At 38.1% G+C, this 144,179-nt stretch overlaps 3 protein-coding genes and 1 long non-coding RNA gene across 13 annotated transcripts in view; 3 read left to right on the forward strand and 1 right to left on the reverse strand.

The window, feature by feature from the left end:
• Nucleotides 1-5,490, forward strand: part of TAB3 (TGF-beta activated kinase 1 (MAP3K7) binding protein 3) — a 19,676-nt gene extending 14,186 nt beyond the window's left edge. For 4 of the 7 annotated variants that reach the window (XM_083362282.1, XM_083362281.1, XM_083362283.1 and 1 more), the window contains exons 6-8: nucleotides 75-158; nucleotides 1,996-2,134; nucleotides 2,499-5,490. In XM_083362282.1, coding sequence (XP_083218408.1) covers nucleotides 75-158; nucleotides 1,996-2,134; nucleotides 2,499-2,637 — 362 coding nt within the window. In that variant the 3' untranslated portion in view covers nucleotides 2,638-5,490. Of the gene's footprint in view, nucleotides 1-74; nucleotides 159-698; nucleotides 1,256-1,995; nucleotides 2,135-2,498 lie in introns of those variants that run through there. The other 3 variants (XR_014492479.1, XM_083362284.1, XM_083362285.1) reach the window with 3 other exon arrangements.
• A 9,354-nt stretch (nucleotides 5,491-14,844) lies between these two features.
• Nucleotides 14,845-62,573, reverse strand: GK (glycerol kinase). Of its 2 annotated transcripts, XM_083362229.1 has the most exons (20): nucleotides 62,373-62,573; nucleotides 53,156-53,229; nucleotides 49,055-49,161; nucleotides 48,600-48,677; nucleotides 47,525-47,604; nucleotides 46,868-47,005; nucleotides 45,009-45,118; nucleotides 39,208-39,274; nucleotides 33,523-33,558; nucleotides 31,799-31,866; nucleotides 31,249-31,291; nucleotides 30,546-30,626; nucleotides 29,559-29,637; nucleotides 28,390-28,486; nucleotides 27,502-27,586; nucleotides 27,078-27,198; nucleotides 25,576-25,719; nucleotides 25,139-25,219; nucleotides 20,672-20,758; nucleotides 14,845-18,093 (listed from the first exon to the last, which is right to left on the reverse strand). In XM_083362229.1, the coding sequence occupies exons 1-20, from the start codon at nucleotides 62,454-62,456 to the stop codon at nucleotides 18,080-18,082; spliced, it is 1,674 nt and encodes a 557-aa protein (XP_083218355.1). In that variant the 5' UTR covers nucleotides 62,457-62,573; the 3' UTR covers nucleotides 14,845-18,079. The 2 variants fall into 2 exon arrangements, with proteins under 2 accessions (XP_083218355.1, XP_083218356.1); XM_083362230.1 differs by lacking the exon at nucleotides 20,672-20,758.
• An 8,673-nt stretch (nucleotides 62,574-71,246) lies between these two features.
• Nucleotides 71,247-77,308, forward strand: LOC310639813. Its single transcript, XR_014492408.1, has 2 exons — nucleotides 71,247-71,448; nucleotides 76,043-77,308. It is a non-coding gene; the product is annotated as an uncharacterized lncRNA (long non-coding RNA).
• Nucleotides 77,309-82,841: 5,533 nt separating this feature from the next.
• TASL (TLR adaptor interacting with endolysosomal SLC15A4) lies at nucleotides 82,842-91,891 on the forward strand. 3 transcript variants are annotated; one of them, XR_014492392.1, is made up of 3 exons: nucleotides 82,842-82,891; nucleotides 83,613-83,722; nucleotides 85,177-85,264. XR_014492392.1 is itself a non-coding variant. In XM_083361602.1 (3 exons), exon 3 carries the CDS (start codon nucleotides 90,659-90,661, stop codon nucleotides 91,532-91,534), a length of 876 nt encoding a protein of 291 aa, XP_083217728.1. In that variant the 5' UTR covers nucleotides 82,842-82,891; nucleotides 83,613-83,722; nucleotides 90,657-90,658; the 3' UTR covers nucleotides 91,535-91,891. The 3 variants fall into 3 exon arrangements, 2 of the variants coding, with proteins under 2 accessions (XP_083217728.1, XP_083217727.1); XM_083361602.1 differs by lacking the exon at nucleotides 85,177-85,264 and adding an exon at nucleotides 90,657-91,891; XM_083361601.1 differs by lacking the exons at nucleotides 82,842-82,891; nucleotides 83,613-83,722; nucleotides 85,177-85,264 and adding exons at nucleotides 86,142-86,229; nucleotides 89,177-89,238; nucleotides 90,657-91,891.
• Nucleotides 91,892-144,179: the final 52,288 nt, after the last annotated feature.

The following is a 144,179-nucleotide window of genomic DNA, read 5'->3' on the forward strand; positions in this document are numbered from 1 at the left end:
CAACCAGTGACTTCTTTTACCTTTTAAGCATATGTCCTGTTCAAAATACATTATTGTCTGCTTTTTATTAATAGGCAACTTTGACCTGAAAGCCATGAATAATTTTTATGATAACATAGAGCCTGGTCCTGTTGTACCACCAAAGCCATGTAAAAAAGGTAAGTCACTACACAAATATTCGAGATGTAGTTTCTGGTATTTTTTTGCAGAGGGATACTTATATTAGAAGGAAGGAAATCAGATCTATATGTTTCTTATGGACACGTATTTTTTTATAAAGAAAGGCATTATGTCAAGAAATATATGTTGCTTTCCATTATTTATATCCCGCAGAAGCTTTGCACAAAATAACACTTCACCAATTTCCTTATGAATTTGCAAAAGTAATGTTGGCAGTGCTTTAGGACTTGTGTGGAGAACAGAATAGCAGAGCAGGACTGTTGGCAATGTGAGAACCTGGGTGATTGGTTCTGTTATTTATTTATTCAAATTTATTGGCCACCCAAATCTAATGGACTCTGGGCAGCGTACAAAATTAGAAAAAAACATAAAAACAACTGATAACATTAAATCAGATAGACAGCCCTGTATAAATAATCCGATAAACAATAAAATAAAACAGGGACCTTAACAAATAATAAACATCAAATCCAGACCTGGTACCAAAGATAGGTTTTCAAATCTTTCCTGAATCCTAGGAGAGAGAATGTCATCTTTACCTCTGGGGTGATGCTGTGAAGAGGATGGTGGTCACAACAGAGAAGGCACACTTCCTATTTCCCACAAGATGACAGCAGTTAATGGAAGGAACCTAGAATGCACCCACTCTGCTGAAATGTACTGGGCAGGCAGAAATGATGACAGACAAGCAGGCTCTTAGTTATCCGGATACTACAATTCTGGCATTAAGCCCTATGCCATATATGGCTTTATAGGTTCTCTATCTCATGCATCACATTTCGCTCATTATATTTGAGTAGAATTTATAGAAATAGTAATTTACTGAATTGTAAATATTGTAGCCACGTGGCCATATTGTACAATATGATATTTGGAGAGAAAAATAATACAGTTTAAAATATATTAAATATAATTGCTATAAGTCAGTTTGCTGATTATGTTCAAATGAATGGAGATTGTACATTATATATAATCTAAAGTAGTTATATAAATGTTGAATAGTTCACCCTTCTGCAGAAGATACATGATTTTCCAAGCATTATTTTGTGTAGCATTTTCAAAATCTTTAATTAATAAGGGAAAATATAGTAAATACTTTGTAAAATAAAACTTTAAATCAAAATCAGTGTAAAGACATGGTAATTAATATAATTCAGTAACATGTTAGAGTAATGTTCTGGATCATTCTTGATAGGTAAATAACTATGCTTCCAATAGTTACTATGTGACTAAAGTAAGAATGTTTCATACCCACTGTCAACGCTGCAAACATAGGATTTTTTTGCTCTGACAATATAAGAGGCAAACATTTTTTCCCCCAAATGTTTGCTTTGAATAAAATGAAGCTGGTGGGGGGAGGAGAATGCTAACCCAGCTGTTTAAATAAGATAAGGAATGGCGCGCTAGATAATGGAAGTGAAGCTTGCGGTTTGGGCTAATTAGAGAATGTGATTTATGACGTCTAAATAAGGAAGGGAATTGTGTTTGATACGATGTGTTCAGGGGAGGAGAATTCAGATTTTGGCATGATGTCATGGTTCCGACTAATGAGACAGATCAAAGAACATTCCAGCATTGTTTATTCTAAAAAGTCTATAATAATGAGAACGAAGCATCGGCACTCATGGATGGATGCCAAAATCTGCATTCTCCCCTGAACACATTTCCCTCCCTTATTGTAATGAAAACAAACAGGCCTTACAGTGTGCTTATACGTGAAGGCCAAATGAAATATTAATACTAATGTTATTATTGACCTATGATATTTAAAGATTTAAAAGTATTACGTTTTATAAGAAAAATGATTCTTTGTAGACCATCAAAATAGTTCCAAGCAAGTTCTGCGATCTCAGCCAAGAGATGAGGACTTTGAAGGAGCTCCATGGAATTGTGACAGCTGTACTTTCTTGAATCACCCAGCACTGAATCGTTGTGAGCAATGTGAAATGCCGCGGTATGCCTGAATTTATAAAGGTCTACTTTGTATTAAAATGGGCTTTGAGATCTCAGCCGTAGATGAAAATTTGGGGGAACCTTTCAGTTCTCTACCAGGTATTTTGCCAGCCAGTCATTTTCAATTTTTGAGAGAGAAAAATCTTTTCATTCATGCTGCACTAAAGATTAGCTTGTGGAGATATACTCTTATCCCATGGTGGTAAGAAAGTGTGAAAGGATATTCTGAATCCAAAATGGATTTTCTTTGAAGAATGTATGCAGCGAAACAAGTGATTGCTGTTGTTCTAGCCCCCATAATTACATTTGCTGGTTAGTAGTCCTTACATATATTTTTATAAGCATTGAACAATTACTTTGTGAAGTGTTACAGGTATGCAGACAAACTGTGAAGAACCAGAGCTGATCTGGCTACAGCAAGCTGGAAAACAAGAGCTCCCTATGTTTCCAGATTGTAAACTACTGAAAAAAGGGGGAATCAAAGAACAGAAAAGGGTAATCTGAAATGCTGCTTTTTTCAGGGTAAATTAAATCTACACAATTGCTGTTTTGATTTTGTGAATCATGGTGAGGAGGGAAAAGTACTGTACAACCTTATTTATAGAGTACAATCAGAAGTGATTTTACAGTCCCTTTTGCTTGTACAGCACTCACGAAGTCATGCTAACACTGGTAATTAAATAATTATACCATATTACACAGGAAAAATAGTGCTGCATGCTTTTATTAGGCCTTTGTGTTTTAAAACTAAAAAGTAAAAGTATGCTTTTATAAATTATGTTCCCTTGAAACTGCTTGACAGTGGAGCGGACATATACCAAATGCAGAACTGTTCCAAATTCTTTTTGGAAAACTTGAGTTCAGCCATTGATAGTATAAGAAATGTTTGCACCCTCTTTCTTAGGCCTTTCAGCTTCCACTTATGTGAAGAATTCATGATGTTTACAGCACAGAAGGTACTTTGTGCCCCATTCTGATTTAGCTGAAAACCACTAATCAATATAAGCTCTCCAATAAAGTTTATTTGCACACTGTCAGTAAACTAGCTTGTATTAATTAGTATGAGTAATGGGTTTTGAAATGTTGCACATTGCATTTTGGTGTGATCCTTGGTCAGTTAAAGGGTATAGAGAATCCAGAAATGGTATAGAGCAGTGATGGCAAACCTTTTAGAGACCGAGTGCCCAAACTGCAACCCAAAACCCACTTGTGTATTGTCGGGTGCTGGGTGGGCGTGGCCCATTGAGTGGGTGTGGCCCATTGGGTGGGCGTGGCTGTGGTGGTAACGGCAGACTGGGTGGGACTAAAAAGTTCAATCAGTCAATTCCAACTGCAAGATCTTTTTTTTTCCCACGAGAAGTTGAAATTGATTGATTGAACCTTTTTTTTGCACACAGCGGCGGAGGCTAAAGCGAAAAGGTTTTATAAAACCCAGCTGAAGGCCTAGAACTGGGGCGATGGCACGCGTGCCCACAGAGAGGGCTCTGTGTGCACCTGTGGCATGTGTGCCATAGGTTTGCCACCACGGGTATAAAGAATCCAGAAATTGAATTGTACTAGTACCTGTATGAATATGCTAATCATGAATAGGATATTTTATTTGTAATTGCCTCAGAATACTGAAATAAAGCAGTCTTCTGAGTTTGAAGTTGAGTCAAAAATAAAATTGTTTATGAATAATCAGAATTCCTTTTTCACACCGATGAATCACCAGGAAAGTAAATTTTACTTCTTACACGTTCATGTTACTCTGAATCATATTTTACTTGTGCATATTTTGCTCTTATCTGTTGGTATTACATATGACACAGTTTCTGTTGAAATTGGAATGTATTGAATGCAATGGATATTAGTCCATTAAATTCTTACAGAAGCTGTATGGAATCCAGCTTGATTCAATCAGTCAATCAAGTAGAAGAATTACATTAACACTCATATTAAGTTTTTTTAGTTGACTTTTACACTATAACAAATATGACTATGAGAGGTTAAAAGGGAACTTGTAAGAATTCTGTATCCCTGTTTAAGAGTAAAATTACCAAATTCTTTTCTTTTACCTAGAGAAAAAATTAAGATGCGAAGGTGAAAAGACTTTCATGTAAAGTATTCCTTTATAAGTTATCTATTGAATCACATTTATATTGTTCCTTAGTATTGGTCATACTTCATGAACTTTTTAAAACAACCTCAGTCAATACTTAGTCAACTGCTACTATAGGAAAGGAAATTGTACTAAGTTCAGAACATAAATAGCATGTTTGAAGGTATACACGATTTTAGTTGGCAAGGAGATACTTACAGATATTGTATGAAAGTTAGGCTGAGTTTATCTTAAGGGAATTTTTTTCTGGAATTGGGAAGCACAATCAAAATTTCTATAGTGTTTTGATGAATGAAGACACTTATAAGAACTTAAGGTTTCCCTGTTTTATGTCATGAACAGGGAGTTCTTTGGACATGCTATACTGTGTGAATTCAGTACATTTGCATAATGCCCAGGCTAGATTGTGGAATAAATATAAATGTTTAGTGATTTACTCATACTTTCACTATTCGAAGTGGAAGTCAGAGCAGAGTTTGTAGTGGGGAAGATGATAATTAGTAGTCAAGTCAAAACTAAATAAAATGTAATGCTGTAATTTCAGTGTGCAAAAGAATCCTTTTACCTGTTTACTTGTAAATGTCCTTTCACACTGTAATATGAATTGTAGCAGTGAAATTAATTTTAATATGTAAGTATTTCATGTGAAGCTATTCATGTCTACATGGAAAGTACCCAGAAATAAGTGAATTCAATCAAAATGGATTTAGGTTATGCCAAAATAATTGTTGATTACCTAAAAGGTTTCATTAATGTCTGGATTCCTTATATTATTTAATACACAAAATGCACTGCAATTCATACAAATTCAGAATGTGTGCATGTGAGTGGTGGGATTCTGAGGCCATCATGAATTTTTAAAATGCACTACTTTTTAATAATAGCTGATCTGCCCTTGCCCATGGGCCTTGGATGAATCTGTTTACTAGAAAATCCAAGGATACCTTCTAATTCTCCAAAACCTTTTCTTTATACATGCCTTTTTTGTATTTAATGTTATTAAAATATATCCTTTCACATGTACAAAGCTCTTCCAATTTTAGTTGATAGAATAGCTTATAGCAAGCCAAAATTAAATCCTGTACTTGATTATTTGATGAAACTATCAAGCTAGCATGTTTGTGTAGGAAGAGAGGGCTAAGAAGAAAAGAGACACTGTTTTGTAAAATCTGATGGAGGTGTGTGTTTCTCTGTGATATGTATGTATTTTTCCTTACGGCAGATGTGTGAAGCAAATATAATTTTTAAAGAGCTGGTCTCGGTCATATTATTAAGTCATGTTTTCTCTCAGTTATTGTATGCTTCAGTTATGTCCACTTCTTATTTCCCATCCTTTTTGATTGTAAATTTCTTTAAAATCTTTCAGATTTTACAGACTTGGAAATTAGGACAAAATATTTAATTTTTTTTAAAGAATACATGAAAAAATTAAATATTTGGTTATGACTTTGTAATTTACAAGCTTCTAACTTGAGAAACCGTATAGTGTGGTTTATGTGTGAAATAAGTTCACAATATAGCATGGAATATCAAGATGAGCTGTCAGTCAACCGAAGATTGAAAACATGCACAGAAATAAATGCTTATTATAGTTAACATTGTGTCCATGTGTTATATTTGTTTTTACAAATAACCTTTAAAACTTATCACCTGTGCGAGAAAACTAAATCCTTAATTGGTAGGTTAGTTGAATTAATACAGTAGCTTAATCTTTTTAAAAGTTTTTTAAAAATCTGTTCTTTAAAGCCTGTACATCTCATCTATATCTTTTGCTCTGTGGAAATCGTGTTAACTTTGTTCACTATAAAACAAAACCAAGCTCCTTCTAAATTGTAAATAGGGTGTTTTCCTGCCGTATGGATTTGTGTATGCTGTGAATGAAAACTATTATTGCAAGATAAAATGTATAAAGCATTAAGAGGCTTTGCATGCATGATTTTCCAGATAACGTATACTGAGCACTACAGTTGCCTAAACCCAATAAACTTAAGAAAATGTAACATTCTGCTTTTGGTTTTATATGTAGCAAGAACTTAGTTTCTTTTAAATCTTTCATCTTAAAATAGAGTATCCTTACAGGCGTATTGCATGTTCTCTTCAAGTATAGATCCTTTTCTTTGATCTGTTTATTGAAATTATTGTCAACCCTTCTTGCATGTTAAGCCACAAATGGTGGCACTGTGCAATGGAAAATTAGAATTTTCTGCTTTATTGTCTTCTTCTTTTATACATCTCATCATACCTGCTTTGGTTTTAGGTGTCCAAAAGATATCTATAATTTTTTTTTAAATTCTTTCAGTAAGAATTTAATGTATATCGTTAGACAAAGGACAGTTTGCTTTTATGTAGCCACTTAAACAGTTATGGAACTTCATTCAGCCAAGACAATCCATTCAATATTGCTTCAAAGGTTTAGGTGATTTTAAGGGGATTTAATGGAATCACTTTAGTTTAATAATTCCTGATTAAATCTCGTTGCCAACATAACCCCTTTCCCCCTGCCTGCAGATAGGAAGCCACTATTTACATAAAGAAAAATTATTTTACAGAAGACAGGAACAGATAAACTGGAATGAACCATCTCACACATTCCTAATGATAGTCCTAGCCATTCAGCTGGTTTTTCTTCATAGAAATAAGCAGGATCAGTGGTAGTGATTTAACCAGATTGAGTGAAAACGCTGGATATCCCTTGAAGCTGTATAGAATGGATTATAATGATCTTACTGATTTAAAATGTTTGCACTGTACTCTGCATTTCAGCCATGAATATAATTTATTCCAGTAGTAGTTGGGTTCCTACAGGTGGTTTCCTCTTCAGGGAATCTATAATTCATTCATTCATTCATTCATTCATTCATTCATTAAGAATGAATTAAATGATCCTTGCTGCTTTTTCTGATGCTTTGTGTCCAACATATATGAATTCCCTGAAACATGGTTCCCTCTTTAAAAACAATTGAAGCCTAGGTAACTAACGTGTACACTGTAAAATATCTCATCCAGTGTTTAAACAGGCATTTTTGATATTGAAGTAACTTTGTTAAAGTTGTCTGTTGCTTGTGATTTTATGTCATGTCATTATAGGGTTTGTGAACTAAGAGATCATATTTTGGTGACTATACAACTTACCTTACAATATATACCTACCGTCCTGTTTAGATCAGCTTCAGAAAAGCAAAGTTACTCTTAAGTGTATACAGTGCTAAATTTTCTTGATTCCTTACATATTTTTATTCAGTTATTCAACTTACATGAACTATTTGTTTTACATGTGAATTTTATTTATATAATCCCTTAGCTTCTTTTAAATGTAGGATATGTCCAGTGCCTCTCCATACACAATTTCTATCATGGACTCCTTGGACATTTTTTTATGCATGGGGTATAGTCCAAATTCAATTTTCCTGCCAATGATCTACTAAGGTAAAACATTTTCTGCAGTTCTGCATTTTTTTCACATGGTAGAGTGCCCAAATCACAACAGCTACAACTGGATCATTAACATAAATGCAACTAAGAAACATTTGGAATGAAATGTAATAGCTTTATTTTACACAACTGACGGTTCTAAAAATGCTTAAATTTAGCTTAATTAAAAATAATATAATGTTGGCTGATTTTTGAACAGAATTTACAGACTCCTGCTCTCCCCCCCCCCCCCCCCCGGTCTTTCCCCCCATTGATCTATTGTTGAGTTTCATTTTTCATTTAGGATACCCTGGGATCTCTGGTCGGGTCCTCAAAGGTACCTTTTCTTCTTTCCCATCATAGTGACTAAAATGTGCCCATGGGGGAAAAGTACATGCTGTGAGATATCTGCATTTATGAAGTAGTGAAGAAAGTGAGGTAAATACTCCAATACTGATGTGAAAATATAAACAAGTGAAAGACTTGAAGAATAGGCTAAATCCTGTCACTATCTAGATTCCAAGTGTCAAGCAGTGGCCAAGTGTCAAATAATTGGTTTGTTGAGGATCTAGAGACAATAAAACATGCCAGTATGTAAGGTGATTTTAAAGTTTATTAACATATTTAACATGTGAATAGAAATATAAAAGCATAATGTACCAAATAAGATGCTCTCCCTTTAGATGTTGGGGAGCCCCAATAACAACAGTGGAGAGACCTCAAAATGACCAGAGTGTACAGTAGTGATCTCTCAAGCCAAAGCTTAAGGCTCAAAACTACCGCTTTTATTACAACCTGGCACCAAACTAAATAGTGTTATTTCCATGGTGATGAGGCTGTAGGACCTGGCCTTGATTGGCTGGTGTATAACTAGGATGGGAGTGAAAGTTCTGAGAAGTTACACAAATTAAAGCTGTATACAGATAAATCATCTTGAGATTTTTCGACAGCTGTGTGAAGATTTCCTCTCACCTTTTTCTTTTTAAGTTAGAGTGAAAACAAGCAAGTTAACACAGAATGAACTCTACTTCTAGAATTTTATTAATATGAAGGAAAAATCAAAATGTCACTAAATTAAGATCTTCTGCAGTTCCCCTATACATGCAGTGTAGTGAACCCAAATCCAAGATTTCATTTGAGACTCGCTTCTCTACATTCAATTTGTTACCTTTCTAAAAAAAAAAAGCTTTCCTCCAATTATCAAAAGTAAACCAAAGATAGCCAATACATACTTAAGTTAAGCAAAGCTACTGAACTCTTGGCAGAAAGTTAACCACCTTACAAAATAGAATAGAATATATTTATTGTCATTGTGTATCTCACAACAAAATTTAGTGCTGTCCACAGCACTTAAACATTGAGAGCTTTACCTATGGTTTTTGAATGAGGTCTAAACACTCTTCCAGGAAACCAGAAGAGTGGGGGCTTCTCTTGCATCTGAGGAGAAGATGATTAGCCTGTTTCAGAATGCATTCTTCATTCACTTCAAGCAATAAGAAAACAATTGGCTTTGTTTACATCCTACATAAGCTGAAAGACTACTTTCAGCAACCATTCACAATCTATTCCCTTTTGTATGGTGGATTATAGTTCCCATCATTTCCACCTAAGAGGACATGGCTGATATTTTAATAACTGGCCAAGATTTGTCTAAATCTGTCAGTAACAAACATTTGCAGCCCAACATGGGGTTTATACAGCATCTCTGCATTAGCAGTTTATGCTATCACCCAGCCATCATTGGTGATTAGATCATTGATAGCAATTAAAAATAAGTAAACGTGCACACTGTAGCTTGATGCTACAAAATCAGATCCAATGCTCAGTGTGTACATTTACTTATTTTTAAGTCAATTTATTTATATTTGATTGATTCTGTTTTGTTCTGAAGGGCAAGCTAGATATTTTCATAAGTAATACTGAAGTTAGCCAAGAATCTGATCTGCTAATGAACTAATTGCTGCATGTGTGGTGACTTCATTTTCTTTATATTAGCCCAGGGGTGTCAAACTTTCAATGTGATGTGATGTGTCGCGACGTATCATGACTTTTTTGCCATTGCCGGCAATGGGATGGGTGCGGTTTCGGCATGATGCATCACACCTGCAGTTTGACACCCCCGCATTAGCCTCTCATCTACCTGTGGTCATAAAATAGCTCTTTATCCTAAGACAACAGATAAAAGCTGTGGATCAGCAGGGCAGAAATCTACTACTTTTACTTTCCTGAAAAAGGAATACACCATAATTTCCTAGGAAATTAGTGTAACTTGTGGCTTTCTATTACAGATACTGCACATAAATACATACCATAATCACAGATTGCATTTATAGCATAGTTGTTTCCTTGTTTATTAAAAAAAACTTTCATTTGGTAGTATCAGAAAATATATTAGCTATAATTAAATGTAATTATCTCATCTTCAAATAGCACTTAGACTTATGTACCACTCAGTGTAAATTAACTGGGAACAGTTCTATAAAAACATATTTAGTGGGTCCTAACTGTTAATGATTTGTATCCATGGCAATTACATTTTAATGTACTTGTAAGATCAGTTTTTACGAGCAGGCAATAATTGAAGTTTGGGATTTAAATATACTTTGGGAAATGTTGCTGTAAATTAGAGCAGTTAATGATACATTTTATAGATAGCAATTGTATCTGACTAGAGTACATGTTTTTTCTATGATGAAATTGAAATATAGTATAATTGAGGTAGAGTAAAAGCCCTCTGATGGTTAAGTACTTCAAGTTTAGCTAAGTATGTCGGGGGAGGCAGAGTAGTGTCACTGAGTTTAAGTATGCATGGCAGGGCTACAGTCTTGCTGTTCCTTTCTTTCAAAGTTGCTTTTGATTTTAATTTGTGATATAACTGTAGTAAATTGAAGTTTTGCAAATAGAATCTAATACAAAATGGGAAAGAGGAGATACAATAATTGCAGAGATTGAAAATATATTTGGTTGAATTTATTCACCCAGACCAAAATATATTTTTACCAAGAAGACAAAACAAAATTTAAGGATTATTTTAGATACATTAGAATACTATGAAATGCACCCAGGAAAACAAAGGGCACTAATTTTTTTAGGTGCTCAAAAAGCCTTTGATAATGTAAGCTGGCAATTTATGACACAACAATTAAACTGCTTGGATTTTAGAGAAAGGTTTATCAATATAATTAAGACAATATAAACAATCAGCAAAAGTAATGGTAAATGGGGATTATACAGAGAACTTTAATATAAAGAAAGGCACAAGACAAAGATATCCGCTATCCCCATTGCTATTCATAATTGACTTTGGAAGTTTTGAACAGAAACTTCAGACAAGACCCAGAAATTAAAGGAATGGAGATAAAAAATGGAAGCTATAAACCAAGTGTTTGCAGATGACTTGGTATTTATCATAGAATAATTGTTGGAGACAACTCCTAAACTATTGAAATGGGTTGAGGAATTTGGAGAAGTAGCAGGATTGAAGATAAACAGAAAAAACAAAAGTTATAGTTAAAAATCTTATATCTAAAGAACAACTGTCAGAAAAAATGGATTTTCAAATAGTTAGGAAAGTTAAATATCTGGGAATATACCTAATAGGAAGATGTACAACAATAAAAGAAGAGAACTATATAAAATGACTTAACCAAATAAAATTAGGTCTGGTCCGAATCCGAGCGATTTTGTCCGACAGATGTTGACTAAATTCCTCGGCACGCCCCTGCAAGGGTTCCTCACTCACCTCCTGATTAAGGAGGGAGCGGGTCACCCTAAACAGGGCGGCCGGGCGATTATCTGCGGAATACATTGATTTTGAAATTTATTTGGCAAGGAAAGAAAGCTAGAATTAAACTGAAAATGCTACAAGAATCCAAAGAAAATGGAGGATTTGGATTACCAGACTGGGTCTTATACAATCAAGCATGTGTCTTAATATGGGTAAAAGAATGGATAATTCTCAGACATAACAGACTGTTATATCTAGAAAGACGTGATCTGCAACTTGGATGGCATGCATCTCTGTGGTATGAGAAGGATAAAACATAGATACTTTCAAAACCACTACGTAAAAAATTCACTACTTGTTGTGTGGTAAAAGCTAAAATCTACTTGAAAATCCCAAGATGGGAGTGTCCCGATACTCCCGTGTAACGCCTCTTCTCCACGAGCTGCATTGGCTTCCAGTTACCCTCCGGGTGAGATTCAAGGTGCTGGTGATGATCTATAAAGCCCTACATGGCATGGGTCCGGATTATCTTAGGGAGCACCTGCTGCCAGCATCAACTTCCCATCGTCCTGTGCACTCCCATAGAGGCCCTCCTTAGGGTGCTGCCAGTTAGGGAGTGCCGGCGGGTGATCCCCAGAGGGAGGGCATTCTCTAGGCGTGCCTGGCCTTTGGAATGATTTACCTGTGGAACTCTGGACTGCCCCCGATCTGCGTTCATTTCACCAGGACCTGAAAACCTGGCTTTTCGATTTATCAGGCCTGGACTGAAGGGGTTTTAGCTTTTTAAATATTGTTTTAATTGTTGGGCTTAATTAATTTAATTTATTTTAATTTTATATTATCTTTTATATTGTATTTTATGCTGCCCTGTAAACCGCCCTGAGTCCTTCGGGAATAAGGCAGTATAAAAATCTAATTAAATAAATAAATATTTATTAAGCACTAATCAAATGTAATAATACTGCTAAGCTTGTAAGCCGCCCTGAGTCTTCGGAGAAGGGCGGGATATAAATGGAATTAAAATAAAAATTAAAATTAAAAATTAAAATAATATAAAAAGTAATAGAGAATAATAATAATAATAATAATAATAATAATAATAATAATAATAATAATAATAATAATAATAATAATAAAAGACTTCCGGCTCACCTCTCACTTGGACTATTGTAATTCATTCCACCTGGGATTTCCATTAAATACCACTCAGAAGCTACAACTAGCCATAATGCAGCAGCTTTTATATTTAGGGGTGCTTCCTGGTTTACTATTAACATCACAGGAGCTGCTTGGGTGCCAGTTGCCTTCAGAGTGCTATTCAAAGTGCTGGTTTCTTATTTAAAGCTCTACATGGGTCAGAATTTGGATATCTGTAGGAGAGCCTCATAGGGAAACCACTCTTTGCATCCCATCCCTGAAGATCTGCTGATATCTGAGACCATAAAGGCATCCTTTTTTCCATATGTTCCTCTCTCTCTGAGCAGAACACCATCTGAGCTCAACTTAGCACCAATTCTGTTGGAAGTTCAAGAAAGGCAATAAAGCCTGGCTGTTCTGTAAAGTTTTTGTGTATGGAATGTTTAGAAATTGCAACCCTGCAATCGACAATTGCTGCTGTTGCAACTGTGTTTGTTTTCTTCAGTCCACACTTTTGTCACCCACGAATGGACTACTGTATTGTTATCTACATAGGTCTGTGCTTGAAGACAAGTAGGAAGCTAGAGATGATTCAGAATGGAGCAGCACAGGAAGTAATAGGCATGCCTCACTGTGCCCATGTGCTTTGGGTGCTGCATTGGTTGCCAGTTGGCATCCGCCTGCAGTCAAAGTGCAGGTTAGCACAGATCCTGGTTATCTGAGAGACAACTGTTCAGTTATTTATATACTTTCAGGATGTATATGGCCACCTATCTTACTATGATTTTAGGCAGTTCGCAAAAATCCACAGAAATAAAGATATAGACTTCCTTTCAGACACCAGATCAACCACCAAGATCAACCCTTTTAGCCTTCCATGAAGACCTGAGTCTTCCTCCAAGCAGTGGGCTAGGTTGGGGACTGAACTGGGAGGCTGTCTGGTTTGCAGCTATATAAAGATAGAGAAAAGAAAGCCCATTAATTAGGAGATTTAAATTGTAGGGTGTGTGTGTGTGTGTATAGGAAATTTGTGATAGCTCTAAAAAAATTGTAAAGGATTGCAAGATTGCAGCAATAATATTTACTAAAGGATGGAATGGAAGGGTTGATATATTTGAAGTGAAGTGTTATTAGAGTACATAGTCTGGTGAATGGCAGATGTGAAATGAAAAAATCAAGACGTTGCAAAGGAGAGAAAGGGAAAGTGTGTGAAATCCTATGGATTATTACCGTAGTGAGAATGTTTCAGTGTCTAAGGATAAGAGAGCACATGAAAAAGCCAAGCCAAACACCAGAGAAAGATAGGAAAAGAACCAGGAACAAAAAAGCTGCTGTATGTTTATCTATTTTAAAAAATTATATGGCTGCCCAGCTCACTCTCAGTGGCTCGATGGCTTGCAAAGATAAAACCCAATATAAAAAACAATAACCCTGACCCCCTTTACAACAACAATCAGTCAAATGAGCCACTTAATGGGCTCCGTCCCATTCTGGATTCTGCTGGCTTTGTGAAAGAGTGTCAAAGTGGGGGCCAATCTTATTTCTTTGGGGATGATGTTCCACAGGGAGGAAGCTACCATAGAAAATGCCTTTCCATTTGGTCCCACTAGATGTATATATCCTTAGGAGAGGGGACCCAACAGCATTGCCTACTTTGGTGGATTGGGTAGATGTGACTTTGGAAAAGTCAGTCCTTCAAATAATCTGGTTCCAAGCCATATATTTGTAGTATTAAGCTGAATGGTAAAGTTCAGACTGACAGGTTCACAGCTGCTACATTTGCAGGCTTGTTTTAAATCAACTTTCCTTTTAAAAATCCAAGAGCTAGATGTGTTTGGGGGTGTGTGTGAAAGGGAGAAGAAAATTATCAAATTAGAATTGTGGCCCAATAAAATCTAATTTTTACAACTGAAACTAAGCAACATGATACACATTCAGATAAGCAAATGGGAGTAAAAAAACTCATTAAATAGTACTATGTTTTCTGTCCATGTTTTAGAAGGCAAGTGTTAGTAAGATTATTATGCTATTGTACTAATTCCTGCTTTACATATTGCAAACTGGCTGTTTGAAAAAAGAAGTGGGAAATTGTTGCTCACAAAACTTACTTTCAACAATTGCACCGTATTTCAAATGGCAAATGATACTTTCTAGAAATACAGAAGTTCTGAACCTTTGGCAAATGGCTATTCAACACAGCTGCTTACTCTTTATTGCAATAAAATGCCTCAATTGCAGCTGGTGTTGATGAGGCCATCTGGAAGTTCCATTGACAGCACAAATAAATAAAATGTAGTTGTTAAGAAGTTTTATTTATTCTTTTACTGTTCCCCAAAGAGATTTAACTAAACTGTGCTTTTAATTTAAAAGCATCTGGAGCTATTTATCACAAACAATTTAACAAAGCTGCTAGCTGCTATGCAAAAAATACAAATTAAAATTAACTACAAATGGTTGCAGAACTCAGTGCATACAAAGTTCAGCCAAGAGATAGGGCTGTATCTTTGTAAAGCCTTTCTTCTTTTTTTGATGTGTAGAGCTCAGGTATAAGAACAGGGGTCTTCAAACTTGGCCCTTTTATGACTTGTGGACTTCAACTCCCAGAATTCCTCAGCCAGGCATGCTGGGGACACCGGATATCAGCAAAGGGTTAGGGAATAGGAATACAGTTTATTCAAGTATGTAATATTACAATTTGGAATAAACATAAGCCTGGATCCTGATACTAGGTATCCATGATCTAACCTTATAGTTTGGTTTACTTAAAAATGACTTTAATCCTTCCATTATTCAACTAGAAAAATGTGCATTGGAGTGTACTTCTGTAGAACTCCACACAAACTTGTTAAAAATGTTAACCATTAAATAATCTAATGTATGCCTACTGTTAATTCCAGTGCAGCTCAGTTTCAGTGATGTATGATTGGCTGGTGCTAGTAGCATTACCTTGAACTGACTGGAGAGCTGATAACTCCTTAGACAGAATGTAGTAATTCAAGTAAACATGATTAACAATAAGCACCATTCTAGGAAATGAAGCATATCTGGTTTCTTGCGATTAACATAAGATGCATTACATAGTAGGCTTCCTAAATGTTGAAAGGTTGGCTAAGAAAATATTCAGTTTGACTTGAAAATGTAAAGTTTTTATTTTAAGGCCAAAAAAATACATTCAAGTTTATGATTCTTAAAGTTGATATTACATTATTTATTACAACAAGCTTCAGTAAAACATTTCCAGAAGTGAAGATTTAATTAGCATTTTATTTATGGGTTTCACCACAAGCATAATTTAGAACAAGACTAAGGACATTTTAAATCACATATATTTCTACAAGTGCAATGTTGACAATTTTGCTATTTCACATTTTCAATGTATCCATTTAACAATTCAAATTATATAGAAAAAATTATTCCATTCACAAAAAGTGAGCAATTCCAACAATTTTGTTTTATAGAAAAAGTGGTAGTACATTGTGCAAAATTCCAACTATAATTATAATCTTACCAATTTAATTTAATATCCTATATACTTCCATGAATCATATATGAAATAGCCAATTCCAATACACTATACAAAGCAGGAACCGTAAGCAGGAAACATAATAAAACAAGCCATTTTTCAGATTAACTTCCAGCTGTATAAAATAGAATTTTAAAAAATTATATTCTTGGCCATAATATAATGGTATATTTCCTATGTAAGATATTGTCAACAAGTATGGCTATAAACCCAGCTTGCCAAAGAAATATCCAGAAAAGTATTCTTTCCTCTGAACATTAAATTTATAGGTGGGAGGAAAGTCTTTTACATTGCCAGAAGCAGGAGAAATGTTGGCTTGCCAAGTATGGCCTTAAAATATATAAAGCCTGTCTAGAAGTAGAGTTAGGGAATTGACATTTGGAAGCTTACGTTCATACATGGTGACATTTACCAGTAAATCGTGATACAAAAGAAAGAATAAGTAGTCTTAGATTCAGCTTATGAAAAAGCTAAAATACTGATTATCAAGACTAGTTTTCAGTTAAAATATTCAACAATTGCTACAAGTATTCTACATTTCAAACCAAGGCAAAAATCATTTTTACACTTAAGAAAAAGCATTAGTTTAACATTATTTGAATTTTCAATTCTTATTTCCTTATTAATGACATATACAAAATGTAGGAAATGACAGACCCAGAAACCGTTTCACCATGCACATATTCTTTAGCTGCCAGTGTGCATACATTACAATATTGCTATCTTTCAATATGTTTACACACTGCACTTTGAATCAGGTAAGTTTTATAACAAAAGAGAGCAGCAGGTCAATTTTCTATTACCTTTTAATTATATATTTTATCGCAGGGAAGAAGCTATGTTAATCTCTCCATAGGCATTTTCTCATTATACTAGAATAGTCTTGAAGCATCTTCAAATAGTAGCAGCCTAGATTCACTGTATTTTCAACTCCACCTCATTCCAGTAGTGTGCAAAGCAAATCCTGAATCCTATCCTAGAGAAGTCTAACTATGAAAAGAAGGACAGTTTGCATTGAAGACACATTTCAAAGAACATGGAGATTTCTATGAGCTGTTTGTCATCATTTTACCAGATATATCCTCAGTTTGAAAGAGGGGATCAATCTGCAAGCCAGCAATGTTTGATTTTATTTTAATTCTTAATGAAAATATGAATTTTATAAAGTATTGTTCTGACATACATTAGTGTTAAACTTTGGGACCTATAAAAATTATTTTATTCTTTGGATATCTAAATTATTATATCCAGAAATCATGATTGCCACTGCTTATAATGGCATCCCACTGAGAAGCAAATTTTGGTCCAAACTTTTAAGTAAAATGAAAGATTGAAAAATGTTTGTGGTTTTCAACCAAAGCCCAAAATATGATTATTTACTAAAATAAGTGTAGTTATCTGAACTTTTAAAGCTCATATTTAATCTTCATATCCATACACTTGGCAATTTGATTTATATTACAGTATTTCAAACATATAGCTTTCTTGCTATACATACACACTATATTTTAAATACTAGGTTTAATTTTAAGTAAGCTTTCTGAAGTCTACCAGTTTTATTTAGTAGCTTAGAATCCTTAATATGATAACCAATGCATATGAAAAGTAGGAATAAATAACTGTTCTTTCCTTGTTACAAAATATATTACTGATTCTTCAATTCTCATAAGAAAGATGATTTTGGAAAGTATTGCTATAAGCAATTTCTAAAAAGAAATCACCACAACTTAAGTGTATACAATGAAGTTCTTGAATTGTACCATTTGGATTTTTTTAAAAAAAGCCCCGTTAACTTTTTTAATTTCATTTTTCATTTCAAAGTGGACAAAACAAGTGATAGCAGTTACAGAAGTTAACCAAGTTCTTTCCACTTTACTTTTAAAGCAGATAGGTAATTGCGGCTATATTTTGCTTGTTCCTGATTAAATCCCTTTCCAAAATAGTTACTTTTGACAGTGAACTGTGTCAAAATAATGCTGTTAAAATTGTTAAGAAAGCACCACATTCTTTTGAGATGTTACAGTCTCCTGAAATCCATTAAAATGCCTCATTTGAATTTACCTGAAAGGGGAAAAAAGGATCATTAATCAAATATTTTTTGTTAAGAGGATAAATATAATACTTAAGATATCTTCTGGGGAAATAATTAACTGAAACTAAATCACCTATCAAATCCTAACAGTGCCAACCTGGGGCATGGATTATATTATCTAACCTATAGAAGCATGAAATTGCATTGTAGAAAACATATGCAATGGCAATTGTTTTACTAAGTAACAACATCACTAAAGGATTTTGAAGTGCTCCTCTAATTGCCTTTTTCCCCATTTCAGTGTAACAAGTTCTCTGCCTACTGGAATAGGAAAAGAGGAAAAAGAGTATTCATATATAAAGCAGTAACTATATAATACAAAGATAATACAAAACAGAATTACTGTGGGTTTTTTAGAAGGTAGCCTTAATGTTGTTCATGCAAGGAAATCTAAAGTAGGATTTCAAAGTGTACTTCACATTATGTTTAGGCCTAATAAAAATGCAAGCTATACTTAAATATATAAAGTTAAGTGCTTGAAGTGATTTGTTTTACAGCCTGCATGCGCACGCACACACACACACACACAGTGCAACTCTATAAAGCACCATTCGCTCAAAAATGGTTTACAGTTTCATAAAACACCATTTCATGTGACTTAAAAGCAAAAAATAAAATAAAAATAAACTAGAATATGATAGAGCTGGAAGAGACCTTGGAGGTCTTCTAGTGCAGCCCCTTGCTCAAGGAGGAGAACCTATACTATCTCAAACAAGTGACTGTCTAGTCTCTTCTTAAAAATCTCCAGTGATAGGAGTGCCCATGATTTCTGGAGGCAAGCTGGTTGATTGTCCTCACTGTCAGAAAGTTAATTCCAGGTTGCTTCTCTCTTTGATCAGTTTCCAACCATTTTTTCTTGTCCTTTCCTCTGGTGATCTGGTGAACAACGTGACCCCCTCTTCCTTGTGGCAGCCCCTCTATATCTATCCAGAAAATATGTCTAAATATATCTGTCCAGAGAACATGTTTACTGAAGAACATTACACCTATTCTATATATACAGTGCTTAAATGTTTGAGAATTCTTTTGAATTTTCAATATTTCTGCAGAAATATGACAAAAAATATAACCTTTCTCCACAGAAATCCTAAAATTTGATAGAAAGAACCCAAAACAAATGAATCAAATACACTGTACTTGGTCATTGATTTATTGGGGGAAACGATCCAGGTCATATTTATGCAGAAATACTGAAATTCAAAGGGATTCACAAACTTTTGAGCACCACTGTATTTACATATATGGATTGTAAAGGGCATATGTAGCAGCAGTACTCATAAAACATTTCTTTTTCTACATTCAAATTTTCTGTTGAAAATATAATTCAGTTGCAGTCTTACATTACTATACGAAGATATGGTCTCAATAGAACTTTCCTGAAACTAAAAAGCCTAGTTCTGAGTAAGAGTTTCCAGAAATCTCCATCTTGAATTTTAGGCCACCTTGAATATTATGATAAAAAAGTGTAAACTAATAATGTAGTTATATGGAGAAACTGACTCCTGCTGTTAAGTTGCTATAGAATCATACAGGAGCTTCCAGAGAAGCAGTTGTAAGATTCTTATTGTGAGATTTGGGGGATGCAATATTTGAGGAGGGCGAGCATTATACAGCAAGCTCAAATTATTTGTAAATTGTAAATAATTAAAAGAACAAATTACCTATTGTTTAAGCTTATTAAAGAATGAAAATAAAATTCTCTTTTATATATAACAATCCATTTGTACAGAGCTGGGGGAAAAAGTTCATTACTTCTGGTAAATAACACCTGAATAAATGCTTCTTGAAATTCCTCTGCCAATAGTATCTATATTATCTGTCCATGTACAAGATTAACTTATATTTTCTGTACATGTTTTAAACTATGACGCGATACTTCATTCTGCTAAGCATAATTTTCAATTGTGACCAAATCAATTTAGCTATTCACATTTCTTAACAGTTGAAAAAGAAAAGGAAATCTGACAAAATATTAACTATTGTTTTTTCAAACAGAAAAAAATATGAAACTTATTATTTTTACATTAAAATAAGCATTGTTTTAGGATACTAATTTTGCCTTAAGTGATGAGTATTGTGGCATCTAAAGGAAATTAATTTGACAGGGATAACAATCAATTTCAGATGTAAGATCTTACAGTAAATCTTCTAATCTAGAAAAAAATTAAAAAATTACTCATAAAAGCACAAATTCTGATTTTTTTTTGCAGTTATGTGGTTTTTTCCAGTAGTTATAAAACCTCAAAAAAGAAATAATTAGAATGTGTACCTATCATAACCTATAGAAAATCAAGATGTATTCAAGGCACTCCTCCCTACTTTTTAAAATGGATTTGAAATAGTAGAAAAAATTAATAGCAGATGTTTAAATATTTTCTATAGGAACTTTTAAAATAGACTATTAAATTAAAATTATTAAGAGCTAGTGTCATTAAATATTTCTTCATATACACCAATACTAAACACTTTTTTTCAAATTGAAAGTATTTAAATCACCTAGTAGTGATTATCTTGTGGAAAACAAGACATTTCAAAATATAAACTAACCTGAGATATACTTTGCTCCGATTAACATTAACAGGCTACTCATTATAAAAAAGCCCAAAGGCAGACTACAGAAGATACTAGTTTCACCTGATGTCATCCAGAAGAAAGGTTCCAGTCAAACAAATCAAGAGAGAGAGATACGTGTAAATTGCACTATTTAAGAATTACATGAAGAAAATTAAAAGAGATAAGAAATTCTGCAAAATGCTACAGATAGTTCAGCATATAGTAATAATTAGAAATAGGACAACGCTGAGGCTTAAATATATTTCAGTCTTGCATCCAGTGTCAATATTTAAGATTATTTAGACAGAAACAATTTGCTACTAATAAAGTAGGTAGTACAGAATTTCAAATAAAGCTGATATTAAGCATTACGAATAATGCAAGAAGAATGAACGCGCTACGGAAGATGGAAGAGTGAATTCATGTGTGTCTGATTATACACAATCTCACACTTATCTTTGTTTTTAAAAAATATTGACTGTGTATGAAGTACATGTAATGTGGGCACTGCATATCTCTTATCCAATCATGCATTGTGCCTGCTCCATCATACACTTTATACTATCAGCAAGTGAAATATACATGTACCAACTGTCTCCAGACTTGAAAGCATAAAATTGCTATTGTTAACTATAAATGAGCAAGTACAGTACTAAAACCATTTATGACAGTCATATCTAGAAAGCTCTATAGATTGCAAAGCTGCAGTGTTATATCATTTACCAAGGACCAAAGTTCACTGAATTCATTGCCATTCATTTCACAGCAGCTGTGTATAGTATTCTGCAGCAAGCAGCACAATACTTTCAAGTAGCAACAAGCATTTAAACTGCCCTCAAGAAACAGCACTGCATCTAATTAAAAGGTTCTCAAGTTTTTACATATTAATTCTCTTCAGACTAATTTTATATCAATTGTAAATAAGGCTTGTCTCCTTTTACATCTTTCTCATCCGACTTATAGTAATGCTTGCTGAATTTAAAAAAGAACTTATTTTTTTCATAAACAGAACATTTTAAAGCTAAAATAAATTTTGTTTGAAATAAAAAAATATATAATTGCATTTCTTGTGCTCTTCATACAGAATATGTGATATTATTCCCAATTTTTTTCCTGCCTGGGTTGCATTTCCAGTGTTTGACTAAGCACAAGATTGTTATGGCAAAATTGCTAAGATAAGTATTAATTGTATTGTATTTTACTGGTTATCATATAATGTTTATGTAAAATTGCCAAGACAATTACTATTGGCTGCTATTAATATCACCATTATAAAAAAGGATTTTATTGACATTATATAATCGTATGCAAAGGAGGAACTCCTGTAGTTTCTTGAAACCAGTGAAGCTTTAGTTTTGGCCCAGTCAATAAGTCAACTAGATAATAATTAGGACTTACAAAACTAAACATTGTATATCATTGTCCTTTACTAACCTGCCCATATCTTTCCAACAACACAGAAACTACTGCTTTGTATAAGGAAAAATATTGTTATATTTTTTTCCCTATTGTTGGAGTTTCTAACTTACATTGCTCAACCCTACTGTTAAAAAACAAGAAATCCCCCCCCCCATTTTCTTTCTGCAGTTATTAGGACTTTTAAAAAAAAGTGTGTCAAATAATCTATTGCCATATCTGAAATCTTTGGTCTCACTGATTCATCCTCCTCCTGGCTGGAGGAATTAACATCTTACAGTTATTTCTCATTTTTTAATTACAGTGAATTCACTACTTTAAATTTTCTTATTGTACTTAATTATACTAAAAAATCTTAATCAAATCAACAGGCCTACAGTTTAAGCACGCTTAGAAGGACAATAATCCAAATGAATTTATTAGAATATATTTCTAAATAGAAATACTTAGGTTCTCACTGAAAGTCATAAACCAGCACTGATTAATTAAACCAAATATATTTCATGTGATTGCACTTTAATAAAAATGTACAGTTGCAAGAAAAAGTATGTGAACCCTTTGGGATTACGTGGAGTTTTGTATGAATTGGCCATAAAATGCGCTCTAAACGTCATGTAAGTCACAACAATAGAAAAACACAGTCTGCTTAAAATAATACTACACAAACATTAGCTGTTGTCATGTTTTAATTAAACATAAGATGGAAACATTCACAGTGCAGGGTGGAAAAAGTATGTGAACCTTTGGACTTAATAACTGGTTGACCCTCCTTTGGCAGCAATAACCTCAACCAAACGTTTCCTGTAGTTGCAGATCAGACCTGCACAACGATCTGGAGTAATTTTGGACCACTCCTCTTCACAAAACTGTTTCAGTGTAGCAATATTCTTGGGATGTCTGGTGTGAATCGCTCTCTTAAGGTCATGCCACAGCATTTCAATCGGGTTGAGGTCAGGACTCTGACTGGGCCACTCCAGAAGGCGTATTCTGTTCTGTTGAAGCCATTGTTTTGTTGAATTACTTGTATGCTTTGGGTCATTGTCCTGTTGCATCACACATCCTCTGCGGAGCTTCAGTTGGCGGACAGATGGTTGTACGTTTTCCTGCAAAATGTCCTGATAAACTCGAATTCATTTTCCCATCAATGACAACAATCCGTCCAGGCCCTGAGGCAGCAAAGCAGCCCCAAACCATGATGCTCCCTCCGCCATGTTTCAAAGTGGGGATGAGGTTTTAATGTTGATGTGCTGTGCCTTTTTTTCTCCACACATAGTGTTGTGTTTTTCCCAAATAACTCAATTTTGGTTTCATCTGTCCACAGTATATTTTGCCAGTAGTGCTGTGGAACATCCAGGTGCTCTTTTGCAAACTTCAAACGTGCTGCAATATTTTTTTTTGGACAGCAATGGCTTCCTCCGTGGTGTCCTCCCATGTACTCCATTCTTGTTTAATGTTTTCCTTATTGTAGATGTGTCAACAAAAATGTTAGCATGTGCCAGAGATTTCTGTAGGTCTTTAGCTGACACTCTAGGATTCTTCTTTACCTCATTAAGCATTATGCGCTGTGCTCTTGCAGTCATTTTTACAGGACGACCACGCGTAGGGAGAGTAGCAACAGTGCTAAACTTTCTCCATTTGTAGACAGTCTGTCTTACCGTGGACACATGAACATCAAGGCTTTTGGAGATACTTTTGTAACCCTTTCCAGCTTCATGCAACTCAACAATTCTTGATCGTAGGTCTTCTGACAGCTCTTTTCTGCGAGGCATTGTTCACATCAGACAGTGCTTCTTGAGACCAGTAAACCCAAAACAGGTGTGTGTTTTTAAAGGGCAGGACAGCTGTCAGCAACACATCCAATATCATCACACTGGAGTTAAGGTTGGCTCACTCTTGGCTCCAATTAGCTCTTGGAGAAGTCATTAGGCTAGGGGTTCACATACTTTTTCCACCCTGCACTGTGAATGTTTACATGTTATGTTCAATTAAAACATGACAACAGCTAATGTTTGTGTAGTATTATTTTAAGCAGACTGTGTTTTTCTATTGTTGTGACTTACATGACGTTTAGAGCGCATTTTATGGCCAATTCATGCAAAACTCCACGTAATCCCAAAGGGTTCACATACTTTTTCTTGCAACTGTACCTATCAAGGCAAATAAATTTTGTTACCTCATTTTTTTTCTATTTTTAGTACTACAGTTGTCAATGATGAAGGATTGAATATTTATTTAGCTAGTTCATGTAGTACATAAAACAATTTACATTCAGAAGTAATCTTTTATGGATTAATATAAAAATAAATAAATGCTTTATTTTCATGTGAAAATGAAGCCTTATACAATCTGTATTTCAGTAGTTTGAAACAAAACTGAAATAGCTTTTTACTATATCTTTTGTCTGGAGGCACTTTCAAAACTTCAAAAATTGCTTAGGAATACAATTTTTAAGCATTCTTAAGCAAAATTGACATGCAATTGTCTTAAACGCTTGATGTAATTTATAAAGGGTTTCAACTGTTTCTGTTTACTGCTTAGATTGCATTTTTTTTCAGGCCAATCACTGTGATTGACTTTGAGAACACTAAGGCCAGGATAAATTAAATTCATGTGATTATATGAATTTATATACTTAATATGATTAATTCCTGTATTTACATAAGCTGTTTTTGTAACTTTAAAATTAAATTAAATCTTAAAACTTGGTGGCAGGATTTGAGTATATTGCTAGCTGTACTCAAGACTTTAGACATTTTCATACAACTCAGTAAAAGTTGTAAATGCCAGTAGAAATGTATTCCTCAAATAATTTGAGAGTATATTTCTATCTTACTACTATCTGGTTGTGCATCTCAACATAAATTATTGAAAAATAAGTGGATACATTGTTCCATATTTTTAGTTTCTAGGACACTTACTAAAACATGGTTGGATTATAACTACTACCACTATCAATAGAAAAATCTATTTTTTCTATTTGCTACAATCTATTGTGTATGGAAAAGCAATTTGACTTTTACAAATAATGCATGAATGATGACTCACTGTTTCCTTGAGGTTCTGATGTCTCCCACCCCATTGATTTCTTAACAGCTTTCTTCCATCTGGTATAACGATATTCACTTTCTGAAATCATAAAGAACATTTTTATCAAAAATTCAAACAATTATTGTTATTTAACATACAAGCACCTACTGTGTAATACATGGAAAAGTCTGATAAAATGCATAGGAATTTCATTAACTGTTAGAAAACCTCAAAATTTAAAAAAAAACAAGGAAAGTTTGAGATAGTGGTGAATAAGGAAAGTATCAACCTCCCTCCCCCAATATAATTTTCCTAAGAAAGTTCACCATTCAGAGGTAGCACAACTGTGCTGACAGAATAAACTATGCTAATCTTATATCATTATGAATAGACTAGATTTGCATAGGCTGAGCGAGCTTAGATAGCAGAGATCAGATCTTAAAACTCCTTCTTACCCTCTGGATTGATCTGTGGCTCAAAACGTTCACATGTTACTGCTGTAAAGTCATCAGGATGTAAGCTCCAGACTCCCACCCCTTCTGCAGCTCCAGCTGCCATTGCTGCTCCAAGTGCTGTGGTTTCAGGCATGGATGGCTTTACTAATAAGACAGAAATCAAGGTAGCATTTTTATGTAGTCCTTGATAGAACAAAATGTATGTAGACAAAATGTGAGCATTTTAAGTATTAACACAAGTATCTTTTTTTTCACTTTTATACCTTACTTTATTTTACTTTTCATTCAACTGACTTGAGAAATATTAGTAGCTAGTGAATTAAGGACAAATGCTTTATACAAAGATGGATTCTTTAATGAAAAAGGATTCCGTCGATTAATCAGCTGGAATACAGGGAACTAATAACCAATGCAAACACATACTTTATCTTAATTGCTATCACAAAGAATCATCACCCTATATATTCATTAATGAGCCCTAGATTATTCCTTTAAACAAGCAATTAAAAAACAGTATTCTTTGACAAAAACAAACAAACAAAAAACCTATTTACATAGTCAAAGGCAATATTTTTTCAAATTTCAACTGCCAAATGTGGTTAATTACATCCACCATGTATTTTATCCATTAAATACTGCTTTTGTATTTAATTAACATCTGACATCTTGACCGGTGTTCTTGCAGGTAGATCTGTGTGTTTGTATAGGAATTATTAAACGTTTCATTTAGTTAATATTAAGTCCATATCTTGTCTTTCCTCAAAAGTTTAAATTGATGCAAAAGAGATTTGCCTACCATTTTATTTTCATAGCCCAAACTATCTAATGGGTTGGTAAGGATATGCTGCCCATTTAATTTTGCAATTTGGTAAATACTGGAACTTGGGTTTCTTAAATCATATTTCAGCTCCTTCACCAATATATGTATCCTTTCCTCCCTCCCATAAATGTATTGCTCAAATGCTCTTTCTTAAATTTTTATCCTTAGAAGGTTTTCTAGAACTCAGCAGTAAACTTCCTTACCCTTTAATCCCATTGCAGCATTTTTAAAGGAAGGTGCTAGCAGAGAATTGCCTTTCCATGACAACACTGTCAGTGACAGGAAGAGCAATATAAATCTTCCTTAAATAAACAAGACAAGATGATGTTGTCAATATTTTTATCCCGATAGAAGAAATTATGATTTAATTATTCCTAAAAGAGGGTTCCTTTTATATGTAGTTACTAAATAACTATTTAACTGAATAACAGGTACTCAAAATAAAGCAGGAAGACTAAACTGACAAAAAGAAACAAAAAATATGAACTGCAGGTTCCTTAGATGACTACAAAATAAAAAGGATCTAAAAGGCCTACACTAGCAAGGCTGAAAATCTTGGTATATATATATAATTCCAGAAATATATTTTAATGTAAGTAAATTGAAATATTTTTTTTCAAAAGTCATAGTGAGCCTTATATATAGCAATTCAAAATAAAATGCAAGGAGACTTTTATCTTACCTACTGGAATACAAAGAATATCAGCCTGGAGTTGCATAAGGATCTTGTTGTTGGTCATTCCTCCATCAACTTGTAACTGACTAAGTGGTATCCCACAGTCTTTATTCATTGCATCCAATATCTAAAACAAACAATTCCTATTATTTTTCCAATAAAAACTAAAATGTTTTATAGATTACATATCAAAAATAATTAGTTGAAACATTTGGCTTTATGGCATTATAAAAAATCAGTAAGAGCAAACAAAACAAAAAGTAGAAGAAAATTTTAGTTGAAAATTTTTACATTTTGAACTAATATCTCAGAAGGTGAAATAAGCTACAGTTGCAACACATTTAGACATGGCTGCCTATAGAAATAAAAACAACAATATTATAAAAATTAAACTCAAAAATCCTAATAATACAGTACTCATAATCTATACCTCCCGTGTTTGAAAGCAGACAGCTTCTAATGCAGCAAAGGCAATATGGTTTTTATTTGTAAACTGAGTAAGGCCACAGATAATTCTGCAAAAGAAGACAAACGATACTAGTTGGAAATAATAATAGTATTAAAATACAATATACTGTCTCACTGTGATCATGCAAGTAACTGCCTGAAAAAATATATTGGCAATATCTGCAGAATCCAACTGAGAATCAATAGTATGGCATTACATATGCGTAAGGATGGATCTAAACCAATCACACTAATGGTATGAAATGTTAAAATTGGACATACTCCTCTCCCATGTTTGGGCATTTAATTCTTGTTCATATTTGCCACTTTTTCTGAGATAATTTGTACTGTGGCCTTGCCAAGGAAAGTGATATTTGGGAAGAGAATGCAATAAATCATAGTTAGGTTATCACCCTTAATTCAGACAAAACATTCACTCTTTAAAATTAATTTTGCCCTATTGTTTGTATGATTTTGGTATAGCTGCAGTTAAACAATATATTGTCATCTATAATTTGGAACAAAGGTCAGCAGATGTATTCAAGAAAATAGCTGTCATAAGGAGTTTTGCCATTCCTCAAATAAATATGTACAAGGAGACATTCTAGGTCTAGGAAATAAAAATGCTTTTGAAGGAGGTAGTTCATGTCAGCTAGAACTACTAGGTCGGCTTCTTCTACATGTGATTTAATACAAATATATTTTAAAGGAAAACTGGACACAGGGCTGGGGAATATCAAATGAAGTGAATACAGATGTTAGCAATGGTACTTTCCTTTGGCATAAAGCAGAATATACACTTACATAAGCCCTATTTTATTAGCAGAACACCAGAAAAGTACTATTTAACATTCAATCAGATAATATTTACCCTCTTGCACTGGGTTCCCAGTATGGTGCATATAATCCTGAAAATGCAGGAACAAAGTAGCATCCGTAAGACGTGCCCACTTCAGCAGCAAGTTTCTCTAGGATCAATACAAAACAGAAAACTTATCTCTGCAGAGAAATAGTCATTTGAAAGCTAGGAATTGCAAAACAAAATATAAGTAATGTCTAGAACAGGGGTGTCAAACTCAATTTCATTGAGGGCCGCATCAGCATTGCAGTTGCCCTCAGGGGGCCGGGTGGGTGTGGCCTACTGGGTGGGCATGGCCTACTGGGTGGGCGTGGCCAGCTCTACATCGTTGGCATCAAGGGTGCCTATGGGGGCCCGGGCAGGAGGGGGACAGATCTGAGGGTCTCTGGCAGAAGGAGGGTCTCTGGGCCAGGGCCAAGGCAGAGGGGGCCATTCCCTCACTGTTTCCAGGATGGCTTCGCGGGCCACATGAAACCACTTCGCGGGCCGGATCCGGCCCCCGGGCCTTGTGTTTGACATGTCTGGTCTAGAATAAATAAGACTGTTGACTGTATTAATGTATATACAACAAATATACAGCCTGGAAGCAGAAGTACAAATTTTATATATGGTATAATCTTCAACAAGTTGGTACTATCTAGATGTGCTGAACTACAATATACCTCCCACAGATCATTTATATCCATAAATAAAACCTTATGGTATGATCTGAATAAAAATAAATCCTACTCAATGATCTTTTTCCCCCAGGAAAATGGTGTCGAATTGTAGTTTTAATTAATTATAATAATTGAAACTATATATGATTATTGTTCCTACTCCTACTAGCAATATTACTATATACATATTTTACTATTATATTTTCAGAAGAAATACAGGGTCCCCAAGCCTAAAAATTAGGTACCTAGGGTTAAAAATGGCATAGATCTCAAGAACACAATAAAATTCTTATCTAAGTTAACATGTCTGAACGAAACACAGAACCCTTCTGAGCAGTGATGGGATTCAAATATAGGAAACAATCAATTCTCTGTGTGGATGCTGCTTCTGGAAGTCCATTCTGGGTAACAAAAAAGTAGCTACCGCTTCTGGCAAAGTGGTGCAAACAGGCTGAATCCCACTACTGCTTCTGAGCCCCTGTATTCTTACAGATTTACAATAAATTAGAAAGTTATACTCACCTACTTCTTCTGTAGATTTTGCAATACCAAGATTGTCCCTCAACCAACGAACAACAGCTCCTGCAATAGCAACAGAGCCCTAAAACAAAAAGGCAGACTAAAAATGTTTCATTCATTACTTCATGATTATTCTTGCAATATAGCATCCAAATATGTATTAAAATGGATGCATGCCTATTTATTTTATCAAATTTATATGCTGCCCATGTCCTAGTCACAGATTTTTTTGCAGCTCTTACAAATATTTTAAAAGCAATCTTAAAGATCTTAAATAGCTGTAGAATGCTGCGACAGCATTCTACAGAATTCTGGGATCATTCACAATTAAAATTTCATGGAAACAATGGAAACTCAGTCTAATTCATACCCATGATTGACTTGCACACGTGAAATGATCCTGAAATTACATGAAATATTGGTCTGCCTTCAAATACTGTATCTTCTCACTGAGTCCATATTACTGGTAATCAATTAGATTTATGAACATATGAACTATTCAAAGTGAACATTTTTTCATACAGGTGCAAAAAATGGTGCTGACATCAAAGATACTCTAGCTCAGGGGTCGGCAACCTTTCAGGGTTGGCAGCCCAGTGGGAAAGGGAGGGATAGGCGCCTTTATGCATGCATGAGTACACACACAAATGTGGCTTTGTGTGCGTGCAAGCAAACGGGTCTGTGAGCATGCACGCTCCACAAGTGGGCTGCTAACACTGGCACATGGCTCTCCTAGCGCTGGTGAGAGGCTCGCAGCTCGGCTAGCATCGACGCAAGGTAGGGAGAGCGCGCGCACATGTGTGTGTGCATTGGACAGCCACACGCGGCCTGGAGGACAAGAGGCCCTAGCCCCGTAGTGGGCCACAGCCTATAGGTTGGGGACCTCTGCTGTAGCTACATGAGTTACAGCATTTATCTATAAATAAGTGGTTGGTTGGCACCCACTGAAACTGAAATATCAAAACACCTGTAATGAACAATTTGGCTTACTTCTAATGCATAACATACAGCCTTGTCCCTGCCCAATTTGTAAGCCACAGTGGTTAGGAGGCCATGCTCAGAAAGTGCAGGCTGAGAAAAACAAAGAAAAAGAAAATATTAGTTATTCCTTATTCCCGCTTTATAGGAAAAGTCACTCTATAATAGTCATGTACAATTTTAAAACATAAGTGGAAAGTTTAAAGTATTAATTACTTACCAATAAATATTTGATGGGGGAATTATGGTAGCTAAATACATTTCTGACATCTTAATAAACAATAATCTTTCTGGCTATATTAATTACTTATCTAGAAATCTAATTGGCTATTTCATCTGTTAAAGATAGCTATTGCCAAAATACTAAACTAATTATTTTTCAGTTGTCTTAAAAAACTGGTTAATGTATTAGCTTTCTAATATGGGTATCACTTTAAGGGTTTCATACTAATCAATTTCTCAAAAATATTATGAAGCTAAAGCCTGAACCAAGAGTCTATTACAACACGATTTCAACTTGCCTTTTGTGAGAGGAATGGCTGTATGAATTTGATTAATAAGTAAAATAAATTATTTAAATATTATATAGAAGACATTAAAGAGAAAGGAAACATACCTGAACTATGTTTTTTTTAAAAAATATACAATTAAGTGTAATGTGCATTAAGGTCTTTTTATTTGAAAAACAGCAAGTTGTTTCACTCATAGCACTAACCTTATGGCCCGTATTGCAGAGTAAGAAGCAGCCTGTTCCATACCTACAGTGGAAAAAAAACAAGTTACTGAAATACATCTAAAAAGCAGAATGTAATTCTTCAGCTAAACTGCTGAAGAAGAACCTGCAGCAGATAAATATCAAAAAACTTGGAATAAAAAATCACTCTAAAACTATTCATAAATAGCAACAATCTAAATGTCCACGTTTCCTATTCTTATGCTCCGTATAGTATCCAAATTAAATAGCATGGTTACATGGTCAATCCAGGAAATTCCAGAGAAACCAAAGCCTTTTGTTTGTTAAAAGACAGATGTCCAATTTATACATGGCCAATAAATGGATCAGCACTTTTATTTCTATGGATATTTTATTAAAAATCCAAAATTTTGTTCCCCTGCAATTAACCCAACAAACAGAAAAAAAATACCTCTATCTGCACATCTCTAAGAAGTATTGGATTGTTTAAGTCACATTGTATTGATTTTGTATTATATTGATTTTTCTTTCTGTAATAAGTCTATAATGTAATAGTTCCTATTAATCTTACGTATTCTTTGCTTGGCCATCCTTGAAGCACATTTGTCCTACTAATGCAGCAGACTGATCACCTAAACACTGGAAAAACAAATAATTCCATAGTATTTAACCATAAAATGTTTATGCATTTTTTTACTTAACTAATCAAATTAGATTCTTTTTAGAGGAATAGGTTGGTACACTTTACTGTTAAGAAAAAAAAATCCAACAGAATTAAACAAGGAATTCAAGAAGATTTATTCTGGCAAATGATAAATACCAATGGTTCTTGACTGTTTCAATTAAAATAATGAGGTATGCTTTAATTAAAAATATTACTTTGACATCTAATTTTTATTTTTGGTTCTAGAAATTATTAGGAGATACAATCGGAATACAGCATATTCAATACAAATTTAATAATTTCTGCTGATTTTCTTTGCATATGCAGTCAAGAAACATTTAGATTATATTTCGTCACCTTGCAAACATAATTGCTTAGTGGACAATCAGTTTATATGACAGGATTTTGCAACATATTCTTACGGAATATACTTCCTTCACTTCCTTCAATTAGCATTATAAATTTGTGATTTTTTTCTTATTAACATCAATTAGTTTTATATTTATTTTATTTTTTATTTATTTATTTATTTACGTGTGTGTGTGTGTGTGTGTGTGTGTGTGTGTATAAATATATATAAATATATATGGTTAAAAGATAAGGGTTTCCCCGCACATGCGTGCTAGTCGTTTCCAACTCTAGGGGCCGGTGCTCATCTCTGTTTCAAAGCTGAAAAGCCAGCGCTTGTCCGAGGACGTCTCCGTGGTCATGTGGCCGGCATGACTAGACGCCAAAGGCGCACGGAACGCTGTTACCTTCCCACCGTAGTGGTCCCTATTTTTCTACTTGCATTTTTATGTGCTTTCGAACTGCTAGGTTGGCAGAAGGTGGGATGAGTAACAGGCGCTCACTCTGTCACGCGGCACTCGGGATTCGACCTGCCAAACTGCTGACCTTCTGATCGACAAGCTCAGCGTCCTAACCCACTGAGCCACTGTATATTGTTCTGAACCAGCCCTTCTGGCCTTGTAGTAAGGCAAACCCCTTTTTAGAAAGAAGAGACTGGAGAGCGTCCAAGGCTAAAAGGCATCTGCCAAGATTTAATTACGCAGTTAACAAAAACACTAGAGCTTGTCTTCTCAAGCGGAAAAGTTGCTTTCAGCAACCAGCCCCTCCCCAAACACTCCTTTTATAGAGAGCTCAGGGCGTGGTCTCCCTGTGCCTCCTCCCTGTGTGTGTGTGTATATATATATACATATATACATATATATATTGCTAAAAAAATAAAGGGAACACTTAACACAATGTACTGTATTTAATAGTAGGATGTCTTATTTTTCTGTTCCCTTTATTTTTTTGAGCAGTGTATATATGTGTGTATATGTGTGTGTGTGTGTATATCTATCTATCTATCTATCTATCTATCTATCTATCTATCTATCTATCTATCTATCTATCTATCTATCTATCTAGTTTACTATGAATTCATCTGTTCCAGATCTATACCTGGAAACATAACAAAAATAATTACTATACTTTTTTGTCATACTCTAAGCATGCACGTATTACTTTTTTAAATTAAATTTACTTTTAATAAAACAAGATTATAGCAAATAGATACGGTATGAGGATTCTAATACTTGGCGAAAATTATATTAAAATATCAGCATAGCTTTATTTAGGAAACTCACCCCAGAAATTGGCACACCAGTCAAAGCTCCAGAACTCTGCCAAAAAGCCATTTTAAAAATAATTATGCAGCTGTTTTCAATTAGTTTACAAATAAGGAAAATAATGTATAATTAGAACATGATTGCTTATAGCTCATAAGCAAATTAAAATAATGTGAAATTGTTAGCAAAAATGCAAATGAAAAAATAGAGGGAACAGAGAAAACTGCCATCTGGCAAACTAACAAAATAAAAGGCAAATTAGGTTCTCCACTGCATTGGACATGTCCTAAGTACCCCACATTTGTGGAACAACAATGGGTTGTTCAAATGCTGCTGAAATATAGTTTCCTGTAGCTTCACTAAGCATGGTAAATAACCATGAATGGTGGGAGAAAACTCTGAATCCTGTACTTAGTCCAGTGGTGGGATTCAGCTGGTTCGCAAAAGTTCAGCAGAACCGATATCTAATGTGTCTTCAATTCAGCAAACCGGTTATTAAAATGGCACTTGAAAAAAGCAGAGTCAGTGTGCGCACCTGCCTCGCGCTTGCCCCATGTCCACCGTGCTCTCCACGGTGGACTGCAGCTTATCTGAAGCGGTCGGCCAGGCACAGAAGCACCACAGAAACAGCAGAGTCATGCCGATCACGCCGGTTCCACCACTCACAGGAGCCCACGAGCAAGTTGCACCAATTATGCAGAGTCTTGCAGCCTCCTGCAGCATGCGGCAGCACCGATGCAGTTGGTGTAATGAGCCTTGAGGCATCCTATAGCAAGCGGCGGCACTGGCGTGATCAGCACCCAACAGGAGGCGCCTCCACCCATGCCACAGTGCTACGGCAACCTGAATCCAGGATCTATGGAAACCTAGGAGGAACCTGGCAGCAGCTTTGCCTGCGCATTCCTTGACCAAGGGGGCTTGGAGCCGGGGCACCTCGAGGCCTCTGCCAGTCAGCAAGAGCCCAGCTGCAAGCATTGCAGTAGCAGCCTAGGCAAGATTGGTGCCACCGAAGCCAGCCTGGTGCCTAGCAAGAATCTGCACCGCCCATCTCCACCCGTGCCTCTTCCTTGCCTGAGTCAGCCATGCTCTCCACAGCAAATTGCAGCTGATCTGAGGCATGGAGAGCATGGCTGACGGCTGAATGCACATCAAGCGCGCACACAGACTCTTGTTTTCAGCAGCCCTTCTTGCCACTGGGGCTGCTGCTTGCCTTCCTCCGCCAACTTCTAGTGCATAGGGAATCTGCACTGCCCGCCTCCCCCATGTGCCTTTGCTAAATGGATCACCCGGCTAGAAATGAGTTTTAGCAGGCCAAGTGTGCAGGAAGAGGCACAGGTGGAGGTGGGTAGTGCAGATTCCTACTAGACGCCAGGCCAGCTTCAGTGGTGCCCATCTTGCCTAGGCTGCTGCTGTGGTGCTTGCGGCTCAGCTTCTTGCTGAGTGGCAGAGGCCCTAAGGCGCCCCAGCTCCTGCAAGCTGCTGCTGATTGCGCCAGTGCCGCTGCTTGCTACAGGAGGTTGCAAGGCTTGGCATGCGATTGGCGCGATGAGCCTCACATTCTCCTGCTGTGAGTGGTTGAACTGGCGTGATCAGTGCGATGATCCTCACGGCATGATGGGTGAACACGTAGCAGGCGTGCACACGCACTGCTGTTTTTGGCAGACCTTTTTGCTGCTGCCGCTCACCTTCCTCCTTCACCAACTTCTCATGCACAGGGAATCTGCACTGTCCGCCTCCCAGCCTTGCCTTCACTAAATTCATCTGGCTAGAAATGAGGTTTAGCAGGCCGAGCACGCAGCCAGAGGCACAGGGGGAGGTGGGCGGTGCACATTCCCCGTGCATGAGACCGGGGTTTTTTTCCCCCACTGCCATACTGTTTATTTTCTCTAAAGTTTTCTTGATGCAGAATGGGAAGGATCCACATTCTGCATCAAGTACGGTAATCTTTTAAGAAGCTTAAAACAGTACGGCAGCAAAAATCTGGCAGTGGGGAAAAAACCCCAGTTTTTTGAGACGCCAGACTGACGTGCATTCACATGCCTCCAATACCCTTGCTTGCTGCAAAGCAAGATTGGAGTAATCGGATTGCTCCTTCCAGCCCATTTTGGAGCTGGTTCAAAAGTGAAGGGAATCGTTCCCACCCCACCCAATCGGCTTCGTTTCCAAAGACCCTCTGCACAGGCTCCAGGCAAACCGAGATCTGGGACTGAAAAGCAGCAATGGGAGTGAAGGATTGTTCAAAGGAGGAGGAAGTGGGAGAAGTCACTACCAAACAGGTGAGGCGGGACAGGTGTCAGGGCGTGGTAGGCCTGGCTGTGGGGCCCTTTGGCACAGTAAGCGGGGAGCATGGGGCAGCCCCCCCCGCTCCCCCTGCAGAGAACTGGTTGTTAGATTATTTGAATCTCACCACTGACTTAGTCCTTGCTCAATGACTGGTCACTTAATGTCTATTCAAATTCACAGCTTGGGAAAGAGTGCTTTTGTACACCCATGGCCACATGAGCACAATGTGGGTGCTTGGCAAATTGTCAGAACTTGCAACCAGTTCCCAAGTATTCCACGATCATGTGATCACCATTTGTAATCTTGTCTGCCAGCTTTCCTAGAAAGTCAATGGGGAAACCAGCAGGGAATGTTGAAATGAAGGTATGTTCAGGATTTCAGCTCTGTTCCTGCAGCCTGCTGAAAGATTTCCCCTGTGTGCAGAAATGGAGTTGAAATACTGAACATCGCTAGTAAAAACAAAAGACAAAATTTGCATTCTGAAGGTCAAACGTGCAGCTATTCTCAATCTTACACTCCTCCTAGAAATGAAAACAGCTTCAAATCACATCATAATGAAAGATTGTTGCCATTAAATCTTGGTGGCATGTTCTCAAGAAATTGTAAATCCACAAATCGCATCTAGGAAGCAGCCTGGAGCCTACCCAACTCAGAAGCAGACATCATTTGAAAAAAAAGTAAACACCATGCTTCACAAGTAGGAATCAGTGCCTGTTGTTATGTTGAAGTAGAAGAATAAGAGATCTTATATTCAACGGTTATGCTCTAAAACTATTTGAAGCTTTATCCAAGAGCTAGGAGAGTAATACAGGCAAAAAAGTATGGACATTTAGGAAGTAGCCACAACACTGGAGACAAAAAAATACTTTTCTTTTGAAATATTATATGTGCACATGCACTCTCAGCAGTGATCAGCTTAGTGAGCCATGCATAAAATGTAGCCAGTGCATTTCCATTCAGGGATATCTTTATTTTTTTAAGCTACCACTGATATTATTATTATTATTTTTAAAAACCCTCTTTCTGCTCTAAGTACATTTTTAGCCAGAAACTATATAATTGTTACTCTGTTTTCTAATCTTTTAAACTGATGCAAAGTGATCAATTGAACTTCAATTGTAATTAAACTTTGAGAAGGAGATTTCATTACAACAAAGAGGGACTTCTCTGAAGAAATGCACTGTATCTAAGCCAGATGAATGAAGATGTAACTGGGTGTGTCCTAACAAAATCCTACTCACCAGGGTAGGAGAGATTTTCTATTTCCGGAAAAATAGGTAATGAGAAAGAGGAAGAGACATAAATACAAGTCCATAATTTCAAAACCTGTTGGTTTAATGACCATTAACTGTACAATGATGCTGAATAAATGATAGTTGAAGCATCCCTGTGGTCACATGATCAAAATTTGAGTGCTTGGCAGCCCATCCGCGTTTATGACAGCAATGGTCCCTTCAACTGCTTATCTTCACAACAATCTCTGTGTTTGGCTACCTTGCACTCTTGCCACTGCTGCCTACCCCTACTCTACCCAGCTGAACTTCGCTGTTTCTTCCTCTGACTCTTGATGAGATGCTTGAGGCAACTGCTGCAATGGTGGCAGCAGGGGTAGGTGGCAGCAGTGGGCAGCAAGGCAGCCAAAAGGATGGAGATGTGGGGATGTGATAGACAGATGGGGGAGTTGAATGGGAGCCTTATTTCCTTATTTGTTGAAGGACAGAGCTGACAGTTTCTGCAGAGCAGAAGAGTGAGGTTCCAAAGGTGTTTTCCCAAAAGGCAATTGGACTTTGTTTTTCCTTGAAAGTGTTTTGTTTCCCATCCGTCAAGGAAAACCAAAGTCCAGCTGCCTTTTAAAAAAGCACCTTTGGGATAACTATGACCTAGATCAGGGGTGTCCAACCCCAGGTCCATGGACTAGTACCAGGCTGCGGCATGCCAGCAACCAGTCTGCACAAACAAGCAGAGCCCCATCCACGAGATGCAGGCAGCACACAAAACCATGCATTCCGGTCCACGAAAAAAACCTCTCTCCAACGAACAGATCCCTGGTGCCCAAAAGGTTGGGGACCTCTGACATAGATGACCGAGAATCTCCATAGACAGAAGAGTGAGGCCTTCATCTAATGACCACCACTGGGACTACTAAAACTGCTGTCACTAAGCGGCAGTCACATGATATTTCGCTTAACAACTGCTTTGTTTAGTGATGGAAATTCCAATCTCACTCAGGATTGTAAAGCAAGGACTCAACTATTTTTTAAAAAAATATTTAAGTAACACATCATCAGCTATGTTTTAAGTTTAGGGATCATATTTGATTAGAATGGGGTATATATGTGTTCCATGTGTGTGTATATGAATAACTTTTTAAATATTAACTCAATTTGATTTTTTAAAGGCACTAAAGACAGAATGTGTGGCTGGGATAAGGTTTTAGGGAGAGACATTTTACTTGTTTTTAAAACTGTTGCAAATATATTTTATTGTTTACACTATAATTTTCATGTATCTCTACTATAAAATACTGAAAATCTGATTTTCATTTTTAGCAGATATGATCAAAAGAAGATCTAGGAGCTGTCAAAAGAGGAGGGACATATTAGAGACTGTGTTTTTCCAATTCCTACAACTCTATGAATAAGACATGCATTCAATAATTCCTTGTAGTTTTAAGTTTTGGAAGTTTTAGTATGAAAGTTTTAGCTACTTTGAACAAGGGATTAAAGGGATTTTAAAAGAATCATGTTGTTCCTTTAGAAGCTGAAAACAATATCAAGCTATAACTACTTTTGCTCAGCATTTCAGTTTTGCAATTTTTTTTGCCATCTTCCCTCAAACACCTTGCAATGAAATATATAAGGTATGAATGGCTTAAAAATTAGTTAAGTCACTGAATATGTTACCAAAACTGTTTTACACGTAGCAACTGGAATGCTTTAAAAGTAACTGTCAAAGAAATAGGCAAATGTCCAATATCTCATATTAATAGAGCCAAAAAGCTGTACTCACTAGAAATACGTTAAAATTCATATTTAAGTAAAGCAAACATTGCTCAATCAAGTAAATATTATTAGTTTATTGTTATTTACTTTAGATGTAAGTTCAAAAATAAGAACCCATGACATGTAAGTTTCAAATAACTGTAATGATTCATAAAATAAGATCATGCCACTGGAAACATCTCAACCCAATTTTGTTATGAGCTTCCCAGATTAATTTGATAAAAGAAATTTTCAGTGTCATATACTTTTCTGGATTTAACTAGTGAGACATTATTAATTCAAATAAATAAAAATCATAGTAATATTCTTCCTGCTAGATAAAACTTGTTTCATAAAATATATTTCAACTTGCATAAGTAGAAACAATACATGCAATATCAATTAAGTAAAACTATTTTCTTAACATTTAAATACATACCAGTAATCCATAGATTTCTGAGGAACTTCGCACTTTGGGAAGCATTTCCATGGGAATTTCAAAAAAACTAGAAGTATTTTTTAAAAGTTAGTGTGAATTCTTTCTTGCTGGTAAAAATAAAAAGTTTTTTTACTTATTTTTTGTAAAGTTTCTGATAAATTTGGAAACATTTCAGATTAAATCAAATCATTTATTTGAAATTCTATATTTATTATAGTAAACAGCAACACTAAATTTACTGAAATATACACACGTACTTATAAAATGTAGAAAAAATAAGTGTAAATATAAGTCAAAGAATAAAAATATAAGGACACCGGATAGAGGTAAATAAAACAATATAATATAAATAAATAGAGGGAAATCAAGATTAATCAAATCAATCTTTATTTGGTCATAGACCAGCAAATAAAACCACAAGAATCATGATTACTTAAGATAAAAGGAAAAAATATAGTTATTCTAAAATATATAAAAAAGGCTAGGGTTAATACTATGATCCATTATGCAAACTATTGCACAGTACCTGGGTGTGGTCAAGGAAATAAAATCAGATTTATCTGATGATAACATTGTGAAATAAAACAGATTGGAATGGGCAGATATTTAGTAAAGAATGGAAATAATAATTCCTGGCAAGCACCTGCATAGAGAGGCAATTCAGAATTCCATTGATTCAATTATTCCTCCACCATATGGACACAGCCTCTGCTTGATGGGGATTTTTTGGTATCTTTTTTCAGTAATGGCTGTTGAGAGGATATTGAACGTGGCTAAGGAAAAGGTCCTTCTGAATTTTGGGATTGTTATGCCACTGAGATATCCAGATGGCTAGAGATATGCAAAATGACTAAAGAAGTATTTCTATGTAAAGCTGGGAAGTCTATTTGCAGCTCTAAATCAATGGCCTACTGTTTGAGATCAACTAGTGCACATTCATAGCCCATCAAGGTGTTGAGTAGCCATGAAAAGATGAAAAAGTTGCAATTTAGCATGTATTGCCTGGCTCCAGGAACACTGGAAGCTGTTGATAATAGTCAAAGGGGCCAGAATCAAGATCTTTAGCTAAAAGGCAAATAGAACAAAAAAAGGGGCAGACTTCTGGTTTTGCCCGGTAGCACACAGTTGTGGGATTGCAAAAACTCCACTTCCCACGGCTCCTTTCTCCCTGCCAGGGGCCCCTAAATGGGTCTAAGCCAACCCAAAGAGGCAGCGAATAAAGAGGGGCGCCCCAGCGATTTGGGAAAAACGGCAGTTGTCCCGTTTGATCGGGAAATTCCCTTTAACCTGACAGGAGAAATGTTGGCTCCACCTCGGTAACCAGCCCAAGCTACTTGCAGCTGAAGTCCACAAGTATTCACCAGAACATCCATGAACAGTGTGCTGAAACTGGTGAGAAATTTGATCTTCTCTCTCTTACTCCTGAACTATTGGAAAAGATAACCCAAGAAGCAAAAAAAAGTTTCACTTTCCAAAAGTGAAAAGGAGGAGGAGCTTTGCCCCACTTCCCACAGAAGGAAGTGGCAAATTAAATTATTAAAGGGGACAAAAACACACTGTTGCTGACATCTAGTGGTGGAAGAGAATACATAACTTTAGCTGTTTTGTTATAAGTATTGGCCCAGAATGAGATAACTTATTTCTTTGATCTTTAAAAAGAGCTAAAGAAAACATTCTGGGCCGGCCACAATAAGAAAACATTATGAAAAAAAACATAACTAACCTTCCTGGATGATAAACACCTATTGACTGTGATTTTAAAGCTGTTTTCAGAGAAAGAAAGAAAATTGAATTCTAGCTATCATGGAATCTCAAGAACGTGCAAAAAGAACTTGTCAAGAAAAACCAAATACTTTCCAGGAGGAAATGCTTGCTATATTACAACTAATCCAAACAACAATGGCTCTAAACCACAATGAAATTAAAAACAACTTTGATGACATAAATGGATCTTTACGTTAAACTAACAACATAAGATTGCATCTTGCACTATCTAAGCAACCATCCAACTTCCCACAAAACTAGCTGCATAAGAACACTATTCAAGGGGTCAAAACACACTGCAGCAGATAGCTAAATCCAAGGAGAAAGCATATCTCCACCACGTATGCAGGCAAAATGGTTATCCACCTAGATTTATCCAACGATGTTGCAAACATATGCACCACATTCGAACAGTGATTCACAGACTACCACAACTTGGGCAACCATCTCATATATTAATGGAGTTTCTGAGGCAACTGCTAGAATCCTGGCACCATATAACATCAACGTTGCGCACAGACCCAACCAAACCTTACGTTCCAGATTAATGTGCTTCAAAGAACCGTTATCCACAGACAACTTATCATCTGTTATCTACAAAATCAGCTGTAACAAATGCCGTTGCAACTATATTGGGGAAACATCCAAAAGACTAAAAACCAGGATACACAAACACATATTAGCAGTCAAAAGACAAGAATGCTCCCAAGTGTGGGCCTTTGATTTCAAAGGAGCAAAAGTCATCTCTCAAGACCCCACTAAAGGTGGCCATCTATTAAAAGAGGCTTGGTTGCCTGACAATCACTCAAATAATAGGCATATTGACTTATTACCACCGTATCAAACTCTGAGAAGACATTTACCACAACACAAAACAACCAAACGTTTCAATACAATCAACAAAGACACAAACATATTACCCCACCCACCTATCAAACACCATATCAACACAACAGATGAGTTTATTCCAACACAATCCACTCCAATTGAGCTAAATAGACAGAATTCTAACACATCCATGATGGATTGCATAACCAACATACCATCTGACACTCCTGCACATAAAAACAACACCACTCCTGACCACAACACCCAAGACACAAATCCTACATCACTAAACCACCACATGCAACAAAACAAACATACACAACACACCCAAACAACAACAGAGTATTAAGACCATGACCAAAACTAAAACCTGTCTCACCATATACAATGAAACAAGGAATGACAGTCCAGATTACACATCCCACGGAATCACTCACAACTGACAGACATGACACTTGCCTTCATTCAAACACATCAAGCGACTGTGCACAATAAGACAGACATGCACAGCAACCACACACCAAAAGAATTTTGAGATCCAGTAAACCAAGTCACAGAACAGAGCCGATCTTAGGGCAACCGGGTAAGGAGGCACGAGGGAGGGCGAATCACTTACATGTCCCATGAGGACATCTGCTTTCTTCCACAACAGAATCAAACCCACGGCGGTTGCATGCGAGGGAACGAGACAACCTCCTTGGCTCTACTTCGAACGAGGAACCTACCAACCAGTGCATGACTGCGCACGGCGCGACGAGGCTTACGCACCAAACAGCTGATAGGTGCAACTTTTAAATATCAACCAGAGACCGGCTTTTACAGCAAAGCCAGAACCACCGTGGTTATATGCAAGCGAGCGTGTCATGAACATGTCACACCCACATTCTACAACTTGACCGTTATAACTACCATATAAGAGTATGTACTGGCTCCCTTATCATTCAGCCCTTGTTCTGATGATGTCAACAGCTAGTTGACGAAAGCTCAGCAATAAAGAAGGCTTTTTTCTTATATCCCAGAGTTCATCGTTTTTATTTTTACTGATTTCAAATGTATATATATATATATATATATATATATATATATATATATATATATGTATATGTATATATATGTGTGTATATGTGTATGTATGTATATATGTATATGTATGTACAATGTATGTGTGTATGTGTATGTACATATGTTTGTGTGTGTGTGTGTGTATATATATGTATGTATGTATGTATGTATAATTATGTGGGTGAGACCACAAAATGTCTCAGAACGAGACTGCACGAACATGAATTGGCCATTAAACGCCACGAGCAGCAATCACAAGTGTGGGCTCACACCACAGAGCACAACCACATGTTCAACTTCACGGAGGCTAGGTTCATTGCTCATGATGCAACAAAGGGTGGCCGTCTGCTAAAAGAGGCATGGCTATCCAACCGGGATTCCATCAACCGGCACATTGAATTAGCACCAGCCTATCAGACATTACACCAGCAGACATCCTTAAATAAGAAAACTGCAACCAACATGGACAGGATGACAAGAAGAAACAACAACCAGCTGCAACGGCAGCACCGCACATGGAGATGTCAGAAGAACGGCGAGATGATGGCAAGCGGCAGAATGCTTTTTCCATACAGGCAAGGCAAGAGGAGGAGCAGCACATCAAAATTCAAACAGCTGTCAAGAAGCACGACGGAAGTAGCAATTGAGCAGTTGATTGCAGGAGGGCGTGAGCTGAATAAGCCGGTAACACGCTCATTAGCCAAACAACTGGCGTTAAAGAGACTATAAAAACATGATTCCCAATCCTGGCTAGAACTCAGACGATGTTAGCAGCTGCTGACAAAAGCTAAGTTTTTAAATAAATTTTGTCTCGGTGATGTGTGTTTTAGTTTTTAAATATGTATTTACCCGAGGCTCACATTTTAAAAACTATTTTAGATATATATGTATATGTGAAAATATATATATAATGATATGTGAAATGTAACTGTCTTATCAGATGCAATTTTTAAAAATTAAGTATTTGTTTGAATATGGTTAAAATATAAGACGGATTACTTAATTAGTAAATATTGAATGGAATAGTTAAAAATGAAAAAAATGGGGGATATAAATGATTTTTAGTTTGAGAGAGATATGTTTTTCTTTCTCTTTTTCTTCTTTCGTATTCTGAGTAGTAATTTTTTTTATGATATGAGAAATGTAATTGTTGGGAGGATTATTATGAGGGAAACGTACTTAAGTGTAAACCAACTTTGACAAAATCTTAACAGATAAAAATGATTTTAATTTTGTGGGTGAAAACTCTAAATGAGAATGTTGAAAACAGGACATATAACGCAACCAAGAGGACTAACTAGAAAAGAAGTTCTATATTGATGCTATTACTAATTGAATGTTAGAAAAGTGTTTATATTTAACCTCTTTGTTACTAAAATACTAAGAATTGTATTAACCTAATGTTTGCAAAAGAGAACAATATGGGAAGAAGAGAAAATCAAGGAAAGCTGTTATGTAGAGTACGATAGAAATTGACTGTTATTGTTGTGAAATGTGAACCCAGACAACATAAGCACCAGGTTGTTAATTTTTTTAAAAAATCAATAAAATATATATTTAAAAAGAAAGAAAGAAAGAAAGAAAGAAAGAAAGAAAGAAAGAAAGAAAGAAAGAAAGAAAGGGATAGAACTAGGCAAACTGAAAGTATATAGCAGATAGCAGAGTAGAAATTGTGCTCTCTACTCAGATATTTTTCAGGGTGACGCTGATAAACATAATGTGAGTGTCCTTCTAAAGGGAACAACAAAAGAGCAGATGACTCAGCGACTCTAGTGACCCATCTTTGCAAGGGTGTCCTTATGCTTCTCTCCACAGGAAAGTTGTAAGGAGAATAAGCTAAGGTAAAAGAAATTTCAATATTTTAATGTATTAATAATTGAAACCTTCTAAGCAATAATTTGTTATTGTTGGTGCATTCCATATAAAAGTTTTCTATATGTATTCTCGGAATAACAGCTGTTAAAATTAACTACTCTGCTGTAAAATTCTTTATTTCCAAGAAAACCAGATTAAGGTCTTAATGTGAAATGTTGAGCATAATTTTTATTTATCTGTCAAATTTCTATGACCACCCATCTACACAAGGTGACTCTGAGAAGCGTACAATAAAACCTGCTATTTCAAATATGCAGACATAAATTACTCACTTGCAGAGCTCGTCATCCCACTCTAATGAATGAATGTTGAACAACATTGTCCTACTGGCATTGGTTACATCAGTGCAATGAATACCTCCATTTTTTCCACCAGTCAAACTCTTAAATGAACGAATAAACAATTTTCAATTATTAAATTTATAGAAGAATAGAAAAATGTGCAAACTGTAAGTTTGCTTTTATTTACAAAAATTATCTATAAGAAAATAATTAATCAGCTGCAATTTTAACCTAGCATGTTGTGTGTGAGAGAGAGAGACGGGGGGGGGGGAACAGATGCCTTTTAGCAGGGGTGTCAAACTGCCAGTCCATGGGCCAGATGCATCATGCAGAAGCCGCACCCATCACAGCTCCGGCAAGGGGGAAAAAGTCGTGATATGTCACGACACGTCACATGATGTGGTGAGTTTGACACCCCTGCCTTAGAGGTTAAGAGTACTTTTACTGTAGCAGATATAGTAACAGAACCTAGCAAGTCTGAATGTACTTCCCATTTTATTTTTATCTGACACTAAGGAGGGGCTTGTCTTAGATGTTTTCTCATTTTTTTTCTTGACTCAAGTCCCTCTTTTCTGACTATGTAACGGTATGTGAAAATGACCTTGGGAGATGGGGGAGAAAGATGCTGGATAGGAAATGATCAGATAAGAGAGGACATAGCCTTCAGAATGCATAACGGGCAGAGAAAGAAACTCAGAAAGAAACCTTAGGCTGTAAAATAGGCAACAGGAGATTTGTATTATCAGACTGGCAAGATTCTGTTAATGTATCCTTATGATTAAGTACAATTAGCTCATCTGATTATGTTTCCTATCTGGTCTACCTGGAGTGCTGACAGAGTGGTGCTTTTGTAGCAGCTATTTCTTTTGTCCTTTAAGGCCATTACCTATGCCTGCTAGTATGTGTTTGTGTGTGTGTGTGTGTGTGTGTGTGTGTGTGTGATTGTGTGTGTGTGAGAAAGAGACAGACAAACAGACAGATGGACAGAGACAGACAGAATTATATAGTTGACTTCAGTTCTTAAAGGCTTTAACACTTCAAAAGTTCCACTGGATTTTAAATTCTATTAAATGTGGATTATATTAGAGATATAAATGCCTAAGGGAAGACAAACATACCAGAGCTACACATTTTGCAAGCATAACCTGCTAGGATCTTTAGCTGTATGGAGAAACTATTTTTCTCACTCTTTTATCATATATTTACTCAATGTATAGGATAAATGCCTATCTATATCTAAATCAGAATTTCCCAAATCTGGGTAAATTACCTAAGAACGGTAAAAATGGTTTTTTGGGGGAATAATGTCACACGAACCTATTACACAATCACAATAGAGACATTTAAATTAACTGAAAGTGTTTTACCTATATCAGGCGTAGGCAACCTTGGCTCTTTTATGACTCGTGGACTTTAACTCCCAGAATTCCTGAGCCTACGATGGCTCAGGAATTCTGGGAGTTGAAGTCCACGAGTCATAAAAGAGCCAAGGTTGCCAACCCCTGACCTATATCGAGTAAAAAGGAGCTTCTGATAAGTAGTTTTGGATAATTAAGGAAAAAATTGGGAAGCACTAATTTAGGATATTACTAAACCCAACTTTAGTGCTTTATGATCAAAACTGAATGAATGTTCGTACATATTTGTTCATCAAAGATGATTTACATTCATTATATCCAATTTATTCTGCTAATAATTTTCTAGACAGTCTATACATTAATACTAATGTTCCTGGGAATATGACAAAGGAGATTGACTTTTTCTTGAATAGTTTTTAAGGATATTAAAATCAAGCTGAGGAAGTAGAGAAATGAAAGAAATTGATTTAATTATTGTATATTGATACATACCCATATTAACCATGAATCAATGGTACCAAAAAGAGCTCTCCCCTCAAGAACTGCTTGCCTGATCTCTTTCACATTGTCCAAAAGCCAGCGTAGCTTCACAGCACTGAAATATGTGCTAAGAGGGAGACCAGTCCTACTCTGCAAGATTGAAAGATAATAAATCATGCGTAAACATCTACAGTACAACAAATCTGCCAATCTGCTTCTTCATTTTTCTGTTGCTGTTATTGCTGTTGTTGCTGTTGTTATTATCATTGTATTATTATGGTAGCTTTGACTCAGTCTGCATTCCTGGAAACTACCTGGCCAAGTCAATCCAGTTATCTTGGGAATGTTTTTGGAAGTGGTTTGACGTTCCTTCTTTCTGCAGCTGAAAGAAAGTGACTGACTCGAAGAAATCCAATAGGCTTCACACAGATCTCACAATCTCCTTGTTTTTTTAGTGCCTTTAATCACTACACCAGGGGTCTTCAAATTTGGCCCTTTTATGGCTTATGGACTTCAATTCCCAGAAATCCTCAGCCAGGCATGTTTGAAAACCCCTAAACTACACAAAAGTAGTTTTCTTTTTTTCACTAGCATTAGCATAAAAAAAGAGAATGATTTGCACTGTGTAATTATCAGATATACTCTAATCATTCTAAGATCAGTTTTTACCTTAAAAAAGGATTTATTCTTTCCTGGTATCCTTTTAAGAAGTCTTTCAACAGTAGATTGAGTCCTTAGGTCAAGCCATACTAGAATCCAAAGAAAAGCATTAATATCAGTAAGAGTAAATATTTAAGCAATGCATTGATTGAATAGAATCAGGTTCTGAATCTCTGAATAGGTCTCCATTGACAAATTTCTCAGAACCATCTAATAATTAATAATTTATCTAACAAAATACTTTTTAAATAAAAACTAAGATTCACAAACCAAAATAAAAAAAATGAGAGTAGACATTTTAAAAACAGAGAAGAATAAAGCCACACGTTAAGCTTATATATGAATAATTCAGATTCCGGAATTTAAATTACAAGATCATACAGGAATAGTTTTCTTCATTTCATAGGTCTATTCTTAGCCCATATTCTTTTAGAGGGGCTTTATTCATTCTGAGAGTATCTCCTGGGATCCAACCAGTAAAAATTGGACATGCTCAAAGCAATTCTGTTATAGCAATTTATGCTTAATTACCAATGCTTAATTAATGTGTTTTCCATGCATATAAGCATTTAGAAGAGTTCTGTCAATGCTTGCAGCTTGTTCAAAATGTGCAACTTAGCAGCTTACCCATTTAAAATGTAAAATTTATTTTGTATTACTATGAACACTTTGAGTAGGCAACTGAATGAAAGAACACCAAGTTGAAGAATTATGCTAGAGTGAAACAAAAAAATATTTTTTATCCTTATGACTGATTCTCATATCTTGATTCAACACTTCATTTAGAAATCATGATGAATTAATAAATTATGCAAGTAAGCCCATTTAATGTAGATTAGTTTGTTAATGGAACAAAAACAAAAATAGAACAAATAGAACAAAAACAGTAGAACAAATCCTTCTAGAGATGAGAGCAAAAGTGAGAATGTTTAGAGGTGCTTTGAAATACAAAGAATTCTTTGGGCATCTTTAAACATAAGGACAAAAAACCAAATACTAATATCTGGTGCAACATATTGATGTTCATAGAACATATAAAATATATGTGGGTATGAGAAGAACTATATTAATTAAAAAGACTTACCAATAGCATTATACAGAGGTTCTCCAGTTTTTTTGTCCCAAACTACAGTTGTCTCTCTCTGATTGCTAACTCCAACAGCTTTTAAGAACAAAACAAACATTTTATCATTTTCCAGATTACTACCTATTTTGGATCAGCAAAACTTTGCTTTTGAATGAAATCGTTTCTGACTTCTGAGATTAAAAAGATCATCCAGATTGAAGTACAATGTGGCAGAGGGTACAACATTGGGAGAAAGGTATTAACAGAATTCAGCACAGCTAATTTGCCCAAGCAAGCGCCTTCCGGCTCACTTAATACAGTTTTGGACTGGTTATAATTCTAAAATATTTTAGTTTCCTTTAAAAATATTTCAGTAACATCACATTTATTCTCCACTCACATCTGTAAGTTATTTATGTATACTTTCTTCTTGATTTTGAAGGATATTCATGATTATTACAAATTAAAAATACCTTTTATGTTGGAAATGTCTATATTCAGCTGGTTTAATTTCTCACATGTTCTTTCAACACATTCATAGACAGACTGCAATATTTCCTTTGGGTCTTGTTCTACCCACCTTGAAAACAACAAGGCTCACATTAGAAGTCTGGCAATTGATATGGTAAGTCAACAAACCATAATGGCTCATTTGCTTCATTGCCTTAGAAGGAGATGACCATTTACCAACAATAGTTTCATTGACTATTAACCAGTTTCCTAGAAGCACAATGAGTGCACCTTTTCATATTTAATTCTTCCTACAAAAAACTGCAAAAAATATAAGCTTATATTGCCAGGTAACATAGCATTAATAAGCCTTAGCTTCTTTACAGTAAATAAAAATCAAACAGTATCTTTCATTGTTGGCTTTAGAACAAGAAAGACATATCAGAAAATAAAATCCAGTTAAAGACATCCAAAGTTAATCACAATGATGCCAAAATATAAAAAGTGTGTTGTGAGGTCAAAAGGCGTGTCTCTTATATTTTTCTATAGAACAAAAAAGATGGGGTTTGATCACAATGCATGTTTTGTTACTTGTTACCATTCTATGATACCCATAAAATTGTATTATATGTAGCCTTTCTGTCAAAATGTTCTTATTAAGAATCCAGTTTAATTATCACAAAATGCAGTTTAAATTGCTGGGATTTAAAGATAAACACAAACATCAAAACCTAAGTACCGTATATACTTGAGTATAAGCCGAATTTTTCAGCCCACTTTTTTGGGCTGAAAAATCCACTTCGGCTTATACTCCAGTCAACAAAAAAAAAGAACTGTCCCTTCGTTCGGAACAGGCTGCTGAGAGAAGGGAGGGCTGGGCTCCGCAAGGGCCGCGGGTCCGGCGTTCGCCTGCCGAACAGCTGATGGGCGCGGGCGTGGCCGGGCTGTCCCCAGAGCCGGGCGCCTTCCACCGGCATTCGGCGTTCGCCCGCCGAACAGCTGATGGGCGCGGGCGTGGCCGGTCTGTCTCCGGAGCCGGGCGGGTTCCACCGGCTGGGCTTCCCATGGCTGCCTCAGCAGTTGGCGCGGCCGTGGGTCTGGCGTTTGCCCGCCAAACAGCTGACGGGTGCGGGCGTGGCCGGGCTGTCCCCAGAGCCGGGCGGGATCCACCGGCATTGGGCGTTCACCTGCCGAACAGCTGACGGGCGCGGGCGTGGCCGGGCTGTCCCCAGAGCCGGGCGGGTTCCACCGGCGTTGGGCGTTCGCCCGCCGAACAGCTGATGGGCGCGGGCGTGGCCAGGCTGTCTCCGGAGCCGGGCGGGATCCACCGGCATTGGGCGTTTGCCCACCAAACAGCTGACGGGCGCGGGCGTGGCCAGGCTGTCCCCAGAGCCGGGCGGGTTCCACCGGCGTTGGGCGTTCGCCCGCCGAACAGCTGATGGGCGCGGGCGTGGCCAGGCTGTCTCCGGAGCCGGGCGGGTTCCACCGGCGTTCGGCGTTCGCCCGCCGAACAGCTGATGGGCGCGGGCGTGGCCGGGCTGTCTCCGGAGCTGGGCGGGTTCCACTGGCATTCACCGTTCGCCCGCCAAACAGCTGATGGGCGTGGGCGTGGCCGGGCTGTCCCCAGAGCCGGGCGGGATCCACCGGCATTGGGCGTTCGCCCGCCAAACAGCTGACGGGCGCGGGCGTGTCCAGGCTGTCCCCAGAGCCGGGCGGGTTCCACCGGCTGGGCTCCCCACGGCTGCCTCAGCAGTTGGCGCGGCTGCGGGTCCGGCGTTTGCCCGCCAAACAGCTGATGGGCGTGGGCGTGGCCGGGCTGTCCCCAGAGACGGGCGGGTTCCACCGGCTGGGCTCCCCACGGCTGCCTCAGCAGTTGGCGCGGCCGCGGGTCCGGCGTTTGCCCACCAAACAGCTGATGGGCACGGGCGTGGCCGGGCTGTCTCCGGAGCCGGGCGGGTTCCACCGGCTGGGCTCCCCACGGCTGCCTCAGCAGTTGGCGCGGCCACGGGTCCAGCGTTTGCCCGCCAAACAGCTGATGGGCGCGGGCGTGGCCGGGCTGTCCCCAGAGGTAAACTTCGTGACCCACCCAGCCCATGCATAAAAGAGAAATGAAAAGTCTTAAAAAAGTTTTGCGCGGTTAAATAAACAGCATTTGCATATTGTTTCTCCACGGAGCACCGACAAAATTCACTCGAATTAAGGAACATGGGGAGCTAAAGAATCGGGCTATAGGGAATGTCTGGCATGACGGGCAACCCTGGGAAACACGAGGACTGTAGTGCAGTGGCGTAGCGTGGGGGGTGCAGGGGGGGGCCGGCCACACCGGGCAAACATCTGGGGGGGCACGACCGGCAGGCTAGGGCAAGGCTGCTCGCGAGCGAGGGGTATCTGTGCCTGCGCCGACACAGAAACGCTTCTCTCTCCGGGTGGGGGAAGGCTCAGCGGCTCCCTGGGTCTATATACGCCTCTGTATGCGCACGCCGCCTCGCGTTCCCGCAAACGAGAAAGAAAGAACGGCAGCGGCGTCGTCTGCGAGCCTCGCCAGCGGCGGCATTCCTCGGTGTGGGCGTGCCTGCATCTTTGGGTGTGAGGCTTTCGGAGAGGCTGCCTTTAGCTCCTGGTACTTGCAGCCGGTGTAAAAGAACAAGTCTGTGAAAGCGGGCGAGAATTCATTTCGCACCGGGCGCAACATCTGGGGGGGCGCGACCGGCGGGCTATGGCAAGGCTGCTCGCGAGCGAGGGGTTTCTGTGCCTGCGCCGACACAGAAACGCTTCTCTCTCCGGGTGGGGGAAGGCTCGGCGGCTCCCTGGGTCTATATACGCCTCTGTATGCGCACGCCGCCTCGCGCTCCCGCAAACTAGAAAGAACGGCAGCGTCGTCGTCTGCGAGCCTCGCCTGCGGCGGCGTTCCTCGGTGTGGGCGTGCCTGCGTCTTTGGGTGTGAGGCTTTCAGAGAGGCTGCCTTTGGCTCCTGGTACTTGCAGCCAGTGTAAAAGAAATGAATGAACAGCCGGCCACGCCCACGCCCATCAGCTGTTTGGCGGGCAAACGCCGGACCCGCGGCCGCGCCAACTGCTGAGGCAGCCGTGGAACCCGCCCAGCTCCGGAGACAGCCCGGCCACGCCCGCGCCCATCAGCTGGTCGGTGGGCGAACGCCGGACCACGGCTGCACCCACGGTCGGGGGCGAACGGGGGGCCATGAATGGCCACAGAGCACACGTGCCGGCAGGGATGGCTGGGAGAAGGCTGGAGACGGCTGCCGGTGGTTGCGCAGCTCCATCAGCTGAGAGGCGGCAAGAAACAGCCGCCGGCGGAGTCAACGAGCAGCTCGTCGTGGCACAGAATATAGATATGTTGCTAAGAAGGGGCCAAGCTTATACTTATACTCGGCTTATACTCGAGTCAATAACTTTTTCCAGTTTTTTGGGGTAAAATTAGGGGTCTCGGCTTATACTCGAGTTGGCTTATACTCAAGTATATACGGGTATTTTACTTCTTATGCATTGAGGCATTATTGGAATTATTACTCCAATTATTATTAGCAGGTTTTATGGACAATTCTGAAATAGGTTCATCAGTGGCATTTCTATGATGGTAATATATACATATTATTTAATAGCATGTTTCAGCATAACTGCTTACTGTTTTCCTGTAAATAATAGAAGAGTTATGTGTGTGTGTTTGTGTGTGTGTGTATGTACACACACATACACACAGATATATACACACACACTTCAAAGGATATGGCTATAACATAGAACCTTCAGTAAGAACATGTCATTAATGCAGATGAAGAAGACGCAAATTTGAACACATGAACTGCCTTTCTATTCAAGTTGGACATATTTAAATTCTAAGACCAGAGAAAAACAATTATCTCTGTTGAATATTCTCAATTGTCCACAATGCAACCCCTACCACACTCTAAAAATATGAATTTGGGTGTTTGCTAACAGAGTAGATTTTAACAACATAATAAAGGGAGGGAATAAAAAAGCCATACTAATTTGTCATATGGATGGAAACAATTTCATCAGTTACAAAAACTTAATTAGCTTTTTTCCATAGAATTTAACATCATCATATAAAACATCAAATGTTCAAACATAAAGGAGAAACTATACCCTTCTTTGGGGAATTTCTGCTGGATTTCCACTTGGTGATGACTCAATAATTCAGCTGTGTTTGCATTGAAAACCTGCAAGCAGTAAATATATCGTTATCAAACCAGTTTGATAACCAGTATCCATAGGCAAAAGGGTAGAGTACACAAGGAAGCTCATCACCAACATTTTATCAGGAAACAGTATTCTGATTTCTTCATCTGTAACAGGAAGTGGTCAAATAACAGAATTGTAGTATAATACTTGTTTAGCCCTAGAAACAAATAGCAAATAATATGCTACTTTAAAATAATTTATTTAAAAGAAGATACAAGCCCTTCTGGGTCCCAGGTTACAGCTTTTCAACCATATTTTTTGCAGTGATATAAAAATATATGGAATATAGAAATTAGATGATATGTGAAGCATGTGCTAACTGGGAAATGTAGGTTTAGGAGGTTTATATAGAAAAACAAAGGCAAAGAATATTTGCTACACAATACGGGCCACCATCAAAAGGGAAAATAGAGAACTAGTGGATCTTTGAAATAAAAAGCAATTTCCTATAGTTTTACATCCAGAGGTCAGTTTGCATAATAAATTATTTTCAAACTTCATAACTAAATAAATCAAGTCTTATCTCATTAATCCCCTTTTACAATAATTTTAAAAAGACTGCCATTACATTTAATGTTCCTGAATAAATGTTTATAAACACCAAAAATATTCTAATATTCATAGAAATATAATCAGAGTTCTAAATTCTGAACATTGGAACTTTGAATAGATAATAGCAACTATGAAATTATCTTATCTGGTCTATAAAAATGAGGCAGTTTTCCTAGCTTATCAGAAATATATAAACCTAGGTTATATCTATCTTTTTCTAAATATTAGTACTCAGCAATCTTTATATTAAATTGATGTACAAAAGTAACATTTTACAAAAAAAATAAACCCTCACTCATTATAGTATCCTTCTGATTATAGTAGTGAGTACATCCAGATATCAACATTTCCAGTGTTTTTTTTGTAAAAGAAAAAGGTGCCGGAACTCACACATGTCATATAACCCGCCTTGCCTACCCTACAAGGTTCCATCCAAAAAAGGTGCCGGAACTCCGTTCTGAGCATTCTATGAGAAAAAAAGCCCTGAACATTTCAAATGCCCTGACTACTATTTTATATAATACACATACACACTCTTATTGTGTTGCATATTAGAAACATGAAGGTTAAGTAGAACACGGACGTGGTGCCATTCAGATATCGTGAAGCACCTCTTATTAGCCTTAGCAATGGTTAGTTATAAGGAATAATGATGCACCTGTTAACACCTGTTAACTAGTGATGGATAGCAACAAAAAATAAGGAAGCAAGAATATATTCTTGCCCTTTTAAAATGAAGCAATGTGTAACAACTGCATGCAGTGATTCTTTTGTTACATGTAACTTATTTATTTTATTGGAAAAAATAGTTTTAGAATGCGACCAGAAAATATATTCCATACAAATTAAGATGGCCAGTTTGGTCTAGTGATAAGGTAAAAGGCTAGAAAGTAGAGGATCATGAGTTCTGGTCTCACCTTAGCCAGGAAAGCCAGCTAGGTGATCTTGGGCCAGTCACACTCTCTCAACCCAACTCACCCCAAAGAGTTATTGTTATGGGGGGAAATGGGAGAAAAAAGGTATGTTGGATAAGTTCACTGCCTTGAGTTACTTGTAAAAATAATAAAGGCAGGATACAAATAAATAAATAAAACCTTATGAAAGTAAAAATGTACCATCAAATCCAATTATATTTCTGTGAGTATAATCAATAGAACTAATTTTCAATTACATGACATAAACAACCAAGCAATTCTCACATAAACCTAAGATAGAATTAATTTTGTAATTTAATTGGTAAAGACATGTTACTTAAGATATATTCTGTGGATCTGTATGATTCTGCACAACTCTAAAACATAATGTTTGCATAATTATGTCATATGAAATATTTGGGAAACATTACCTGTGTTTTATGTGCCCGCATCAAGTAGATTGCTTTTTATTTTTAAATTATATTTATTGTTTTTCGGTTAATATGTCTTAAGAGTATTTAATTCCAAAGTTCAAATATAACAGATACAAAAAAATCATACTGATGAAAGTTAGATGATTGTAAGAAACAGTTGTTAATCATTACCTACAAGGTCATTCAATTTATCTAACTTGTTTATCTTTGACTCAGATGAGCAAGTATCTACTTGTAAGTCATGACCATCACTTAACTTTATTTACCGGTATTTGATGTGGGCTCATTAGTACTCATTCTCTATTTTGATCAACAGTAAAACTTTTTCCCTCCAATTTTCTGGAAGAAAATTATTCAAATGAACTAAGTTGGAGCTATTTCTTAAGTAAACTGAGATTTTAAACATAGGCCTTATTTTTTTTCCTCTTTCTGGAAATAACTTGCTTACAATGTTTAGCCCCACAGAACAGATTTAAAGGAAAGACAATCTGAAGAAAAATGTGACACATAAATAGAAAATAAATGAAGGAATTAATCTGTTCTTATCTATATCATCAAGCACTAGCGCTAGCCGCTGTGTACTTGAAAAATTATTAAAACTTTTAGTAGTCTACTTATGTTGTAAAGTATATTAGACATTATGGACTCTTAACTATTTATGAAGAAGACAATTAAATTAGAACAGAATTACATTCATATTCTATTTAAATTCAACAATTTTGATTAAAAAGGAGGACCTGCACATTTACACACACACACACACACACACACACACACACACACACACACAAACACACACACACTCAAAGACATTTCCATATTGTCAGTTCTTCCACATTTCCATTTTCTCTGTTTTTGGTAAGATGAAAGACCTTAAATATCAGTACAGTAAGAATATATGGGTTTCTAGGCTATTAACAATTTACAGACCGCACTGTTTTATATGAGACAAGGACTGTTTATTTGACAGACTACCTGTCTCCAATAAAATATGCTCAGCCAATTTGATTTTGCAAGGTTGGTGCTCTCTAGGTACCTTTGATTAAACAATGTCATCTAAAGGACCCAGGAAGCATGTCTTCTCTCTAGTACTGTTGCCATGGAATAAGTGGCACCCATTCTGGTTGTTTAGAAGAGCCATGAAGGTCTTTGATGAAGGAGAGCCAGACCGCTTCCTTCATTCCCATCGTTTGCTGTTCCTGTCATAGTTTATTTTTTCTTTCTTTTGTTTTATTGCAAATCTGTTTTGATTGTTGTGAGCTGGCCATTGTCATTAGGTACTTAGGGGAATCTGTTTAATAAATAAATGGATATGTACATAGCTTGGACACTTTATTTGGCAATCCAAGTAACTGTATTAATAATCAATATTATCAGAATTCAAATATTGGAATACTTGAATCATTTTCATCAAAGTGGCTAAAGGAAGGCATAACAGACAATAGAATACTTTTTTAACAAAAACTCAGTTGCTTTATTCGGGAACTTCTTTGGGATGGTCACAGTCAAGATCTATAGCTGAATATGACAACCAATTTTCTTATCTAGTATTGCAAGTCAACTACAATCCTGTGAAAAAGAAAGTATACCCTCTTTGAGTTCTACTGTTTTAGTATCAGGACATAGTAAAAATTATCTGGTCCTTAGCAGTTCTTAAAACTGTCAAAAACAGATGACATATTACACCATGTCATCATTTATTTTACAAAGAAAGTCAAAATGGGGAAACCACATATGAAAAATTAAGTACACCTTTCTGCTTCCATAGGGCTGAAGAGATTAAGTGGCAGCCATATGCTGCTAATCAAGTGCCCTTGATCAATTGATTATCAGTGTGACTACCTCTATAAAAGCCAAAGTTTTCAGCATTTTTTGCTTTCCAGCACTGAGCTGTGTGTTAACACCATGCCAAAGAGTAAAGACATCAGCAATGATTTTAGAGAAACAATTGTTCTACCGATCAATCTGTAAAGGGTTATAAGGCCATTTCCAAACAATTTAAAGTTCATCATTCTATAGTGAGGAAGATTATTTACAAGTGGAAAACTTTAAGACAGTTGCCAATCTTCCCACGAATAGACGTCCCATCAAATTCACCCCAAGATCAGACCTTACAATGCTTAGAGAAATTGGGGGGGGGGGGAAATCCAAGAGTTAAATCTCAGAATTTCAGGCCTCAATTAGCATGTTAAATGTGGAATTTCATGACAATACAATCAGAAAATGACTGAACAAGTATGGTTTGCTTGGTAGGGTGGCCAGGAGAAAGCCTCTTCTCTCTGAAAAGAATATTGCAGAATAGCTTATGTTTGCAAAGTTGCATCTGAACAAATCACAAGACTTCTGGAAGTCCCTTTGAACAGACAAAACTAAAGTGGAGATGTCTGGCCATAATGCAAAGCACCAGGTTTGGCAAAAACCAAAGCATATCAGACAAACATCTCATACCAACTATCAAACACAGTTGGTAGAGGGGTTATGATTTTGGGCTTGGTTTGCAGCCACAGGACTCGGGCACTTTGCAATCACTGTTGATAATGAACTCCTCTTTATACCAAAGTATTCTAGAGACAAATGTTAAGTTATTTGACTCTAGCTAAAGTTTGGCTCATATTGGGTCATACAGCAGGACAATGAGCAAGCACATCAGCAAATCTGTAGTAGAATGTCTGAAAAAGAAAAAAAAAATCAAAGGGTCCAGTCAAAAGTCCAGACCTCAACCCGACTGAAATGCTGTGATGGGACCTCAAGAAAGCCATGCATAAACAAATGCCCACAAATCTCAATGAACTGAAGCAATGTTGTAAAAAGTGGACCAAAATTCCTCTACAATGATGTGAGACTGATAAAGTCATACAGAAAATGATTACTTCAAGATATTGCTGCCAAAGATGGTTCTACACAGAGCCCTGATGGCACAGCAATTAGAATGCAGTATTGCGGCTAACTCTGCCTACAGCAGGGGTGTCAAACTGCCAGCCTGCGGGCCAGATGCATCATCTGGAAGCCACACTCACCCCATTGCCGGCAATGGCAAAACCGTCCTGATACATTGCGCGACGCCACATGTTGTCGCGAGTTTGACATGTCTGGCCTACAGTCTGAAGTTCGATCCTGATTAATTTCGAGGTTGACTAAGCCTTCCATCCTTCTAAGGTAGTAAAATGAGGACCCAGATTGTTGGAGGCAATATGCTGACATTGCCAACTGTTCAGACAATGCTTTAAGGTATATAGCAATAGCACTTAGAGTTATATACTTTTTCACAGTGCTTTACAGCCCTCTCTAAGCAGTTTATAGTCAGCATATTGCCCCCAACAATCTGGGTCCTCACTTTACTGACCTCAGAAGGATGGAAGGCTTAGTCAACCTTGAGCCAGTGAGAATTGAACTGCTGACAGCCAGCAGTCAGCAAAAGTGACCTGCAGTATTTTATTTATTTTATTTATTTATTTTAATTCCATTTATATCCCGCCCTTCTCTGAAGACTCAGGGCGGCTTACAAGCTTAGCAGTAGCCTTCATCCTATGTATATGCCTGCTTATTAGGGCTTTCACACACACCCCAAGCGGCATTATTACAAAGTCAGCTTAATTGCCCCCAACAATCTGGGTCCTCATTTTACCTACCTGGGAAGGATGGAAGGCTGAGTCAACCTTGAGCCTGGTGGGATGCGAACCTGCACTAATTGCAGGCAGCTGGTGTTACTGAAGGAGGCATTAGCCCACTGCTCCACCAAGGCTCATTCTATCCACTGCGCCACCACAGCTCTTATATAAGCAGTATATGTCTAAGTGCTATTGCTATTCTACAAGTTATTGAATCATAAGATATACTTAGTTTTTCACACATGACTTCTCCATTTTGGCTTGCTTTTTGTAAAATAAATGATGACATGGTATAATATGTCATGTGTTGCTCATCTGTACTTACTTTTAAGAACTGCTAAGGACCAGATGGTTTTTATGTCCTGATACATAAAACCATGAAACTCAGAGGGTGTACTTTCTTTTTCACGATTGTATGTGCTTAATGTAGTAATCAAATCTCTTGAACTTTTTAAATGAGCTCATTTATCAAATCACCATTTCCTCTGCACAGAGATACTTAGAAAAGACCATTATTAAATGTCCTATATGTCATTAACAGGCTATTGTTTGAGATAAAAAGTGTCAAATGGATGGTATCCATATTGAATTAAATATTTCTTTTGTCCTAAAAAAACATATACCGTACTATGTTTTATCTAACCTCCTAGCAACCCTTTCAGTTAGCAAGTTCCATCTGTTTAGGCTGTACCTGTCTATCTATAGACATTCTGCCTGGATCAACTCTTGAAGAGTTTGACAAAACATCCCTTTCATTCCATTTTAAGTTACACATGCTCAGTTTTTGTCTTTTGTCCTGTTAGATAACATTTATTAAACATCTGTCATTCTTTCCCTAACATTTTTAAGACAGTTTAAAAGAAGACAACATTACTGACAGTGTTGATAATTACTAATTTCTTGCTCCATTCTTCAAAGATCTTGTGTAATATTTTGGTTGTTTTAATGTTTTGTGTCATTTTTAAAAAAATCCAGTATTAACTGACATCAACAAAAGATTTTTTCCCCTTCTGCTTAGAAACTTTTGTCCCTTCCAGTTCTAGTTTACAAAATCATTACTTATATTCTGTTATGATTTACAATAGCCATGATAGCCAGAATAAGTTTGTTTCCCACAAGAAACAAACAATTCCAAAATCATATAGTAAAAATATTCCAAATTTATCTGGATCATTAATCCATTTATAACTCTTAGCTCAAAATCTTTCCTAGTTGTTTATTTCAAAGTTCTTAAGCTCATATTAAGCTCGTTTACCGGTTGAGCTCCGGATGGCTCCCGACCTTCGCTCCTTCCGACGCGACCTAAAAACCTATCTGTTTGAGCAATCCGGTCTGGTCTGACGGGTTCTGTTGTAATTATTGTTTTAATGTAACTTATCTTCTGCATTTGGGCATTAGGGTTTAATTTGTTTTCAATTTCTGTATTTGTGCATTTTGATATTTATGTCACTGTTCACCGCCCTGAGTCCTTAGGGAGAAGGGCAGTATACAAATCAAATAAATAAATAAATAAATAAATAAATATTCTTTTCAGACTTGTAATTCTGACGGTTTCTAATGATTTTAAGATGGTTAATAGTCAATTTCCAAAAGTCATTAGAAAATGAGGTTTGTGAACTTAGTAACTTTGAGGGAAATGGGCAGAAACATGAAATATAAATAAAATATTTTAAAAGACTTGAAGTAAGATGACTGATCTCATTGTCACCTGGAGCTCAAACATAGAAAGCCATTGCGCTGCAGTCTCCTCATGGAGGGGCAGCCACACGGACCATATATGAGTGATCTCCCATTCTCTTGTTATCCAAAGAGGTTTATAACAGAGGTCCCCAACCTTTTGGCTACCAGGGCCCGGTTCCGTGGAGAGGTTTTTCCATAGCCCAGAGGTGGCGTGGTTTTGTGTGCTGCCTGCATCTCGCAGATAGGTCTTTGCTTCTTTGTGCGGACCGGTTGCTGGCATGCCACGGACCGGTACTAGTCCACAGACCGGTGATTGGGAACCCCTGTTTTATAAGAACCAGTCTACTTGCTGATTCCTTAGTCTTTGCAGCTGTCTTTGGCTCCACTTTTATAAAGTCACTGTCAGTTCACAATTCCTCCTGAGGAATCTAATTCCATTTGTAACTTTTAATTCATATGGTACACAAAAATGGATTTAGTGTCATTACTAATAAAAAGAGCCTACCAAAACATTTAAACTTTTGGTACAATTAATATACTTTTTCTTGGTGCATTCCCAAACTAAAATTGTTTTAATTTAAACATTCTTATTTCTGTGATGGTATTTTACTTCAACAAAGGCAGGTAGGTACTTTAGCCTGTCAATGAATTTGGTCTACCACTCTTTCATAACCCAAGAACAAGTTCTTGAATTCTAGACAGTTCTCCGAGTAACTTTTGCCTTTTAAAAAGAAATGACACATACTTTTAAGTGAAAAAATATTAAGAAATTTCATTAGTGAAATTCACAGGATTTTTTTAAACCAAACTGTTTTAACATAACTTAAATTACAGAAACTGTTTCCTAATACTAGTCACTGAAACCTCCACCTGTAATGAGTATAAGTCAATCTGACAAAAATGAAAACAATACTTCACTTTACATATTTTATGATTCAAATAAACATTCCCAAGATAATTACATTATATGCACTAAAAATACCTAAATGCCATTAAAAAAACTTTCACTGCCCTCATCCAATACCTCTGGATTTAAAGATTATGTAATGAACTGAATAAGCCCGGCCTTAGAGGGTGGAGGATTTCAAATGGAACAGGGTGAAAAGGACAACTTCTTCATAAAATCCTCATCTGAAAGCATCTTTGACCTAAGACAATTGAGCCCCTAATTTCCATTGCTAAGTTAGGCAGTTGTTAAGTGATTTTTGTCCCATTTTATGACCTTTTTGCCACCGTTGTTAAGCAAATCACTGCAACTGTTAATTGAATCATGCATTTATTAAGTGAATCTGGTTTCCCCCATTGACTTTGCTTGTTGGAAGCTGACTGAGAAGAATGACAAGAAGATACATATTCTAGGTGCCAAACCAGTTGAAACTATTTTTCACTCAAGCAGAGAGGAAAGGATAAAATTGCAGTTGCACTTAGGAGCAATTCAAAATATGGTTCATTTAGAAACAGTAAAAAACCTGTTCTATTTTTCCTGTCAAAAAGAAAGGAACAGGATAATTATGTCAATGACGGTAGCAAAAAAAATAATGTCACTATTTCGGCAGTGCTTTAACTTGCTAAGTCAACCAAACGTAGCGAAGGCTTGCATCACATCCCAAAGACATCCCCTACTCCAGGATCCTTTCGTTTTATTTCGCAGTGGGCCAAAACAACCTCACACCATTGCTATTCAACTTTCCGTTCATCTAGCCTTCCTCTCCCTTCTGTAGATGAACCTGAACACCTGTTAAGGACGTCTGGGCGCCTATCCCGCCCAGTCCATCGGGCAAGCAGCTCCCTTTGCAGTCACATGCCCGCCGCTTCTCCCGGCTGGCGACCTCCACATTCCCCCCCCAAGGACAATCGCGCTTCCCTTTTGTGGCTTGCTCGCCTTGCTCTCGAATGGAAGCAGCGACCGCTCCTCGTGGTTAGTTGCGCTTACCAAGAACCTGGTGGAGCCGGTCCCTTGGTCGATGGCTCCCACTAGGGGACCCAACGTTCCCCCCTGGGCCACAACCGCGGCCATAGGGAGGCTCGGTCGGCGCGCCCCTGGCCCGTTTCCTAGGCGACCTTGCCCGAGCAAGAAGCGGCAGAGAATCCAGAGGCTCTCACGCCGGCGCCCTGAAAGCCAAACGCGCGCGGCTTCTCAGAGCAGAGGCTGGAGGCGGAGAAGAGGGCGCCGGCCAACATGCTGCCGCTCGGGCGCCAATCAGCAGGCGGCTTGGAGCAGAGGAGGGCGGGGTTTCCCACCAAGCGCAGGAAAATAGGCTAAAGGTTCGGGAGTAGGCAACTGCCTCTGTGGAGTCGGCTGGTCACATGCCTCTGACGTGTCTGCTGGGCTTTAAGGTGAACTCGAGCTCGGATGGCTGTCGCCGTCTCGCAATTGCAAAACGCTGGGGAGAGAATCGTTGCCTCCTTGCCAGGAATTTAGAACGATTTCCGCGTTCTTTGGCCTATTGTGAAACAATCCGTCAGTCCAGTCCGTCAAGAAGGGCAAGGCGACCTCCCGTGCTCCCGTGCTGAAAAGTGCAACGCTTTGCACGTTTACCTGGCGGTAGCCGTGGCCGTTGGAAATCTTGACGACTTTTTCTGGTGAACAGGCGAGAAGCTCTTATTTTTAAGTCCTGAAGTGCCATCAAAGTTGTGTCAAAAGGTTTGAAGTTTATCCCGTCTCTGCTGTATATTCTTGGGTACAAGCGTTTCTACAGCAGGCGATCAAGAATCGTTAAATAGGTCAGAATTTGGTATTTGAAAACGAAACCCTTGGCAGCACGCAGCGTTACTGAGGATTTAATATTCTTAAACAGAATGCAATCCCGTAACACGTGTCCCCCACCCATTCAGCCACCTCTAATCCCTGAACAAGATTTTGGCAAAGCTTTTAGTATGAACCATTTCCCGACTAAAAAGACCTGTTTTAGCAACGACAGATGGGTTTAACTAGCTTTATTCCTAGAAAGGTGAGTTTAGGAGCTACAAATTCAGGATGTGATAATTGCCCTAAAAATTACACACGTATCCTTTGTACTACTTTTATATAAAGAAAACAGACTGGTAGAATTGTTAAGGAATAATTTGAGTCCAGCTATGTGAAAAAGTATAGGCTGTTCAACCAACTGATGTAATTAATGTTAAAAAAGGAACTATAAGGTAACGGAACACGTGGGGTTAATTTTCACTGTCATGCATACTGAAAATCACAAAACTATAGCTTTCTACCTTTGTACCTTTGTTTAAACAAATGAGGGCACATGCTTATTTAACTCAGACGATAACGCTTTAAATTTCATTTCGAGAACAAACAAGTGTAATTAAAACTAGACATGTTGAAACAAAATCCTGTTCAGAGTTGCTTAAGTTTCTTGCTCCTATTTAAAAATGTTTCAGTGCCTAAGAAAAAGGCATTTGATATTTTAGTTAAATCAAGAGCAATATGATGGCACTGTAGCTATTTCCCTAAACTTCAATTAGTTCCACATTTTACTGTTTTAAGCAATAGCATTTGTTGCCCTTACAAAACATAGAATTTTAGCATTTGATTAAATGCCACCACTGATTACATCTTTAAATCCCAAAATAGACAAATTACTATATGGATTTTGCCAGTATTCAAAGCTTTCTATTTCATATTTCAAAGAAAATAGTGCAATTGTAAATAAAGTCTTATATCAGGGGTTTTCACAGAATTCACTACTCACTGTTATGTTCCTACACATATCTATTACAGAAGTAGATGATACTTGTTATATATTCTGGACTATAAACAATTAGATGGAATAGCCAGAGCTTTAAAATAGCTTATTTTTCTTGTATCAATATTTATATGGCACCAATAAAAATGTAAAGTGGCATTGTCCTCTGGACAAAGAACGTCAATCATTCTTTACATAATCATCGTTTGAGGAATAATTTTCACATGAAATGGTCATGAGGATTATTTCAACTTGTAGCTGATACTCTGCATTTCTGTTTTATAAAATAGACATGCTTCTTAACATTGCAAAATTATTTAGAGGAAACAGATACAATCACTGTGAAAATTTTCAAAACAGGAGGACTTCTGGTCCTGTGCAGTGGTGACTGGTCGTGGACTTGCGGACCACTGCACCCCCGCGGCTAATTTTCATCCTGCCTGGAGACCCTAATCCAGCAATGGCGAACCTTTTAGAGACCGAGTGCCCAAACCACAACCAAAACCCCACGTATCGCAAAGTGCCAGGGCCGCATAAGCATTGTGGTGCCCTCAGGGGGAGCATGGGGGCATGGCCCACTGTATGGCTATGGCTGCGGTTCTCATGGCAGACTGGGTGGGCGTGGCTGGGATGGGCATGGCCACCTCGATGTTGCTCATGGGGGAACGCCTGTGGGGTCTGGGCAGGGTTGGGGGAGTTCCAGGGGGTCTCTGGTGAGTGGGGTGGTGGGCAGGAGGCCCAGCATAGATGGGGGGAGGCATGCAATCCTAGCCGGGACTGGGGGGCCATGGCGCTGATGGGGATCAGGCCTTCCCTGCTCGGGGTGGCCTTTGGCTTGCTAGCCGGCCACTTCTACTCCTTTGTGCTGGGTGGGCTGCTGTTCTGGGTGACAGCCCAATGGACCTGCGCAAGCTGCTGGCAGCAGCAGGGCGCGTGCCCACAGACAGGGCTCTGAGTCCCACCTCTGGCATGCATGACATAGGTTCGCCACCACTGCCCTAATCCTAATGTCCAAGCTGCCCCGGAGTGATTCCATCCAGCCACCTCATTCTCTGTCGTCCCCTTCTTCTATTGCCCTCAATCTTTCCCAGCATTAGGCTCTTCTCCAGTGAGTCCTTCCTTCTCATTAGGTGGCCAAAGTATTTGAGTTTCAACTTTAGGATCTGGCCTTCTAAAGAGCAGTCAGGGTTGATCTCCTCTAGGACTGACTGGTTTGATCGCCCTGCAGTCCAAGGGACTCACAGGAGTCTTCTCCAGTACCATAGTTCAAAGGCTTCAATTTTTTGGCGCTCAGCCTTTCTTTTGGTCCAACTTTCACAGCCATACATTGCAACTGGGAAGACCATAGCCTTGATTATACACACTTTTGTTGGCAGGGTGATGTCTCTGTTGAATATGGTTAAAGAAATAGAAAAGATTTTGAATACATATGTCATTCTAAGAAGGATGTTCCTTAAATAATTCTGTATGCTTTTTTCCCCTTTTTTGTTTTATTTTTTGATATAAGTAATATAATACTGTTGAAATGGCTTAGATGAAGGAAGTGTTTTAGATAATTAAATGTCTTTGAATTTAGGGAAATTATAATGTATAAAAGAAAAAAATGTTTTGAATAAGAGTTAAAGGATTAGATTACTAGACACATTAAATGGAATGTTTAAAGATTAAATATATTTTAAATTATGGTTAAAAAGAATAAGAAATTTTGGGAATGAATATATATTAGCTTAAGAGAAATATATATTTTAAGTAGTATTTCATTTTTATGTTTCTTTACTCTTGCTCTCTTTTCCTTTTGTTTACTGTTTTTACCTATTCTTTAAGAAATGTAAAAGTGTTGAGATGGTTTACATGGGAAAACTCGATTTAAATCTTTAAATGTAATTAACTGTTGAGAAATTCTTAACCAGCAAGAATACTTTCAACTTTATGGGAATAACAAATTTAAATAAGGACTGTAACAGGATATAAGAAGAGGCAACCAGAGCTTGAATTTACAAATGAAATGAAAAAACAAGGAACACTTACGTTACGTATTTGAGAAAGTGTGAAAGGATTGAGATGTAATAAATCTACATGAAGATCTTCCTGAATGAATGAAGACATGATTGGAACAAAAGGCATAGGCTTAATTATGAATGAAAGTACCCACAATGCCAAGCTAGTTCCTCACTTATTGGCCTTTAGACGTTAATCAAATCAGCTTTTTTTTTAAATAGAATTTGGAGGATGATAAAATGGGAACAATCTGTCTTTCCATTTTATTGTGTTGCTGTTTTAGGGTTTTATACTTTTCTTTTGCTTTTATAAACCATCTGTTTTTATGGAAGTGAAAGTTGTATATTAAAGAACAAGATAGGAAGCATATCGACACCTTTGAACTTTGGTTCATGTTGGAGAAGATTCCTCAAAATACCATGGATAGCCAAGAAAACAAACCAAACAAATTGTTCATTGAACAAATTAACCCAGAGTTTTCATTTGAGGCAGAAGTGATCAGGCTCAAATTATCCTATTTCTCACACGTTATTAGAAAGTCCAGCTGACTGAAAAAGGCTCTAATGTTGGGAAAGGTGAAAGGAAGGAGTGGAGGATGACTAGCAGCAAGTTGCATGAACGCAGGTATAGAGAGGATGAGTGTACCATTGGGAGATACTGTATGAAAGAACAGGTTAGCAATAGCAATCTTGGAGAAAATCTTGTGTCACTAGGAATAAAAAACAACGATGGCACATTATTGTAATGGAATAAACCCCCATCAGTTTATACGTAGATTATGGCTGTAATTAACTAAATATAACATTTTACAAAGTGTGAATTTGTTTTTTAAATTTCCATTCAATTGTGAGTTTTAGATTAAGATATCAAGTGATAACTTTCAATGCTAAATTTCTTATTTAATCAAAAAGGTAAAAGTTTAAAGGTAAAGGTTCCCCCGCACGTGTACTAGTCGTTTCCGACTCTAGGGGCCGGTGCTCATCTCCGTTTCAAAGCCGAAGAGCCAGCGCTTGTCCGAGGATGTCTCCGTGGTCATGTGGCCGGCATGACTAGACGCCAAAGGCGCACGGAACGCTGTTACCTTCCCACCGTAGTGGTCCCTATTTTTCTATTTGCATTTTTACGTGCTTTCGAACTGCTAGATTGGCAGAAGCTGGGACGAGTAACAGGCGCTCACTCTGTTATGCGGCATTTGGGATTCGACCCCCAAACTGCCGACCTTCTGATCGATAAGCTCAGCGTACTGAGCCACTGCATCCCAAGGTTTAACTTGCCTTAATTTTTAGACTGTATGCTCATGATTTACCAAAATGAATAAACAGAGAATAAAGCTATGTTTTACATATTTGCAGTGTGACCATGTTTGAGAGAATGAAACCAAAAACATTTAATAAATACCTATTTTTTTGATAAATAGGAAAAAATATGCAAAATACCCAGATAGAGATACTCTTGGAATTGAGGATTGACTGATAAGTCCAGCTGCTAGATATGGATATCAGATGATTATCAGTGGTAATGTTGGTAGCTGAATGCTGATTCCAGTGTATAACCTACTGTCAGATTAAAGGAATTATATGCTAGAAGACAGAATTAGACCTGCTAATGGTAAAATGTGGAAAGATGTTCCCAGAATGAATACTTGACTGACAATGGAGAATACAGTACCAAGTTATGATTGATGATTGCACAGTGTGTGTAAGAGAGAATGAATGAGTAACAAAGTATAATTGTGCAGAAGCCCATACTCAACTACAAGGTGAGCATAAAAATGTATTGGAGAGGGATTAATTCATCTGCCTCACCTAGCATACAAAAAAGGATTAGCCAATTCAGAATCTGTTGAAATTCTTGTACTACTGGTATAGAATAGGAATACATTTTTTCTAATTAATATATTTATTCTATTGGCTTACAAGTCAAAGCAGTTGTTCTTGCTTTTGCCAAAGAAAGGCAGTTCCTGCCTTTCTTTGCACCACCATATGGGGGTCCTGGTGACTCCGTGGCTGCTTTCACACAATCCAAGGAGAATAACTGTTGCATTCAGCTTTTCTAATTATTGTATTCAATAGTTTGCTCTTGTGCAAACTAGGTTTGAACAAATTCAGGAGGGCTACATAGGAGTGCTGTTCTTGGATTCTTTCATTTTTCTGAACACTAACTTGGGCTAACAATCTTGGTTCACATTACCTGGTAGTCCTAATCAGGTTTAGTGTCCCATAGGAATGAAGCTAAGGAGGTGTATCTTTTCTTGTCTGGATTTAGCCCACAAGCCACTCATGATTATCTCTATGCCATTTGGGGCTTGTCCTGGAATGACTTCTTTAACAAACTATGGTTAAGCCAGGGGTACTCCTCAGTAAATTTTCCTTGCCTAAAATCTCAATCCTGTCTCCAATTGGATAGCCTCCCTGGGTAATGGGCATTTTGATCCCCAAAGATGCTTTCCATAGCTGCATTAGAATAAGAACAAATAATGGATGTTTGGGACATCCTTGAGCAGATGTTTCCCACATTATAGGTCTTTGGAACTACTCTTTTAAAGTTATTTTTACAAACCTATAACCAGGTATAGAGTTTCATTCTATATTTCAGAGTTCTTTTTTAGTATCATAAAATTAAATGTACATATAAAGTAGACAGCAATTATAGTTACATTCTCATTTTTCTGCTGTCATTAAACATGATACCTCAATGTCACTTATAGGACATTATCTGTTGTAAAAATTGTGATAAAATATTTCATCTTGAAGAAGAATTCATACTAATTCAAGTTACAGCTCATTTCTTGACTTTCTTCCCGTGAAAGTAATAAAACACTGAATTATCTTGTATCTTATGTTGTGCTCAGCTTCATCTTAACCTCTGGGCACTCACATTTTTGCCTTAATTCTATTTCACTCATGCTGGAGACAACACTGGAGATCTATTAAAATGGATAATAGGCTCATTACATTTTAAAATACAGTTTTGTTTCCTCCAACTGAAGGAATTAAAATAATAGAAATGGAAACACGGAAATAAATTCTATTACTGGGATGTAAAAATGTCATGACAGATTTAAAATTTCATGTTTTATAGAAGGAAGCAATAGAACAAGGCAATGATGAACAGCAGGAAGTTGAAATTAGTGGAGAAGTCTTGAATAAGGAATAGAGTGCTATAGTTAATCGTCAGATTTGGAGCAACAATACATAGAAGAACTTATGCGTTTTAATAGGCTGAAATATTTTTAAAAAGTAATCATAATTAATATTAATTTTCCCCCTAGTCATTCCTTAATTTCTAATATCTCTCATTCAACTTAAAATAAATTATTTTCCTGTACAATTTCCTCATCTCTGGCTTATTGGTGTTTTTTTGGCTTTCTGCATTCTACAGTTCTGTCACTTTTGTTTGGTCTCCTGTTCTGCTTTTGACTGTTATCTTAATTAAATGACAGGCAGAAAAGGTCGGTTTGCATTTTTTCTTTAATGTTATATGCTTATTGAATATCTGACCCCAGGAAGTCTGATTCTGGAGGACACACCATAAAATTACCGAATGGTGTGCAGAAAAAAAAACCTATGCCTGTCCAAATTTACAGCAATTAATAATACATAGATGAGTGAAAAGGGGAAAGATGCAGGTTGTGATCCACCAATTTATTGATTTATACAGTGAAAATTCATATTTTGGATGGCTGAAGGATAGAGGATATGGAAGTTGTGCAAGGTTCAGATGACAAGAAGAACATGCAAGACTCGGCTAAAAAATCCAGCTGCAAAAATGGATGGATCAGTAGTTTTTGTAAGGTGGAACTTAGGATAAAAGCTTTGTATGACTCTGAAATTCTTTTAAGTTCATAAATGTAACTACTACTTAAAGGAGAGCTACACATGCCATCTTATTTAATAGCTGTGTCCATTTGTCTTTATTAAAAATTTCTACCCAGTTTCTACACTTTAGAAATTGTAATTCAGTACATCTGGACTACATTAGGCTAGGGAATACATTATTTATTGACTAGCAGTTCTACTTGCTTTTGAATGCTGTTAGGATTGCATAAAAAAGGATAAGAAGTGCATCAAACTGATTGTTTGGCCAATGCTTCACAGAAAGTTGAACCAGGTCGTCAGCTGATTTGGCTGGACTCTTTCTGCATTCCTGTATACATGCAGCCCAATCTTGTTGATGCTGAAATAATTAAATCCCACTGATTTATGCTTATTTCTAAATAAAAAGATGCTTGTGTTCTTGATATTGCAGAAAAATGTGTTCAGTGATACGGTAGCTAGAAACAAGTACTGACAGTTTCCACTGACAGTAACACACGTTGAATGCCATGTTGCAATACCTTTCCTTGCTTTAAAGGGGCAAGAAGAAACTTGAAGAATTATTAACAATTATAAAGCTGAAATAAAATTTATTTATCTATAATCTCAGTTAAATCTACTTGCACAAAGAGCTGGTGACAATAGCTGTATAACCTTTGCTCCAGAATACTTTGGCTCATGTATTATTTTTTCCAATTCATTTCTTATTCTTTGAAACTAAACAGATTTGAACTGCTGCCCAATTGCAATATGAATTAGAACAAATATATTAAAAATATAGTGTAAATTATTTTTTTTAAAAAAAAGTGCAGCTGTTCTTAGTAATTCAGAATTCTTGTTCAATTAGGCTAAAATTTGAAAAGACCAGAAATACTAAATGCCACTTGAACTGTAACAGAAGAAGAAAATGTAATAAAATTATATTTTATCCATTATTATCAAATTAGCTTTGAAGAAATTTAGAATTCATAGGCACTTTGAGCCTTAATTTATTGATTGAGCCACAATATAGATAGATTTGACAATCTTTCCTTGATCTGTTCCCTGAGGTTTTCATGGTCAGTGTAACTGAGTCCATCCCTGTTGCTGTGGTCATCCTATTCTCTTTCATTCTCTCTCGCATTTGAGAACATTAATGTTTATCTTCTGAGGAATGCACACATTATATTTGGTCATTCTCACAATCCTGCAGCCAAGATTATGATGGTCTGCAGTCAGAATGAGAGCTTGGGGAATTATTTTCATTCTTTTTCTTTATACTGATAAATCATTGTCATTCATTCATTAGGGTTTACTCAAGTGTGTGAAAAGAACTGTAGTGTTACCAAGCTAATTTATTGTATTGCTGAATGAAAGACATCATCTAAACATCCCTGGCAACAGTGACTCATTCCCTCATCACCAAGTACTTAGACCGCTGTAACACATTCTACGTGGAGTTGCCTAATTACCTTTGGAAATTATCAAGAAACTGCTGCTTGCAGGTCAAGTGTGGCAACAAGGATTTTGGCAAGTAAGTACTCATGTAATACGACAGTAGCTGTATTAGGTATAAATAGCTTTCAAAGTGCTGGTTTAAATATGAAAAGCTTGGCTATATAATTAACTTTAGAGGGCATCTTCTCAATGTAAAATCTGCCTGATTCATGCATAAAGGAATGGAAGATTCCTTAGAATGCTCTCCCTATGAGACCCTAAGGAGGTATGGAACACCTTTCTTTCAAATATACAGTATCTTATGCTCCCTCTATGTTAGCTTTCTGAAAAGCTGAATGTCATGCTCAACATTTAAAATCTTTATCTGAAATTTTGCAGTGACTGGACTATAAAAGTACATATGAAATATAGCAAATATGTTTAATACACAATACAAAATAAACCATAATAAGATGGAATATTATACCTTTGCATCAGTAAAAAGTTAAGTCAAAGGCTTAGAGACCAGATTTCATAAAGCCTACTGTTGGGATCTGGTGTGAGAGTATCTTTTTATTTTTTGCATTCAGGTATGCCAAGTACACAATTCTTTATGAGTAGATCAATTCCCAAATTTAGGAATCTATTTTAATAACACAATACAGTAGCATCTTTAAATCTAATTTACTAAAGCTTTATCAAAGATTAAAGACACCTTGCCAATTTGGAATAAAAATGAACATGATAAAATAGTATTAATGAATAATCTAATCTAATCTAATCTATTGCAGTAAAGAAAAGTGTAAACCAAATCTTTATAAATAATCACTGAAAACTCCAATATAAGTGGAAAGAGATTTCTGAGAAACCCCACTTTAATATAGTGCAAAAATAGAGGGGAACACATAGAAGTTCACCTTTTTGTGAGCTACCCTACCATCAACCTATAAAACTACACCCTCACTCTTAGTATTCCTAGTATTAAAAATATAGCTTTTTAAGTATGTCCACTAAAGAGAGAAGATGGCAAGGAAGTAACAGGCAGTAGAGAGAAAACAGAGCTGATTAACTCATTCTTTACATCAGTCTTCACACAAAAAGAGATGGTAGCCCAACATAACAAACAAACAAACAAACCTGGCTCAAAAACAGTAACTGTGAGAGGGACCTGGGAGTCCCACTAGATGGTCACTTGACTATGAGTTAGCAGTGTGCAGCAGCAGCCAAAAAAGCTAATACAATCCTGGTTTGTATAAACAAAGGCTTAGAATCAAGATCACGTGAAGTATTAGTACTGCTTTATAAAACCCTAGTGAGACCACACCTGAAATACTGCAACCAATCTTGGTCACCATACTACAAAAAAGATGTTGACATTTTGGAAAAAGTTCAGAGAAGAACAGCTAAAATGATCAAAGGTCTGGAGACTAAAACATATGAAGAACAGCTGCAGGACTTGCGTTTGGCTAGTCAAAAGAAAAGAAATGGGATGACATGATAGCAGTATTCTAGTATTTGAGGGGCTGCCCCAAAGAAGAGGGCATCAAACTATTCTCCAAAGTCCCAGAGGGCAAGACAAGAAACAATGGTTGGAAACTGACCAAAGAGAGAAGCAACCTGGAATTAAACTTCCTAACAGTGAGGACAATTAACCAGTGGAACAGGCTTTTAAGAAGAGACTAGACAGTCACTTATCTGAAATGGTATAGATTCTCCTGCTTGAGCAGGGGGCTGAACTAGAAGACCTCCAAGGTCCCTTCCAGATTCTATTCTATTCTATTCTATTCTATTCTATTCTATTCTATTCTATTCTATTCTATTCTATTCTATTCTATTGTCCCAAGTGAGAATAGAATATGTTCCTAAATTGAAATGAATCTGGCTCCTTCTTCATTATAAAATGCTTTGGTTTTTATGATAATGGTATTATGATCATATTAAATATATATTGATTTTTTCCCCTTTCTCTTCAGTTGTGTTCGATTCTTAGAGACTTTTTGGATAAGTTCCTGCAATTTTTTCTTGGCCAGGTTTTTCAGAAGTGGCTTGCCATTGCCTTCTTCTTAGGGCTGAGAAAAAGTGACTTGCTTAAGGTCACTTAGTTGTCTTTGTGCATAAGGTGAAATTTAACCACTACACCAAAATGACTGTCTGTATGTTGATAGTGTTTACCTTTATTTGCCGTATTTCATAATTCTGATTTATTTTAAAAAAATATTGTAATGTATTGTACATATTGCAAACTAGTGTGGTGTAGTGGTTTAGATGCTCAATTAAAGAGGGGAGACCCTGGTCCTAGTCCTCCCATAGGTCCATGGGTTGGATGGTTGACTTTGGGCTAATAATTCACTTTCAGCTGTGGAATGGCAAGATGAACCAATGTGAAATGTATGTGAATGTGAAGTGTATACTACACTTCAAACATTTACTGACAAGGCTTTTATCCTACAATAATTTAATATAAGATAAGAATAAGAATATTTTTTTTTTATATATCCATGTTAGACCTGCACAAGAGAATTAGTTGTAGAAGAAAACAAATAATACCTATATAAAATTTTAAGAAAACAAACAAACAAACAAAAAGAGATGGCTTTTTTTTGCTGGCAATTTGTGGTCTGATAGTGGCTGGGAGAACATGAGGATTTTAAGAAAGTAAACTTAAAATAAATAAGCCAGATTTAAAAACTTTGAAAAAAAATAGCTGCCAATCCATGGCTGACAGATCCCTGACTTGTTTCTGTTCAAAATTCTCTTTGGTTTAATTTGCTCCCATTGACAATTTGCTCTCTAGTTTTCATTGTGAATGATGGATTTCAAATATTTAATTCACAAATAAATTATACTTGTTCATTTCAGATGTTACTACCTTTTTGCAGAAATCAAGAACAAACAATTACATTATTGACATACTCTTATTTAACATTATTAACAAAACTCTTATTATATATCTGAACTTTTATCAGTTGTTACACATTTCATTCTCACAAGCTATTCATATAGAAACTACTCCTATGCCTTTATCTTACAGAATCTCAACAAAGTAAATCATTGCTATAATACTTGATAATCTTTGAACTTTGCTTAAGTTAAGATAGAAATGGGTTACTTTAATGTTAAGAAACATATCTCTTATGGCTCAAATGTTAAAACATGCTATTTATTGTCTTGCTTTAATGAAGTCTCTTTGATTAAACTTATTGAGCCTACATTAGTTTATCACATGAATTATATAAAATATAAATTATTTACTATTGTCACAGAATAGCATATTGTAAGCAAAGAACTCAAGAAGGGGAGTTGTATGATTATAGGATACTGCATGTACCATCATTTATGTTGGTTATGGTTATGTTGTGTTATTTACTTTGACTTTCAAGGACATCTCTAGATTAGGGATCCTATCTTGCATAAGATACAATGAAGCATAAAACAAAACTGGATTTTGGCTAAACTGTGTCATACTCCCAATGTTCCAGAATTGAGCAATGCTATCTGTAACATAAGCAAGGAATGTTGCATGTAGCTTTGATATTTCTAAGGCTTTTGTGTACCTTCTCTATTTAACTAAACAATTTGATGTGAAATCTTGATTTACCAAGGTTAAGTAGAAGTCAATAGATGTCATGTTTAAATCAAAAATTTAAATTTTAGTGAAGTACCATGCTGAAACATTTTTTCACCAATGTAGATTAAAGTCAAACACAGCAGATGAGTAGGGCACTGAAAGAGTTAAGAATGTGATAGTTAAGGGGTAAACTATGGAATGCCCCTCTTCCTTGATGTCCTAAAGCATGGGTCTTCAAACTTGGCATGTCTGGCTGAGGAATTCTGGGAGTTGAAGTCCACAAGTCATAAAAGGGCCAAGTTTGAAGACCCCTGCCCTAAAGCATATGATTATTTTGCTGTATTTATCAAATTTATAAATTTACTTTTATTTCATTCGTTTAATTTACTAATACTACTCCTACTACTACTGTTATTATTGCTATTGTTATTATTATTATTATCATTGCTATTATTATTACTATTATTCTGTTCATTTAACCTGAAAAATAATAGTTTGATGGATATATATGTATGTATATGTATGCATGAAAATAAATCAGCACAATATTAAATGTAAATGAAAAACTAAGAGCAGACATTTTGTTTATCACTAGGTGGCTCCAGTCATCTAGTTATCTTCTTATAATACATCCTTATAATCTGTTATCATGCTAGATGAATACATTCATTTATAACAAATTTAATACATACTATTTAAAAAATAACTTTGTTTATATACTGAATATATTTCTGTTTCCTGTTATGCTTAACAATATATTCTGAAGAAAAACATATTCTACATTCAGGTCCATCTTGCCTGGTTACAAAGTCAGAAGTGGCTAAGGAATTCATGGTCACTATGGAAACCATTGACCTGACCCAGATTACTGAGGGCATAACACATTGCAGAAGACGAATTTGATCTTGTGTGGGTCTTGGGACAGTGACAATGTCATTTTGAGGTGGAAATGTTACCATTACTTTTCATAATCATATGCAACATGATTAGTATATGAAGCCACAGGACAAGGTCATATACTAGCATGGAATTAATATCAATATCCTGATGATATTCAATTGTATATTTCTATCCTTGGCCTATCAAGTCATGTTACCAATGTTTTTTTGGTTTTTTCCCCCAGTGCTGGTGACTGCCTGGATTTGGATGGAGAATATCAAGTTTTGGCTAAATCCAAGCAACAACAGCTCTATTCAAGTTACGGATTTTAAAAGCCACCAGATGTGGGAATTTTCATCATTAATTCCACATGGGGTAGTACTCCATGAGACAGAACTAGTGTACACTTTGGGGGTTCTTTTGGACTATTGACTATTGCTCAAAGAGCCAGGAGAATTGTTGAACAAATCTATCTAATGCACCAATTGTGCATATTCCTTAACTGGGAAGCACTGTTCTCATTACTCATGCCTTGGTTTTCTCCCATTTGTATTATTGTATAGTATTCATGAGGTTGCCTTATAAGACCACTTAGTAGTTATAATTGGTCCACAATTCAGCAGTGCAGGTAGTTACGGGCATACCATAGTATGTGCATTATAGCCGGTACGACACAAGCTGCACTATTCTCCCAATGGGCTCCTGCATTCAATTAAAGTGCTATCACCTAAAAAGCACAATATAGTGCTGGGTTATTTATTGGGCTATTGAAATCTGATAATTTCTGTTTTCCCATAAGAGCCATAGGACAGGCATAGTCATGCCTCCCAAGTAATATCATCTGATGGGACTGAGTAAAATTTCATTCTCTGTCACAAAACCTGGCCTGTAAGAAAACGTACCCCTGAGATGGGGATGGCCCTGACTCTGGTGGCCTTTTGTAATATGTTGAAAACCTGTTTCTCTCCTCAGCTTGAGCTAGGCTGTAAATGACCCTGTACTATAAGAGTTTTGGTGGCACAGTGGTTAGAATGCAGTATTGCAGGCTAACTCTGCTGACTGCCAGTAGTTCAATCTTGACCGGCTCAAGGTTGACTCAACTTTTCATCCTTCCAAGGTTGATAAAACGAAGAGCTAGATTGTTGGGGGCAATATACTAACTCTGTAAACCACTTAGAGAGGGCTGTAAAGCACAGTAAACTGGTATATAAGTCTAAGTGCTATTGCTATTAGAATAGAAAATGTGGTTGGCTTGGGATGTGATTGTTTTTTTCCCTTTTCTCTTTTTGTTATTTTATTTATATTTATTTTGATATTAGCTACCAAAATTTGCAACTGATTTGGGCAGCCATGCAAATTGATTAAGTAAATGAATAAAATAAACCCAGGTGAGGAAACTCAACTGAATTTTTTAAGGAGCTTTGAACTTGTTTTATATAGTAACAAGATTTTATAGCATCTATAAAATTTTATAGATTTTATAGGGTTGAATAAATCATATTTGACTTTCTTGTCTACCATAACTTATTTTTGGTGAAATGCCTTGGCTACCGAAGATTGTCCATTCCTGGTCAATAAGGTAATTGGGTAAATTTACCTTAAAATGTGAAGCAAACAAACATTTCCTCCCATTCCTAGTTTCTGCAAGGATATATCTTAAGGTAGAATATGCAAAGTTATAGGCCTTATGAGAATTAAATAGGCTTCAATAAGATGTTTAATTAAAGGGTTGAGGTAAAGTAGAGAATCTTGAAATCTATGGTAGGAACTTCAGCCCTCTTATATTAGTAAATTTATTCAACTGGAGCTGTTATTTCCAAGATATATTCATATTCCCTCTGAAGATTGTCTAAGCTTAATATGCTGCATGTTTCTTTCTCAGCTTTGTTCCTCAAGTAAACTAAGGCAATATAAAATAAACCAAAATAAAAATAGCAATGTGTAAATAATGTAACTCATAGAAGAAAAAAATGAGAACAACGACCAGGCAGTTTGATTCAGTCCAGTCTCACTGGACCTAAACAATCAATTTCACTGGAAGAAAGTGCAAACATCTGGAGAAGGGACATCATCAAGTGTATCAGTGACAGGAACAAAAGTAGACCAGACTTTCCCAAGAAAAAAAGGCATGTGTTGGAGACCCACTACTCATAGGAATGGAATAAGTAATTTGTAGACCAGGCAATCTATCAATGTTGCCTTCCAAATATGTGACTGAGAGACTTACTAAAATAATTTAAACCTATTAACTTTTTCTCTTCTTTCATGGGGATATGAATGATACAACAAAGACCTGAAAACAATATCAAGAGAATATGAACAGTAACGCATGAAAGCCAAAGAGATGGGAGCACAGGTGGGGTTTCACCTGTAGTTCCAATGGAAGGACAACATTCAATGAGGGAACAGATTTTTAGAAGCAAATACCGGTAACTTATTTAAAGAATGGTGCATTGAGAGAACTTTAGATTCCTAGACCACAGTCTAAATTACCTACACGAAGGGCTTCTGCAGAGGAGGGACTACACTTCATAAGAATTGGGAAGAATGTTTTTGGAAAATAATTTGTTCAGCTTAACACTAAATGTGGAAGGGGAAGGAGACCTATTTTTAGAACCTAATCCTGAGCATAAACTCAAGACAACCAATTAAGTAGTGTGAAAGAAGAGCTCAGATATAAAACAGGAGATGTAGAAAACAAATGCAGGATCAGTCAAAAAGGATGCAGATGTCTACGTACTAATCTTCAAAGTATGAGGAACAAATGGCAATCTTGAAATCCTAGTACATGAGGGCAGGTATAACATTGTTGCCATTACCAACACTTGGTGGGATGGAACTTATGACTGGAACATACTGTTAGAAGGATTTAATTTTTTTTAAAGGAAACAGACCTAACAAAAGAAGATGTGGAGTTTCCTAATAAACACACCTCTATAGAAATGAAAAAAAGAAAAAGAAAACCAAGGAAAAAAACTTTCTTGAATGCATTTAGAAAAGGAATGGCATTACCGTAAGCATATACTACAGAACACCCAATCAAATAGAGGAAATAGATGAAGTTTTTGCTAATCAGTTAGTTAATATGTGCAGGGAATGAATTCCAGTAGTAATGTGGGACTTTACCCTGACATCAACTGGAAGACAAACCAAGTGAGAGATTAAACAAAATCCTGATGAACCAGACAACTTTTTCATCCAAAAGTTAGGGATTACTAATAGGGATTAAATGTAAGGGGTTAAAGTTGTGGGAACTTTGAGGGAAAGTGACCATGTCACTTTTAATTCAACATAATGCAGGCATAAGTAATGGAATAAAGTGAAATTAGTATCTTACACTTTAAGAGAGATGACTTCAAAAAACTTAGAACTTAGAAGGTATTCCATGGATGAAAACTCATCCCTCATCCATGGTATTCCATGGATGAGGGAAACAACTCAAGATACTTGAGAAACTCTGAAAATGAGATTATAAAAGCCTAGTTTAACACAACGATATTATTGAGAAAAAGAAATAAAAGACTCCAGATGAAGCAGCATGTTTGCACAAAAATCTCTAATAAACTGAGAGACAAAAGGACAAGTATAAAAATAGAGGGACACATAACTAAAACAGCCTGAATTTGTAAGAATGAATTCAGGAAAGCTAAGGCTCAGAATGAACTAAGATTTGCAACGAATGCTAAAAATGATTTAAAAAGTTTCAATATGTAAAAAACAAGAAAAAAAATTAAGGAAACAATTGGTCCACTAATGGGAGAAGAAGGCTAGGAGGTGATGGGTAGCAGTGAGAAAACAGAATTGCTTAATTCATTCTTTGTATCACCACGACCAGATGGATTCATCCTGAGGTTCTGAAGAAGCTGTGATCTTGGAACCACTGAACCAAATCTTTCAAAGTTCCTGGAGCACCGAGGAACTACCAGAGAACAGGAAAGGAATTGATGTGTTCAGTCTTCAAAAAGCGGAAAATTGTATCCAGAAAACTACAGACCAATTAGCCTGACATCAATATAAAGGAAAAACCTGGAAAAGATAATCAAGCAATGGATCTCTGAACACCTAGAAACAAGCAAATCTAGTACTAAAAATCATTGTGGGTTTGTTAAAAACAGATCATGCCAGAAAAAGCTAATTGCCTTTGACAAGATGACTACATTAGTAGATCAGGGAAATACTGGGAATATAGTTTACTTACACTTCATTTAGGCATTTGACCAAGTAGACCACAGCTTATGTCTTGGTAAGATAGAAAAATGTGGGATAGACAGCATCACCAACAGATGAATTTGGTGACAGAATTTAGAAAAATAGATCTTTACAGACTTGAACACTGGGCCCTATGCAACAAAATGAAGTTCAATGGTGAGGAAAGTAAGGTCTTACATCTAGGCTACAAAAAACAAATGCACACATGCACAGGTGGTATCTAGCTGAACAGCAGTGATTATGAGAGAGATCTAGGTGTCCTAGAGGACAACCACTTAAGTATAAGCCAGCAGTGTTCTGCAGCTGCCAAAGAAGCAATGCAGTCCTAGGCTGCACCAAGAAAGGGATAGTACATGAAGTAATAGTATCACTTTACATTGCACTGATAAGAGCATATTTGGAATACTGCATTCAGTTCTGATTACCATTATAAAAAAGGTGTTGAGACTCTAGAAAGAGTGCAGAAAAGACCAACAAAGGTGATTAGGGGACTGGAGGCTAAAACGTATGAAGAACAAAGAATTGGGTATGTGGTTTAATAAAAAAGAACCAAGGGTGATATAATAGCATGTTCCAATATCTACAGGGGTGTCAAACTGCCGGCCCATGGGCCGGATGCATGAAACGGAAGCCGCATCCACCCCATTGCCATCAATGGCAAAACTGTCCTGATACATTGCACAATGTCACATGATGTCACGAGTTTGACTTGTCTGATCTACAGTGAAGGGCTGCCACAAAGAGGGAGTTAAACTATTTTCCACTGAAGGCAGGACAAGAAACAATGGATGGAAACTAATCAAGGAGAAAACTAACCTAGAACTAAAGAGAAATTTCCTGACAGAACAATTAGTTTCCACTGATTAATTGTTCTGTCAGGAAATTTCTCCTTAGTTTTAGGTTGCCTCCAGAGGGTGTGGGTGCTCCGACAATGAAGGTTTTCAAGAAGAGATTGGACAACCATTTGCCTGAAATGGTATAAGGTTTCCTGCTTGAGTAGAGAGTTGGATTAGAAGACCTCCAAGGTTCCTTCTCATTCTGTTATTCTTTTATTTATAATGAAACATTTTTATTTGTGAAATTGTTTTATAAAACATAATTGCTAAAGCTATGTTTTATCTGACATATAAAATAAACCTTAATTAACCTTAATAAAGTAGTACATTTCTTGATCCAATTAAATCATTTACTTTTATTTAGGGAGAGGCTTCTACAAGTTTTTATTTTAATGGTCACGGAATTGGAATGTTTAAAAATTCCTCACTAATAGCTTGGTTGACAGCTAAGTTTAAAAATACCCTTATGAGGACAACTTAAGTTAATAAATCTATTCTGTCAGTAGAAGCTTATATCTGAATAAACAGAATCTCAAACGTCCTCTTCTTCACTGGCATCAAAATGTCTGAAAAAAAATTAATTGCCCATTGCAGTTCATTAGCAATAATCAAATACATACTTTGAGCAACTGATAGCAGAATGGCTCTTACATAACAGTTCATTTGGGAACATTTCTCCCTGAGGGAAAATGGAATGAATTGTCATTGGCCAGTGCCTTAGTCTGGGAGAAAATTTTGAGTGAATAATAATAAGAAGGGATAGATACAGATTCTAACAGAAGTCAAGGCAAAAGGCTACATTCAGTTGAATGTACATGCTAGTTGCCATTCAAGAATTGAATCAATTCCCTCCACTATATTTTAAATAAAAATAAAAACCATGCCAAACAACACTTTCAATATGATAATGCAACACATATATTTTAAGCTGGAAAACAAGGTAAGTAGCTTTATTTATTCAGTCAGTCAGTCTTCTTATAAGGTACCATAATAATGTAAGGAACTGGGTTAATGTGCAACATGCTAAAATTATCAAATAGCGGCAAACAATAAAACTGTTACTCTATTGGAGACTGAAGGAATAATATCCCAATATTGCATATGTTGAAACAGCTATGTTGAGCAACAGCAGAGTTGGGGCTATACAGACTTCAGACAGGATGATACTATTAAGTAACTGTTAAGTTTTTTGACTTACATGCAGATTCTTTGACCAATTCAAATAACTGAGACTCAATATAATGATTATATGACCTGGACCCAATTTTGAAAAACACCGAAAAGAAGCAACTGTGCAGGTTGTTTTTTTTTCATATTATCTGAATATGCTATAAAATTGGGATCTTTTGTTTGGCTTCTATCAGAAAGCTGTTGCTGGTCCCTCAAAGGAAGATAAATTATTTTTTACCTATTTATTTTTCAAGCACAGTGGTTCTGCATAAATCTAATCATGAATTGGCTAATTCTCATGACATTTATGAATAATGTTATTCAAAGTCTGAAATTTAAAAAATGCAATAGCAGTTTCATCTAGTCATACCTGACATTTTTATTTTAAGCCAACATTCTTTAAACGCTGCTTTCTGTTGTGCCATCCTACAGAGTTTCTTGTTCCTAATCACTGGGGGTTAGAAATTTTAGTCAAGTTGTAAATACTTAGCACACAAGCATAAACTATTTTAATAACATATAGTTCCACAAAAAGGTTTCATATGGAAATGAAAAGAGGAAGAAAGAACTATACAGACTGTGACACAAGAGAGGGACTTGTACATTTCCTTTTTTAAATACATTTAGGGGATTTCCATTTCACAAGAAATGCAGTCAGGAATTGGGTAGGGGAGGGGGGACAGCCATGTCAAAGAAATTTTTGCCCACATTAACGGAAACAAAAGTATTGCATGTATTGCCCACATTAACGGAAACAAAAGTATTGCATGTGTGTGTGTCATATATATATGACATGCAAAGTGTTATGCCACATTTCTGTCCATCATTATACAACTGGGCACTGATCTTGCTTTAAAGGAGAAGTTTGATTCTTATAGGTAAGTGAAGAGTAGATTATTTATTTATTATATTTTTACAAATAAGGCAGTGAACATATCCAACACATCTTTCTTCACCTATTTTTCCCCACAACAAAAACCCTGTGAGGTGAATTGGGCTGTGGGTGACTGGCCCAAGGTTACCCAACTGGCCCAAGGTTACCCAACAGCACAATGTGCTACATTTATATATAGCATAATAGGTTGAACACGTTTATTATTATCTACTGCTAAAATATGCAGCAGATTATGCAGCAGAAATAGGCAGCAGACACTACCTTCACTGTCTTTAGCTGACAGTGACACTATAATTTTATTGTGAGACAACTAATGACAATTAATGACAATGCTGCAGTCATTTTTATTGAATTTTCAGCTGGGATAGATTACTGAGACCATTGTAGCCTAGATAGATGACCTAAATTAGAAATTAGAAGTGGGCAGTGCATTCCTGCTAGTTTTCCAGAGCCACTTAATAGCTTTTGGTGCCATTGTTTCAGCATCTTTTTGGCACTGTATTCTTGCCAGACCATGTTCTAAAGAAAATGCTGTGCAGTTATATTTGTCATGTAGGCTGTTGATCTTTGGTCCTACAATAATTTATCTTGTCACCATATTGTTTAATATGTATGTTAAACATTTTTTGAAACATCATGTGAAATATTGGCATTGCATGTCATCAGTATGTTGATGACACCTAACACATTTGATTTTCTGAAAGACTCTCAAGACTTGGTTATGCTGTCAGGTCTTGGCCTTCCTGAAAAGCAGAGATTTGTCTCAGTGGTTCCATTACCAAGGAAGCCATTTTTATCCTCCCTTTGCCTAACGGTTAGTATTTTTATTTTTATGATATTTATTATTGTGGTTCTTTAGATTTTAATCTGTTTTAATATTGGCTGTTTTATCCTTTGCTGTTTGCTGCCCAGGGTTGTCTTTGGGCTACATAAATTAGATAATTCATAAATAAAAATCTTACTATCCAAATCAACATCTTGAACATTACTTAAACTCACTAATCAGGTAGATATGAACAAACTATAGTTAAATTCAGACAAGACTGAGGTGGCATTGATGAGTAAGAAAGCAGACTAGAACACTGAGGTTTAGCCAGTGGTGGGATTCAGCCAGTTTGCACCAGTCCAGCAGAACCGGTAGCTAATTTTTTTGTTGCCCAGGCCCAGAATGGACTTCTGGAAGAGACATCCGCACAGAGAACCGGTTGTTCACATATTTGAATCCCACCACTGGGTTTAGCCTGCTTTGAATGGGTTTGCATCTGAATGAAAGTGTAGATCCATATTTAGAGGGTTTTCTTTAAGGCTCAGTTGCTAATGAATTTACAGATCACTTTTATCTGAGCTGTAATAATTTCACAGCAAGTTATCCATGCCTTGGTCACATTCTGTCTAGACTATTGCAACATGCTTGAGTGATAAGATAACTTGATTTTTTAAAGTTCATTTCACACAAACTTTATTGGAAATGGGACATTTCTTTATGTATCATTTATTCCCTACTCAGTCATCCTAGTGTAGGAACTCGCTAGCTATAAAGATGCAGCTTTAGACAACAAATATAAATGTTTGCATATATTTTCTGTGCAGAACATTCACCCTTTGACTATTGGACAAAGTACAGCTAAAGTCTATCATGGCTGGTAGCTATATATTCATTGTAGCCATTCACTTAATGGTTGTTCAATAAAAGCCAGGACTGTTTTTCAGTTTTATTTACAAGTAAAATAAAGGGAATGTTCTTTGCCATTTTCTTGAAACCAGTTGTGTTTTCTTCTCCAATAGCCTTGCATTTTATTTAGGTTTTCCTTTAGAAAAGGCACATACTGTATATAGTGATATAAAGAAATAGTTGAAGCATAACATTCAGTTGCCAACAGCAGGTCTGCTGAGATTTGTCTTCAGGTTCATCAGAATTCTGTAAGCTAAAAGAGATACATTCTTGAACAAGGAACACAATATATTGTAAAAGTCTCTGCTACTGAACTTGGTGGACCCTCTGGTTTCTTGATGTTTGCCTATAACAGGGGTGTCAAACTCGCAATGTCATGTGATGTGTCGTGACATTTTTTTGCCATTGCTGGCAATGGGGTGGTCACGGTTTTGCTATGATACATCTGGCCCGTGGGCCAGCAGTTGGACACCCCTGGCCTATAAACAGACAGTATGATATGATTGTGAAAGACAGGATTCAGCTTTCTCATCTCTATTGTAACTTACTTGCATGTGCTTTTTAATTTTGCTCTTCGCTTTCCTTTTACATTTAAGTGCTTTACTGACTTCCATGGAAACATTTCAAATTTCCAAGTTGGGCTTAAAAGATTATTTCCAGAACTCTGGAGAGCTGCTTCCAGTAATGGTACAAGCCTGTTTAAAATAAATGTGTTCTGTTACTCATCTGCTTTTAATGCTTCTCTTTCCCCTGCTCCAGATAATAATTATTCTTACTTCAGCAACTTCAATTTTTTTTAAAAAAAGCATGATCCTAGTGGATTACCACTAGGTCACGTATCTTATCTGTCACGTGGATGTTGCCATTGCTGTTTTAAACCAGATGAATAAAAAAAATAATAGTTTCCTTTCCTTGTCACTTAATGAGTAAAATAAAAATAAAATAAATAAGTAAAATAAGTGACAATGTTTTACTTAAAAGTGGCATTCTACCAGCTGTGAATACAGAATTAGTTCTAAAAAATTAAATGGGTGTTAAAATGATACTCATTTCTGCTACTTTATCAATATGTAGTGTGTACAAAGTTATTTACACATCTTCAATAATACACATCAATGCAATAAGGATTAACAATTCTATTGCTCTCCTTTTGTCTTCTACTAATTGAAACAGACATTCAAGTAGCAATAACATTCCATTAGACATTAAAGTGTCTAAGTCCTTTTAAAACTGACATCTGTATGGCCATCTTCTGATACCACATTTTGTAGTTTAGTTAAGCTTTCCCTCGGGCTTTCCATATTTCTAGATCAGCTCCTGACCACAATGTTGGTTGTTTCAAGGCTGATTTTTTTTTCTGACTTTGTGCCAGCTTACATGAACCTAGAGCAAAGCCGGACTTTTTCCTTTCATTCATGCTATAGCTCCAGGACGAGTGTGTTTTAGTGTTTGCTTTTGTATTGCTTCACTGTGCCTTCCAGCTTTGAGCACAACCAAGAACTGCACATCTTCTGCTATGTGAGAAAGTTAATTTTGATACAATTATGATAGGAAATCAGATGACTGCAAAAGCAAATGAAAGATGAAAACTGGACTACACCTATAAAAAGAGTCCCATTAGCTGTTGCATAGGCATCAATGAGAAAAAGGTGCTAAAGGGTTTGATTATTGTTCCTACATATAAGTTTTGCTCTTGAAACATAAAACAGTCACTAGAAGCATTTTGTTATGTTTTCCTAACTCTTCATTAATAAAGATAGTTGGAAATCTTGCATTCTATGAGCTTACCTATTTGTTTCTTGGATGTAACATGACACTACGCCAGAAAAGTATCCAACTTCCTCAGCAAATCCAGTGCCAATCTTTCTATCCTGTTTGTAGCCAGGTTTGTAAAACCATCAAGGAGAAAACTAGACCTCCACCAAAATTTTCAGGGCAAACTATTACTTATAAACTGGCAGTAAACTCTATACTACTAGCTTTGCATAATGTTACCTAGCTGGGTATGAAACAAATGCAAGCAAACAAACAAGCTTAGACAACATTTCAAGAAAGTTATTAGCATATAAATATACCTGGTCACATATGTACTGTTTTGCAAAAGCTGAGGCAATTAAACCATCCATTCTTTATTACATAAAACATGCCTTTGTGGCGTGGCAACCTTGCTGGAGTGGGGAGAGGGAAATGGGCCATGTGAGCAGTGAGCTGGTGGGCTGGTGCACAGCTCAACACGTGAGTGGCAGCCTGGCACGCACATGCATGTGCACACAGCTCAATTTGCACAAATTGAGCTGCATGAGCGTGTGCATGCCAGGTGGTTGCATCCCAGTTTCAAATAGGCTGTGGCCCAGAAGTTGGGGAGCCATGGGTTAAAAGATCATTAAAACTGTCCTTTTTGCATTTCAGTGCAAAATTGGACAAGACATTTTTGTTAAAGCCCTTCAAAACATCTTAATAAAATCAAATGACCCAATAGCCCAAAAATAAAAAAGGTCATGTACAATATACAATGAAAAGACTGCAACAGTCAACTATGTAGGACAAAAAGACTAGCCAAATGCATCAAAACATCAAGTAGCTGCAGAAGGCATGACAAAAACTTGATCTCATAACATGAGGACAGACTCAAACACAGTTTCAAAAGAAAAACTATTAGCTTCTTAGACCAAGCCAAATTTAAAAAAATGCTAGGGAATTGCATTAACAGAGGGATAGAATCAAGATCACGTGAAGTGTTAATACCACTTTACAACGCCTTGGTAAGGCCACACATGGAATACTGCATCCAGTTTTGGTCACCACAATATACAAAAGATGTTGAGACTCTAGAAAGAGTACAGAGAAGAACAACAAAGATGATTAGGAGACTGGAGGCTAAAACATATAAGGAATGGTTGCTGGGATTGGGTATGTCTAGTTTAATGAAGAAAAGAACTAGGGGGGACATGATAGCAGTGTTCCAATATCTCAGGAGTTGCCACAAAGAAGAGGGAGTCAAGCTATTCTCCAAAGCACCTGAAGGCAGGACTAGAAGCAACAGATGTAAACAAATCAAGGAGAGAAGCAACCTAGAACTAAGGAGAAATTTCCTGACAGTTAGAACAATTAACTAGTGCAACAACCTGCCTCCAGAAGTTACGAATGCTGCAACACTGGAAGTTTTTAAGAAGAGACTGGACAGCCATTTGTCTGAAATGGTATAGGGCAGATATGTCAAACACAAGGCCCGGGGGCCGGATCCGGCCCGTGAAGTGGTTTCATGCGGCCCGCGAAGCCATCCTGGAAACAGTGAGGAAACGGCCCCCACTGCCTTGGCCCTAGCCCAGAGACCCTCCTTCTGCCAGAGACCCTCAGATCTGTCCCACTCCTGCCCAGGCCCCCATAGGCACCCTTGATGCGAACGATGTAGAGCTGGCCATGCCCACCCAGTAGGCCATACACACTTTAGCCACGCCCACCCAGTAGGCCATGCCCACCCAGGCCACACCCACTCGGCCCCCTGAGGGCAACCACAATGCTGATGTGGCCCTCAATGAAATTGAGTTTGACACCCCTGGTATAGGGTTTCCTGCCTTAGCAGGGGGTTGGACTAGATGACCTCCAAGGTCCCTTCCAACTTCTTCTTCTTCTTCTTCTTCTTCTTCTTCTTCTTCTTCTTCTTCTTCTTCTTCTTCTTCTTCTTATTATTATTATTATTATTATTATTATTATTATTATTATTATTATTATTATTATTATTATTATTATTATTATTATTTCCTGGAAGCTTACATTCAGACAAATCAGTCACCAGTAGATACATAGACATAAACCGTAATTACAAATAATTTAAAAGAGACAATAAAAAACCTAGGATGCAAACAAAAAGACTACAACATATCCCCCTTTATCAGCCCACATTCCAGTGGAGGGATTCAGCCAGTTCCCACCCCTTCAGCAGAACTGGTAGCTAATTTTTTGTTGCCCAGGCCCAGAATGGACTTCCGGAAGTGGCATCCACACAGAGAACTAGTTGTTCACATATTTGAATCCCACCACTGCCATATTCAGATAATGGATCAGCGCCAGGCAAACAATTGTGCAGAAAAAAAAATACCTCAATCAAAGAAATCACCAAGGAGAAATTACATCTGCACCAAAACTGACAGGGCAAGCTACTGCATATAGACAGGCAGCAAATCACATACTCACTGATATGTCAGTAGTTGTGTAATGAAACCTGTATAAGCAAACAATCAAGCTCAGAGAGCACAAAGAACCCCACAGTTCAAGCCTGAGCTACAGATATTCTTTTCTTTTACAACTTATTTTAAGTGCATAATTACTATTAAAGAAACACTTGATTAATGTATGTTTTCTATGTTTGGGTCAAATTATTGCAAAGTATTTATTATTTTTCAAATAATTTTAAGAAACTTTACTAATATTTTAAACTTAACTTCTAAATGTTAACTAAACTATTACTATTCAGAAGTGCTAAAATTATATATTGCTTAAAAACACATTCCCCCCCCCCAGAAATTATTGTCTTCCAAAGCAGTCTATATTCAAATATAAGCAATTCAAAATAGAGGAAAAAACCCTTTTTTGCAGGTTCAGAATTAGAAAAACAGGATGTGGAATGGGAAAAAGGAAGATGAAACAATTTTATTAAGGTAAAAAAATATGATTTGCATCATATGATTCTTAGGTATTTGGTATTCTTTTGCAGGGGAGGTGTTAAATGCTATTTTTGGCCTTTGTTTCTTTTTATTAGGCCAAAGTATGTGATTAAAATTAATGTAGCTGATAAATGTAGCACAGTAATGCTACCCTTGTACTTTCCAAATTACCAAAAGTAGAATTCTTTGTCTAGTGGTGAGTGTCTCAGCAAATTCCCACAGCTGTTCCTTGTCTCATTAATGGAAAGGACCAGATTGGTCTTCCATTGTCATGGTCTTCATACTGAGAAACAAAGAGTGTGGCTATCCTAAGAGAATTTGGCTCCTGATTTATCAATAAACCCTTGCATGTATACACCGGTAATATGTTGCCTGGCTGGAATGGCTGGTTTGTCTTAAGTTTCATGAGCTTTAAAACAGGGATTATGATTAATTAAGAATAACTTTAGGTATGATACTTATTTCAAGGTCAGCACATTATTTAATTTAATTTTAATTTAATAACATTTATATACCGCCCTTCTCCCTGAGGACTCAGGGCGGTTCACAGGGCAGAATAAAATAGCGAATACAAACATTAAAAAAAGATTAAACAAATTGCCCTAGTTAAAAACAATATAAATACAACACTAAAAACCCCCAGAAAAGTTAAAAAACGAAAAATAAAATAACCCCAACACTCCCCCTCAGGCTAGGCCGGCTTGTACAAACAGAAATGTCTTGAGATCGCGACGAAAGGAGCGAAGATCGGGCGCCATCCGGAGCTCAACCGGTAGCTGATTCCACAGCTCCGGAGCGCTCACAGAGAAGGATCTCCCCCTGGGGGCCACCAATCGACATTCTCTGATCGGTGGCACCCTGAGGAGGCCCTCTCTGTGGGAACGCACAGGGCGCAGGGAGCTTGATGCCGGCAGCAGATGTTCCCTGAGGTACTCCGGCCCCATGCCATGGAGTGCTTTAAATACCGTTACCAGTACCTTGAATCTCACCCGGAAGACAACTGGCAACCAATGCAGCTCACGGAGCAGAGGCATAACGTGGGAGTATCGGGAGACTCCCAACACCACTCTCGCGGCTGCATTCTGTACCAGTTGGAGCTTCCGAGTAGTCCTCAAGGGCAGCCCCATGTAGAGAGCGTTGCAGTAGTCCAGACGAGAGGACACGAGCGCATGAGTGACCGTGCATAAATCGTCCCGGCTAAGATAGGGCCGCAACTGACGCACCAGGCGAACCTGTGCGAAGGCCCCCCTAGTCACGGCTCCTATATGGTCTTCCAAAGTGAGCCGTGAATCTAGGAGGACCCCCAAGTTGCGAGCCCTATCTACGGGCTCTATTTGATCTCAGCTCTGATTTCTTATTAGTAATATTTTGCATGTTCTGATAATCTTTCTTTCTTCTCCCCTCCTGCCAAGGAATGTTGTCTGAAGGATATCTTTGTAAAATCCCTTATCATGAGCTCTTGAATTACACACTCTATGGAACAGAAACAGAAGAGGCAATACATGAATTGAAGTCATTAAATGGTGTCACTTATGAATCAACAGACAACATGCAAAATAGAAGTTTATTTTGCAATTATAGGTCCATGGACACATTTATGATCTCTGTTTCTTCCAAAAAACCCAAAAATAATAAACAAAAGAAAGACACATTGAAACAAACTATTCAATATCCAATATTTGAAAGGCAAACATCTGAACCTGTGGAAATCTGTGTGGGATCATCCATAAGCAAAGACACTTACCTTGTTCCTTCTTCTTGTAAAAGCATTTGTAAGAACTACAGTGACCTGCATATCGCTGGTGATCAGGTGCTGCCAATGAATTCAATTAAAAGAGATGCTATTTATGACAGTGGGATATGTCCATTCTTGGATTCATCAGAGATTCCATTGGCAATAGATTCAATTCCAATATTACCTGCTGAGGTCCCACGGAAACCGTCCCAAAGGAATTCATCATGCTGCATCATGGCCAGCATCATGCACCATCAGCAGCCTCTCTCAAATTCAATTCTGAATAATTATTTGGAAGAGAAAGTGCTAGAGCTTTATAAACAATATATCATGGATGTGATGGGCAGCAGCATATCTCCCACTCAAATCTTGACTTCAGAGTTCATAATGACAAATGTAGATCAAATCAGCATGAAACTATCCCAAGAGATGAACATGAAGACCACCAAAGCCAAAGATATGGTTATTAACTGCCTACTGCAATTAGCTAGTGGAAAAGTATCAAGTGAAATGAGTACTCCCAGTCTCCACATTTCCCCGTTCAGCACTAAATAAAGTTCACTCTGTCTTGAAAAGTAGAAATCAGTTTAATTTCTGTGTTATAAAACTACCAGGATACAGTTGAGGTGCCAAGTCTTAATTATTTCACAAGTAAAATTCTTCCATGATTTTTCATTTTTCTTTCTCCTTTTGTGCTTTCTCCTCCTTCCCTACTAAACAGTTTTGAGTGTCTGCAAAAAGTTCAGTTAATAAGGGACCTTTGAAAGTTTTCCAGGTTATTATTATTTATTATTACTATTCTTTTGAAATCTACTAAATAATGGTCACTCCCAAACCTAGTGAAAGCTTCCTCTTGTGTATGGGAGCATCATTTGGCTGTACAGATAAGTTATACAATGTAAATCCATAACAATAAACATAACTATGAATTTTTCTCTTAATAAATCATTTTTAAATAATATGTTTCATTTCCTGTCTTTTTTTCCTCTTTGTGGTCAGAATGCTATATTTCAGTTTTCAACATGCTTGAAAGTACATTGTCATACCTCTTACCTCTGATTTGGCATACTAAATTCTAGTAGAAGCTATGTGTAGATTAAAAATATGATCCACAATTCTAGTATGTCAGCTTATAGAACAGTTTAAGAATGCATAGATAGACCTTGATTTATGATAATTCACCCAGTGACCATTCAAAGTAATGACAGTGCTAAACGAATACACTTAGGATCCATGCCCAAAGTTAAAGCTGTTGCAGTGGCCTTCTGGTCACTTGATCAAAATTTGGGAGCCTAGAACACTACCTGCACTTAAAGCTGTAGGAATACCACTACCCAGTGCTTTTTTTTTGTCATAGAACTCACCGGAACACAGTTCTGGCACCTTTTTTTTTTGACAGATATTCCAAGTTTTAAAAGTAACCTTTGAAAATTTGATGTTTGGTCCACATGGACTTGAATCTCCCTGTCGAGCGTAGCAAGTGGGCGGCAAAACCATTAAAACGGTGCTTGCGGGCTGCTTGTGTGTCGAGTCCAATGCATGCGTACTTCGTCTGGCTGCTCGGCTTGGGGCACTGCTCGGCTTGTCACATGGTTGTGCTCTGAGTGCTTACTGCGGGTGATGACCGTTATGTTTCGTTACACAACTGTCGGGTGTGAGGGTGTGTATACAGTGATTGACTACATGTGAAAGGTAAATAAAAGATTAACAAGATGTGAGTTCCGGCACCTTTTTTCTTACAAAAAAAGCACTGCCACTACCTATGTTTCCCCCATCCCCTGCCACCTTGTGCTGTACTGTCCCAGCTGACCTTTGCCATATTCTTGCTCTCACTGCTGACAAGGAATGGGTGCCCTTACTGTTGGGCTGGGCCTGGGTTTCATGCTCTGAAAAAGAAGGCAAAAGTACCCCAGACCCATAGCATACTAAAAGCCCCTTTGCAAAGAGCTTCTAGGTGAGGCAGGCTTTGCATTCCCCAAAAATAAAAAAAAACCCCAAAAAGCTCAAAGCAGCAAAGGCGAAGAGACTTTTTGGCGTGATATGATTCTGCAGCTGTTTTTGGCTGTTTTTGTGGTTGTTAGCCTGGCCTAGGAACATTTTCTGCAAAGTGGCATTTTTGCATGCTGTGCTCCAGGAGCTTTTTTTTATACAGGGGTGTTTGGCATGCTGCAACTCTAGGCCTTCTTTTGATTCACCCCCCCCCACACACAGCTGAAGTCCAGCCCAGTCTGGCCTAGCAGCCAGCTGGTTATTTACATCAGCAATGGGAGCAGGAAAACAGCAAAGTTCAACTGCAGCCACAAAGAGCAGGATAGCAGGGATTTTGGAGTGTGGAGGGTGGTGAGAGGGGAATTGTGGCTGATATTGGGCTGGGGTATTTGTGACTTCCCAGAAGGTGGTAAGCAGTTGTGGGACAGCTTGCTGCCATGCAACAGAGGGCAGCCAAGAGGGCAGAGACAGAGGGAAGGGGTTACTCTCAAACCTTACTGAGGTTTGGGAGGTGAGAGGGACCACGACCAGAATGGCTTGGATTTGGATGGGTATTTGCCTAATGACTCACAATTCTCAGTGGGTTTCTTTGGCATCTTCATCCAGATGTTCGAGAAAGGGTGCTGAATAAAATGGGAACTAAAACTTTGGGAGGCTAATGCTCTTGTTCACAGTATAAAAAAAGGTAAAGGTAAAGGTTCCCCCACACATGCGTGCTAGTCGTTTCCAACTCTAGGGGCCGGTGCTCATCTCCGTTTCAAAGCTGAAGAGCCAGCGCTTGTCCGAGGACGTCTCCATGGTCATGTGGCTGGCATGACTAGACGCCAAAAGCGCACGGAACACTGTTACCTTCCCACCGTCATGGTCCCTATTTTCCTACTTGCATTTTTACATGCTTTCGAACTGCTAGGTTGGCAGAAGCTGGGACGAGTAACAGGCGCTTACTCTGTTACGCGGCATTCGGGATTCGACCCGCCAAACTGCCGATCTTCTGATCGACAAGCTCAGCGTCCTAACCCACTGAGCCACAGTATATTTTTCTTTAAAACCTTTAAGATACGGGAAGGCTTAAAAGGTGAACAGGTTGGTATGCAGTTGTGTATGGACATGGGATAAAGAAGAATGAGTTGCAGTTACAGTATTGGACATGTATAATGAATGAATCTACACTTTCTTTTGTCTTTCTTAGCTCATACTTTTATTTGGATTATTATATCTTATATCTATCTATATAACACTTTTTACACTATAAAGAAATAGTATGATAGGAATACTTCTTTTCTTTAATTCTTAGAAGATGGCAAGTGATATAAGATCTTTCTTTTTCTCTTTGCACTGAGTGAGATCATAATATGATGCTTATAGAAGCTACTGCACAAATTTTTACAATGAGCATTCCATACTTTTGATGTTTCAATATGGAAAGTTCACTTCAAGAATTATTTAGAATGTGTTTATTCTTTAAGTTTCTTCATAGTTGGGGTCTGCATCAAGGCTTATGCTGAATTTAAAACAGATACATATTTTTCAGAACATATACATTTTAAGGCCTTAAATAGTTTTACAAGTATCTCATTATTGAGTTAAGGATGTTAAGAATAGCTACTTGTATCAAAAATAATTCTTTTGATAGAAAAGATAAGGCTAAAGATCTAAGCATGCCTAATTCCAATAAAAATGTGACATTAAAGTCCTTTGGTGAACTTTAGTCAGGCAAACTCCACGTGAAATTTCAGTTATATTGATTTTATACTGAATAGCTTAATTATTAATACATCATAGAAATAGAAATATAATAGAATAACAGAGTTGGAAAGGATCTTGGAGATCTTGTATTCCAACCTCCTCTTCAAGCAGGAGACCCTACAGATAAATGGCTGGCCAATCTTATCTCCAATGACAGAGCACCCACAACTTCTGGAGGCAAGCTGTTCCACTGGTTAAATGTTGTGACTAGATTCCAAATAACTGAATGAGATTTAAATGTGGAATTATTCATTAAACTGAGTTGATGCTATTAATTATATGCAGAAACCTGTTCTACTTGAAGAGTATATTGTGTTAAAAGTAGGAACAAAATTACCTTATAATGGCTTTATTTTCCCCCCAGTGATATTTGTGTAAACCACAGTGAATTTCAGCCCAACTTCTATTAAATATATTACAAGAGTCATTACACATTCATTCCTTTAAAGAAGCTGTTTTTAAAGACTAATAGCAATTGCAGGAATGTAGGCCATATTTATATTATTCCACTTAAATTCTGATTATCATAAGGCATGAATGTAAATGTTTTCAGTGTCCTTGAGACTTCAGTTTGGATTACAAGAAAATGATTTATCTACAGTATTTCTTCTATAGAGATTCAAATGACCTCTGAGCTCATCTGTTTAGTTCTGACTGTGATGGGCCACCAGGGATTGTGTATAATTGCTCTTCATATCACTAACAGAAATCAGGGAGCTGACTTGCAAAGAAGCATGGAATGCAATGGGTACAGAACATAACCAGTGTCTTAAAACAGGTGTGACAAATTTACAATCTGTAGACTAACTATAGCCCACAAACTCTTACAAATCTCCAAGGCAGAGCTAACATTATGTTATGTAACTTTTAAGAAACAGGGCTGGTTTGATTTTACTAAAATCCCATCCCCCCTCCCCCCTCCCTTGAAGGATATTCTTTAGGTCAGTCCTTATCTAGCTAAGGCTAATTTCTGCCATTTTAAATTTTCAACAAACCTCCAAAATAAACCTGTTTCACAGTTGGAGACTATGAGGAACTGAAATTGCTTCTCAAATCAGTGTCTAGCCTGGAGTTCCGGTACTGGCATCCACATGGATAGATTCTGCTTAGGTTTTGGGACTCAGCACAAGGTATGGGTACCATTTGCTGGTATGGGGCTGTTAAAACAATTCAATAGGAAGGATTCACAGGTCAGGCTTTGTAACATATCTAAATAGTCACAAAATAAATATAAGCTCCCAATTTTCTCACATGGGCCAGACTCACCTCCTTAACCCTAGCATCATCGCTTTAAACAGTAAATCTTCAGGTTTTTGTTTGAACACAAGGAGAAATCACTTAAGGTCTTCTCCACTCAATATGGGATTTTGGAAGTGATGAGGATCAGATTTGTGTGTCTTCGCCATTACTTTTACACATATGCCTTAATATTCTCTTTGGCTCATTCTAGATAACCCTTATAATTAATTTCAACTATGACACAGCTCTGCTGGTTTTCATACTAGCAGTTGTTTCAAAACTTTAAAAAGCATTGATAAAATTAAAAATTATGCTGCTTTTACAAACCTTTCCTTTTATTCTTCTTTATTAGTTCAGCTTTTAAGTTTGCAAACCTTATAGCAGGGTTTGTCTCTTTTTTGGAAACTTTAATTCTGCAGAAATTGTATTAAAAGTATAATATAGAAACAAATATACATGATAATATCATATCTGAATAAGATATTCTCATAAGTAAATTATTATAAAATTTAAATTAATGTAAAAATAAAGATAATGCCTGAGTTGATTGATTATATGCCATCAAGTCATTTTAGAGTCTTAGTAACCATATAGATTTTCTTCAACATGATCTTACCCTAACTTGTTCTTTCATGTCTCACAATGATGGACTCATAACCTCTGTAGCTGAGGTCCTCCGCCTAGCTGCATGTTGACTTCTTCTCTTTCCTTTAACTTTTCTTTAACTTTCCTTTAACTTTTCCTTTAACTTTTCATTACAGCCTTTTCCAAACAGTTGAATGTTCGCATAATTATCTGAACTAAGATAATTTGAGCCTGGTTATTTGCGCTTTAAGTAAGAAATTGGGGTTGATTTCTTCAATGATCCATTGGTTTGCTTTCTTGGCTGCCCACAATATTCTCAGGCGTCTTCCATTCACTGAGGTGATTTTTTTAAAGAGTTTCTATTTTGTTTTCTTTTAACAAGAAAGTTCCTATTCTAAGAAGCAGGTGGACATGTCTTTGATATCATTTGACACTGTACCACAAGGATCTCTATTCTGTGCATTTGTATGTTCACAGTTGGATGACAACATCAAAGACAGTGTGCTATAATTGTCAAGTGTAATCAAGTACAGTCACAACAGTGTTGCTTTATGAGTTACCTGGAAAAAGATAACCTTTTGAGTATTACAATAAAGTCTTATTAACAGTGCAGTGTAGTTTATGATATTGTGCACAGTGAAAATAGATAGACCCCCTTTCTATTTTTCTCCATTTTACATAGTATATCATTAGAATATAAAGATATACCGTATTTTAAAAATAAACTAAATAAATTAATTCAGTAGTCTGTTAGATAATATCATAGAATATGCATCAAACTGTGGCAAAGGAGTGTTAGATGTTGCTCATAATGGGCAACTATTGCCTTCTTGTTTGTAGTATAGTGATCTAAAGGAGTTATTGAGCTGATTTAGAAGTCAGCTTATTGTACTAAAACCATTATGGATTAAAGATCTTTTAAAATCTAGGTGGACAGTATTTTTATTAGTGTATATTTAATGATTATGTGTATTGACGTGATTTTGGCTATAGAATTGTGTAGATAAGGTGCGTTTTATTTTTAGGTTGGATTCAAACCCTATCTTTCAACTCTATTGTTTTAAAGTCATGTTGCACCAAAAGCCAATCCGTACACATTATATTTCTGAAACTAAAATTCTTAATAGCATCTTATGTGCCATCAGTGCCATTTAGAGAAGACCTTCTAGGGGGTTGCTAAAATAGGGAAAATAAGTGCATGTTACATTTTTCCTATGAATTTTAATATTCAGTAAAAACACACGTGCAGAGTTTTGATTCTGCCATCACAGCTGCCCTTGTAACTCTTTTACTTGCCCATGGTACAAAGTGGAGGGTTGATTGGATCCTTTAGCAGCTTTCAGTTCCTTTCAATTAAGTTTTTTTTTAAAAAATAGATATAGTAGTTCAGGTGCATGAGAAGAGGAACAACCTATTTCCTCATATCTATTTAACACCTGCAAAAACTTCCACTTCTCTTCCTGTTTTTGTGTAAGGAACTGTATGACTACAGTGTATTACAGAAGTGTAAGAAACACTTGTATACTCTCTCATTATCCTAAAGAAAATTCTGAATCAGCACTCACTGTTCAGAATCTTGCTCTTCTGCATAAACTCTGTTTCTGTTTGACTATAGCATCTCTGATTTAGATACTGTACATTGTTATTCTCAGACATAAATATAATTCATTTAGCAACACTTTTTTCCCTTATGCACTAGAGTCATTTAGATTTCTCCAGATTTTAGCCCCTAGTGAAGGGCAATGTTTTTTCCTGTTGTGTTGTGTACCTGTGAAACATACATGATAGTGCTACATAAAAAATTCAGAGGAATTTTAACAAAAGTTGTTTCTGGGAAAGAGGTTTTTTAAAAAGCAAGAACTGACCACAGCATTTGAGTAGCAATAACTGAAGAATATTTCTTTGCCACAAATCCCTACTACAGTTTTCAGCCATCCTGTGTTTCATTCTCCTATATTGCTGGTTGCTTAGGTATTTATTGTTTTATACAAGAGTATGGCTGTTTCATTGGTATTAATATCACTGGAAATATAAAATCCACATTGAAAGTGTAGCTTACAATTTCTTCCTTTTATTTGTTTCCTGAGGATGCCAGAATATAGGTGGCAAGTAATTTATTTCTCAAATTACCATATGCCTTCAAATGCTGCTATGATTTAGCTCTTGTGTCACCAAACTGCCTCCAAGATAGTAAGTAAAATGTTATGGTCCCAGTTAGCAGTATACTATTATACTGTTGTTAGTTTAGACAGAATTGCAATGATAATTAATTGATGCCAATAATATTGTTTTATTTTGATTAATATATTGTATGTTTCAGTTGAGTCATGTGAGGCAATGTGAGGCAAAAAAAGTTTTTAATCTGACTGTGTTGATTCCAGGTAAATAACTATTTCTTCTTTTCTATTTCTATTTTCTATTTCATCTTAAAAATCTTTTTGTAATTTCTATTCCATCCTTTATTTCTTTTTTTGTAGATTAAATGGAACCAAAATCTATGTAGAATTGGACAGCTAAGTATCTTATTATCCAAGAAGTACACATATCAATTTTTGCCACAGTTCTTCAGAATAGAAAAAATGGTGGATACAGAAAAATGCTAGAAAATCATGGTATTTCTTCTTCAACATTGTCTCCATTCTGCTTGAGGTATCTCGAAAAGAAATTAGAAATCTGGTTCTGCCTGCTGGGGACAGGCACTACCTGGCTCATGTGTGGAGTTATCCATCATGCTTTACCAGGGATCCAGCCTTTTTCACGTATCTCTCTTTCACCGAGGATGGAAATATTCCTACAATATTCTGCTGCAAATATTAGTTCAAGGCAGTCCAGAGAGATGAAAGAGCTCATCTTTTTCTTCGTAAGGACTTCACTTTAGCTAGAGCTGCAGTGAATCAGTTGTAGAAGTGTGAGCAAAGGGAGCCTCGCTTGCAGTTCATTTATTTCATATGTTAAAATGCATTTAAACATCTCCCATATTTCTCAAAGCCCAGGTAAGCAACATAGAAAGCCTTCACAGCAAGGTTTAGCCTCTCAAGGAAATGTCACGTAGTAGTGATTGGCACTTAACTGTGCATGCACACATAATACTGTTCTCTCTACTCTCAACTCATTTTTTACATACTAGAAAGTGCAAATCTCCTTATTCTTCCTGAGTGTTGGAATTGCATTGCTTCTTCTTCCTTCCTTCCTTCCAGGTGACCCTGGAAAGAACTCCTCAGCACTGAAGGTGGGCATGAAAATGCCATGCAATTGAAATTGGGAGGGGAAAAAGGACCAGAAAGTCTTTCTGAGACAAAGCTTCTGTTGCAGTTGAGGAACTCATAATTTTGACATTTGTCATATGATGATTGCTAATTTAAAAGAATTTCTCTTTAAAAGAAGAATTCATTTATTAATTTACAGTACATAGACAGTTTCTATTTGAAAAGTCATTTTAACAGAAACTACTTCTTAAAAAGTCTTCCCCATCTACGTCCTCACTCACCCCTATGCCAGCTGGAGCACGTCACTCTAATTGCTTTTCTCTGCTATGGCCCCCAACACATCATCTTCATTTCATCTCTACCTAGGATGGTCATCCCATGCCTTATTTTGGAGTTTGAACACTTGAACATGTCATTTGAACATCCTTGAAATGATGGGCCTTTATACTGATAGGATGACATAAGACAGATCCACATGATTTGACTGATCTATTAACTAGTATGGCTACTCACTGCTTTCTAAATACAAAAGTAGATATCATCAGCCCTTACCCCCTGTGCACTGCAAGTGGGGCAGGTTTTCCAGTTTAGACTCAACACTGCTGGGTTGTTTTTTTAAAATCCAAATCATTGTAAGCCATTCAGAGTGGATGCTCCCAGTGCTTTTTTTGCAGTCTAAAAACTGATCCAGCTGCAAAGGGCTGCAAGGCCTGGTATATCCCATTCCCTCACCAGCAGCTGCTGGGCTGATAGGTTCTCTGTTGGTCAGCAAATGCTGACTTTTTTTCCTGCAGTTTCTAACAGTGATGGCTTGTTAAGGCAGTGAATTATTCTTAACCCTAGAAGCTCATTTTCCATTAGCTTTCCATGTCCCAAAAAACAGCCTTTACATTCTACCCCATGTTCCCTTGTTTTTCCACTCCTTGCCCATAGTCTTGCAAAGTTTTCCTTCTCTTTGGTTAACCCTCCTCCACTTCCCATTCCTTTCATCTTTTTAAATTGCAATGCAGAAATGTCACTTTGTTTCTGTAAAGATGAATCAGTTCTTCCTTGCACTCTTATTTCTCAGGGCATATGCAAGAATTTTAAAACAGTGTAAATCCTTTAAAGAAGTGCCTCAGAATAATCAGGTCTACAGGTGAAACTCGGAAAATTAGAATATCGTGCAAAAGTTCATTTATTTCAGTAATGCAACTTAAAAGGGGAAACTAATATATGACATAGACTCATTACATGCAAAGCAAGATAGTTCAAGCCGTGATTTGTCATAACTGTGATGATTATGGCTTAAAGCTCATGAAAACCCCAAATCCACAATCTCAGTAAATTAGAATATTACATGCAATCAAGGAGTGTACATACTGTAGAACAATATCGGACCTCTGAAAAGTATAAGCATGCATATGTACTCAGTACTTGGTTTGGGCCCCTTTTGCAGCAATTACTGCCTCAATGTGCTGGTACTCACCTTTAAAGCCCTACATGGCTTAGGCCCGGGATATCTGCAGGACCGTCTGCTGCCGGGGACGACTTCCCATCGCCCAGTGCGCTCACACAGAGAGGGCCTCCTCAGGGTGCCGTCGGCCAGACAATGTCGGCTGGCGACCCCCAGGTGGATGGCCTTCTCTGTGGGAGAACCAGCCCTTTGGAATCAACTCCCCCTTGAGCTTTGGATGGCCCCGGACCTCCGGTCCTTTCGCCGCGACCTCAAGACGTTCTTTTTCCATCAGGCTGACCTGGATTGATGATGGGTTTTTAAAAGTCTTAATTTTAACTGTATAATTAACATTTGGGGCTGTTATTTAATTTTTTTTAACTTTTGTACTGTTGGTTTTTATTGTTGTTAGCCACCCTGAGTCCTCTGGGAGATATTTATTTATTTATTATGGGCATATAAGTCCCATAATAAATAAATAAATAAATGTGGCGTGGCATGGAAGCTGTCAGTCTGTGGCACTGCTGAGGTGTTACAGAAGACCAGGATGCTTCAATAACGGCCTTCAGTTCTTCTGCATTGTTCAGTCTCATGTCTCTCATCTTTCTCTTGGCAATGCCCCATAGATTCTCTATGGGGTTCAGGTCAGGTGAGTTTGCTGGCCAATCAAGCACAGTCACCCCATGGTCATTGAACCAGGTTTTGGTGCTTTTGGCAGTGTGGGCAGGTGCCACGTCCTGCTGGAAAATGAAGTCAGCATCCCCATAAAGCTCGTCTGCGGAAGGAAGCATGAAGTGCTCCAAAATCTCCTGGTAGACGGCTGCGTTGACCCTGGACTTAATGAAGCACAGTGGACCAACACCAGCAGATGACATGGCTCCCCAAATCAACACAGACTGTGGAAACTTCACACTGGACTTCAAGCATCTTGCAGTGTGTGCCTCTCCATGCTTCCTCCAGACTCTGGGTCCTTGGTTTCCAAATGAGATGCAAAAGTTGCTCTCATCAGAAAAGAGGACTTTGGACCACTGAGCAACAGACCAGGTCTGTTTTTCTTTAGCCCAGGTAAGATACTTCTGACATGGTTTGTTGTTCAGGAGTGGCTTGACAAGAGGAATACGACATTTGAAGCCCATGTCCAGGATCCGTCTGTGTGTGGTGGCTCTTGATGCACTGACTCCAGCCTCAGTCCACTCCTTCTGAAAGTCCCCAACACTTTTGAATGGCCTTTTCCTGACCATCCTCTCCAGGCTGCAGTCATCCCTGCTGCTTGTGCACCTTTTTCTTCCACACTTTTCCCTTCCACATAACTTTCTATTAATGTGCTTTGATACAGCACTTTGGGAATATCCAACTTCTTTTGCAATTACCTTTTGAGGCTTTCCCTCCTTATGGAGGGTGTCAATGATGGTTTTCTGCACAACTGTCAGGTCAGCAGTCTTCCCCATGATTGTGATTCCTACTGAACCAGACTGAGAGAGCATTTAAAGGCTCAGGAACCCTTTGCAGGTGTTATGGCTTAATTAGCTGATTAGAGTGGAACACTTTGAGCCTAGAATATTGCACCTTTTCACAATATTCTAATTTTCTGAGATTGTGGATTTGGGGTTTTCATGAGCTGTAAGCCATAATCATCACAATTATGACAAATCATGGCTTGAACTATCTTGCTTTGCATGTAATGAGTCTATCTCATATATTAGTTTCCCCTGTTAAGTTGCATTACTGAAATAAATGAACTTTTGCACGATATTCTAATTTTTCGAGTTTCACCTGTATATATTAATCACATTTTCCTGCCTAATTATTAAAGCAGCCAACTTTATTGTCAGGTTTTTGTGGGAAAGGAGGGGTTATGGGGAGATTTTTTTGGATGCTTTTCCTGGTGATCTCCCATGCATGAGTACACAAAATGATTTTTCTTTTCTGCAGAAAATAAAATGAAATGTAGTGGCCATGCCTGCTGAGACAGTCAGAATACCGTTGCAAGCTGAGGATGAGTTTTGAAAAAAAAAACAACCTGGCTTTTTAAATGATTCAAACAGAGCTTCTTAATGAGCACAGCTGGGCATGAAAAGCATTTCTTTCCATGGGTTTTTCCAGCACTACTACAAACTATGTCTATGTAGTCAAACTCATCCTCATGGGCATACAGTTAACAGTGATTTTGAAAATGGTTTTTGTCATCTATAGGTTTCATAAGAGCCACACAGCAGGAGAAAAATGTAATCTTTTTTCAAATGTGATGCACCATGTTGTATCATGGTGGCTGTTAGAAAAGCTCCATGAATTCCTTGATGTTGGCTGCTTGCAGTAAGCAATTTATGCATCATTAGATTTTGCAATAACAGTTTTGTGTGGCTTTCTCTTCAACAAGAAAAGCAATTTTCTTAGCATCATATCTAAGTAAATGTGCTATTACTCATATGCCTCTGTCAGTACATTTGTCTTATTTGTTGTCTAATGTTCCAGGTGAAAACTGTTTATGATTTATTTTGTAATTTTCAGGATGCCTATTCAAAATACTATTTTGCCTATAGTTTGCCATCAATTAAAAAAATAACACTGTTGAAAAATGGATATAAAATCTTGAATTCTTTTTAATGGTCGATACAGTGTGTATACAGCTTTTTTCTTTTTTAAATATAACTTTTCTGTCTAGAAAGTGCATTTTATATTATTATGGACTTTGCTTCTCTACTTGTCACCTAAACATCGTAGAACTCAATTACCTTCATATTAGTAATGTGACATGGTAAGAATACAAAAGAATTACCAATAAAGGCTTATTTTCAGAACTCCCAGACAGCAGCAAGAACATGGCCCAGCTATCATTTTGTATGAATAATCTTCACAATGTGGCTTTTCTCTCCCTTCCTCTCCCCTAACTTGCAGCTTAGATAGCTTAAGATGATAGTTTTTTCCAATTTTAAAATAGTGTTTTCCAGTGCTTTTTTTGTAAAAGAAAAAGGTGCCGGGAACTCACACATGTCATAGAACCCGCCTTGCCTACCCTACAATGTTTCATCCAAAAAAGGTGCCGGAACTCCGTTCTGAGCGTTCAATGACAAAAAAAGCCCTGGTGTTTTCCCTCTTTTAAGAACAGAGTTTTATTCGGAATCTACTATGAATCCTTTACAAGGTAGTTCTTGAAATGGACGGGAATGGAATCCCTATTCCTAATGACCACATGAGTGGTTTCCTGGCTTAGACTACAGGAAAGAAACAGAAACCCAGCTTCTGCATCCGCATGTAGCCATGTAAAGCTTTCAAAACACTTGAAAGGTAACACACAGACTTCTTATGATACAAATGTAGTGCCTGTTTGAAACATTATTAGTATTGTATTTAAAACTAAGATAAACTGGAGAGAGCACTATTTTTTTCATTGCAGGGAATATCAATAGATACCCAGAAAAAGCCATTTTCTGATGGGTTAAAATGTGATCATTTAGGCAACTTGATGATTATGAGGATACATCCCATCCATTTGGCATCAACTGATAGTGACCCCCTATAGACTTTTTCCCCATGAAAATCTGTCCTTAACCTAGTCCTTCAGGTCTTCCAATTAGGTATTAATTGCTACTGTAACTAAGTCCATCTACCTTGCTGCTGTTCTTCCTTTTCATTTTGCTTTTCCCTACATTTTCTGAAGAGTTGCATCTCTGTATAATATGTCTGAAGTAAGATGATTTAGATCTGGTCATTTGTGCCTTGAGTGAGGACATTCAGTTTATTCTTTCAGTGATCCATTGGTTTGTTCTACTTGACTATCTACATTATCCTCTGAAGTCTTCGCCAACATCAGTGTTGTGATCCAGGGTCAGCCTGTGGGTTCGGCAGTTGGGTCGGAAGACTCAGAGGAGGAGGGGGTGTTGAAGAGCTTGCTGAGGGGGTTGAAGATCCTGCTGATGAGAGCCCTCAGCCAGGCCCCTCCCACCTGGTCATGACGGAGACCCAGCTGTGTGAGCCTGACAGCGTGGATGAAGATGACCCACAGCTGGCCCTGTTCAAGGACACCCGACGCAGGAGGCAGTCAATCAGGACTAAACAGAGGAAGGCAATGGGGCACCTCGGAAGGAGGCAGAGAGAAGCCACGCCCTAAACTGTATAAAAGGGGAATGCGTGGGAGGGCTGGTTTGCTGAAGGCAACCGCTTGATTAGTTCCTGTTTCATAGCTCCTGTTTCATGGTTGGTGTCTTGTTTTGCTCTGTTTTATCTTAATAAATTTGGCAGGCTTAATTCCAGCCTCTTGCCATTTGTAAAGGGGTTGTCCCTGCCTTTTCTGCAGGGCCGGTAGCAGGCTGGTACAGAACAATCAGAGCTCAAAAGTGTCAATATCCTTTCTGTTCTAATGGCTATTTCAAGCACCTGCAAATATTCAGTCCTACCTATCCCACCTAGACAGGTGGATTGGCAGTTCTTTTCCCACTAGCCATCAGTGCTTGGTTAGACAGGAAACAAAGTAGGGATACTATACTAACTTCTTTCCTTAATTTGCTACTCATTGAAATTATAAGAACAGTACTAGTTATCAACTTTGTAGTGTGATGAACAGGGTTCAGCACTTTGGCCAGGAGATGTTATACTGCTATACTTTTCCACTGGCTGAAAAACTAGTGGAGATGCCTTTAATGACATCTGAATGTCACCTAAATATGGATTCCATTCTTACTGTAAAAAAAACCACTAATAGACAAATCAGTAAGACCAGGGCCCCCCAACCTCTGGGCCATGGCCCTCTAGTGGGCCATGAGATGTTGCAACCAGGCTATGGAAACAGTGTGCACTTGCCCAGTGCATCCCCACTTGTATTAGCAGCGAGCAAACACATGCATGCATGCACACACACTCCAAGACCTGAAGGACTGGGTTAGGGACAAGTGGAACTGTGTATGCACATGCTTGCCGACCACTCACACGGAACCATCTGGAAAGGTTGGGGAACTCTGACCTAGACTATAGCAAAATCAAGGCTATAACAAGTGTGATAAAAGTGATGTGGCTTGAGACAATGGATGCAAAGGCAAGGAGCTAATAGCCCAAGCAATGAATTATTTCATGCTGTTTCCTGTTTACCGGATAGAAGTAGAATCTTGTAAAGGGGAAAGGTCCAGACATATTTCCTTTGTCACCATCCCCACTTCCTATCATCACTTCTGTAGCTACAGCTGAAAATGGTTATGAATCACATTTGTAAGTCTTTCCACAGTTTGGATTGAAGAAATAATGTGCTCCTAAAACTATGTAAGAGTATCATGAATACGACTCTGGGTGACATGGGCGGCATATAAATTGAAAAATAAATAAATAAAAATAAAAAAGAATTCAAAATAATTCATTTAGTAGTAGTTATATTTTTAAGCAATCCTGTAAAACATATTGTTTAATCATAATAGGTAATATAATCTAATAACAGGAAATAGAAAATGGATTATTTTAACATGCCTTAACAACCTGTGCTGGAACTGTTTCCTAACATAGGCAGTTTGGCAAATTAAGGAAAACTTGATACTGAAGTTAAGTTCCATCCCTTCTCAGCCAGCAGTTGCAACCTACCTAGTCTATGTCACAAGGCTGTTGCAAAGATAAAATAGGAGCAGGATTAGTAGACCGAGATTTTTAGAAGAATGGTACAGTAGGATGAAAAGATAGTAAATCAACATTCCATTGTTATTGTTATGTAGGAGAAAGCTTAGGTTTGTCAATCCAAACTCCACAAGGTTAAATACATCCCAGTTTTAGATTATCTTGGGGGGGGAGAGGACTTTACATCATTGCAATATCCAGCTTCTGTCACTTGATGTCACTGTACTACCAATATATGTATAATGCTTCAAGCTATTTTACAGTCACTTAATTTGGGGGATATTGGAAAGGCTTATTTAAGGCATATGCAGATGGATTATACAGGGTTAGTGGCATTAGTAAATAGGAAGATGGCAAACTGTCAAGGACAGATCAGAAGGAAGTATTGTGTTGCTTTGTAATACATAAAGGAGCCTTACATGTTAAGCTATTTATTCTGATCTTTGGAATATACAATAAGGAACATACCTAAGAAATGTAATTTGCTTCTATTCTGCCCCCAGGCTCTTTCTTTTTGTGTTAAATACAAGTGAATAACATCCTACTTTTCGTCAGTTTCGTGAGCAAAATATTTATTACCTACTTTGGATGGACTTCTTTTTCATTTTGTTTTTCAACTTCCTAACTGACATTGCCCTTTTGATGTACTTTCAAGTGGGCAAATGCTGTGACCTTGCTGCTCCAGTGTTGTGCACTCTGATATTACCTCAGTAGAGATGCTACAAAGAACAGACCATGTCCTTCTTATTTATCAAGGTTAAGTACAAGACAAAATTAACCGTTAAGCAAGGGCTCTGGGGCATAAGCATTCATATTTGAAAGTCAACATAACTTAAATTAAAGCCAGTGGTTTTTTTTGTCTTTTGGGGATGAGAAAGTAAATATGATTCTGACTTAGGCAACTCATGTTCCCAGGCAGAGGATAAGATTTTTATGTGAATAGTTGCTATGTTTAATAATTTTGGTGGGTCGCTATAGGTACAGCTAGTGGTTGGGTTAAAGCTCTATTGACCTGTCCTTGAACAAGCACATAAACATGTTGGCCTCAAATTTATTTCCCCAATTGTTTAGCTTTATTCTTCTCAGTCAGCATGAGAATTTGTGACTAGTGATGTCCTGATTGTTTTAATGGAGAAAAAGTCAAATAAAGCAATTGGTGGATTGTCTGACTTCATTTCTCTTCCTACCATACAACAGCTGTCACAGGAAAGTATCAACCTATCAGTTTGTCTAACATAAGTGGGCAAAGACAGGAAATGTAGGTAGATGTTTCGAATGGCACAATTTTTTAACTGTAAAGTTGCCTTCTCTTCTTCTGAATATATATATAAATTAAAATTAAATTAAATTAAAATTTACACAAATATGAGCTGTCACTGGTGTGACTAATGCCTGTCGATGGCCTTCAGGATAGGCTGACACAGGAGATAAAGATTTGTCCCATGTTTGGGGGCCTAGCAAGGTAATCTAAGAGTTAACAAGCATTTGTCTTATATCTCCCCTTGCTTCTCTGCTAGCAAAGCGAGAGAGATCATGTGGCTCAAGGTAAAAACAACTGCCTAATGTGCAATCAGCCCAGGTTCGAATCTCAGAAGGGTATGGCTAACTGATGAAAACTAATAAGTTTGAAATGCATATTAGTCTCCCTTAATTCTTTGTTAGCAATTTAAAAAATTTACACAAATATGAGCTGTCACCGGTGTGACTAATGCCTGTCGATGGCCTTCAGGATAGGCTGACACAGGAGATAAAGATTTGTCCCATGTTTGGGGGCCTAGCAAGGTAATCTAAGAGTTAACAAGCATTTGTCATATATATATTATATATATATACAGTCATGGCCGAAATTGTTGGCACCCCAGAAATTTTTCCAGAAAATCAAGTATTTCTCACAGAAAAGTATTGCAGGAACACATGTTTTGCTATACACAGGTTTATTCCCTTTGTGTGTATTGGAACACAACAAAAAAGGGAGGAAAAAAAGCAAATTGGACATAATGTCAAACAAAACTCCAAAAATGGGCCGGACAAAATTATTGGCACCCTTAACTTAATATTTGGTTGCACACCCTTTGGAAAAAATAACTGAAATCAGTTGCTTCCTATAACCATCAATAAGCTTCTTACACCTCTCACCCGGAATTTTGGACCACTCTTCCTTTGCAAACTGCTCCAGGTCTCTCTTATTGGAAGGGCGCCTTTTCCCAACAGCAATTTTAAGATCTGTCCACAGGTGTTCAATGGGATTCAGATCTGGACTCATTGCTGGCCACTTCAGAACTCTCCAGCGCTTTCTTGCCATCCATTTCTGGGTGCTTTTTGACGTATGTTTGGGGTCATTGTCCTGCTGGAAGACCCAAGATCTCGGACGCAAACCCAGCTTTCTGGCACTGGGCTCTACAGTGCGACCCAAAATCCTTTTTTAATCCTCAGATTTCATGATGCCTTGCACACATTCAAGGCACCCAGTGCCAGAGGCAGCAAAACAACCCCAAAACATCATTGAACCTCTACCATATTTCACTGTAGGTACTGTGTTCTTTTCTTTGTACACCTCATTTCATTTTCGGTAAACAGTAGAATGATGTGCTTTACCAAAAAGCTCTATCTTGGTCTCATCTGTCCACAAGACATTTTCCCAGAAGGATTTTGGCTTACTCGAGTACATTTTGGCAAACTGTAATCTTGCTTTTTTATGTCTCTGTGTCAGCAGTGGGGTCCTCCTGGGTCTCCTGCCATAGCGTTTCATTTCATTTAAATGTCGACGGATAGTTCACTCTGACACTGATGCTCCCTGAGCCTGCAGGACAGCTTGCATTCCTTTGGAACTTGTTTAGGGCCGCTTATCCACCATCCGGACTATCCTGCGTTGCAAACTTTCATCAATTTTTCTCTTCCGTCCACGACCAGGGAGATTCGCTATAGTGCAATGGGTTGCAAACTTCTTGATAATGTTGCGCACTATGGACAAAGGCAAATCTAGATCTCTGGAGATGGACTTGTAACCTTGAGATTGGTGATATTTGTCCACAGTTTTGGTTCTCAAGTCCTCAGACAGTTCTCTTCTCCTCGGTCTGTTGTCCATGCTTAGTGTGGCACACACAGACACACAATGCAAAGTCTAAGTGAACTTCTCTCCTTTTTATCTGCTTTCAGGTGTGATTTTTATATTGCCCACACCTGTTACTTGCCCCAGGTGAGTTTCAAGGAGCATTACATGCTTGAAACAATCTTGTTTACCCACAATTTTGAAAGGGTGCCAATAATTTTGTCTGGCCCATTTTTGGAGTTTTGTTTGACATTATGTCCAATTTGCTTTTTTTCCTCCCTTTTTTTGTTGTGTTCCAATACACACAAAGGGAATAAACCTGTGTATAGCAAAACATGTGTTCCTGCAATACTTTTCTGTGAGAAATACTTGATTTTCTGGAAAAATTTCTGGGGTGCCAACAATTTCGGCCATGACTGTATATATATATATATATATATATATATATATATATATATATATATATATATATATATATATATATATATATATATATATATATATATATATATATATATATATATATATATATATATATATATATGCTGAAGAAGCCCATGAAATAGACAAAATGGTCTATTCTATGTTTAAAAAACCATAAAAACACATGTTATATTAACCTGTGCAGAAGTTAGCTCAGGAGTTCATGGCTTCCATGATGGCCATGGACCTGACCCAAATAATTCAGGGCCCGACTCATGGGGCGGGTCACACTCTTGACCTGATTTTTCTATCTGGGCAATGGTTGGATGATTTGGGAGGGGGCTTGCCAACTATTGTCCCCCTGTCATGGTCCGATCATTATCTCCTGTGGCTGGTCTTCTGCTGTGTCACCCCATGCAGCCGGGCTGTGGAACCGACCAGGTGGTTCCGTCCCAGGTGCCTAATGGACCCAGAACGGTTCCAGATGGTGCTTGGGTCCTTACCTATCTCTCTCACTCACAGCCCGGTCGATGCCTTGGTGGATGCCTGGGAAAGGGCGGCCACTGAGGCACTCAACCATGTTGTACCCTTGCGACCCCAGACCCAGCACAGATCCTGTTGGGCCCCATGGTTTTCTGTGGAGCTCCGGGAGATGAAGCATCAGAGACGGGGTCTAGAGAGCGGTTGGAGATCCACCCGGTCTGAATCTGACCAATTGCGACTAAGAGCCTTCACAAGGTCTTACCTCGCTGTGATGAGGATGGCGAAGTCTAATTACTTTGCTGCCCTCATCGCGTCCGCAGATAATCACCCAGCCGCCCTGTTTAGGGTGACTCGCTCTCTCCTTAATCAGGAGACGAGGGAGGAACCCTTACAGGGACGGGCTGAGGAGTTTAGTCATCATCTGGTGGACAAAATTGCTCAGATCCGGACCGGTTTGGACTCTGACTGGGCAGCAAACCTGTGTTCAAGATCCGATTGCTGCTGTGAGACAGGGTGAGCTCCTGTCCTTTGTTCCAGCTCCTGCAGGGGACATGAAAGGAGCCCCCAACATGGCATTCCCTGGATAATGGTGATGTCACTGTCATTTCAACCTGGGAGTGCCTTGGTGCTTCTGACAGAAGTGCAATGCAATCATATCAGAGAAGAGTAACAAAGATGATTAGGGGACTGAAAGCTAAAACATATGAAGAAAGGTTGGAAGAATTGGGTATGCCTAGTTTAATGAAAAGAAGGTCTGAGACATGACAGCAGAATTCCAGTATCTAAGGGGCTGCCACAAAGAAGAGGGGGGGGTCAACCTATTCTCCAAAGCACCTGAAGACAAAACAAGAAGCAATGGATGGAAACTAATCAAGGAGAGAACTGACCTAGAACTAAGGAGAAATTTCCTGGAAATTAGAACAATTAATCAATGGAATGACTTGCCTCCAGAAGTTGTGGATGCTCCAACAATTCGAGGAAAGAAATTGGAGAAACCATTTGTCTGAAATGGTATAGGGCAGACATGTCAAACACAAGGCCCGTGGGCCAGATCCGGCCCGTGAAGTGGTTTCATGTGGCCTGCGAAGCCATCCTGGAAACAGTGAGGGAACGGCCCCCCCTGCCTTGGCCCTGGCCCAGAGACCCTCCTCTTGCCAGAGACCCTTAGATCTGTCCCACTCCTGCCCAGGCCCCCATAGGCACCCTTGATACGAATGATGTAGAGCTGGACATACCCACCCAGTAGGCCATACGCACTTTAGCTACGCCCACCCAGTAGGCCACACCCACTCAGGCCACACCCACCTGGCCCCCTGAGGGCAACCGCAATGCTGATGCGGCCCTCAATGAAATTGAGTTTGTCACCCCTGGTATAGGGTTTCCTGCCTGAGCAGGGGGTTGGACTTGAAGACCTCCAAGGTCCCTTCCAACTCATTCTGTTATTCTGTTATTTATATCAAATTAGTTACCAGGATGTGCTGGCATTAGGGTGAAGTGAGGATGAGATCTAATAATATGTAAACTTTTTTATTATGAAAAGGTTTTACAGTCATCAGCCTTAGAAATAGTCACAGAATATGGAACAAAGAGTTTCATATTCATATTCAGGAAATGTCAATTAACTTATTTTTTTAAAAAAACCACACCTTTACAGTACACCTTCTAGTAACAGCAAAAGCCTCTTTGCATTCAAGAAGTTTATAGAACTTCTGTAAACTAACATGTTTCAGATAGTGGATGATGCTATTGCTGTAGTTGTTTGGTTCAGGTAGACAAGGACTCAGAGTGGTTCACAATGAAAAGAGTTTATTCAATACACATAAGTCAACTGACAACTGTCAAATGTTTCAAGCTTTTATACTAGAACTGTTTAAACTGTAACCAATCATCAAACGCTATTCTCCCGCTTCTTTGCAACTTCAACCAATAGTTGCACCAGAATCTCCCACCTCAAGAACCTTCTTTTGCAACCTGCTATTTGCATGTTTGCAACTATTTACAGACACAACACCCCTTACCCCCCAGTTGTTGTTATTTATGGACATAGTCTCTTAAGTATTTGGGTGGCCTATGGACCCTTGATGGATATCTATTGCTTTGGATACCTAAGTCACCTCTATCAGAATGTCTGCTTGGTTGGCTTACACTGGTGGATCTGGACTCTTGACTAATTGGCTCAGATGCTTCTCTGCTAACAAGTTGTGGTTGTTGTTGTTGTGTTTGATGTTGATGTTCAGCTAATGCTGGTCTGCTCGAAGGGGGCAGCTCCCAGTCAATTTGACTGTGTTGTTGGTTATCTGTGGACAGACTGGTTTGAGTTCCTGCTTCCCCACTAACTGGCAGGTTGTTATCACTAAGCCATGATGCACTGTTCCCCCCGTGTATACTTTGATCCCCTTCCACTGGCATGCAACCAATAGTTCTCTTCCTTAGCTGATCTACATGTCTTTTGCTAACCCTATTCCCTTCCCCCTCAATAGTGTAAGACAAGGGTCCCCTTATCTCAGTGACCACCCCTGGGACCCATTTGTCCCCTTGTGTATAATTCCTGGCCCAGACTAGGTCCCCAATTTTGAATGATCTATTTGGAATGTCCGGTTCCGCACTTGATGGTAGTCTGTCAGGATGTAACCTGTTCAGTTTGGTGGTTAATCTTTTTCCCCACCTCATTTCTGCTGGGCTTTTTCCGGTAGCCGTGCAAGGGGTCGTATGTTGGGTCAGCAAGAATTCTGCCAGTCTTTGGTGCCAATCGCCATGGATGATTCTCTTTAATGCATCTTTAGTAGTCCTCATGTTTCGTTCAGCCAAGCCGTTGGTGGACGGGTGGAAGGGTGCTGATGTCATGTGTTTAATCAAGTTGGCCCTGAGGAAATCCTGGAATTCAACAGAGGTGAATTGGGGCCCATTATCTGACACAATTACATCAGGTAACCCATGAGTGGCAAAGAGGCCCCTTAAGACTTGTATTGTTTTACCAGAAGTCATTGAACTGACGGGTACTACCTCTAGCCATCTAGAGAAACTGTCCACTACTACAAGAAAGGTTAACCCTTGGAAAGGTCCAGCAAAATCAATATGAATCCTGGACCAAGGATTCCTGGCTAACTCCCACTTATGAGTACGTGTGTGTTGCAGCTCAGGTCTAGAACGCTGACACAAATAACAATTAGAAACACATTCTTCAATGTCCTTGTCAAGTCCTGGCCACCATAAGTGACTCCTAGCCAAGGCCTTCATACGTACCATTCCAGGGTGGCCCTCATGTAGTTCTAGTAAAATTGTAGGTCTGTGGATTTCAGGAATGACAACGCGGTTTCCCCACAGAACACATCCCAAATGGGATGATAGTTCATCCTTTCTTCTGAAATAGGGAATGTACTTGGCATCAGGATTAGTACTTGGCCACCCACTAAGGACCCAGGCCATAATTCTTTTTAGGGTATGGTCATTATTTGTTGCCACAGCTATATCTTTAGCAGTTAAGGGGCAATCAGGAATGTCCTGTAAAGACATTATTTGTCCCACAGGAGCAGGGTCTTCCTCAGTACAATTTAATGGCAGTCTGCTAAGGGCGTCTGCATGTCCCATTTCCTTGCCCGGTCTGTGTTGAAGGGAGAATGAATATGCTGAGAGGAAAATTGACCACCTCAGCATTCTGGGCGACATTATTTGGGGTGTCTGTTTATCAGTTGTAAACAGTCCCAATAAAGGTTTATGATCAGTGAGTATGGTAAAGTTCCTACCATAAAGGTAATCATGGAACTTTTTTACTCCTGCCACGATTGCTAATGCTTCCCTATCAATCTGTGCATAATTCCGCTCTGCTTTGGTAAGCGTCCTGGAATAATATGCGATTGGCTTTTGAACGCCATGACTGTCCAAGTGGCTGATAACAGCCCCCACACCGTAAGGTGAAGCATCGCAAGCTAAATAAATTGGTTTATTTTCAATAAAATGGGTTACTGTTGATTGGCTGGAAAGAATATTTTTTAATGTTTGGAAACTAGCTCTATGTTTGTTAAGCCACTGCCACGGGGTTTTTTTATCTAAAAGTCTATGAAGAGGTTCTGCTATGGCAGCTTTGTGTGGCACGAATGTGTGGTAAAAATTAACTAATCCAAGGAAGGCTTGTAATTCAGCCTTGTTCCTTGGCTCTGGTGCCAATTTAATTGCCTTGATTTTATCAGGGGTAGGATGAATTCCATTTTTGTCTATCCTAAATCCTAGAAATTCAGTGGACTTAACCCCAATGCAACATTTTTCCTTTTTTAATTTCAGTCCAGCCCTCCTAAACCTTCCCAATACCTGTTCCAGACGCTCTGCTAATATTTCTTCATTTCTTCCAGCTATCAGGACATCATCAAAATAAGGGCATACACCAGGTATGCCCTTTAAGGTCCTCTCCATCACTTCTTGAAAGATGCCTGGAGCTGCTGCAATACCAAATTGCAGTCTGTGGACTCGGAACGCCCCCTTGTGGGTAACTATCGTCTGAGCTTCTGCAGCCTCTTCAGAAACAGTTAATTGCAAGTACGCCTGCGCCAAGTCTAACTTGGCAAATATGGCGCCGTCCTGTATCGTGGCGAGGACCTGCTTCACCGTCGGGACCGGGTAAGCGTGTTTTTTCATTCCCAAGTTCAGGGTGGCTTTGTAGTCAGCGCAGATCCTCACATCCCCATTAGGTTTAAGGGGTGTGACGATCGGCGTTTCCCACAAACCACCCTCGACTGGTTCTAGGACGCCTTGGCCTACAAGCTTATCGAGCTCGGCCTCGATTTTTTGCTTCAGGGCGAAAGGCACCCTTCAGGCCTTAAGCCTGCTGGGTTTAACCGACGGGTCTAAATTAAATTTAATTGGGGGCCCTTTGTATTTACCTAAAGACCCATCGAACACGTCTGCGAATTCATTGCAGACTGATTTGAGGGTCTTATTTTTACTAACTGTATTTATTCCCCCTATCCAGATGCCCAGGGCAGGGAACCAGTTAAGGCCTATTAGACTAGTCCTATGGCCTTCAGTAACTATTAAATCTAAGGCTCCCTTAAACCCCTTAAATTTAACACTAAGGGTAATTTTTCCTTTTATTTTTATTGGGGTTTTTTGGAAGTCGGTTAATTGGATTTTGGTTGAACTAAGTGGAATTTTTCTGCCACTTATCTGTTCAATCCTTTCCAAGGTTTCACTAGATATTATGGACACTGAGGCCCCTGAATCTATTTCCATTTTGCAAGGAACCCCTTGCAATTGGACTATGATTTTTAATTTTCCTTCCGGAAAATTATTAATCTTTCCCTTCCTACTATGATTAACTCGCGCCACCTCCCCACGGTTCAGAAATTTAGCCCACGGTCTAGGGTCTCTTTGCCACTATAGTAAGGGGTTACCTTACCTTCGGGCCAAACGTTGACTTCATGTAGGCGATTGTCGCGTGCACGACCCCTGCAGATGGCTTGGATGTGGCCGGTCTTCCCACACGATCTACATCTGGCGGTACGAAATCTGCAAGTTGCGCGGGGATGGTTGCCCCCGCAGCTGCCACATCGGTTGTCGTTGTCGCGCGGTCTCGTTGCGGTGTCTTTCCATTGTCGTTGGGTCGCTGTTGCTTGTCGTTGTGGTGTTGCGGTTTGGAATCGGCGGTTCGGTTCAGACCCGTCGCTTCGGGATGGTTTTGGCGCCATTTTTCCAAACCGTCTGGTGACTTCGGCGATGTCATCTTCCCATTGCTGGTCCACCTCCCCGCAGTCCACAAGGCCTTCTTGATTGATTTCAGCAGACGCAGCCATGCTACTACGGGGGGGGTCGCGATACCCGGTGGATTCATACATTAATAGTTCATCCAGTACTTCTTGCAGATCGCCGGTGGGCTTGGCGATTATTCTATTTTGTAGATGCTCGTCTCGCAAGCCCAGTACCACTCGGTCCCGAATTCTGATTTCCAAGTTGTCATACTTGCATCGTACTGCGGCTTCTCTGACTGCAGCAACGAATTTTTGAATCAATTCGCCCGGCCTCTGGTTTCTTTTTTCGAAAATGCGACGCCAAAAGAGTTCGGATCTCCTTGGCGTGAAATGTACTTTTAGTTTAGCTAACAGATCGGCATACGGAACACTTGAGACCGGCTGTGGTTGACAAAGTCCTACAGCGATCCGATATACTGGTGTGCCGCAAATTGTCAGTAATGCTGCCGCCTTTTTTCGGTCATCCGTTATCCCGTTAACAAGCAGGAATCCTTCAACCTGTCCTACATATTCTTCCCAGTCCTCTGGGAAGCTTGGGTCGAATTCTTTTAAGGACCCGATTTGCGCCATTCGGAGAATTGTTGATTCCGCCGCGGCCGCTTGTGGTTGACTGTGACTTCTTTTCAAAATTGCCGCCTTTGCGCAGCTGTTCCGCCGAACCTTCTCTGGTCTTCCGTCTATCCCACCTTCGTCGCCAGTTGTTTGGTTCAGGTAGACAAGGACTCAGAGTGGTTCACAATGAAAAGAGTTTATTCAATACACATAAGTCAACTGACAACTGTCAAATGTTTCAAGCTTTTATACTAGAACTGTTTAAACTGTAACCAATCATCAAACGCTATTCTCCCGCTTCTTTGCAACTTCAACCAATAGTTGCACCAGAATCTCCCGCCTCAAGAACCTTCTTTTGCAACCTGCTATTTGCATGTTTGCAACTATTTACAGACACAACAGTAGTATTGCTGGTAAATCCTGTCCCTTCTATAATGTTTCCCATCACTGCATTCAGCCTTTTTTTCCAGTTCTGCTAATTTAGGGTGTTCAGAACTCTTCAGTCCGTGCTTAACTGATTGACCAACAATCTGAAGATTGTTATTTTGTCAGTCAGTAACTTTAAAATATAATTTCCTATTGTTATTCATTTATTTATTGGGGATAGTGATGGGAGGCAATGTGAGGAAAAGCATTCAAAAAATTCTGCAGTCTGTAATAGGGAAATTTAGTAATTTCTGCTTCTTCTAAATCTCCATTTCACTCCCATATACTGTACCAAGGGCGAGAAATTTTCTTCCCACAGAAACAGCTAAGTCAGCTTTGGGTTTTTTTTTCCAGATTTTTCCAGTTTCCCATAGGACATAGAGAGGATTAATCCCCCCCCCATTTTTTTAAGCACCCTCCAATTTTTAGAGAGGAGACTATGCTGTTGATTCATGCGATATCTACAAAGCACCAGCTGTACTAGTTGTTGGTGCATTTCTAAGCTGAATTTAAAGGATTGGTTTTAATCTTTGGAAACTGATGTAGTGCTGAGTAGCTTGAAAGACCACATTTAATTAAACCTGCCTGCAACTGAAGATGGGAAACATCTTGCTTTCAAGTTGGAATTACAGCTAGCTTTGGAATGCAGGTTCAGGACTGGGCTCATATGTGCATGTGCAAAAAGCTTCCAGTTGCTATGCAAAATTGCTTTTACCATACAACCATAGCAACCACTTTGGCAAAGTAGAAAGTGCTTTGAGGACAAAAATGTGGGTGTAAAGTTCTCATTCTTATTGCTACTCTTGACTACTCATTTTAAATAGGAATCTTGAGAGAAGACTTCATGAAAGCTTAATACAGCTTTAAAATATAAGCTATAATATTAAGTGCAAACACAATACTTCAAAAACAAACACATGCAGATAAAAAACAGATATATAAAAAGCATTTCAGATGATATATACAGAAGTACTGTAGTGAAACAAGTGGCAATGTTTAACCAATTTTTATCTTTTAAACCTTCTTCTTGATTGAGGACACCAGACAGCCAAGAACTATCATCTTGTAGGACTTTTCAGGCCATTTTAACTTTACATGTAAATTGAGCTTCAGGCACCTTTCTTGTGTTCTGAAGACCTTCCAACATTATGACCATAAGGACATCAATTGAAAATTATATAGTAGGGATAAAGAAGCACTTCAAAGACGAAATCAAATATTTAGTTATTTTTAATGAGATATCATTTGAGTGTAGTTCTTTCCAGTGCAAATAATATATTTAATTAAATAATTTAATATTGTTCATCAGCCAAAGAGCTGTTCAGGAAAAAATGCTATTATGTACAATAAAGTCAATAATATCAACCAGAAGATAAAGCAGATAGGTTGGGAGGCATGTATGAAGGCAAGAATGAGGCACTGAGTGTTACCCTAAAGCATGAGTTGGATTCACATACAGTTCAGGTTCATTTTGCATTATCTTAAAGGATGGATTCCAAGATTTTGTTCCATTAAAACCTAGGGGGGATCTGTTAAAACTTGATGGGGTTCTTTGAGACTAGGGAATGGAATGGAATGGAATGGAAGTGAAGGAAAGGAAAGGAAAGGAAAGGAAAGGAAAGGAAAGGAAAGGCTGTACAATTTGTGTAAGATGGTATGAGAACTCCTGCTTTGGGCAGGGGGTTGTACTAGAAGACCTCCTAGATCCTTTTCAACTCTATGATTCTATGAATATAATGGGCAGTTCAAGGGCAAGGGCAAGGCTAAGCTCATATGGGTGCTTATTGTAAGTTTTCTAAGACACAACAGAAAAGACTTGTCCTTTTGTGAGAAAATATCACAGCCACCATTTTGTGGTTCAGGTTCCAGATTTTTTTTAAAAAAATTAACAGATTCTATCATTTGAAATCTCTGGAATAGGGAACATCCTATTTCAATTAGCAGTGGATTATATGATTTTTTTTATGCAGTGGGCAAAGGTACCATTCATTCATTTCCTCTATAGCATAGCAGTTGGACAGAAAAATCTAAAAATATTTCTAAAGGAATATATCTGAGTCATTTAGAATGCCATGAAGAGAAACTGTTATAGATTAAAAGAATAGAATCCTGTGAATAAAAAAACACATATACCAAGCACTCAGGAACACACAGAAAGGTTTCAAAAGTATATATGAGGAACAAAAGAAATGGTGGGAAAATACAGGGCATACATTTTAAATGCCAACTGAACATTAACCTTCTTTCCTTTACACTCTCATCCTTATACAAAAATATCTGTCAATAGTTGTTGAATTCAGTTCTTGTCTCCATACTCTCATGGTAACAGAATAGATTAAAAAAAGAAACTTTTCAAAAAAATATATTCAGATTTTGATGATCTTACAAATTGTCACCTTAGGGACCTGAAGAATCTAGAAAATAGGAGACGGGCTTCATTGAGTGATTTAAAATGAGGGGCATTTAAAACATAATTTGGTCGATATCTGGAGGCAAACTGACATTCTATGCCAGTGATGGCGAGCCTTTTAGAGACCGAGTGCCCAAACTGCAACCGAAAACCCGCTTATGTATTGTCGGGTGCTGGGTGGGTGTGGCCCATTGGGTGGGCATGGCTGTGGTGGTGATGGCAGACTAGGTGGGATTAAAAGGTTCAGTCAATCAATTCCAACTTTGCGAGATCTTTTTTTCCCCCGCGAGAAGTTGAAAATGATTGATTGAACCTTTTTTTTTTTTTGCACATGGTGGCGGAGGCCTAAAGCGAGGTTTTATACAACCCAGCTGAAGGCCTAGGACTGGGGTGGTGGTGCATGTGCCCACAGAGAGGGCTCTGCGTGCCACCTGTGGCACTTGTGCCATAGGTTCGCCACCACGGTTCTATGCATTTTCTGAAGTAAATGCTGATCCTGATTTAAAACTTATCAAAATCTGCAATCCATCTTTTCGCTTTAAAACACTAAAACACATATTGAAATCTTGTCTTTGGTGGTGCATATTTAATGTCAAAATAAATGCAACTTCTATGTGAAACTCAATTGGTTTTTAAAACACGTATGAAATAATATGACTTGGAAAAGACAAAACATTTTGTGTAGAACAGATTTAAACTGAAAACTGATTTATTGTTCATACTTAATAACCGATGTTATTTGGAATGGGCATACTACTTGCACATAAGTAATTTTTTTCAGTATTCAACTTTGAATAAAAGACTGGGGCTTGAATAAATCTTACTATATTGTGTGGTCTTTGATCTATCTTTCCAATAGCATTTTTCTTTTCAATTTGATAAACATATGCTCATATAAATTTCATGTTTCCTTCATTAATTACTCTTTTAAATCCATGTTTTTTTTACTGCTAGTTTCTTCTGAATTTTCTTGATATCAATACCACCATTTCCCCCCTGCTCTTTCGCGTAATCAAATCCTCTTTTTTCATCTGGTTCCCCTTGTCTATTTAAATATCGCCTTTTTTAAAGGCCTAACCTTGATCCATCCTATGCTCCAACTACCATCTAATTTCTTTCAAGCCCATTCCTCTGCATTTATCTTCTAATTGTGCTCTTGACTCTCTATTTTGACTTGTACCCTGAATACCCTGAAACAGTTTTAATAGTAATAAAAACCCTATATCTTCCTAATCTAATCACTACACCTTTCTGTTGCCTTCTATAAATCAGATCATTTCCTTTTCATAACTCCTTATCTAGTTCCCAAATGTTTCTATTTCCTTCTGTCCAGTAGTGCTTACAATAGTTCATCTTTTTATTGGGATCTCTAAGAGTCTCCATTGTTTTCCTACTTATGTAGTATGCAATGTAGACCCCTTGCATCCAAATTTACACTGTTTCCTCATATTTTGGATGCTTCGTGATATTCTCAAATAGCAAACATTGCTATTATTTTCTCTTCTATTATTGTTGAATGAATACACTCCCAGCTATCATTCTGATAAGGCACAAAATGTTAATTTCTTTCTGTACCTATATTCAATCATAATAAAGTCATATTTTTTCACACTATAATATTAAAAAAGGCGGTAAAAGGCAAAGGTAAAGATGGTTCACACTTTGCTCATTCATTACTTTGGCAACTTCAGAATTTTCCTTTCTTGCTTTTCCCTTTTCGGTTTCACCAGCTAATCCCCACATAATTGTAGTCATAGGTTTTTCTTTCAATATGATCTGGCTTTCAGATCCAAACTCCAAACCTTTTCATATCTTAATCTCCTTCTTACATATATTTATATACATTGCAGTGAAGGTTCTACCACCAACTTTCTTAAGATGTTCCTCTGCCTAAAACTCATACCTTCTTTCTCTCCTATATTTGGAAGTGCTGCAGGATGTCACCTCTCTTATTAGTTATTCCTGTCAATATTGTTTTCAAAATCCTCTTTTTCTGTTGAGACTATTGGCATAAAGGTCTAGTGCGGCTATTGTGCCCTAACCAAATACTAAGTTGGTTTCTTGTGTTTTATTAACCACTTAAACTATCAGCTTAATTTCTTTCTTTCTCAATTGCCCTATGTTATAAACCATGCTGTTTTATAAAGTTCCAAAAGCACATACATTATTAAAAAAACATTTCTGGCTTTTAAATCACAGTATACATTTGAAAGAAAACATTTTCTTCTGTCATAGCTGAAATATATGATCTCATTTTGCTTATGCTTTGTACAGTAAATGATTTTTCTTAGGCAATCATTGACCTATGCAGCTTCTTACGTAAAGCACACACTTTATTGGTAATTTAAACCATTTTTAAGGTTTAAGATGCAGAAATCAATAACTTTTGGTTTATTCAAGTGGTCAGCAAATGATTGTGAATCACTGTAATAAGATGCTGGACTTGTTGGTCCCATACCTAGTTATAAAATCATTTTTAATGTCCTCAACTTAACACTCTATTAAGAGAATATGGATGAAGACCAGGAAAAAATCCTTTCCATGTTGAAAGCAATACATGAAATCATTTTTTCAGCTTGTGACAAAATAAGATGCAACATAAAAGAACAAGGTGCCAGCTTAGATATACAAACCCAAATTTTAACTACAACTAAAGAACTAACAACGCAGAAGATAACAGAACTGGAACAATTAAATACTAAGACAGAGGGCTCAATTGACCAACAAATACAGTTAATGGAAAATGCAGAAAATGGAGTGACAACACTGAAAATGGAAAAGACTTTCTATATAAATCAGAAGAAATTTGAGGAGAAAGAAGAAGAAGAACAGATTGAATGGGAAATAAACATATCAGGACAATCGTGGGGAATTTGAATAATAGGGAGATGATCTAATGAATACAAACAGGTTAGCCCTTCCCTCCCAAAAATGGCAACTAAATGGTCTCTATTATTTCAAATAATATATATAATAATAGAAGGAGATCTATTTGATGATTTAAAAGCATTGACATGGAAGGCTAGTTGGCAAAGGAAGAAAACCAGAATAAGGTTGAAAAAAATTGGGGTTTTGATTTATTAGAGGGATTTCATATTACTAATTAGAGGGTTAAAAGGAGAAGTTGAGATAAGGGGAATTTTGGTCATTAAATTTAAAATATTTTGAAATTAGTTTAAAATAAGAATTCTATTTAATATTTAAATATTAGACCCAAAAGAAAAAGAATAATGAATATGTTTTATTAACCCAGACAATATATATAATGGTTTTGATTTATTAAAGGGGATACTGTATTATTAATTAGATGATTTAATGTGGGAAATAGATAACTTCTAGAAAATAGAACAAGAGTATACTCAAATAGATAAGGTGTGTATTTTGAATATTAGATTCTGTTGTGAATTGAGATAAGGGAAACTTTGGTTACCTAAAGCCTGGAAATTATAAATATCAAATGTTAAATTTGAATATTGATTGGAAACTAAAAATTGGAAAAAAGCCAATAACAGGACATTGATTGTCTATAAAGATTTTTTTTAAAATTTTAATTCCATTTATATCCCGCCCTTCTCCGAAGACTCAGGGAGGCTTACAAGCTTAGCAGTAGCCTTCATTCTATGTATATGCCTGCTTATTAGGGCTTTCACACACCCCCAAGTGGCATTATTACAAAGTCAGCTTAATTGCCCCCAACAATCTGGGTCCTCATTTTACCTACCTCGGAAGGATGGAAGGCTGAGTCAACCTTGAGCCTGGTGGGATGCGAACCTGCACTAATTGCAGGCAGCTGGTGTTACTTAAGGAGGCATTAGCCCACTGCTCCACCAAGGCTCTTGAATGTAAGATTGAATGTAAAAGTAATTAAGATATGTATAAGCTAAAAATTTATTGATAAATATAATAATGATGTTTTTATTTAGTTGATATAATAAGAACTGTTTTAGCTTAAATATGAGATAGTAGATATTAAGGGAAAAAGAGAGGAAATATCTGATGTTGTAACTTGAGATTTGTACTAAAGATTTTTGTATGTTATTGAATTATTGATTAACCCAGCCACCACGTTGCTTTTTAAATACCTAAATGTAAAATCAGAAAATCAATAAAATATTATTAAGGAAAAAAAAGATGCTGGACTTGTTGGCATATCTTTTATAATCTTATGATGGAGCTAAACTGACTTTACCATAAAGGAGAGTATAATGAATGCAGGCTAGAAAAGCAGATATAGTTCACCTGGGATGTGGAGGCAAGGTGAAGAAACAATCAAAGGCTAATAAATTAAATAGAATAAAAGCAGAAAGAGAAAGAAAGACTAGCAAAATCAGGAGCATAAAAACAGGGACAGAGTTGGACCCTGGAGTAAAATAGCTTGTGGGCAATACAGAAGAAACTTCAAAGTGTTTCCAAATTATTGAGCTTAACCAGTGTGGAACAAGTCATCACAGAAGAGAAAAACAGACAGAACTTAATTTAGCCTCCATCAACATATTCATACTGCTGTGCAATCTTGCTGAATTTTAAGCAACATCTGGTAGAATTGTTTAGCCAGTTCCTCTTTTTCCTTCATTGAGAAAGGAATCAGGAAAAACAGGTTAAAGAAGAAGCTTCCTGAAACTAGAAAAGGGAGCATAAACGAAACTCATAATACCATTCATCATTATTTCGAGCCAGATTTTTATTACCATGGAAAATCATATAATCAGACTACAAAAGTGGCATGGTGCAGATTTTCTTTCTTTTTCTCTTGATAAAAATTCAAACTTAAGTAGGTCAGCTAAACTAGTGGCTGTCTGAAAACATTTATTTTTCTTTAAATCCTCCCACTTTTACTAAACCAATTAGGCTCACAATGTTAGCTCTGTGATGGCTACACATTGCTACTGCTATATTGATTTGATCAGGACCAAATCAGTAGGAGTGGAAAATAGGACATAAACAAGATCATTGGAAAGCCAATAAAGTTAATTTTAACTGCTTATTCATCCAGAACTCTTCTCTTCCAACTTGGAGTACAGATGAGATAGTATATTTGAGAAGCCTTTTCTTTGTGAACATCAAACCAGATCCTAGCAGTAGGACAATGAAGCTGATTTTTCCTTGCATGCCAGAAGAACATGCAAGTTGAGGCACAGGCAGGAATAAGACTATAAAAACCTTGCTGGATTTTGCATTCTTTGTTGACCAGCATCCTGTTTCCTATAATGGCTAATCAGCTACTCAGTGGAAAACATGACTAATGAGCAATATCTTTTATCCAGGTGCCTCTGCTTCTAAAGGAAAACTGTAACCATTAAGACTCACAGGGACTAACAGCATGTACTTTGTTTGTTTGTTTATGGCTGCCCCTCTCAAACAAGTGACTCTGGGAAGTGAAAAGTCATAAAATCAATTAAAAACCAAAATACACCACCATTTTAAAAATTAAATATATACTGCAGCTGAATATTTTATAATTTATTTTATTAATAATTTATTAAATTGGGCTATTGTATTTAATATCTTTTTAATTTTTATATATTGTATTTTATTGTACTGCCCTGTACACCACCCTGAGTCCTTTGGCAGAAGGGCGGTATAAAAATTAAATTAATATATATATATATATATATATATATATATATATATATATATATATATATATATATATATATATATATATATATATATATATATATATATATATATATAATATGACAGATTTTTTTTAAAAAAATATTGTTTTATTTCTTTGAAAGGAATGACAAAGAAATGGGGAAAAAATCCCACAGAGATAAAAATCCATGCATTGTCAAAAAAGAAAAAAAAGAATAAACCCTCATACATTGAAAATGGTTTTTAGGTTTTTCACCATTGCTGGCAATGGGGTGGGCATTGTTTCCCGATGACACATCCGGCCCGTGGGCTGGCAGTTTGACACCCCTGCTCTAACACCTCTACTAGAGCTTGCTAGCCAGCCATTTTGCCTGCTTTGTGCTGGGCGGGGCTGCTGCTCTGGGCGGCAGCAGCAGTGCCCTAAGGAACCTGCGCAAGCACAAGCTGCGCAAGTGGTGTGGGTGCCCACAGAAAGGGCTCTGAGTGCCACCTCTGGCACGCATGCCATAGGTTCGCCACCACTGATATACAGTATATATTTCAAATACGTTTATATAATTGTATACTATCATAGTTTTTAATCTACTGTACTTTATATAAATGAGCTCCCATATGCCATGATATCTGACAATACAAAGTTTATATCTATATGATTCATTGTCATTATTTTTCTGGTCTTCCTATCCATTGCTTTTAGTTCTGCTTGAGTCCAGTCCACTATTCCAGCTGTGTATCTAATGACTGGAATGTTGATTGCCATCATGGTATTTCCTCCATTGAGTTTGGACTTTAAGATTTTCTTCACTCTCTTGATGTATTCACCTCTAATTTTTTTCTTGACTTCAATGTGCTTGATGTTGTCAGCTTGAAGGATACCCAAGTATTTGTAGTAATCTTCCTCATCCAGACTCTTAATGTTATTTTCATGGGGCATCTTGATTTCTTCAGTTTTCACTTTTTTCCTTGTTTGAGAGTAAATGTGGCACATTTGTCCAAGCCAAACTCCATTGCAATATCTTGGCTATATATACGGACAGTGTTCAGTAGCGATTCTATTTCAGATGATGTTTTTCCATACAGCTTCAGGTCATCCATGTAAAGGAGATGGGATAGTCTGGCAGATGTTTTTATGTTTAATAGCCATGTCCTGAGTTATTCAATATTTTTGACAGAGGAAACAGTGCAATAACAAATAGTAGTGATGATAATGAATCTCCTTGAAATATTCCTCTCTTGATATTAACATCTCCCAGTCTTTCACCATTGACCTGCAACTGTGTCTTCCATTGTGCCATCAATCGTTGCACAAATTTTCTGATGTTTCTACTAACTCCTGTTATTTCTAGGTACTTGATTATCCAGTCATGTGGCAGAGAGTCAAATGCCTTTTTGTAGTCAATCCATGCCACATTCAGGTTGGTCTTCCTTTTCTTGCAGTTTTCCAAGATCATTTTGTCTATTAGGAGTTGATCTTTTGTTCCTCTGCTATTGGGGTGGTTTCCTTTCTGCCTGGGTGGAAAGAGATTGTTTTCAACTAGATGCTGTTGTACTGCATCAACTACCACACCAGTTAGCAATTTGAAAGTTGCTGGTAAGCAGGTAATTGGCCTGTATTTGTCTGGTGTTGCCCCTTTTGCTGGATTTTTCATTATTAGGTAGGTTTTCCCAGTTATTAGCCAATTTTCAATTTCTCCTCCTTGTAGTAGGAGATCCTGAAGTTGAAACTCAAATACTTTGGCCACCATTGGAGACGGCATTGGTCGCTCTGGTGAATGATCTCTGGAGGGCTCGGGATAGGGGATATTCCTCTGTCCTAGTCCTATTAGACCTCTCGGCGGCTTTCGATACCATCGACCATGGTATCTTGCTGCGGCGTCTCAGGGGATTGGGAGTGGGAGGCACAGTTCTTCAGTGGTTCTCCTCCTATCTCCTGGGACGCTCGCAGTCGGTGTTGGCAGGGGGGCAGAGATAGGCCCCTAGGTCTCTCGTTTGTGGAGTTCCTCAGGGGTCGGTTCTCTCGCCTCTCCTGTTCAACATCTACATGAAACCGCTGGGTGAGATCATTCGTGGTTTTGGAGTTGGGTATCATCAATATGCCGATGATACCCAACATTTTATTTCGACCCCAAACCACCCCAGTGATGCCCTCGCTGTGATGTCCCGTTGCCTGGAGGCGGTTTGGGTCTGGATGGGGAGGAACAGACTTCAACTCAACCCTGACAAGACTGAGTGGCTGTACATTCCGGCATCCCGGGACATTCAAAATGTTCCATCTCTTTCTATGGGGGGTGAGCTCTTACCCCCCGTGGATAGGGCTCGCAACTTGGGAGTCCTCCTAGATTCACGGCTTACCCTGGAAGATCATATAGTGGCCGTGACTAGGGGGGCTTTCGCCCAGGTTCGCCTGGTGTGCCAGTTGCGGCCCTATCTGGACCGGGATGCCCTGTGTACGGTCACTCATGCGCTCGTGACCTCTCGCCTTGACTACTGTAATGCTCTCTACATGGGGCTTCCCTTGAAGACCACTCGGAGGCTCCAACTGGTACAGAATGCGGCCGCGAGAGTTGTCTTGGGAGTTTCCCGGTACTCCCATGTTACACCTTTGCTCCGCGAGCTGCGTTGGCTACCAGTTGTCTTCCGGGTGAGGTTCAAGGTCTTGGTTATGATCTTTAAGTCCTTACATGGCATGGGTCCGGGTTACCTCAGGGACCACCTGCTGCCGGCGTCAACTTCCCTCCGCCCAGTACGTGCCCACAGAGAGGGCCTCCTCAGGGTGCCTCCGGTCAGGGAATGCCGACTGGTGGCCCCCAGGGGGAGGGCCTTCTTGGTGGGCGCTCCGGCATTATGGAACCAACTGCCGGTGGAGCTCCGGATGATATCAGACCTCCGAACCTTCCGTCGCGGCCTGAAGACCCACTTATTTGAATTAGCTGGTCTGGCCTGATGGGGGATTATGGGTTTTTAAATTGGTGTTTTTAGTATTGTATTTAACTTTTGTATTGTTATTTATATATGCCCTGTGAACCGCCCTGAGTCCCTAGGGAGAAGGGCGGTATACAAATCAAATAAAACATAAACATAAACATAAAACATAAACACCTAATGAGAAGGAAGGACTCACTGGAGAAGAGCCTAATGCTGGGAAAGGTTGAGGGCAAGAGAAGAAAGGGACAACAGAGAATGAGGTGGCTGGATGGAATCACTGAAGCAGTAGGTGTGAGCCTAAATGGACTCCAGAAGATGGTAGAGGACAGGAAGGCCTGGAGGAATGTTGTCTATGGGGTCGCGATGGGTCAGACACAACTTCACAACTAACAACAACAACATCAACAACAACAACAGTATATTGTTGAACTGCTTGGCAATGAGTAGGTATGTAACAGTTAGATTTTTCAACCTAAACCCATGCAGTTCATCTTCACCTGGTCCTGACCAATTTTTGATCTTTCTTGTTCTTTTTTCTACCATTTTTGTTGTTAATACTAGTTCTTTCATTTCAGCTTCTGTTTTATTTGCATCTACCTCTTTTAACCAAGCCGCATCCTTGTTGTGTTTCTTTGGGTTATCCCATATCTGCTTCCAGAACTGCACTGTTTCTTCCTTGTTAGGTACTGACTGATTCATTGCAGTTTCTCCCTCCTCCTCCTCCTCCTCCTCCTCCTCCTCCTCCTCCTCCTCCTCCTCCTCCTCCTCCATCTCCGTCTCCGTTGTTATTATTGTTATTATTTTATAATAATAACAATATTGTTGCTAGCGCTAGCAGAGCTAAGAAGAAATTATGCTTATTTTGATTCATTGCAATCCTTTCCTTCCAGCCAGTGTAAATCAGTGATGATTTATGCTGACTGCATAGGAAAAGACTGCAATGGAAGCAAAAGTGATAGGATTTTTTCTTAGCTCTGCCAGGGTAAGAGTAGTGTAAAGCTAGCACTGGCAGAGCCAAGAAGAAATTGTATCAATTTACACTGCCTGGGGAGAAAAGGATTGCAAGAGAGCAAAATAAGCACAATTTCTTCTTAGCTTTGCTGGTGTAAGATTAGTGTAAAGCTAATGCTGGTGGTGCTAAGAAGAAATCATACTGATTTACACTGGCTGGAGAGGAAAGGATTGCAACAGAAGCAAAAGTGACAGGATTTATTCTTCTCAATTGTGCCACATGGACCAGCCAGGAAGCGCCTTTTCCTACTCCAACTTCCTGAACTCTGCATACCTTCAAAATATAAGTGTCATGGGGTGGGGTATGAAGGAGGCCCATAGGGCTTTGGGGAACCCAAGGAGCAGTAGGCAGAACATGGGATGTCTCAGAGGATGGGAGAGGCCTCCCATGGTTTCTTCTACCCCTGAGTCACTTCATGCTCTTATAATCACCTGTGCATTCTTTAACGAATGCCCTGGGGAAGAAAGGGACAGGAAGGTCATTAAATATGTTCTTCATTTAACATAGTTCTCAAATTCCTGAATGGGCAGGCTCCATTACTTTCATAAATTGAGAACTACTGTAATTTATTCCAATTGACCCTCCTTTATTTATCAACTGCCTACTGACCCCCAGCCATTTACTGACACCTTTTGGGTTCCCAGCCATTTATCAACTTGAGGGTCAATATTAGCCATTTTTCAGAAGCCATTGTTAATCTGATCATTGGTCTGAAGTCAGTTCCTTCTGTCCAGTTCACATGTATCCAAGAATGCTTCAATCTCATAAAAAAACCATAATGTTTTGTCATAATATGACTTTTTATGCCCCAAGAAGCAATCAAATAAAATCTTTAAATAAAAATACATTCATTTTTGAAAACCAATGATTTTCCAGATTGTTGAGATATTTTTCTGTTATTTCTTGACGATTGTCAGATGAATTACCAGAGCAAAACAGAACATTTTAAAATAGTTATCTCTACACATTCTTTTTATAACTATGGACAGTGAAGGGACAGGATATTTTTTTAAACAGATCATCAGAAAATATTCACAGACAAAACATTACATGGGGCCTTTCTTTGGTATTTCCTCAGAAAGAATTTCACTTCCCTGATTCCTAAAGAAATACCAGTCAAGCAGAAGTAAGTCTGATTTTTAACAGCCAGAACTTATGCTTCTCATTCTCATTGCAGATTTGCTTGGGGTTTTCCTTCAACTGTGTTAAAGCCTGAACTATAAATGATTTAAAAATGATGTAGAAAAATGCTTTAGAATGTGAACATATCAGTTCTTATATAGTGTTGTGTAAATTATTTTACACTGAAAGCTTAGCATTAATATCAGATGCCCACTGTTCATTCTTTCTTTTCCAACTCCAACAATTTGGTTTAGTGTGCATTTTTTTGTTCCTAATTGCTGTACTTTTTTCCATAATGGCATTCCCTCATTGTTTTCTGTTTTCTTCAGGTTTAAACCGCGGTAAACTTTGTAATATTGCTGAAGTTTAATTACAAATCAGAGTTCAAAAGGCTAATGTTTTCAGTTGTACCAGTAGCAATGTGTTTAGTGATAGACAATACATGACTCATACTTTTGAGACTCAGCAGTAATGTAATCTTATTCAGAGCTTTGTAAAAGCGGCTGCCCAAGGCTACTGAAGGTCACTATCACCTCTGCTAATGATTTCCCCAACTGTGACTGTGCTAATGAGTTTTCTGTAAGTGGCTTAAATACCGACTGTGTTTCAGCTCTACACTTGAGTTTTCTCATTGACAAATTATGCCTGAATATAATGTATATGAAAGACACACAAGGTTCAGTCTGCTGTGAAGTTTTACTATGTTTACCTACAGCTGATAAAGATTCACAGAAAATGTTATTTTACTGGAATGTATTTGTCTACAACTCTAAAACCTCCTTATGCCCAGTTTTGTCTCTAGTGACCTTTGTTCCTTTTCAGATGTTAAACTAAAGATATGGAGGATAAGAGAATAGTTGGCAGGCTCAGCTCAGGATGGCTGGCAGAGTATGGATATATGAGTAAAGTACAAATAAGAATCTTTTTGCCCGAAACAGATGTAGCCTCTTCAAGAAAAAAATCCACAGAGAAAGTTTACAGCAAGAGTCTGGATTCATGAACCCAAATGCTACTAGGCTATGAAAGAACTCTTGCAGATGTGGAAGTCAGAAATAGTATTTGTATCACAATTTTTTTTGAATTTGCAATTCCAACAATTATATTTCAGTTTTTATACATAGCACTATGTGCCTTTGTTTTGTAGTGATCAAAGGCTATGAGGTATTGCTCATTTTGAAAATAATATGACCATCTGATCCTCCCAGTGCTAGCCTACTATGGATCCACCTCCATTTCATTGAGGTTCCTGATATTTGTTCTTGTCAGGTACATTTCCCCATTATCCTTTTCAAAGGCCTGTTTGATTCTTAGGAGCAACTCTACCACCTCATCAGCTGTTGTTAATCAAGGATTTATTTTTTTTCAGAAGAATCCTAACCTCATGAGTATCCTGTCTTAGCAGCTGATAGGAGCTGCAGATGTAGTACAAGGGAGATCTCCATTTCATGGTGCAACCCCATTAATTGATAAGTAGCTAATTTAAATATGCATTTGATGTTCTTTTGAATAAGGACATAAGGGTAAAGAAAAGTTGTTTTTAAAAGTAGTCTGACACATTCGGCTACTGCATACAATACCAGAGCGATTCCCAACACGTTAAGCAGCTGAAGGAAACTGAACTACAGAGTCTCCTCTTGCAGCTTACACCCCTTCACTTTGGTACAGTATATGTAGGCTAGGACAAAAATGCTCTCTTTTGATCTCATAGTCTGTTCTATAAAATTAGATGTTAATTAATTTAAATGAATTTTCTTGGAGGATATTTATTTATTTAGTGTATGGTGATGCTACGATTAGCCAGGAGTCTACAATGTTAATACATAGTAGTTATTTGGCTGCCGAAGAGTGCTAGTCCATTTAGTTTACACTCACATACTTATCTATGGAGCACCATACGGGGTGAACTAGCTACACACCAGAAAGATGAGCAGCATCCTGCGGCATCATCCAGGGTCTTCTCTCACTATTGATGTCATCCCATCCAGGCAGCTCCAGCACCAGCAGAGGTCCAACAGTCTTCATGAAATGCCACACATTTCCTTCTAAAGTGGTACCTATTCATCTACTTCAGTAGTGGGATTCAAATATGGGAACAACTGGTTCTGTGTGCGGATGCCACTTCTGGAAGTCCATTCTGGGCCTGGGCAACAAAAAACTAGTTACCGGTTCTGCTGAAGTGGTGCGAACTGGCTGAATCCCACCACTGATCTACCTTCATGTAGTGTGATTTTTGAGCTGTTAGGTGGGCAGAAGCTGAGGCAAGTGATGGGAGCTCACTCTGCCACAAGATGTTAGGACTCAAACTCCTGGGGCAGAGACCATCTCCATTGTCTTTAAGCCACTGATCCACTGTGCCTCTCCTCTTGCAGGTCCATGAATTTGATAGAATTCTAAAAAGAGATTGTGTGCTGCATTTATACTGTTATATTCTCACATTTCAAATAAGTCATGACTTGTACAGTGTATGTGTATTTCTAGTCAAGTACAATATAACTGTAAAGGTTTAATCTATTCTTAGAATTTGGTTTAGAATCTGCTGATATTATTATAAAGAAATTAGGATCATAACACATTAAGCCATATTATTATTTGGTTGGATTAAAAAATGTCTAAAAATAGACATTGTCATTTATTCAATTCTTTTGCTTTTTTATATTTTATCTTTCATGGAAATTTAATAAAAATAAAACAATATGTAGTAATGTGCTAAAAACTGATTTTTAGCAAAAAGAAATTTGCTAAAAACTCTAGAACAATCAGTTGGGGGGCACAAATAATACTACAACAAAGCATTGTTTAAGTAGATTAATTGTTGGAGGGGATTCCATTTATGAAAGTTAAATATCAAAATATAATTGTATTTTATGTCATTATTGAATTACATTACATTAATCAGTGTAGAAATCTGCTACATATGAAGTCAACACTGGAAGTAAGTTATGCTGAGGTCTGACGATTCAATGTTTCATTGTATTTGGGAAGGAAGGCTTTTATTATATAATTAGTATTTAATATAATTAGTAAAAATGTTTAATTATCTTAGTAATGAGGCCAAATTGGAGAAGATCAATAGAAGACCAGCCAGAAATCTGTAGGTGAGACAACCCAAACACTACTTTCTTAAACCTCTAGACTGTGAACTTTATTTACCAGATACTGCTACCTGATCTTGGATGAATAATGCTTGTTTAAAAGCAGCAGCCTTCTAAAATAATTAATTGAACAAAGATAGATAGGACTGTACTGTTTGACATTCAGTTGAAGGTTCCAATTAAGGGAATGGAATGGCAAGATAACAAGAGGGATCTATGTTGTATAAGAGGGTGTCTGCTACCTCTTGAAACCTGTTGAAATAATACCTGACTAAAGGACACAGAGCAGCTGTCATACAATTCTAGCATGTGGTACAAAATGTGGCAATGGAGGTGTATTGAGGTGTATTGAGTTTGAACTCAATTGTGGAGCAAATGAGACTGCCAACATTTACAGATCAAAATCCATCATGAGCAGCAAAGAACTTTTCCATGATTTCTTTGGTCACAGGAGAACCCTCCAAGGAGTTTCAGTATGAAAATGTCTGGGAAAAGAAGTAGGATACATACCTTCAATTTTAGAATATGGAAAAATGTTTTATTATAAATAGTTTAGCTTGAAAGGTAGTTGCAAATTAATAAAAAATAGGTATTTGCAAATAGTAAACTGTATTATTTTGCAAGTTAAAATGCAATTCCCAGTTTTCTTTAAATGCTTCTTTTATTCATCTATTTTGACCAAAAATAGAAATCTCCCTTTAAAAACTAAGCTTCACAATATTCTAGAATTTGCTTATGATTCTGGAAGTAGCCTTTGTATATATTTGGATATGTGAATGTACGGTATTGTTCTTCTGACTAACTTCTGATCTGTACAATCATTCAAATGTTCTAGGAATGTCAATGTGACATTGAAGTAGCATTATGTTAAATTGCTTTCAACATCCACTAATCAGCTTTAATTTTGCTGAATGTTTTCTTTTCTCTCTCCTTCCTACTTTCTTTAGTCTTAAGCTGACAAACAGATTAGCACCATTTCATTTGAGCACTCCCTTTTAGGACTTGGCAAAATTTAGTCCACATTTCACTAGTCAGCAACCTTGACTGAACATCCTTCATTATTTACTTACTTTTGTTTTGCTGATATCAGTTTTTCCCCTTAACATATCATGCAGAAGACATCTCCTCCTTTCCTGTCTGGAATATTCCAATACTTCTTTGAGGCCATGGTGGGAGAATGTGGGAGGCAGGTGGAATCTTCTTGATTTTGAAAGCATCAGAGTATTTTGTCCTTGCTACCATTTATATCCATTTGCTATGGGTGAATTGTCTCATTCTCTCTACATTAGCCTGAAAACTGGTTAATAATATGGCCCATAACTGAATAGAATAGAGCTGGAAGGGACCTTTGAGGTCTTCTACTCCAGCCCCTCACTTAAGCAGAAGAACCTATACAATCTCAGACAAGTGACTATCTAGCCTCTTCTTAAAAATCTCCAGTGATGGAGCGCCCATGATTTCTGGAGGCAAGCTGTTCCACTGGTTAATTGTCCTCACTGTCAGGAAGTTTCTCCTTAATTCCAGGTTGCTTCTTTCTTTCTTCAGTTTCCAACCATTGTTTCTTGTCTTGCCCTTTGGTGCTTTGGAGAATAACGTGATCCCCTCATCTTTGTGGAAGCTCCTCAAAACTGGAATACTGCTATCATGTCGCCCCTGTTTTTTCCTTTCTTTAGACTAGCCAAACCCAAGTCCTACAGCCGTTCTTCATGTTTTACTCTCCTGACCTTTGAACATCTTAGTTGCTCTTCTCTGAATTTTTTCAAACTCTTAACATCTTTTTTGTGATATGGTGACCAAAATTGGCTGCAGTATTACATGTGTGGTCTTACTAGAGTTTTATAAAGCAGTACTAATACTTCATGAGATCTTGATTCTATGCCTCTGTTTATACAACCCAGGATTTTATTGGCTTTTTTGGCTGCTGCTGCACACTGCTGGCTCATGGTCAAGTGATCATCCACTAGGACTCCAAGGTCTCTCTCATAGTAACTGTTTTTAAGCCAGATCTCATCAAGTCTGTACTTGTACCTTTGATTTTTCTTGCCTAAATGTAAAATTTTGCTTTTTTCCACACTGAAACTCATTTTCTTGGATAGGGCCCATTGTTCAAATTTGTCAAGATCTTTTTGGATCCTGAGTTTGTCTTCTGGGGTGTTGGCTACTCCTGCCAGTTTGGTGTCATCTGCAAATTTGATGAGTTCCCCTTCAATTCCCTCATCTAAGTCATCGATGAAGATATTGATGAGTCCTGGGCCTAAGGCGAAACCTTGTGGTACCCCACTTCTTCTCTCCATGTGGATGTAGTGCTGTTGAAGACTACTCTCTGGTCTATTAGTTTAGTCTCTTTAGCAAAGAATGAAATAAAATTGTTTGGCATGATCTGTTTTTGACAATCCCGTACTGGCTACTGGTTATAACTTTGTTTGCTTCTAGTTGTTCGCAGATCTGTTTTTTTGAGTATCTTTTCCAGGATCCTCCCAGGTATTTATGTTAGACTGATTGGTCTGTAGTTTACTGGGTCTGTTTTTTTTTCTTTCTTGAAAATGGGAACCACATCAGCCCTTTTCCAATCCTCAGGTATTTCTCCGGTGCTCCAGGATTTTTGAAAGATATGGTGCAATGGTCCTACTCCTTCAGAACTCTGGAATGTAATCTGTCGGGTCCCAGTGATTTATATTAATCAAAGATGGATAGGTGTTCTCTTACCATTTTTGTTTATTTTAATTTTTTTTGTTTCTAGTTTCTCTTTTGCAGTGGTATATTGGTCTATGGTTTCCTTTTTTCTTGTTGTTAATATATTGGAAGCAACTTTTTTATTATCCTTGATTTCTGTTGCAAGTCTTTGTTCATTCTGAGCCTTTGTTTCCTGAGTTCATCTTTGCATGTTCTGGCTGTCTGCTGATAATCGGCCTTAGTTATGTGACCTTCTTTCCATTTTTTGTATTTGTCCTTTTTGTCTTTCAGTTTGTCAGAGAGATGTTTGTGCACCCATGTTGGTTTCTTCTTGAGAACACTAAGTATAATTGTCACTAAATTTCTAGAAATTAAGTTAAAGTAAGTAATCATAGAACAGAGATACACAGTCTGAGGCCTCAGGTGGCTGCATCCAAACAGGGAAAATGGTGGTCCTATCATCTCAACTGAAGCTCATCTTTTAGAAATGCTGCAGGGCCAACACATATACAGATCGTGAAAGGTTTGGAATGCTAATCATACTCAGACCAGATGCTCCTCAGCTCTGAAAAGGGCAAAGCGGATAATATTCACCCTTATAAAAAAACAATGAGTGGATAATATTTTAGTATTGATGAAAACATTATATGACATATAATATGTCCTTTGTGTTTTTCAGAGACCACCTGCCAGCTGAATCCTTTAGCTACTGAAGTTTTCTGTTTAATCAGAAACATAGCTCAAGTCAGTTTTTATAGCATGGTACAATTTCCAGGTTACTTGCTTTCAGAAAGTGATGCAGCTACATATAAAGACTCCTAACTGCATATCTGATCCACTTTGACAGCCTGAACCCATTTAAATAGACCCCTAACCTATCTGAAGTTGTTACTCCTTCACCACAGGGACTTCTGTTTTTATTTCCACTTTCCACTTTCCATTTCATATCCTTCACCAAAAACTTTACTGACTCTAGATAACTATGCCAGATAGCATATGAGTATTTTATAGACAGATAGCATATATAGTGAATGCATGAGTGTGTGTATGTTTCTATGTGTGTTTCTGTTTGTGTGAATAAAAGAAAATTGCAAATAATATGGAAATTTATGTATAACAACAGTTGTAAATTATTTTTAAAAGAATTTAAACAATTTCCTAACCCTAACCCTAATATTCTTCTTGTCATCTTTTGCTTTTTTAATGAAACTAAGTACCACCACTGTTGTGTAGCAGGTTCTTTGGCGCAGGAATGAAGACGAGATAAATGAGTATAGGAAAACTCATGGTTTATTTCGTGCAGAGTCAGAACTGGGGAAATGGCTGCAACTAGCCACAATATATAGTCTAGCCTCTAGCAGCAGCCAATAGGTTTGAAGCAACCATTGCCACCTAGGGATAGCCAATAGCAGCACTGGAGACTTGTAGTCTGGGTTGCTGGAGAGCCGTTAGCTGCTCCAGCAACCCACGTGGTATTACTAATGAGCCCAGTACATAACACCCCTCCCCTCTTAGATCAGGCAATATTAACACAAGTTAGTCTTAATGCAATTATCAAGTCTCATTATCAAAACAAACTTAAATAATAGTAATAGAAAAAAACAACCCATATAGATTACAATGTTATTAAACAACGTCTGAATGAATAGGCTTTGTTGACAGCACACTAGACACTAGTTACATCACAGCACCTGAATGAATATGCCTTCATTGACAGTACACCAGACAGTTAACATCATAATGCTAGTTTCTGTAGTACAGTGGCAAGCTGCAATGCAACAATATTATAGCTCTTTATTTTACAACGTAATCAGCAAGATAAGAAGGAGGCTTGCGTGCCCTCATGGAACGTCTTGGAGTTCCAGTCACTTTGTGGTCTACCAGCTTACCCAGTGGGCTGGGTAGACCTGTGTCCCTTGGTGCTCCTGAGTCAAGGGGATTAGATGCTCTCTGGCTGGCCTCTCCAGGTTGGCCCACCCCAGAGTCAGACTGATCAGCAGAGTAGGCACAGCAGTTGCTGAAGTCCAGTTGGCTTGCTCCTTCAGGGGACCCATGTTGCATTCCTGGACTCCTCACTTCTCCCTCTGGTTCCTCCTCAGTTATGAAGAAAAAGTCCTGGGAGTCCATGTGAGGACTGGCTTGGCCGCAAGTTTGAGGACCTTGGGAGGGACCTATGACGCAGTCCTCACTTAGTTGCCATTCTGGAAACTGTTTTCTGAGTTGATCAATGTGGTGTCTGACAACTCGCCCTCCCTCCAACCCCACTTCATAAGACAGGGGCCAGGATGCTTTGGTAATTTGACCAGGAAACCACAGATTCCCATGACCATAGTTCCTGGCCCAAACCCAATCACCCATTTACAGCCCCCTAGGGGATTTTGGTTGAGAGGCTTCTGCTGCCACTCTATCTGGATGCAATCTGTCCAGTTTAGTGATCAAACGCCTCCCCCAATGTAGTTCAGCAGGACTTTTGCCCATAGCAGTGCAGGGCATAGAATGCTGGCAGAGTAGAAAATCTGCCAATCTGTGATCACCAGTCACCTGTTACAATGCGCTTGAGTGCTTCCTTCATTGTCCTCACCATGAGTTCAGCTTGACCATTAGAAGATGGATGAAAAGGTGCAGATGTTGCATGTCTGATGAGATTAGCTCTAAGGAAGGCCTGAAATTCAGCAGCAGTGAATTGGGCCCCATTGTCTGAAGCTAGGACATCTGGCAGCCCATTTGTGGCAAAGAGTTTTCTCAGCACCTGGATGGTCCTAGCAGTAGTCATGTTAGGAACTGGAATTACTTCCAGCCATTTGGAGTGTCTGTCCACCACTATGAGGAAGAGATGTCCCTGAAAGGGCCCAGCGTAGTCTATGTGAATCCTAGACCAGGGAGTGTGTATTTCCTCCCACCTGTGAACTGGAGCCTGTGGCATTTCAGGCCTCGATTGCTGGCATGTATAACAACCATGGACTTGTGCCTCAATGTCCTTATCAAGGCCAGGCCACCAAAGGTAGCTTCTAGCTAAAGCTTTCATTCTGACAATGCCTGGATGGCCTTCATATGATGACTGTAAAACACTGTCTCTTAGGGAAGTGGGAATTATGCCTCTGTTTCCCCATAGAATGCACCCCTTGTGGGCAGATAACTCATGCCTTCTGACAAAATAGTTCTGAAATTCAGAACCTGGGCTTTTGTCCAACCAGCCCGTGTATACCCATGACAATACTATACTAAGTGTTCTATCTGTGGCAGTTTCAGCAGCAATGTCCCCGGCATGGAGGAGGAATTCAGGTAGGTCCTGTATGGACAGTATTCCAGCAGCTGGAGCCAGATATGGTTCCATTAGTGGCAGTGGTAGTCTGCTGAGGCCATCAGCATGGCCCATTTCTTTGCCTGGTTTGTGAATCAATTTAAAAGTGTATGCAGATAGAAAAATAGACCATCTCAGCATTCTTGGAGAAAGTATGTGGGGGGTTTGTTTGTCTGTTGTGAACAGTCCCAACAGAGGTTTATGGTCTGTAAAGACCATGAAGTCCCTGCCATATAAATAGTCATGGAATTTTTTTATTCCAGCAACGATGGCTAGGGCCTCTTTGTCAATCTGAGCATAGTTGTGCTCAGCAGAGGACAATGTCCTTGAGTAAAATACTATAGGAACCTGTGTTACATTTTTTTCTATGTGACTTAAAACTGCCCCCACCCCACAGGGAGATACATCGCATGCAAGACATACTGGTTTAGACTCTTTGTAGTGAGTTGCAGTGGACTTTTCTGACAATAGTCCTTTTAAGTATTGGAAACTTTTTTCATGTAAGTTAGTCCATTTCCATGGAGCTTTCTTATTTAGAAGCCTGTGGAGGGGCTCTGCTAGTGCGGCCTTATGAGGTAGAAATGTGTGATAGAAGTTTAGGAGGCCCAAGAATGCTTGTAGCTCTCCTTTGGATTTGGGCCTAGGAGCCATTTTAATAGCCTTCACTTTAGAATCAGCAGGTGGAGTGCTGTTAGCATCAATTCGGAAACCCAGAAATTCTGTTGAAGGAACCCTAATACTACACTTGCTCTTTTTTAATTTGAGGCCTGCTTCGTGAAGTCTCTGCAAAACAGCCCTAAGCCTACTGGCTAGCACTTCTGGGGATTCCCCTGCAATAAGAACATCATCAAAATAAGGGCAGATGCCCTGAATACCCTTAAGTGTGTGCTCCACGATCCCCTGGAAAATGCCAGGTGCAACACTGACTCCAAACTGTAAGAATTTAACTTTGAAAGCCCCCCTGTGAGTTACAATCATCTGAGCCGTGGCTGTGGCCTCATCAACCGGCAATTGCTGATAGGCCTGTGCTAAATCAAGTTTAGGAAAAATAGTACCCCCTTGCAAGGAGGCTAAAATCTGGTTGACCACTGGGACAGGGTAAGCGTGTTGCTTGAGGGCTTTATTTACTGTGCATTTATAGTCAGTGCAAATGTGAATTTCCCCGTTGGCTTTAAGTGGAGTGACTATAGGAGTTTCCCACTCCCCACGATCAACAGGCTGTAAAACGCCCTGTTCTACAAGCTTATCAATTTCTGAATCAATTTTATGTTTTAAGGCAAAGGGGACCCTACGAAGCTTAACCCTGATTGGGACTACGTTGGGATCTAGCTTAAATGAGATAGGTGGGCCTGTGTATGTTCCTAGGGTTGAATCAAAAACATCTGCATAGTCTTTGCATACTGACGCGAGCTCTGCAATTTGTGTCCGGTTGATACCAGTAATCTGAATACCTAAAGCATCAAACCAATCAAGTCCAATGAGACTCATTCTCTGGCCCCCTACTACTATGACATCCAGGTGCCCCAAAAAACCCTTAAATTTTACTGTCAAGTGGCTTCTCCCCTAACTTTAACTTGAGCATTTTGAAAGTCAGTTAGGATTATGTCTGAGGGCCTTAATTTGGCCCAGTTGTTACTGCGCCTACACACGAAGTTAAAAGTGTCTTGAAAAATAATGGAAACTGCAGAGCCAGAGTCCAATTCCATCTTACATGGAACTCCTTGTAGCTCTACCAAGAGTCTGCGTTTAGGTTTGAGGGGTTGTCAGGCCCCAGTGCGGCACACGCTTCTGCAGCTTCTGAAAAACCCCACACTAACCGGACCCTGGGCCCCAGTACCTCTCCTAGTCAGTTCTTCCGACTGGTGCTTGGGTGCTTGGTCTCTCTGGTGGTCTCTGCAAACTGCTGCAATGTGGCCTGTCCTTCCGCAAGCTCTGTGTTGTGATTCAGGGTCAGCCTGTGGGTTCGGCAGTTGGGTCGGACGACTCAGAGGAGGAGGGGGGTGTTGAAGAGCTTGCTGAGGGGGTTGAAGATCTTGCTGATGAGAGCCCTCAGCCAGGCCCCTCCCACCTGGTCATGACGGAGACCCAGCTGTGTGAGCCTGACAGCGTGGATGAACATGACCCACAGCTGGCCCTGATCAAGGACGCCCGACGCAGGAGGCAGTCAATCAGGAGTAAACAGAGGAAGGCAATGGGGCACCTCAGAAGGAGGCAGAGAGAAGCCACGCCCTGAACTGTATAAAAGGGGAATGCGTGGGAGAGCTGGTTTGCTGAAGGCAACCGCTTGATTAGTTCCTGTTTCATAGCTCCTGTTTCATGGTTGGTGTCTTGTTTTGCTATTTTATGTTAATAATTTTGGCAGGCTTAATTCCAGCCTCTTGCCGTTTGTAAAGGGGTTGTCCCTGCCTTTTCTGCAGGGCCGGTAGCAGGCTGGTACAGAACACTGCACGTGGCTGGACTTCCGGTGGCGGCGCGGCGCCGAAGACAGCCTTCCCGGGCTGCCCGCGGCTCAGCTGTTTGTTTTTTCGCCCGAAACAGCGCCGATCAGCTGTTCGGGCGAAATTGAAGCCCCCTCCTCGGGAGAAGAGGAGGGGGTGAGGCCCCAGGTAGGGGTAGAGTTCTCCAGGGCCGCCTGAGCTTGGAGCTTGGGCGGCTGAAGGATCGAACTCCCCCGAAGCCTGGGTTGCTCCCAGCTGGCCGGCGTCTCTGCTCCGAACTCCCTGGAGCAGAGCCAGGCGTCTGCGAACCATCCCTGCCTGAAGAAAGGACTATGATTTAAAGGAGCAGGCAGAGCGGTACAAGAGACAAAGGTGAAGAGATTTATTTTAATATACTCTCTAGCTTGTTGGATTTTTTAAACTTTTGAAAGTGCGTCATAATTGAGGACTAAAAGATGGCGGCGAAACCTCCCCCTAAAACTCTTCGGAGTGGTGGATCCTCGCCAGTGCAACAATCATCATTACAGGCATTGCACCCTCCTGAAGCGCTGACACCGAAGGACTTACGAGATGCTTTGGATAAACTTTTGGAATCAATCAATCAATCAATGGCAGATAAATTTGCGCAGATGGAGGAGAAATTGGAGAAATTGGAGGAGAGAATGGAAGAGAGGATGGAACAGAAGCTCAGCGTGATGAAGGTAGACATTTTGTCCTCAGTGCATAAAGTGGCGGAATGTGTGGAAGAATTAGATGAAAAAATGGATGATTTGGCTCAAAGAAATGCTATATTAGAAGTAAAGGCTCGGGAGAATGAAAATGCGAGAGACAAAGTGGAAAAGGAGTTAAGCTTGGCCCAATATTACCAGATGCAGTTTGCTATCAGAATTAGAGGTTTAAAAGAGGATATTAAAGAAGATTTAAAGCAGCTGATCTCTGAGGCTCTTGAAGTGGTATTAAACCAGCCAGCATCTGAAATAATAGCAGCTATGGATAAAGTGTTCAGGGTGAATTCATGGATTGCTAGGCAGAGAAAGTTGCCTAGAGATGTGGTGGTTTATTTTGCAAAAAGAGAAATCAGAGACCAAGTTATACAAGCTGCCTATGATGTTAAAGTGGTGATTGCTGGACAAGAAGTTCTGGTTTTAAAAGAAATTCCTCCAAGGATCTTAAGGGGAAGGAAGGACTATGCATTTCTTGTGCAGGAGCTTAAGCAAAGAGATATAAGGTTCAGATGGGAGATTCCAGAGGGGCTGATGGTGATGCATGAAGGTAAAAGGTACCGGCTGATTACTGTGAAGCAAGCGCGTGATTTCTATAACAATGTCTTAAAAGCAACCCCATTAACACTTCTGGAAGCTGGAAAGGGATCTGGAGAAGGAGAACATCAAGAGGATGAAACAGAGGAAAGTGGTGTTGGAGGAGATCAAGCTACAACTTCTTTGGATGATCCTAGAGAGCAAAGAGTAACGCGTGCTGCTTTAAAACGAGCAAAGAAAATAAAAGAACAAGATCAGCAAAAGTCTTCAGATTCTTCACAACGTACATATAGTCAAGCTGTGGGAGGAGCACGGCCTAAAGAAGTTAGTCCTATCAAAGCTGTGGTCCAAGAGCTTCTGGAGGATATGCATGGCAACTAAATTTCTAACTTGGAATGTTAATGGACTAAATTCACCGCAGAAGAGGAAGAAAGTTTTGCAATATTTAAAACAATTTAAGATAGATGTTATATGTTTGCAAGAAACGCATATTAGAGTTTTGGATCAAAAGCATTTACTGAACTCGAGACTGGGTACGCATTTTGTTGCTTCTGCAGAGAATAAGAAAAATGGAGTGGTTGTTTATGTTAAAAGTGCCTTAACAGCAGACTTAATTGAAGCAGATAAGCATGGAAGATATGTTATGATTGAGCTGTTGTTAGAAGGTAAAAAGACGCTTCTAGTTGGATTATATGCACCTAACCAACAACAAGCTGATTTTTTTAGCTTACTTCACACAAAGCTTACCCAGTTGGATTATAAATCTTTTATTTTTATGGGAGATTGGAATGGTGTTTTGGATGTACAGCTGGATAAGGCTGGAGCTTTTAAGCGTATTCCAAGTCATGCAAGACTGCCTAAATCTTTTTTTGAAATGAAGGATGACTTGGAATTACGAGATATTTGG

The sequence above is a fragment of the Vipera ursinii genome, assembly GCF_947247035.1.
Source record: "Vipera ursinii genome assembly, chromosome: 4".
In the NCBI taxonomy this organism is placed as follows: Eukaryota; Metazoa; Chordata; class Lepidosauria; order Squamata; family Viperidae; genus Vipera; species Vipera ursinii.

Bases quoted from the DNA above. Each gene is read 5' to 3' on its own strand.
- GK (XM_083362229.1), bottom strand. From the start codon at position 62,456: ATGGCCGCGGTTGTGGCCCAGGGGGGAACGTTGGGTCCCCTAGTGGGA. The intron at 47,006-47,524 runs GTAAAAACTGAT...TCAATCTTGCAG, and splicing joins AGAATAAATCCTTTTTTAAG to AGTAGGACTGGTCTCCCTCT. The intron at 31,292-31,798 runs GTAAGATTAATA...TTTCCACTGTAG, and splicing joins GATGGCCAAGCAAAGAATAC to GTATGGAACAGGCTGCTTCT.
- TASL (XM_083361602.1), top strand. From the start codon at position 90,659: ATGTTGTCTGAAGGATATCTTTGTAAAATCCCTTATCATGAGCTCTTG.